Source organism: Carassius carassius, chromosome 16 (genome assembly GCF_963082965.1).
Source record: "Carassius carassius chromosome 16, fCarCar2.1, whole genome shotgun sequence".
NCBI lineage: Eukaryota > Metazoa > Chordata > Actinopteri > Cypriniformes > Cyprinidae > Carassius > Carassius carassius.
This window is the reverse complement of record NC_081770.1, coordinates 25,189,374-25,333,552: the sequence shown is the minus strand read 5'-3', so window position 1 is coordinate 25,333,552 and position 144,179 is coordinate 25,189,374. Positions and strand designations below refer to the sequence as shown.

At 36.5% G+C, this 144,179-nt stretch overlaps 1 protein-coding gene and 4 long non-coding RNA genes across 6 annotated transcripts; all 5 read left to right on the top strand.

Moving 5' to 3' along the window:
* Positions 1-16,628: 16,628 nt before the first annotated feature.
* Positions 16,629-17,791, top strand: LOC132159171 (uncharacterized). Its single transcript, XR_009437814.1, has 4 exons — positions 16,629-16,778; positions 17,042-17,170; positions 17,352-17,462; positions 17,632-17,791. It is a non-coding gene; the product is annotated as an uncharacterized LOC132159171 (long non-coding RNA).
* A 17,731-nt stretch (positions 17,792-35,522) lies between these two features.
* Positions 35,523-59,814, top strand: LOC132159269 (uncharacterized). Its single transcript, XM_059568802.1, has 3 exons — positions 35,523-35,991; positions 59,086-59,397; positions 59,543-59,814. Exons 1-3 carry the CDS (start codon positions 35,523-35,525, stop codon positions 59,782-59,784), a joined length of 1,023 nt encoding a protein of 340 aa, XP_059424785.1. The 3' UTR covers positions 59,785-59,814.
* Positions 59,815-74,200: 14,386 nt separating this feature from the next.
* LOC132159170 (uncharacterized) lies at positions 74,201-95,138 on the top strand. Its single transcript, XR_009437813.1, has 3 exons — positions 74,201-74,225; positions 75,326-75,413; positions 94,997-95,138. It is a non-coding gene; the product is annotated as an uncharacterized LOC132159170 (long non-coding RNA).
* A 382-nt stretch (positions 95,139-95,520) lies between these two features.
* Positions 95,521-130,650, top strand: LOC132159169 (uncharacterized). Of its 2 annotated transcripts, none has more exons than XR_009437812.1 (3): positions 95,521-95,638; positions 130,160-130,270; positions 130,440-130,650. It is a non-coding gene; the product is annotated as an uncharacterized LOC132159169 (long non-coding RNA). The 2 variants fall into 2 exon arrangements; XR_009437811.1 differs by lacking the exon at positions 95,521-95,638 and adding an exon at positions 129,875-129,978.
* A 2,563-nt stretch (positions 130,651-133,213) lies between these two features.
* LOC132159168 (uncharacterized) lies at positions 133,214-133,959 on the top strand. Its single transcript, XR_009437810.1, has 2 exons — positions 133,214-133,347; positions 133,844-133,959. It is a non-coding gene; the product is annotated as an uncharacterized LOC132159168 (long non-coding RNA).
* Positions 133,960-144,179: the final 10,220 nt, after the last annotated feature.

Here is a 144,179-nt window from a genome sequence, read left to right as displayed (position 1 = left end):
AACTACACCATCTGGCTCTCAAGAGTATTTGATCACAATATTGAGTATTTCTAACCAGCATGCACCTCGTGGTGATCATGTGATCATCTCAGATGAGTTTATTGACAGTGTCGTGATCTACTGGTTTAGCAACAGGAAATTAATGGAAATTATTTCTGTTTCTACAGATTCTACTTCGTTTCTGTGTCTGCACTGCTGATACAGAAAGGTCTGAATGATATTTAATATTCTTATAAAACAGTTACCGGATTGTAATATTTCTAGATTGTTTTATTCTGTTAATTCCCTTGAAAAGGTTTTAATACCATTTTAGTTTTTTTTAGCAAATTATGTCAAATATATTTTGAATTTTAAATTTAACTAAATAGTTTTTTTTGCCATGAATTACCAAATAATCTAGCATGGCATTAAAAAAAAATGTGTATAAATGTTATATTGTGTATTAACCGTTTGTGTGATTTCAGTGTCTCTGCAGGTCACAGGTGATCTTGGTGGCTCTGTTCTCCTGGCGTGTTCTTCTGCTGAACCTGATCAAGACACTGAAGTGCATTGGAGACAGAATGATGGCAAGATTGTGTATGATATAATTAAGGGTAAAGAATCAGTAGAGCAACAGGAGCCACGATACAAGAACAGAGTTGAATCTTTCCCTGAAGAGTATGTGAGAGGAAACTTCTCCATCAAGCTCAACAAACTTCAACTCATTGATGCAGGAAGATACACCTGTCTCATACCACACTCATCTGAACATAAGACTGTGGAGCTGATCATCAAAGGTGTGTAGTAATGGTTGATTGATATATTAATAAAAATTAAGTTTGCTAGTAATGTTCTGTTCAGTCTGAATGCTGCTGTATAAACATTACAGAAGGATCTGTTGTATTTGTCACATTGCAGCTATCTTTATTTCTTTCTTTCTTTTTTTGCAGAGTCAACAGCAGAAAATGAAACCAAATCGGCAGCAACAGACAATGTTACTAAATTACCTACTGAAGAACCCAAAACAGATGTGGTGACACCATCAACTTTGATCTGGGTTTCCCCAATAGTAGTTTTATTAGTAATGCTTATAGCCGGTTTTATCATTGGCTATAGAAAATATCAATCTGCCTTATTCTCTCCTGTCATGACTGAAGATAAAGAACCTCTTCAGAAATAAATGTGTAAATGTTTCAAAAGTAATTGTTACAGCTTTCATTGTTTCATTCTGGTGTCAGAGACACTGTTGTGTGCTTTTACATTCTTGCTGCACCGCATTGCTCTTATTGTAAAACCCAAAGTGATCTTAAAACAGGAATTTTGTTTAAAATTGTGACCCTGGAGCACAAAACCAGTCATAAGTAGCACGGGTATATTTGCAGCAGTAACCAACAACACATTGTATGGGTCAAAATTCTATATTTTTCTTTAATGCAAAAATCATTAGGATTTTAAGTAAAGATCATGTTCCATGAAGATACTTTGTAAATTTCCTACTATAATTATATTAAAACTTAATCTTTTATTAGTAATAAAAAATTTTTTTTTGCTCCCTCAGATTCCAGATTTTCAAATAGTTGTATCTCAGCCAAGTATTGTCATATCATAACAAATCTTACATCAATGCTTATTAAAAAGGTTTCAGATGAATCTCAGTTTTCAAAAAAAAAATTCCCTTATTACTGTTTTGTGGTCCAGGATCACAATTGAAGGATAAATTATTCTGTTTTTACCTGTTGTTTTAACTCTCTCTCTCTCTAGACTTGAGCTTAGTAAGAACTTGGGTTATTTTTTATGTGATTAATAATGTATGTCTTAATTTAGCTCTACATGTCTTGTTTTACATTGCCTTGTACCCACATGTGCAATGACAATAAAGTTATATATTATTAGGATTTTTTGCATATCTTTCTATCTTTCTCTTTTCTACCATGGCACACCATGACACCATTGACTCTTGTCAGCCTTGTTTGCCTGCTTAGGTATTATGTTGACATTCAAACTAACAAAGCTATTGACTAGTGCTTGTTTAGGTTTCATGTAAAAACAAAAATGTTACATTACAAAATCTAAAGCTTAATTTTCTATTAATTATACATTTGAGATTAAATCAAAGATATATATAATTTGGCACAACAAAGGCATACTCTCAATGTGATTTGTTTTATTTAGTTGGTCTTGAGAATAAACCACTGTGGTAGCCTACTGTTGCTGATATAACTTTAAAATGTAAAAAAAAATATATCTTGATTTTACACATCATAAAAAAAAATATGTTAACCAATCTTATTTTGAAATGACAGCAAATATAGTAACTGGTGAATTGAATCAGTGACTACATAAGTAAGAGAGCGAAGCTTCCTTTCAACCGCTGCACTGGAAAATATCTGTTCTGGATTCTGATCCTCAAGTGAAACGTTTCTCTGAATGACGTCTCATAGTTCTGTCAATGAGTGATACCACGAGTATATCGTCACTGTAAGAGCAGGGCAAGAATAAAGAGATTCCAGTCTCATCCAGAGAGAGAGAGGGAGAGAGATTTTTTAAATTATTTTTACAATCGATTTATTATAATATTTGTTTACATAACACTTTACACACACTTAAAAAAAATAATAAATAATTAAATCTCTTGCAAAGACAATTTCTTCATTTTCAAATGAAACAAGAGCATAATTACAACACCACTGAGTTTCAAAAGCTTTTATCGTACTCATCAATTTCTGAAAATTAAAATCAATAAAAATTCTTGATTTTACCATATTTTTAAAAACTAATACAACATCTTGTCCTGACTTCTCTTCTATCTTAATTCTCCTAGTGATATAGACAGCATATTTGTGACGATCGCGACCCAAGCAAAACACAGGAGAGGGAGAGATCCAATTGCAGGTATGATTTCAATGGTATAATCCAAAACGATGTCAAACAAGCCAGGGTCAAATCCAGAGAACAATCCAAAATAAAACAAATAGGGAAGGGAACAGGAAGACGAGGAATCTCGGAGGACGAGAAGACTGGGATAACGAAGGGTAAGGACTCCATACATACAACATGAAAAGACTGGTAAATATAGGGAGGCTAATGACAATTAAGTGAAGGCACCTGGTGCAATTAGCAGTAGTGTAATTACTGTGATGACAGGACAAGACTAGTGGAATACTAGTGCCTACGGTGAAGTGCCTAAGGGGAAGTGAGCCCACTAGTGGACACCCAGGGAAACAGAGACTAGACAGCGTGACAATATTTTGCTTGTCCCACAATAAAATTTGTGACTTGACATTTGAACTTTTGTTTTAAACTGTAAAAAAAAAAAACAAATATAGTCTTGTTTTGAAAAACTAGTATTAAAATAATCTAAAAAAAAAAAATCCTTAATAAATCAAAAAGAGGGATTAGTCGCTTACAATACATGAAACAATGAAAAATAGTCTCTCGTTCTGAACAAAAAGGACATTTGTACTGTATCTTACAGTGGGGTTTAAAATAGACACAAATGCATTTACAGCAATGGCTCAAAATCACCAAATTTATTTTTTTAATGGTGGTTTGTAAAGTGCTCGCCAAACAGGTTTAGTTTCAGAATTGATTCTTAATTTTTCTCTCCATATTGTATCTGTCTTAGTACTTAAATTTTGCTGATGAGTAACTTTTACAATGCATTTACACAATATTTTCCCTTCTACTGTACAAAAATCAATATAATCATTACTTCCAAAACTTAACAGGGGGCTAGTAAGACAACACTCATCTACAACAGGGAAAATTTCAAGATCAGGAAAAAGATCTTAACTATCAGGGCTTAAAGTCCCTGCACCAAACTCTTGTAAAAGTGTCTTCTCTTTATCAGTAAAAATCATAGTTAATTTTTCAATAATTTTTTTAACAACCATATTGATCGAACTCCTAATAGGATAGCAACTTTTTCAGCTCTCAGTAAATTATAACCTGATTCATTTATAATGTTTTTTAGCTTAAAAAGCTTTTTATTACATAATAAATCTGTTAAACCAGGAAAATCTTCTGCCCGAAGTATCAAACCTAGCTCCACATACAACTGGTTCTTCCAACAACCAATGAAGAAAATTTGCTGGTTCCATCCAACGATGTTTAAAGAAACCCCACACTTTGAATAGATTTTGATAAAAAGGAGGAATTCCATTAAAAGTAAATCTTTTATGATCCTTTAGAAACAATGTTAAATCCACTTCCATATTGACCACTCTTCTCAAGATACTTAAAGCCAATGGTCTCCGTACCAGTGAATAAGGTCCCATCATAAGTTTCTGTATATATTGGAGACGGTAAGTGGCTCTTCTGCAAGAGAGATTTACCAGACCTTGACCTCCTTCCTCTTTGGGCAAGAACAGAATGCTTTGAGGAGTCCAATGATACTTGTCCCAAAAAAAGTTCACCAGTTCTCTTTGAATATTAACACAAGCAAGTTTATGCCATAATGAAGATGCCACAAGATTATTAATTATAAGAATACGTCCTCTATAAGATAACTTAGGCAGCAAAAATTTCCACTTTTCCAATCAACCTTTTATTTTCTCTATTAAACCTTCCCATTTTTCTTAATAAAGTTTTCATTTCCTAGATAGACACCAAGGTATCTTTTCCAAATCAGTCCTCAAGGTAAAGCAGGAAGATCTCCACTCCAATTTCCCACTAGTATGAGAAGAAACAGTCGAGCTACAGAGAAGGACAGCAGCTTGTGAGTGTTTTGCCTAGTTTTCTCATCAGACTAGTGTGTGATCGTCATTGCTAGGAAAGTTTTTTGGTTTAAATTGTGTGTGTCTTACCCTGGTTAATACGTGCTGAAAGTGGCGCTTGGTTTTGCGTTTGCCTATCGCGGGACTGCCTGGTTTCGATCTGCTAAATAGTGAGGCGTGGCCAAAGCCAGTGAAAGTACTTAATTAGCTGTTTAGAAAGCACTTGTCAGAAGAAACAGTCGAGCTACAGAGAAGGACAGCAGCTTGTGAGTGTTTTCCATTCATTGCAAAGACACTTGAGCGAGCTGTGTTCAACCAGTTTTCTATATTCCTTGTACAGAACAACCTCCTGGACAGCAACCAATCTGGCTTCAAAAGTGGCCACTCAACTGAGACTGCTCTGCTCTCGGTTACTGAAGCCCTGCGACTAGCAAGAGCAGCTTCAAAATCCTCGGTACTCATCTTACTGGACCTTTCTGCTGCTTTTGACACTGTTAATCACCAGATTCTCCTGTCCACCCTCAGAAAGATGGGCATCTCTGGAACAGCACTCCTGTGGGTTAAGTCCTACCTCTCTGACAGATCCTTCAGTGTGTCTTGGAAGGGTGATGTTTCAAAGTCACACCACCTTGCTACTGGGGTTCCTCAAGGCTCAGTACTTGGACCACTTCTCTTCTCAATCTACATGACATCATTAGGATCTGTCATTCAGAAGCATGGCTTTTCTTATCACTGCTACGCTGATGACACCCAACTCTACCTCTCATTCCAACCAGATGACCCGACGGTAGCTGCTCGCATTTCAGCCTGTCTGAGTGACATCTCTAGCTGGATGAATGACCATCACCTTCAGCTTAACCTTACGAAGACAGAACTCCTGGTGATTCCAGCTAACCCATTGCTTCATCACAACTTCTCTATACAGCTGGGCTCATCAACCATTACTCCTTCGAGGACAGCTAGAAACCTAGGAGTTGTGATGGATCATCAGTTTAGCTTCACAGACCACATTGCTACAACTACCCGGTCCTGCAGCTTTGCCTTATACAACATTAGGAAGATTAGACCCTTCCTGTCAGAGCAAGCAACCCAACTTCTTGTCCAAGCTCTTGTTCTCTCCAGACTGGACTATTGTAATGCTCTCCTGGCGGGCCTTCCTGCATGTACTGTCAAGCCTCTGCAATTGATCCAGAATGCAGCAGCGAGGGTTGTCTTCAATCAGGTTACACTGGCTACCAGTAGCTGCTCGCATCAAATTCAAGGTACTGATGCTAGCCTACAAGACGACCACTGGCACGGCACCAACTTACCTAACCTCATTGGTTAAATCTTATGTGCCCTCCAGAAGTTTGCGCTCTGCAAGTGATCGACGCCTTGTGGTACCATCCCAAAGAAGTTCAAAATCACTCTCACAGACCTTTTCCTGGACTGTCCCCAGCTGGTGGAATGACCTCCCAATCTCAATTCGTACAGCTGAGTCTTTACTCATTTTCAAGAAACAGCTAAAGACTCATCTTTTTCGCCTGCACTTAACCAACTAACACTAGCACTTTTCCTTTTCTTGTCTTTAATTAAAAAAAAAAAAAAAAAAAAAAAAAAACAACCTACCTATGCGTTCTATACTAGACTAACTGAGACTTGTCATGGCACTTGTATACTGTTGTTGTTCTCTTGTTGACTTGACTGCTTCTATTGTTCTCATTTGTAAGTCGCTTTGGATAAAAGCGTCTGCTAAATGATTAAATGTAAATGTAAATGTAGTATAGCTTCACTTTTCCTCCAATTTACTTTGGCAGAGGAAACTAGTTTAAAATAATTCACAATTCTTTCTAGCTTAATAACATCTTCCTTCTCATTTACAAAAACAATAACATCATCAGCATATGCGGAGAGATGTAAAGAATTTTTACAATCAGGAAACATCAAAACTTTTAAATGAGCTCGTAACTTTTGAAGTAAGGGTTCGATTGCCAGGGAGTACAACATACCAGACACAGGACATCCCTGCCTGACCCCCCTTTCAACTTTAAAAGGAGCACACAAACCACCATTAATTGCAAGAACACTCTCAATGTTACAGTACACAGCCTTTATCATTGATATAAAAGTATGGTTAAACCCAAAAGCCTCTAAGTACTCCATAGAAACAAATGTTGATCAAGAGAAATCATTCCAGAGTTAATTCCCAGGAGTTTAGAAGCATGAAAAACATCTCTTATTAAAGCAATATTATCAAAAATAGACCTGTTGGGAATACAGTAAGTCTGATCACAGTGTATCAATTTGCTTAAAATTTTACTAAGTCTCATAGCTAAAGTTTTGGACAAAATGTTGTACTCTGAACATAATAGTGAAACAGGGCGCCAATTGCCGATACACTGAAGATCCCCTTTTTTTGGGTAACAGTGTAATGACTGCTCTTCTGCAGCTTAGAGGCAATAGTCCTCTTTTCAGACTGTCATTAAAAACTGTCAGCAGATCTTCTCCTATAATGGGCCATAGAGTATTATAGAACTCAACAGGCAGCCCATCAATTCCTGGAGATTTACCATTGTCCATGCTCATCATGGCAGTATAAAGCTCTTTCAGTGACAACGTCTGTTGTAGATCATTGTTGGACTCTTCATCCACCCTTGGCAGTACTTCAAGAAAATGATCAGCCTGTGCACCCCATTCCCTCAGTTCAGATTTATAAAGGTAATTTATGTGAGCATGTGGTTCTATATGATTTCTATCTAGCTTATAATTAGTGGTACAATTAAAATCTCCACCTATAAATAATATATCCTCTGGATTTAAATCTTTCAAGACAGCATCCACCTTATCAAAAAAAACAAAACTCTTTCGAACCCCTTTGTAGGAGCATATAAATTCAGAAGCTGTCACGGTTCAGGGTGTTTCATCGGCTTCCCTGTTGTCTGTGTCCTGTCATTTTCTGCAGCTCGTGACCTGGGCAATAAGCGCTGATACATCGGCACTGGTGTGTGCAGATCACGAGCTGATTGACCTCACCTGTCGCTTGTTCCCATTCTCCCATATATTCCCTGCTGTGTCTGTCCCTTGTTGTCAGTAGATTTCGTGTTGTCATTGTGATTGTGCTTGTGCTGTGTGTCCGTTTCCTTACCTTGTGGCTGCTGTGCACAGGTCGCATAGACGAAGTGTTCTTGCGGTTGGCCGTTTGCCCGAGATCCTCAGTCTCATTTCCACGTTCCGTTGGGCATTGCACCAGAGGTGGTCAACACAGCCAGTGTCCGCAGGTGTCTGTACGGACGGCTCTGGAGTTGTTTTTTACGTTGGATTATTTTTGGATTTTTTGGACTGAGACAGTGGCATTCCGTCATGCCGTGCCTCGTCTCAATCCACCTGCTCCTTACTCCGGTGAGCCCAACTCATGCCGTTTATTTTTATCATTATGTTCGCTGACTTTTTCGCTCCAGCCCTCTTGTTTCCCCATGGAGCGATCTAGAGTGGCATTCACCATCACGCTTTTAATCGGACGAGCGAGAGAATGGGGAACAGCCATGTGGGACAATGAACATAAGTGTTGCAGCTCGTTTAAGAAGTTTTCGGAGGAGCTCCGCAAGGTGTTCGATCGCTTCGCACTTGTGACGGAGGCAGCACGGGCGTTACCTTTGCTGCAACAGGGAGGTCAGTCTGTGTCGGACTACTCCATAGAGTTCCGCACTCTTGCCGCATAATGCGGATGGAATGCCAAAGCGCAGTGGGATCATTTTCACGGGCTGGCAGACTACATCAAGGACAAGATTTATTCTCTCAAACTGCCGCCCAGCCTCAATGGTTTAATTGACCTCGCCATACGCGTGGACAACCGGATTGCTCTCCAGTCCCGGCATCGGAGGGGTGTGGATCATTACAATTTAATTAAACTCTTCACCAGGTGTCAGCTTTGATCGATTCTGGAGCAGAGGGTGATTTTATGGACATTGAGCTGGCTGCCCAATTAGGTGTTCCATCAGTTCCACTGGCCGAGCCCATTTCAGCCAGGACTCTGTGCAGTACCCATCTCACCAGAATTACCCACTCCTCCAGGTTTATTACTCTCACCCTCTCGGGTAATCATTCTGGGGAGATTCGTTTTCTCCTCATTCATTCTCCCTCTGCTCCAATAGTGTTAGGACACACATGGTTAGTCAAACATAACCCGCACATTCACTGGACTCTTAATTCTGTTCTGGCATGGAGCTCCTTTTGTTTATCTCAATGTTTGGGTCCTGCGTTTTCCCCTGTTATGTCTTGTTCTGTGTTACAGCAGGAGCCGGTGAGCCTGGCGAATGTACCAGAGGCTTACCATGACTTGAGAGCGATTTTCAGTGAGTCCTGAGCTTCATCTCTTCCTCCGCACTGCCCATACGACTGTGCGATAGATCTGTTGCCTGGCACTTCTCCACTTAGGGGGTGCCTTTACTCTCTTTCCAGGCCTGAGAGGGAGGCCATAGAGAAGTACATCAATGATTCTCAGGCAGCTGGCATCATCCGGCCCTCTTCCTCTCCGGCTGGGGCGGGATTCCCTCTTCGTTGGGAAGAAGGATGGATCGCTCCATCCCTGTATAGATTATTGGGGTTTGAATGACATCAAGGTTAAGAATCGTTATCCTTTGCCATTGATGTCATCGGGGGCCGACCATCTTTACGAAGTTGGACTTTTGCAATGCTTATCACCTTGTTTGGATTAGGGAGGGGGATTAATGGAAGACCGCCTTTAACAACCCCACTGGGCACTTTGAGTATTTGGTCATGCCCTTTGGACTTTCTAACTCCCCGGCGGTCTTCCAGGCACTCGTCAATGACGTGCTTCGAGAAATGGTCGACCAGTTTGTATTTGTTTATCTCAATTTCTGGGGTTTACCAATTTTTACAGGCGGTTCATTTGGAATTTTAGCCAGGTCGCCTCCCCTCTGACGGATCTCACCTCCACTCAAAGACGTTTCTGTTGGTCGCCACAGGCTCAGGGTGAATTCTCTAATTTAAAGAATCGCTTTATTTCGGCTACCATTCTTGTTACTCCCGATCCATTTTGTCAGTTCGCTGGAGGTGGATGCATCAGAGGTGGGAGCAGGGGCAATTTTGTCTCAGAGGTCACCTTCGGATGACAGAGTACATCCATGTGCATTTTTTTCTCATCGTTTTACCCCCTCGGAACGGAATTACGACATCGGGAATATGGAGTTACTGGCTGTTAAGTTGGCACTGGAGGAGTGGTGTCACTGGTTAGAGGGCATGGAGGTCCCTTTTTTAGTTTGGACTGATCATTAGAACTTAGAATATATCCGCACCGCTTAACGACTGAATTCTCGACACTATTCTTCGGTCGGTTCAATTTTAACATCTCCCACCGTCCGGGGTCCAAGAATGGTAAGCCTGACGCACTTTCGCGGATCTTTGAGGCTGAACCAAGATCCATCCTTCCGGTGACCATTCTGCCCCCCAATCGGGTAGTAGCGATGGTCACCTGGGGGGTGGAGTCCAGAGTCCGCTCAGCTCTGGGCAACGTCACAGTTCCCCGCAGGTTGCCCTGAGAGCCTGTTATTCATGCCAGAATCGGTCTGAACTAATGTCCTACAGTGGGGTCACTCATACCTGTAGTTTAATCAAGCAGCGCTTCTGGTGGCCTTCCATGGCGCGGGACACTCGTCAGTTCGTGTAGGCAAGTCCTGTTTGTGCTGCGGGTAAGGGCTCCAATCGACCCCCAGCAGGGTTACTCCAACCGCTGTCTGTCCCTTCGAGACCCTGGTCACACAGGCCTACCTCCGTCTAGTGGCAACATGGCTGTCCTTACTAAGGTAAGCAGAGGACAAAATGCTATTGTCCTCTGCTGCCCTCCAGAGGCTGTGAAGGTAAAATATTTACTTATTATGGGATTAGAATCCCGCCAAATGTATTGCAATCATAGATGGAAAAATAAGCATAAATAAAATTATTTAAAAACTTGTGTAAAATAATAACGCACAAAACAGAAAAACAAATGCAATTTTTTTTAAAAATAACAAACAGCGCAGTCATGGATCGAAAAATAATAAGCGTAAATCAAACATGTAAACGCATTTAAAATTCTATTGCAGAAAACTGAAACATGAATTCAAAATTTTCCAAAGTACCGCGAGCAATCCAAATGCATTGGATCCGTGTGCTCTCTTATCGCTCGCGCGGTACTTTAATGTCATACAGTGATCATTCTGTGCAGCTGCTTCAAGTCGAACGCGCCTAATGCTGCTCCACGTGAAAGTACGCAGGTGATGGAGATTTACCGCTGATTACACAACCGGCTTGACTGACAAGATAAATGAAATATTGCGTGTGATTTATCATGCAGCCCAACTGCCTAAAATATAAAGTATTGGTAACTAAACCAAACTAACAAGACACGTGTTAACAGGCTAGATATCGGCCTACTTGGACTACATAACGCTTGCAGAAAATCATAATACACAAAGGGAATGTTTCTGTCACCCACTAACAAAATATTTATGGCTAATTACCTGAGATCGTCGGGATTTTCCTGCTGACGCATCCATCTTCACACACATGCCACAGCAGCCACGAGTCGCATTGGAGTGACGCCAATTCCCCCTTGAGCTGATTGGATAGGGAGTCAATCTAGAACTTGTGGGCCAATGGTGACGCTGAAGCCTGCCCTGATTTACATGAGACTCAAACTGCAACTTTTAGAAACGCAAGCGCAGAACGTGGAAACAAGAGCAGGAAAAGACCACAAGCACACACAAAAAAATAACATGAGCAGGAAACCTGATTTTGTTTGCGATTTGGAAAATTTTTAATTCATGTTTCAGTTTTCTGCAATCCATGACTGCGCTGTTATTTAAAAAAAAAATTGCATTTGTTTTTCGGTTTTGTGCGTTATTATTTTACACGTGTTTTTAAATATTTTATTTATGCTTATTATTTTTCGATCTGTGACTGCAATACATTAGGCGGGATTCTAATCCCATAATTTATTTTCTCGTTCCAATCAGTTAGATATCTAGTCACTTGGACACTGTACCTTAAGTACATACACAATGGTGAATATAATTCAGAAACGGTTGTATTGGGTTCAGTTAGTTCATTATGTGAAAGATTAGTTTATTTTAAAACCGTATCTCCCATCCACATAGCATTTTGTTCTGTCCCAATTACAATCTGCACAAGCAGTTTTCCCTCTGCTATAAAGAATGATGTTCCTGTGGTGGCCCAGATCTGAATTACAGACAAAAGCCACACATTGGCCACAATTGCCTCAGACAATTAATAATCCCACAAATGTATGTTTGACAGTTATATCTTAAGCTGATCTCTGTAGAAATATAAATAACTAAGAACATCTGTAAAATAAACACATTAAATATTTACATGGTTGTTATATGTTATGTTATAAAATGGTCTATAGAAATAATTAAAGGCGATCAAGAAAGAGTAGAGTAATCTGCTTTTTTTCAGGCATTTTTTTTTTTTTTCAATTTATTAAAATAATGAGATCATAACAATCATTTGTTGGTGCAATTTGTTTGACTTTATTAGGTAAGTGGGGCCAGGGGGTAATGGGGACTAGTTGCTAGTATTGATTATTGAGGCGGGTTAACCTAATATTTAATATGTTTAAAGATCAGGCGCGTGCACACATACATCAAAGGGGGCTTGAACACCTGCCCTTTTTCTTCTTCAAGAGAAAGTGCCCTTTTTTTCTTGGGGAGGCTTTTTTTATTTATTTATTTTTTATAAATGAATATATGTATATACGTCTGCATTTTTCTGCACACAGCTTTCTTTGTCAAACAAATAAAAAATCTAAATATCAGGTCGGGTTTATAAGTTCCAATGCCTTTCTCTGCAGCACAGCAGTGTAGTACACATTGATAGGCACATCACAGACAGACAGAGAGCCGCAGAAGTGAAGCCCTTCCTCTCTTTCCAGTTGTGTTTGTCTTGCTGTGGAAGTGAGTGCTGATGAACAAAAGACTAAGCTACCTGTGCCTCAAACTTACAGCTAATTATCCAAAAGGCAAATATAGTTCACTTGTCTTGCTAACATCCATGACTCTATGAGCTAAGTGCAGTTTGACGTTTTCTTTACAAATCTGTAGCGAATGCCACTAAACGAATGTGACAGTGCTGTAGCTCTATCTTATTAGTTAATGCCTAGTGAACAACAACACTTACCACATTTTTACCATAGTATCAGTTTTACTGTGTATTTGTAGGTAAAGCACAATAACCACAACACTTACCATGCTTTTACCACAGTAACAGTGTTTTTACTGCACACAATTTGTATGGCACAGTAACCATAACACTTACCTACTTTTACTATAATTACTGTGTTTACAGTAACACAAGACTTACCATGATTTTACCACAAAATCATAGTAGTTTTCATGTGATTTGTGGTCTTTGTAGTTAAAGCACAGTAACACATCACATGGTTTTAGTACAGTAACTAAAATTTATAATTTATAATAAAATTAATAATTTTAATTTTGTATTTGTAGTAAAATACAGTAAACACATCACTTATATAAAATGGTCTATATAAATGTGTGTGTATATATATATATACATATATATATATTTGACTAATTAACCAAGTTGGTCTTGGCTATTAGGTGTTACACAAAAGTGTGTACATGGTGGTCAGAGCAAACTTGACTTTGATGTGAGATACTTCATTATTTTAATCTGTTTTATTCACTGCAACAAACATGAAGATCCTTCAGCTTCAGCTCTGTGAGTTTATGATATGTGGATTTACATGTGCTTTGTCATGAATTGTTTTGTTTTATAGGTTCACAGTTTTAATGCTGCAGTTTGAATCATGTTTATGTTTTGTTTTGTTTTTAATAGATGTATTAATCTGTTGTCAGTGTGCAGTGTCAGATCTATTAACTGATCTGAGATCAAATGTGATCATAAACTGTGATCTTGATGAAAATCTGAAAACAGCAGATCCTCCAACGTTCATTCAATTCAAGTTTATTTGTATAGAACTTTTTTACGATACAAATCATTGCAAAGCAACTTTACAGAAGAAAAATAAGTTACAGAAAATTAAGTTTCTACAATATTTAGTAGTAGCTTATCAGCATATGACAGAAATTTTCATAGACATAGTCATAGTCAAGACATAGTCAACCAGACAATGAACACTATTGTCAGCAATTATTATATGATGCAATCACACTTGTAGCAATATTTGTTAGTTCTGTTTGTTGATTCAGGGTTAGCATCATCTGAAAAATTTAATGAAGTAAACAAAATGTTTAAAATGGTAAACAAAATGAAAAACAAACACTTGTGGTATAAAAATGTCCATGCAGCACGCACTCGTTTGTCCATTAGCAAAGAAAAAGTTGCTTTTTCAGTGTTCCAAAATCTCATTGAGCGAAGTACATGAAAGTCTTGGCTTTGACACCCCACAATATTTAACCAACATAATGCCGTAGTTACATATTCATGTATTTGTGATTTGTTGTTTTAATATTTGATCTGTTTGTCCTCTGGCATTGTCCCAGATCTGTGCGGCGGGCGAGGTGTTTGGTGGCGGCTCTGTGTGCCTTATTGTCGTGTCCTACCCCCCTTAATTTTCCTATTGTTCTGTCTATCTTTTGTTAATAAATTCCCTATTGTATGAGCTGTGTTGTCTATGTTCTCTCGTGTGTTATGGCTGTGGTCGTAACAGCCGTCAATGCATTATGTTGCAGTGACAGTGTCACAAACCATTGAAGTACAGGAAACAAGATGAATGTTTACAGGACTTTATTTAAGGAAACCAGAAGTCGGGCAAGTTTTAAACATAAGAAATAGTCAAGACCATATGTTCGGTGTCTGTGAGTGTGGGTTTATAAGCATCTCTTAATTGGGCAGAGGCAGGTGCAAGGAATCAATACTTGGGTGAGCTTGAACGGGAAGGTGGAGTTTTAGTGTCTGATGCAGGTGGGATGGCTGGATCTGTTACAGCGAGACTAGAAATAATTATTAAGTATTGCGTTGAGAACACTCTAAAACTCACAATCAGAGAGGACCCACACAGCAATGAGAGAGAGAGAGAGAGAGAGAGAGAGAGAGAGAGAGAGAGAGAGAGGGCCGAGCACCGGAAACCCCTCACGTTGGTTAATAAAATCCACCCTTTGGGGAACTCACCTTGATCCTCGTGTCATGTGCTTCTTCACCCTGTCACGCAAGTTACAGTTTTAATCTTTAGAAAAATATACAGTAATCAGTAAAGAATACAACATTTATAAAAAAATTGTAAACAACATAAAGAACAAACACTTAAGTTATAGAATCCAGAATATAGTCCAGGAAGCAACATACTGACAAACTTCCTTTTTCAGTGTTTTAAAACCTCATTCTGTAAAAGAATGCATATGACAAACATTGTGAAATTTGTCCGCTCTTGAGTTTGGTGGATTTTTGTTAAATCTGAGCCAAAATCATCACAATTAAAAGAACCAAAGACTTAACCTACTTCTGTGTGTACTGAATTTATTTAATACACAAGTTTCACAATTTGAGTTGACTTACTGAAATAAATGAACTTTTCCACGACATTATAATTTATTGAGATACACCAGTAATATTATATGGATAATAATACGGACACATTATAATCTCATTTTTACCACCCACCATGCTTTTAGCAAGACATTCAGCTGTCTGAAAATGTTAAATTTGAGTTCAGTAAACACCTTTTTCTGGCATGCATCTTATACAGTAGTGGCCATGAAAAAAAAGATGTTCAGCATAGGAAAACTGCTATTTCGCCTTTTATTCAAACGTATTGAAACTCTGTTGATGTACCTGTAAATTTTCAAACCATATCTATCAATGAACACATGCAGAAGACTTTTGGGCAGGGGTTTATTGTCTTTGCAATAATCAGCCTGTAGGTGGCGCTCTGATGTTGATGCACACACGACATTGGCATGTGTGCATGTAACGCAATCTTAGTATTGCTTTAATACAGTATTTATTGACCCCCAAATGTTATGTTGGAACACTAAAAGTGGTTGATAAATTCCAGGGAGGAAAAGAAGTCATGTCTATTCTCAAACACATACAACAAACACATAAAAAGGCTAAATTATTAATATTTTCTTTAATTAAAATACTGGTTCCAGACCAGAAGCAGACTTATAAACACATGGCTGAAGCGGACTGATCTGAAGTGAGGTGTGATAATAAACAGACCAGTCTCGAATCTGTCCCAGTGTCCCTCACTAGAGCGCGCTGCAGTTCCATTTCTCACCACAGATTTAACAGTAGGACAATAGTGGGGCGCTTCAGGATCATCATTTGTTGAAGCATTGTGTTCAATTTTAATGTATCCAGTCTACTTTACGACATAAAGTAATCTAGAATATCAAAAAAGTATTTATTCATATATGTATATTTGTTGCAGAATGCTGTTTGACCGAGTGATGTTGGTGATGGGCATTAAATGTTGAAAAAATAATGTGGTCAGAGTGAGTTTGTCTTTGACTTCCTCTGTTTGATGTTGAAGGTTTTTTTCTGTCTTTGCTTCAGAGCTGCAGTTATTCAATAACTGCGGTGTAGAAGGAAGATTTAATTCTGGAGTGTTTTAATGATGAGAACAACATGAAGATCATTCTTCTTCAGTTCTGTGAGTTCATTACAATATATTAATACATTTACATAATTTCAGAAACAGTCATAAATTGTTTCATGCTTCACAATTAATTGTTATATATATATATATATAATGTATGTATTTTTTTTTTTTTTTTTTAGATGTATTAATCTGTTGTCAGTGTGCAGTGTCAGATCTATTAACTGATCTGGGATCAAATGTGATCATAAACTGTGATCTTAATGAAACTGAGGTTTATTGGATTTTACTGAAAGCAGCAGATCCTCCAACAGTCATTCTACGAACATTCTCAACCTTTTCACCTTTTTACCCTAATAAATCATTCAGAAAGAAATATTCAGTGCAGTTTAAACATGGTCTGGTTATTAATAATGTGACTGCTGATGAATTAGGAGTTTATTACTGTATGAACACAGAAACACCTCCAAAACTCAGCAACAGCACCAGAATATACTTCACCGGTGAGTTCATTTGTTCATTAAATCAGCAATACATATTGATTATCACTATGTTTATTTGTTCATTATGTGATATTTACTACTTCAGATTATTAAACACCTTGGAAAATTAGAATAATCCTCTCAGTGGTTGCTCCACACAGAGATGTTATATATATATATATAATTAAATTTAATATATTAATATATATATATATATATATATATATATATATATATATATATATATATTAATATATTAATTTCATATCACACTTTCTTTACAGACTCAACTCAACTAACTGAGTGTCACAATCATACAGCGGTCGACTGCATTGATCAGAATCAAACACAATATCAGATTATCATAATCATATCTGCTCTGATGAATGGACTTCTGATCATTTTGCTGATCTGTGAGTTATTATTATTATTGTTCTGAAATTATCAAATGATATACGCATTAGTGTAAAAACATCAATATAATGCAGTTCTCTGTAGGAGAAGTTTTTAATTTGGCCTTTTGAGTGTGTCTTCATATATATACAATTTTAAAAAATAAGGTAACCATTATTAAATACATTTCTGTTTCAATAGTTTCTGCTGCTGGAAAAACAGCTTGGTTGGAAAAACACATTCATAATGATGATCTGCAGACAAAAGTTACATATCAGCTTCAAGATCCAAACCAATTGTAGGCACAATGAGGTAAATGTAAAGAAATATATTAATGTATTTATAGCTACATGTCATTACAGTAAGTTTTAATTATTGAGGATACAAACTATCCAAACAAAATATTGCAGCTTTATTGTCTGGATTAATTTAAATCAACTGAAGCTGAATGATAATATTGTTTTCATTGTTTCTCTTTCAGTTCATTAATGTGGAACATAATCTGCAAGCAAACAACAGCTGTGTGATTACATAACATGTTATTAAAGTGTTGTGTTTAAGTCAAGAACATATTTTTACATTTTATTTTTATGGTGTACATTATTGAGTATTTGGGATAATAATTATCACACTTCTTACTCCAGTAAGTCGATGGGCACATATTTTTTAAGTTATGGCTACAAAAATAATTGGTAAATTGTTGTGTTTGTAATAGAGATATAAATACAGTGACATGTTCATTTCTATTTATTCAATTTTGTTATATTGTTAGAATTTCTTTAGGTTGTGTCCTTGTATTTTCAACAGTGTGAAGAACAGAGTGAGGTCAGGTCCTCTCTTATGCTGCTGTTGCACTCATTAATAGTTGTTTTTGGGTAAATATATATCTGTTAGTTTTGTATTCAGCAAATATCTACACAGTGTAACTAGGCTACACAGTGTGGTTAAACTCAACTGAAGCTCTAACCAAAACCATAAATATGTTTGTTTGGTCAACGCCAAACAGGGTCTGTCACCTTTGTCTAGAGTCGAGGTTTAACTGAGGACCAGTGTCTAGCAGCTCTCACAGTTATCTAAACTCAAATAGTAAAAAGCAGCATTGCTGTATGTCTGCTTTATTTTCTGTAGCCTGCAGAAGACTATATCTACACATTTCATTCATGCATGTTTTATTTAGTTAATAAGCTTTTAAAGCTATTGTTAAATATTTACCTTCATTGGAAAGTTTTGTGGTGGAGGGTAGTGGAAAAAACAGTGACCCTGAGTGTCTCACACCGGAAGTAAGTTCAGGTTTATTTTAAAAAAATATACGATTTATTAATGACATCAGGTTTTCAAAATAAAAATGAAACACATTTAATAATATTGTTCATTTATATTTGAACTACAGTTCTCGTCTGACAAGAGCTGCTTCCACTGAGACGCTTCAACAAAACTATTTCAGCAAACCTAAAGATAAATAATAAGATACAGACTATGACTAATATATGATATAATCACAGTTAAAATAACATTTCTGCATGCTGCATTTTAAATAAATAAACAAAAATAACAGAAATAACTCCTCTGCAGGTCACTCATGATAGTTCAGAATTACTGTCTGTTTTAGTGCAATGATGTTAAAGCTTTGTGTTGTTAAAGTAAAGTAAAATGGAGTTATCTGTATGTTTTGATCTTGCAACGCTTTGTAAAACAGAAGTCAGATGAATCAATACTGAAGTATTTAAGCCACAACAACAACACCAGACTCACACAGCTTCAGTTCTGCTGAGTTTATTACATGATATCTAATATGATTTCATTTACTCTGTAGTTAAGGCACTTTTTGAAAACAGCATTATGAAATAATTTTAAGATTTGCTCTTCATTACTTTGTGTTTGATTTGTTATCTACTCATACAGTGAGGTTTATAGGTGATGTTAACAGGGATTATCAACTAAATTTAAATAGAAGTCATTTGTTTAGAGAGCACAACTAACTCACCCTCCTTCAATCACTGTCCCGACCTAAACCTACATCAAACTACTCCACTAGAGGATCTCTAGACCCACAACACCTCCTCACTGCTCACAGATCAGTCACCAAACTGAAGAGACATTTAAGACTATAAACACTTCACAAACACATTTAACACGTTTATAATATTTAACAGTTAAACTACTGAACACTGAAAATGAGTCTATTCATTCAATAAGATTATTGACTTCTATCATACTTTGTTAACATACAGTAGCCTATTGTGCATGTTTTCACACACACACACACACACACACACACACACACACACACACACACACACACACACACACACACACACACACACACACAGGAGGTCCAGTCGTGCTCCTTGAGAGTAAACATCCTCCAGAGTTCAGTTTCAACACATTTGCCTCAAAGTTTCTGAGTCAAGCCTAAAGCTTTGTGTTCACATCTGTCAGTCATATCAAAGATTAGAAAAATTAAAAAGTTCATGTAATAATGGTGATGTTTCATTACAAAAAATATATAAACAAATAGATGATGGTGTAGTAAAAAGTGTGTGGTGCGAGCAAACTTGACTTCCTCTGATATGGTTTTCTTTCTTCCTGCTTTGCTTCAGAGCTGAACTGATGTCATTTTAACTGCTGTGTGGATGAGAAAGTGTGTTTTATTCACAGCAACAACATGAAGATCATTCAGCTGCAGTTCTGTGAGTTTATTACATATTAATATATTGAGAGGATTTATAAACCTGGAACAATAATTGTCATGTTTCACTGCTATAATGTTTATTGCTGTAATGGTTCATCTTTATCTATAATGCTTATCTTTTTATTGTTTATTGTTTATCTTACAGATGTATTAATCTGTTGTCAGTGTGCAGTGTCAGATCTATTAACTGATCTGGGATCAAATGTGATCATAAACTGTGATCTTGATGAAACTGAGGTTTATTGGATTTTACTGAAAGCAGCAGATCCTCCAACAGTCATTCTACGATCAATGTCAGCTACAACATCACCATTTCACTTGAATAATAATTTCAGAAAGAAATATTCAGTGCAGTTTAAACATGGTCTGGTTATTAATAATGTGACTGCTGATGAATTAGGAGTTTATTACTGTATGAACACAGAAACACCTCCAAAACTCAGCAACAGCACCAGAATATACTTCACCGGTGAGTTCATTTACTCATTAATTATTGTGATTATATACTTTTCATTATTTGTTATTTATTATTTTTTATACACTTCGTCATAGTTCTCTCTCATTCCAGAGATGAATGTGCTTCAGTAAGAGACTGACAGTAACAGACTGAACTCTTTCTTTACAGAATCAGCTCAACTAACTGAGTGTCACAATCAAACAGTTTATGAGTTTATTAATCAGAATCAAACACAATATCAGATTATCATCATCATATCTGCTCTGATGAATGGACTTCTGCTCATTCTGTTGACTGGTGAGTAATTATTTTTATTGTTCTCAATAGTATCAAATTTAAAATAAAAAATAAAAATAAACATATTAATATTAATATTAATATTAATATAATGCTGTTCTCTTAAGGTGAAGCCTTTATTTGGTTGTTTATTCATTTAATTATTTATACATTTTGTCTCCATACTTTATACAGTTGAGGTCAAAAGTTTACATCCCCATTTCAGAATCTGCAAAATGTTAATTATTTTACCAAAATAAGGGGGATCATACAAAATGGATCTTATCATTTATTTTGTAGTGACCTGAATAAAATATTTCACATAAAAGATGTTTACATAGTCCACAAGAGAAAATAAAAGTTAAACAGTTTTTTATAAAAATGGCACCATTCAGAAGTTTACATACACTTGATTCTTAATACTGTGTTGTTGCCTGAGCCATGTTGTTTTTTTTTTTGATAATTGTTCATGAGTACCTGGTTTATCTTGAAATTTGAATTGAGATTTTCCAGCATTTTTGTGTATTTGAACCTTTTCGAACAATGACTGAATAATTTGAGATCAATGTTTTCACACTGAGGACAGCTGAGGGGCTCATGTCATTATTACAGAAGATTCAAACAGTCACTGATTCTCCAGAAGAAGAAAAAAAACATGCATTAAGAGCCAGGGGGTGAAAACTTTTAAACAGAATGGAGATGTGTACATTTCTCTTATTGTGCCTATATATATATATATATATATATATATATATATATATAGGGGGACACAAACTTTTGACCTAAACTATATGTTTTTTTACCATTGGAGGCAAAAATGATGTATGATACCTGTTAGTAAATTTCTAATCTAAGTTCTCTGTTACTTTCTTAGTTTCTGCTGCTGGAAAAACAGAACGGATGGAAAAACACATTCATAATGATGATCTGCAAACAAAAGTTATATATCAACCATAAGAACCAAACAAACTGTACCAATTGTAATGTAAAGTCAGTTTCTATATGGGCACATTTTAAGGTCTTTAAGGCTAAATTATTTTTGTTTAATTATGTTTTTTTGGTAAATGGTCCTTACATTATTAAACCTCACTTAATCTTGCCGTGTTGATGTGTATTTCTTGATTTGTTTCAGTCAGAATTTGTCCTGGCATGTGTTTCTGTTATAATGTTATAATGACTCTTTCATGTTCAATGGGTTGGATTTCTGTAAAAACCTGCTACAGTAGATTGTGATTTAGTAGAAGGAAAATTATGAGACATGAAATAAAAAAATAAAATAAAATAAAATAAAAAAAGAGTAAGATTTCATGTGATATGCCAAAAACTTTTTAAAAATATTTTCTTTCAGTAATCAGAGATAAAAAATTACACATTCATGACTATTTATTTATCTATTTAATTTTGCATACTGTTACATTTAACCAATGCTGTGTACTTGTATCTTTTAACAGAACAGCATTTAAGTAAATATATATGAACAGAGTTTAAGTTAATATATATGAACAGCGTTTAACTAAATATATATATGAACAGTTTAAGTAAATATATATGAACAGAGTTTAAGTAAATATATATGAACAGAGTTTAAGTTAATGTATATAAACAGAGTTTAAGTTAATATATATGAACAGCGTTTAACTAAATATATATGAACAGAGTTGAAGTTAATATATATATATATACAGTTTAAGTAAATATATATGAAAAGAGTTTAAGTTAATGTATATAAACACGGTTTAAGTTAATATATATGAACAGAGTTAAAGTTAATATATATGAACAGTTTAAGTAAATATATATGAACGGCGTTTAAGTTCATATATATGAACAGAGTTTAAGTTAATATATATGAACAGAGTTTAAGTAAATATATATGAACAGAGTTTAAGTTAATATATATGAACAGAGTTTAATATATGAACAGAGTTTAAGTTAATATAGATGAACAGAGTTTAAGTAAATATAGATGAACAGAGTTTAAGTTAATATATATGAACAAAGTTTAAGTTAATATACATGAACAATTTAAGTATATATATATATATATATATATATGAACAGAGTTTAAGTTAATATATATGAACAGTTTAAGTAAATATATATGAACAGAGTTTAAGTTAATATATATGAACAGAGTTTAAGTTAATATATATGAACAGAGTTTAAGTAAATATATATGAACAGAGTTTAAGTAAATATATATGAACAGAGTTTAAGTTAATATATATGAACAGAGTTTAAGTAAATATATATGAACAGAGTTTAAGTAACTTTATATGAACAGAGTTTAAGTTAATATATATGAACAGAGTTTAAGTTAATATATATGAACAGAGTTTAAGTTAATATATATGAACAGAGTTTAAGTTAATATATATGAACAGAGTTTAAGTTAATATATATGAACAGTTTAAGTTAATATATATGAACAGAGTTTAAGTAAATATAATTGAACAGAGTTTAAGTTAATATATATGAACAGAGTTTAAGTTAATATATATGAACAGAGTTTAAGTTAATATATATGAACAGAGTTTAAGTAAATATATATGAACAGAGTTTAAGTAAATTTATATGAACAGAGTTTAAGTTAATATATATGAACAGCGTTTAAGTTAATATATATGAACAGCGTTTAAGTTAATATATATGAACAGAATTTAAGTAAATATATATGAACAGAGTTTAAGTAAATATATATGAACAGAGTTTAAGTAGGTCACATCCTCAACCCCGGTGAAGAAAACCCTTAATGAACACATGAATGAAGCCTGATGCTGGTGTGGCAAACACAAAGTTTTTTTTTGTTTATTTGGGACTTGTATTTTGTCCCTGAATTTCAGGATATTCTTATATAACAATAAATATTTGTTATATAGTTTTTGTATTTAGCAGAAATCTACACAGTGTAACTACACAGACTGTGGTTTAACTGAAGCTCAAGCCAAAACCATAAATGTGTTCCACTGGTTGGTCACTTGGGCATTTAACAGCCAATGATAAACAGTTTCTGTCACCTTTGTCTAGACTGGAGGTTTAACCTTGAACAGAGTGAAGTGTTTCTCCACTACCTTTATGTATCTCAGTTCTCACAGTTGTCTGAAACTCAAATAGAAACAGCAGTTTGTCTGTTTTGTCTACTGTATATTTACACATTTAGTGTTTCACTAAATGTAAAGCCCATTCACACAAGTTTGTAATGCTTTGAATGTCCAACAATTAATAAACTGCAGCTGTCAAAACTGTTGTTAAATATTCACACCTGATCTGTGTATGAAGTGTTTATCAGTATGGCTTGACTTTTCTGAACTTGTTCTTGGTGAGTGGAGAAAGAAAACAATGACACCGTCTGTGGCTCACGGTTCTAGTTAATTTAAATATGTATTCATGTAATCTTTATTTCAAAGGACAAATGAAATGACATTAATAACATTGTGAAAGGATGTTTAGGTCTCAAACAGCTTCTCTCTAACTGAACAACGTGCAACCTGTCATCATGAGTACATGTGAGATGATTTGTAACTTATTTCTGAACTAAATATGAACATAAATGACCTGCAGAGGGCAGCAGAGGATTTAGTTTCAGCTGTTCCTTTATTTGAAATTTCAATAATATTAACATACAGTACAGGGCAATTATAGTTTATTAATTTCAATCTCTTATCATTTCCTTTTTAGTTTGCTAAAACAGTTTTGTTGAAGCACTTTCTTGACAGATCGTGTGAATCTTCTCTCTTCTACAGTCAAACTGATGAAGAAGATTCAGAGAAGTCACAGAATCATAATGATTTCTGAGAAAAGATTCTGATATGAATAATGAATTAAAATTAATTCCCAATCCCAACAAAATTCCCTCTTTGGTTCAGTGCTCGCTGTAAGATGTCTACAAGATCTCTCTCTCTCTCTCTCTCACACACACACACACACACACACACACACACACACACACACACACACACACACACACTCAGCTTCATTTGTTAAGAAAGATCACTGTTCAATCACGGTCACTCCCTAAACCTACAACAGAGAACAATTTTTTTTTACATTTAAGCCTATAAACACTTTATCATGACATTTAACACTTAAATTAAACCACTGAACAATGAAGACAAATGTAACAGATCCTGTCATATTTACTCAGAAATATTCTTGGCTTCTGTCATACTTCATGTAAACACAGTGCTGTGCTTGTTAGTGCATGTCTCACAAACTAAGAAACACATTCTCACTTTACAGCATTTTTCAAGTGTTAGTCTTATCATCAGCTGAACATGAGGAGAAAGCAGATCTTCAGTGACGTCCTCAGTTTGACTTGCAAAGAAACTGAAAGAGAGAAACAAAAGGGTCAAACATAAAACCTGATCATGAATTTGCTATTCAAATTTCATTAATCTTTGTTCATAGGGATATAGATTTGATTTTGTGTTTCCTTTTACTTTGTTGAAATCAGACTGAACTCTTTAGCACACTTGTCTATTTAGTTTCATTATTACATTATTACAAAGAGCCCCGGAGACCGACTCAAATCAAAAAAGCCTAGTGTACATCAACATAATTAATATGAATGATGTGTTACAAGAAATTAATATATCAGATTTGATAAATGCTGTGCAGTTTCAATATTAAGAAGCATAAAATGATATACCAATAAATCACACAGATGCATCATGGTACTATCATGAACAAGTGTCAAAGACAGTCATGGAAGAGAAGAAATTGTTGAATAAATAAATTATTTTGGTTTTCTTTCAATAACATTACTGTTGAAGCACTGATTTCACATGGACTATTTTAATGATATCCGTACTATCTCTCTACTCATTCTGATGACAGACAGAAAAATAATAAACAAAAATTTCACCATGTTTTAGGAATAAAATTTAGTTTAAAACCAGGCAAATGAGATATGAACAAACGCCTTCTTTAAAAACCTCATGAAACCAAATATTAACCATACACATTTATTATGACTTCCACTACTGAGAAATGTGAAAAGTGAGGCATGTAAGTCATGATATATATTTACATATTAATAACATCAGTCCACCATGCTCATAGAGTTTGTTTTTAAAATAAAATTCTGTTTATACAAAACACATCACACTTCCTGCACATTTCACTTTGAAACTTCCGTGATCCGTGAAAAAAAGACCTGATAGAATTTGTGTTCTCTCATTTGCATTCAGCCTGGGTTGTTTTGAGCCAAATCTGCTTTATTTAAACTAGTAGGATCTGTGTGTAAAGTTGCTGTAGTTCCAGTGAACAGAAACTATAACCAGAAACATCTTCAGGAACCTGCTGAACAGCCAATTCCTGAACTCCTGGTGTATCATACAACAGCTAAGGACATGAAAGAAAAGGTGTGGAAATACAAAAGTGAACAAAATAGAAGAAGAATTTGCTGTAGTTTGTTATTCACCAGAAGTTGAACATGTCATTTATTGTCTACAATGACTTCCGTTAGAAACCTTAAAAATTTCGAAAAAGGTGACATTTAACAATACTTTCAAATGTGTTCAATTTATATTAATGAAATCTGGGCACCATGATCATTAGGTATTTTTATGATATTTTCAGTTTTCAAGTCACACTGAAACTGCTGTGATCCATACAAAAACACCTCGCATAGTTTTGTGCTCGTATTGGCATTTGGTCTGGTTTATTTTGGTCCTCACCTGCTTAAACTAGCTAAACTTTAAACTAGCCTTAACAAACAAACTTCTGGACATTGTTAATACATGAAAATCGAGCATCGCGTTAGTTCAGTCAGGCCACGTTAGTCACGCTTGCATCAGCTGACAGTCAGTTGTTCCTGACGTGTACCAATCCAGTCTTGACACCTATCACCTGCGGTCTATTTAAATTCCCATTATTCAGTGTCTCTTCCATCGCATTGCTGCTTGCAATTAACTCCCTCCTCCAACCCCAGCTCCACCAACCGAACCTGTGATCCGATCTAACTTGTTCTTTCTTTACAGTGTCTTCATTGGAAGCAGTCTCTATGACATTTTGTTTACAACTCATGTAATTGTGAATTGTAATTATATATGCTTATAATGGTTCTGTTCTGTACCCCAGGGGGGTTTGTCTTGCTGCTCTCCCCGCGGCGTGTGGATTGTTGCCCAGAACATTACCATACCACCAACACTAACTGTATGCAATTATAATTGTCATAAATATACTTGATGGAAGTGGTCCTGATTGAACATGGATTATATCACACGGGGCTGTTGAATGACTGAATGACTGGCTGACGAATGTTCTAAGGAGGGCAATTATTTCCAGGGAAACTCACCACGAACTTACAGACTTAAACAGCAAAAGAACTAAAATACACAACAACACTGGCCAAGCAAATAAATATCGTAAACGACAGGATAAATTAAATAGGACAAATTATTTTCATGTTTTTGCCACAAAATAACCTTTTATTGTATATGGAGTGCACATACTCTTTCTCCTACACTCTCTCCCTTACAAACACACACACACACACACACACAACAACCATGATGTCAGTTCGGATCTGGTGATTTTATTAGTAAAATAGTTCAGCAACTACAGACTATTTTAGCAAGAACATTACTGCTTGATCTGATTTATTAAATCCTGGTAACACAACAGTCAAATAAATGTTTGTGTTTGTTTTTGCCATGTTAATCTTAGTCTTCGGTTTAATTATTTATCCAGCAAATACCGGGCATGCATTTAGTATTGAATGTAATAGAGCAGGGCTGGGCCGCTTTGGTCCTGCAGAGTTCAGCTCCAACCCTGCTCAAACACACCTGCCTGGAGCTTTCTACTGATCTTGAAGATCCTGAAGACCTTGATGAGCTGGTTTAGGTGTGTTTGATTAGGTTTGGAGCTGAATTCTTCAGGACAACGAAGCTGCCCAGCCCTGTATTATATCACTGTTCTACTGTGCTTTATATTATATAGAAACAATGCAATATAATATGTGTATTTAATGCTCTGTCTGGTTGTTTAATTCATAGTTGTGTCTTATCTAGTTTCCAAAGGCGTCACATGATGTCATTGTATGATGTTTTACAGTCACTAAGGCGAGGTGTTACTATGGCGACACTCAGCATCAGGATGATGGAGATATAAACACTGTCAGAAGTCAAAAGAGTCCAAACACACTTCTCTACCAAACTCTGCTGCTTGGATACAGCTGAGGCCCACAAGAGCCGCTAAAAGTCTTATTACAAAGACCCCTATGCAGTGACTGACCCAGACTGAATAAAGCCTTCTGTCAAAATCCTAGGGGGGGGGGGGGGGGGGGGTCTAAACATGAAATATCTCAAATAAATAAATTGTTATTCATATATTGCACGTATATCCACACATTTCACTTTGAGACTGCTGTGATCTGCAAACAACAGCAAGAAATTTAGAGTTGAAAGATTTACGAAGCCAAACCTTGTTCTTGTTTTAAGCTGATGTGTGTTAAGTTCATCATCAGTATCATGTGTTTCCAATCATGCTTCTTATTTGTGCAGCTGCCAAATTGAAGCTTCCGCTAAAAACTACACTAAAAAGTCTCTCACAAGACTATTTGAGCACAACAAAGTCATTTTCTAACCAGCATACACATTGTGGTGATCATGTGATCATCTCAAACGAGCCGATTGATTGTGTGATGATCTGACTGAGCTACAAGAAAATAAAAAAGTGATTTGTTCTGTTTCTAGATTCTGCTTCATCTGTGTGTCTGCAGTGCTGATAAACAAAGGTGAGCATCTGAATAACACATTTAATATCCATGTAAAACATTCACTGGATTGTAATATTTCTACATTGCTTTGTTCTGTTTATACCACTGAAAAGGATTTTAAACAAGTTAAAACCTGATTAGTTTTAAAATGTTTAGAAGAAAATGCTAAAGTATGATTTTATTTTTCGATTTTTTGTTTTGCCAAGAAAATAGCCAAGAAATCTGGAATGACATTAAAACAAACAAACAAACATGCTACATATATGAATGAACTCTCTGTTGCAGGAAAGTTCAGCTGCTTCATACCGCTGCAAGGCTCCAGACTAACGTTCGACGACACCAGCACAAGTACCATTATGTTCTACAGAAGGTGGCACCAGCACCTGACTGTAAAGCACTCACCCTAATCACACATGTACATCTCAGAGACATCTATTTAATGTCCGCATTTACATATGCAAGATTTATTTTTAAGAGTGCTTGCTAATGAGAAACCCTATTTAGCTGTCTAACCAAGTCACAAAAGGTTAATTTTTATCTTCCCCTCGTCTGACTCTTGGATGCTCCACGGGAAGGAAATTGAAGTATCACTGATTAAGTCTTGCTTACTAATGGAGGGAAGCTCCGTCTTTTTCAGCGAGTGACATAAACCCAGCAGAAATCAGAAGATTGTGGTTAAGCATATTGTAAGGAGGGAAGATGTTAGCCCACACTTGCAATCTCCAGTGAGGATTTGTTCCTTTTCTGGAAAGATTCCCAGACCCAGTAACGAAGCTGATTATGACACTTGGTGCTCACACATTAAACTGTTTTTAAATGATTCCAGTATGTCCCATCTTTAGATCTCAAGAAGAATTCTTGAATGTCTACTTTCACCTGCAGCCGATGTGGTCAAATGGCTAGGGCCTGGATCACCCCCCACAGCTTACCTGCAGCTCTTGGACTCAGCCTTTGGTACTGTTGAGGATGGGGAAGAACTTTTTGCCCAGTTTATGAACACGCTTCAAGGTCTGGGTGAGAAACCCTCCAGTGATCTTCATCGATCTTCATCACGCTGTGAGAAGTGGTGGGGCTGCACCTGCCGAGGTAGATAAACACCTACTCAAACAGTTCTGTAGGGGATGCTGGGACTTGAGCAGAAGAAAAGCAACCCGCCTTTATTTGCTGACCTCTTGCTGTTACTAAGAACAGAAGAAAACGGACAGACAAAACCCAACGGCACCACCAGGCAACGTGGCCAGCTTGAAAGTGCGTGGGCCTGTACAGAGTCAAAAGAGAGGTCAGAGGTCAGTCCCAGTGTTATTGAGGATCTTGGGAGGCAAGTAGCCAGTTTACAAAGCCAATTAACCTATTTTATGGCACAGAAAAAGACAAAGGGGGCTGATAACAGGGGAGCAGCAGGGAAAAATCCAGGTAAAGTACAAAAACTAGCTAGTGCTAACACAGACATTTTAAAACAGACCAAGAAAAAGCAGTCTAACAGGCCCAGGCCTTGGTACTGCTTTAACTGTGGGGAGGATAGGCACATTGCCCCAGTTTGCACAGACAGGGCAAACCATGCTTTAGTAGCTGAAAAGAGAAAACAGTTAGAGGAGAAGCAGCACATGTGGGAAACACAAAACAGTCTCAACTTAACTTTAAACGACTAGCAGATCCTGTTGTGGGACAAACAGGGGCTGAAGAGAGTCAACAACGTCCCTCTGACGTAAACAGCAAAGGCAAGGCTGAAGTATGTGCTAGTATAAAACATTCAAGTAAGAACCGTCTTTGTAAACTTTCTAAGGTTTGGCTGGCACCAAGAGTACAGCTTAAGTCAACATAAAAGGTGAAGAAGTCAACTGCTTACTTGATATGGGTTCCCAAGTAAAAACAGTTCTCTGGTCATTTTATGAACAGCACTTTTCAGAGCAGGAGATTAAGCCACTACATGATCTCTTGGAGGTTGAAGGAGTAAATGGTCAGTGACAGAAAAGTTCAGTGATTATCTCTACGGCAACCACTTCACTGTTGTTACTGATAGCAATCCGCTGACATATATACTGATGTACATATAAACTCAGCAAACCTTGACGCGACAAGCTATAGGTGGCAGGCACCACTGTCCATGTAAAAGAGGAAAAACCGCACTCTCAAGATATCCTTTCATAAATGTATTCGTACCATACACACAGATGCGTTTCAGCCTAAGCCATCATCAGTGTGTTCAGTGAAGCACAAAACAGGATAATTTAAAACAAAGACATCACAGGTGAACCCCATTCCTCAAATCATCAGCACCAACAGGTGCATCAAGTTACAAACATTATGGAAGCACACAAGAAATTACACAATAAGATCATAGATCATGCTCACATGTGACCCTTATGGACAATTATCAAAAAAGGATTGATTGCAACCCAAATGGTTTCACAAAAAACAATTTAAAGTTAATTCTTCATTTAAACCATTGGGGTATACTGTTTGAAGTGTGTAAATCCAAGAAGCCTCTCGTTGAAAATGTTTGACTAACTCAATGGCTAGAAATTTCAAAGTACAAATATCATGCCCAAATTCATTAAAATGTCTGGCCACGGATGACTTAAAGGGTTAGTTCATCGAAAAATTAAAATTATGTCCTTAATAACTCACCCTCATGTCATTCCAAACCCGTTAGACCTCCGTTTATCTTCGGAACACAGTTTAAGATATTTTAGATTTAGTCCGAGAGCTCTCAGTCCCTCCATTGAAACTGTGTGCAAGGTATACTGTCCAGAGGTGGGTAGAGTACCCACAAACTGTACTCAAGTAAAAGTAAAAGTACTTCTAGAAATATTTACTCAAGTTAAAGTAAAAGTACTAGTCTGAATAGTTACTTGAGTAAGAGTAAAAAAGTATCGGATAAAAAATCTACTCAAGTAGTTAGTTACTAGTTACATTGGGTCATATATACTGAGCCTATTTTTATTTAGCTATATAGATAAAATGTATGTAATGTATGTGTTTGTGTATAAATGTATATATATCATCAGCCTTTACTCCAATTTATGTAATTTATTATAAAACCCTGTCTGTTTACTTAAGTAACAGATATAGGTGTCATGCCATAACATATTTTTAATATGACTGACTTTATATTAAATGTGAATTTAACATTGAAAGTTAATGTGATATAAATTTTGCTACTAATCTTTCATTGTTCAGAAAGAGAGCAAATAACATTTACATTATCAAAGATCATTTTCACTGACAGTCTAGATTTCAAACACTCTCAGAAACTCCCATTAAAATCACTGAAACTGTTAACACTGTGAAATCAATATCTAAATTATAGATCCGTACACTTCTGCACTTCGCCAGAGAATTCGCCAGAAAGAGGTCTCCAGTCAGTGAGCGAGTGAAGGAAGCACCGGGATTTCAGCGATGACTCATCTGAACACCTCTGATTGGCCATTGCATTCAAAAGCTCAACATAATAGCGTGTGATTGGTTATAATGAGCAGTGTCTCTATTTCTGGCTCAGCGCCACCCAGTGATCTCAGATCTGAATTTAGCAGCTGATGATAAGACTCGCTGAACGTTCTCACGCCGGTGTGATTGTATTGAAATAAAATCTTAATCGGCTATTTTTTGTCTTTTGGAAGCTGCATTCAACTTGACTCCCCTCTGTTATAAGCCACACTCGTAATGTCACAGTGGTATCGTGTACTGTAATCGAATGTAGCCCAAGTTATTACCTGTAGAACAGTAGACAGCACACGCAGTGCTCATCTAATAAAGATCTTGATCGCTAGCAAATAATAGCCTTTGCAGATTTGCTTTCAATTCAGTGCAGTTCCATAGCCCCGTTTTCAATGCTGCTGATGTTAAACGTTACAACTCTGAGTGAACCGCTTCAGACGCTCAGCGCGTGCGGCAGCGAACTGAACGAATCATTCAAACTGATTCATGAACCAATTCACTCGTTTGCCAACTGGTTTGATCAAGCCTTTGAACAGAATTGACTCAAAAGAATGAATAATTTCGCGAATGGGCATCGCTCATTGCCCAGAGAAAAGTAGACGGCGCATTTGGAATAAACTGAAGCATTTATAACATTTATTGCATTAAGATAAAGTAACGAGAGGAGCGTCGCCCAAAGTAACGAAGTAAAAGTACAGATTTTTTCCCAAAACAATTACTCAAGTAAGAGTAAAAGTACCCATCTTTAAATATACTCCAAAAAGTATTAGTTACCCCTAAAAATTACTCAAGTAAATGTAACGAAGTAAATGTAACTCGTTACTACCCACTTCTGATACTGTCCATGCCCAGAAAGGTAATAAAAACATCTTCAAACTAGTCCATGTGACATCAGAGGGTCAGTTAGAATTTTTTGAAGCATCGAAAATACATTTTGGTACAAAAATAGCAAAAACTACGACTTTATTCAGCATTGTCTTCTCTTCCATGTCTGTTGTGAGCGAGTTAAAAACACAACAGTTCAATGATATCTTCTTGAAATAGTTCACCAAATCGAACTGAATCGTTTGAAATGGTTCTCGTCTCCAATAAGCATTAATCCACAAATGACTTAAGCTGTTAACTTTTTTAATGTGGCTGACACTCCCTCTGAGTTCAAACAAACCAATATCCCGGAGTAATTCATTTACTCAAACAGTTCACCGACTGAACTGCTGTGAAGAGAGAACTGAAGATGAACACCGAGCCGAGCTTATTGGAGACGCGAACCGTTTCTAACAATTCAGTTCGATTTGGTGAACTGGTTCAAGAAGATCCGGTTACATCGAGTGATTCATTCGCGAACCAGATATCATTGAACTGTTGTGTTTTGAACTCGCTCACAACAGACATGGAAGAGAAGACAATGCTGAATAAAGTCGTAGTTTTTGCTATTTTTGGACCAGAATGTATTTGCTTTAAAAAATTCTAACTGACCCTCTGATGACACATGGACTACTTTGAAGATGTTTTTATTACCTTTCTGGACATGGACAGTATACCGTACACACAGCTTCAATGGAGGGACTGAGAGCTCTCGGACTAAATCTAAAATATCTTAAACTGTGTTCCAAAGATGAATGGAGGTCTTACTGGTTTGGAACGACATGAGGGTGAGTTATTAATGACATAATTTTCATTTTTCAATGAACTAACCCTTTAATATCATGATTGCGTATGTTACCTTTGTGTTCGTGTAATCTTATTCTTAATTCTCTTTTAGTTTTACCAACATAACAAAGCCCACATGGGCATTTGAGTTAGTACACAACAAAGGACAAATGGCAAGTAATTCTCCCTCTCACAGAGAATAACTTGCCAGTCCATGGATGTGAAAAAGAATTACCCACAATCATCGCATTACAATTCACACAACTCCTATAAGGGAAATTGCCTGGATCAAAATTTGTGAGCCAATTGGTAGGCGGAGTGTAAGAATCAGCTCTAACCAATAAATCCCTCAAATTATGCGACCTCTTATAAGCAAAAATCAAAGGGTTTTGAAATGACTGGCCAATCAGTGTGTCACTAGATAAAACATGTAAATGTTTATTCACTTTTTATTTAATCTTACCCGAAGGGTGAGAGAATGTCATAGATAAAACAACTCGATTGTCCGAAGTGGCTGTTTTTTTCTTAAAAAGTGATTCTCGTTCAATGCCATGTACCCTATCCAAACTTGAGTCAAGTTTTATATGGTCGTAACCTTTAGAAAGGAAACGGTCATATACTATTCTGACCTGGTTATCAAATTCTTCATTGGTACTACAAGTCCTCCTTATACTCAAAAACTGACTATACGGGAGGGTTTTTTTCATATATGGAGGATGGTAACTTTTAGAATGTAAAAAGTATTCTTATCTGTGGCTTTACGAAATACTGTTGTCTTTAGAGTCTGTCAAGTAGATCTAAAAACCTTAACATCAAGAAAAGATAGAAGGCATATTATATTCTAAGGAAAATCGTATAGAATCAAGTCTGAAATTAAAAAAATCATGAAATTGATTAAGTTCTTCAACTGTTCCCCTAATAATGAAAAACACATCATCAATGTAACGAAACCAACATTTCAAACAGTGATGGAAAATTTTATTTGGGGAATAAACAAAATCTTCTTCAAATTTACCCATGAACAAGTTTGCATAATTAGGGGCAAATGGAGATCCCATCACTGTACCCTTCACCTGATGATAAAAATTATTTTCAAATTTGAAATAATTCATAGTCAGCACTGTATATACCAAATCCCACAAAAATTTGTTGGAGGCTTATCAACATCTCTAGATTTTAGATAATGTTTAATATTCCTTTATTATAATTAATATACAGGCTAGTTACATCCATAGTACATTACAAATCATCATCTGATATATGCACATTGTACAGTTTACTCAGAAGATGAGTAGTGTCCCTTAAATATGAGGGTAATGTCCAGACAATAGGCTTGATGTACCAGTCTACATACTGAGAAATAGGTTCAGTTAGAGATTGGCAACCGGACACGATGGGACGGCCCGGAATAATTCCTTTAGATTTCTTATGGATTTTCGGCAAGGTGTAAAATACGGGTCGTACTGGGTGAGTTTGGGCACTGTCCATGTTCTCATTCAAACTTCTCTATTATCCAGGAAAGCAAAATGGCGATGCAGATGGACTGTCCCCCAGGCCTCATTTTAAATCTCAAAAAGAGAGACAGCACATAAGACAGTTTACTCAGGGTCCCCTCTCTGATCCAGAAAATATAGATGAAGTAGATCAAGCTGTTGTGCAAGCAATCTGTGAGAGACATCTCATTTATAGAGTCAGGTCTGATGGCCAAAATTTTACATATGTGCTGCTTTATTTGAAACCCTCGCCATCTCTATTACTGCTGTGCCTGACAGTTATGGGAAAGAAGATCACCTTGGTGGGTTGCCAGTTATTCCCCACTAAACTGAGACAGATCTTGTAAGTAAACAAAGAGCTGATCAAAGTATAATGCATGTCATTTCCCAGGTCAAGCAGGAAGATAAACCACCCCCAACTATGAGACATGAACTCACTGAGCTTCCACTGTTGTTGAGGGAGTTAAATCGCCATGAACTCGTTAATAACATCTTGAGACGCCAAGTGGGATCTCAGACCTTTTATCAGCTTGTGCTACCAGCTGAACTTCGTGACAAAGTTTTGACCAGCCTACACAATCATATGGGCCATATGGGGGTTGACCGTACACTGGATCTTGTAAGGACCAGATTATTTTGGCCAAAAATGGCTTTGGATGTTGAGAGAAAAGTCAAACCATGTGGCAGGTGCATACGAAGGAAGGCGCTGCCTGAGAGAGCTGCACCTTTGGTAGACATTAACACCACCAAACCCCTTGAGCTCCTCTGTATGGACTTCCTCTCTCTTGAACCTGACAAAAGTGGGACCAAAGACATACTTGTGATTACAGATCACTTTACAAAGTTTGCAGTTGCCATGCCAACACCTAACCAAAAGGCGCACACAGTGGCAAAGTGTCTGTGGGAGAACTTTATGGTGCACTATGGAACCCCAGAAAAGTTACACAGTGATGAGGGACCTGATTTCGAGTCCTACACGATAAAAGAAAAACCCCATACCACCCTAGGGGCAACCACCAGGAATGAGGTGACAGGATTCACATCATATGAACTGATGTTCAGACGTCAGCCTCGTCTGCCAGTTGATTTGGCGTTTGGATTGCCAGTGCAAGGGGGTCAGCATACATCACATGCAGAGTATGTGCAAAACCTTGAATCATGACATGAAGACAGCTAAAGATAGCAATTGAAAATGCTGCAAAGATAGCATGCAACAACAAAATGAGATATGACAGGCGTGTGACTGCTTCGGACTTGGAAGTTGGAGACCGTATATTGGTCAGAAATGTTTGTATTCGAGGAAAACATAAGATTTCAGAAAAGTGGGAGTCAATTGTCCATGTGGTGGTGAGGAGACCAGGTCCTCTGTCCATCTACACAGTCAAACCTGAAAGGATGGTCCTTTAAGAAGACTGCATAGGGATTACTACTTCCATGTGGTTACTTGCCTACAGAGGTCAACAAGGTGCCTGATAAGACAGCCCATAAGACGCAGACCAGCAACCCGTGCAAAGCATATTGTGGATGAAAATCATTGGCACCAGCACTCAAGCATAGGAGGCAGCGTTATTCACTTGGTAAGACGAAAAATGACATGGAGTGAATTAAACCAGTTCTGTAATCATTATTGCTTATACTGACTATATTGTGTAATAATATAGAGTGTAAAAGGGAGCTGTGCCTGAATTCACTGTTTGTCACAGAGCTAAAGGCAGTGAATTCTACCAAAATGGTTAGTTGTTCTTCTGGCGCTAGGCCTCTGACTTTGCTAGCATTCATGTTAACCATAGACAGTAAAAGAAATGGACACAGCGACCCCATTGAAACTCAATTGAGACAAGTGAAGCCCATTTTTGGCGATTTTTAGCACTTCCGTTTCTGACGCGCAGACTCAAACTAAGCTTGATGACGTCACCAACTTGTCTGACAGATGTATATCTTCTAGTAGCTGTGCGTGCAAACTGGCATCGTTAATCTTGCAGAGACGGCGAGCTTGAGCGGGGAGTTCTTTGGCGTGAGTGAGCAGGATTAAGTATTCTGACTAATTATTTTGTATAGTATTTTAAAATGTAACGCCAGTACGCCGTATTAAGTTAATTGCCTGCGAGCTTCTCCTCCTGTCTGTACGGTAATGCGACAGAGAATCGAGTGGTTATGACGCAATCGTTAGCCTATTTTTACAAAAACTGTTTCTACGGGGCCATAATTTAACATAGAAGGCAATAAAGCCCTTTATACATTGTCGTGTATCTTTAGAAATAAATAACAGACAAATGGAGTCTTTAAACGCCTCAGATCTAAAGTTATTCGCTGTCAAAGTGACGCCAAAATGAATGGGAGGTCAATGGGATGCTAACGCAAGTGAAGTTCTGCTACAAGATGGCAGCACTTCAACTTCCGGTCGGCTTCCTTCCCGCCTGATGTTAACAGGCCAGGCTTATGATGCCCATCTGTATTTAACTTAGTCTGCTGTGTTTACTATGAGTTCGCTAGCATATGTTAATTTGATATGTTAATTTATGTTAATTGGCGTTAATTGAGCCTTCTGTGTTCATATGTTAATAGGGTAATTAGCAAAAATTAGGCTAGCAGAATACTGGTTAACACCTGTGAAACCAAAAGATTATTTTGTTGTGGGTTATAAAAAGAAATGTTATCTTTCCATACTGTTGCCAAACTGGATAGTTTGTTAAATAATGATGTTAAAATTATTGTATTTAATTGTATAAATAAGCACACTAAGACCTTAATAACTCTAATTTAAAGTGATACAAGTTGATCAAAGTTTACATGCAATTCATGCAGTTTTATTCTTCAAACTGTTAATGTTACTAAGGTTTCATAAAACTTGAATTAGAAATGTGTGTGTGTGTTTTTTTAACGAATGATGCAATTTTTGAAAATTGTGAAAACTGAAATCAAGTCAACAAAGGCAAGTGGAACCAAGGATGAACTGAGCTCAAAGAAAATGAAAAAAGGGATTTGTTTACATGCAGACTTTATTTTAGTTTGTTATTTTTCATAAATGTGTTGTTATATGTATGTACCAGCCCTGTGTATTTAATACAGGTTATGCAAACTGTCATTTTGGTGTGGAATTAATTTTATTGGCATTCAATTCTCAGGCTCTCAACAATTTAGAGTTTTCTGATTCTGGTCCAAATTCGTATTAATGATAACCTCTAACACTACGTTAGACTACTAAACCTATGTACATTATTACTACTATGCCATAACAAGGGTTACAAGTACGTCTCTAAAGGGGCTTTCACACTTGCAGTTTAGTGCGGAACGGGGCATGGTTCGCATGAAAAATCGGTAATGTGAACACTGTCATTGGATCCAAGAGTTCGGTTGCTCCCGAACTGTGGCATGGTTTGCGTGAATGTGCAAGCAACACGGACTCAGGGGCGCACTTGTTCAGGAAGTAAAGTATCCTGCGCATGCGTAACACTGTCGATATCATTTTTTCCTCAACACACGAGAACCATGAGTGGCAGGGGAACGTTGTGGGACACTGAAGAGCACCATGCAATGAACATAAACGCAGTTGTCATTCACTATGCTGTGCATAATAGCACCCAAATAACAAAAAAAAATTACAACTATGCTCAGTCGCATTGTGTTCTCCATGCGTTTTCCGTGTGCGTTTGCGATGACATAAGGTGACTGCAAATGTACCTGGGTTCGATACAACTATTAAGTGTGAAAGCAGACCAACGCTGCGGGCGGCGCCAGGAACAATCGCACTTGGGCTCGGACCCCAGCATAGCCCAGTGTAAAAAACCCATAAGATGTTTCCTGTCGGATGTCAAATAGACATTTATTAGAATCCATGTAAAACTGCTTCTGAGACTTTTATCAGAGTACACAGCAGCTTATTCCCAGATCTTTAGCAGACGTCTTACAGATGTAATAAATATATTACATCTGCTAAAATGTACTTTTATTATGTCATTCATAATGTCTAAATATAATTTAATGAATACAAAAACATATATATTAAGGAGTTGAAATGGCCTATAAGTACTTCTCTACAGCCATCTACTAGTGGTAATTTAATATATTTTTTATTCTTAAATAATTGTTTGCTTTCCTACATTATGAAACGTGTACATGGGGGAAACCTATGAAGGATGAATAAATATCGTCACATTAAAAACAACTTTCACATTTGGTAATACTTTACTACTATAGGCTACTATTTACTAATACTATACTACCAGATTTGAAGTGCTAGAAAAAGTTGTGCGAAGCATTTAAAAACAATCGAAAACATTAGGCCGTTTCTGCCACAAGTTTTTTTCCTGGTTCCTTGTACATCGGTCATGATGAGAACACAAGGCTGTTCATTCCATTTTTGGAACTGAGAAACAATCCATAGCCGCGTTTCCACCGCTGGAACTTAACCCAGGAACTAAAACTTTGGGCTGGTACTCTGTGTGTTTCCAACAGAGGAACTAGGATCTATGGTAAATAAAGTTCTGGGTTAAAAAATGCCCCTCTAAAAGTCCCTGCTGGCGAGGTGGTACTTTTTAAAAGTTCCGGAACTTTTGGGGGCGGGACTTGGGCGCTAAACATGCTGATTGGTTGAGTTCACGCAGCATTGTGATTTCAACCACCATTTATTCTGATAATTTCAAAATATTCCTGTTACTGTGTCATGAAATGTAATTTTCAAAGTATTTCAGGTGTAAATGTAGTTATTTAAAACTCAAATCTGTGGTTTATTTATAAAGACAGTGCCTATTTAAAAACGTGTGTCGCCGATTTCAGAGACAGTCAGCTCCACGTGATCAGCAGGAGCAGCCTCACCTCGGCTAATTCTTCTGACATTTGCTGCTGGCTCTAATATCTCTTTAGTGGTTAAACATAAAATATAATTCATTTTGGGTAAATCTAAGTAATCCTTGGTCTGAATTCAATTTATCTGTATATTAAAATTAAAATAAAAGGAGGCAATTGTTATATATTTATTATTATTATTATTCCTTTGACTTTATGTGCATAGTGATGACGTCACAGGACGCATCTAAGCCCAGTACGAAAATGTTTGTGAAAATTGTGGGTTTGCTTGATTTTGTGATAAATTCAGTGATCACAAAATCTGATTAACTGATTGATTGCGGAATCTACAACAGAAAAGACCAACAAATCCATGGAACAAAGTGATTGTGACATACACCCAAGTAGCTATGGTGACCCATACTCAGAATTTGTGCTCTGCATTTAACCCATCCAAAGTGCACAGACACAGCAGTGAACACACACACACACACACACCATGAACACCCGCAGCAGTGGGCATCATTTATGATGTGGCGCCCGGGGAGCAGTTGGGGATTCAGTGCCTTGCTCAAGGGCACCTCAGTCGTGGTATTGCCAGCCCGAGACTCGAACCCACAATCTTAGGGCCAGATGAATGCTAACCTCATACGTCATCCACTCAGAACTGCTTCCATTTACAACTGTGACCGCAATCTAGATTCAAGTGATCATTAAGTTTTGAATATGGATATTTTTCTTAGAAAAATGCAATAACTAACCCTTTTTTTTATTTATTTTATTTTTTCTCATTGTTCACACCTTTAAAAAATCAGATTCCTAGTGTGTTTGTGCTCACCTGGTGAATAAAACTAATTCTGATTCTGATTCTAAAGTTTTTTTTTTTTTTTTTTAAATGATTGTATCAGTATTCAATATTTCATGTTTTAAATAACAAAATATTATTAATGCATTTGTAACTGCAGGTTAAATGCATTCATGTTGCTCTGAGCTGAATTAAATAGTATGTAAATAGGCCTATATCTAAATGCCTCTTCAGATTCAGCTACTGTGTTTCCTCTGCATTACACAGATGATTTTTGTTGATATTGATATAATTTATATTTTTGCTAACAGCCCAAATGTCTTATTATTATAACTGACTGATTGAATGTAAGAAATTGACTCAAAAGATGAAGCACAATGTAAGAAATAAAGGGCTTTATGAAGGTAAAAATGTCCATAAAATGAAAAAAAACAAAAGAAAATCAATTTAAACTTATTCAAACAGATTACTTTCTATCACTGCTGTGACCTGAGCAGTACACAGATTATGAAGGATATCACAAACAAGTTTTACATAAACGCACACCAGGACATAGAGATGCATTTTAGAGGGTTTATTCTCCAAATAACTAATTTCATGTTGCAGAAAAAAAAAATGTGTTTAGATTTTTTTATGGACTCTTCTTCTTGTTCCAAGCTACATTCCTGTTTACTGAATTTTTCCTCTTACAAAAGCCACAAAGCCTTCCAAGAAGATAGTAAAGGCTCATGTCATGCTTGAGCTTTAGTTAGGCTGAAACTTGAAAGTTAAGTTGCACGACATAAATGTAATGTTTAGGTATTATAATTTGTATTACTATTATTTTCATTTATTCCTAGTTATTCTTAATTTTATGATGTATTGTTAATCTTGTCTTAAAGTAATGTGAAATTGATGTTTGTATTTTTTATATATTTCTTTATTTATTATTATTTGATATATTTGTTTTTGCATTTTCAATGTAATTCGGCAATTAAATGCATTAAATGGTTTTAGTTTTAACAGTAATTGATGGATTCCATTTCAGCAGTAAAAATATTTATTTTTCTAAAAAGAAAACAAATAAGTTGTTTATTTTAAGAAACCTATCTTATTTTCTCTTGTATATGTAGTATTGCTCTTTAATAAAGAAAAATGACTTCATATTCGATTACTCGATTAATTGATGGAATAATCGGTAGAATACTTGATTACTAAAATAATCGATGGCTGCAGCCCTAATTAAAACTAAAAGAATATGCTTCATTTGCAGGCCAGTCTATTGCTTGCACATATGGAAGCATTTTGGGAATAAAGTGTCCAGTGATTTGTTGCTCTATCAAGTTTGCTGGGGAAAGGAGGAAGCAACCTTGTTTCAGATTTAAGCTTGGAGATGTTTGTCTGAAATGTGAAAGGATGGCCAGAAGAAACAGTAGAGCCAGGAGAGTAGAGCCACTTTCCACAGACGTATACACAGATGTAGAAGATGGGATGGAGGGAGCTGATATTTGGCTGTGATTTATTGTCCGAGATGAAATTATTTAGATGAAAAAGAGCAAGAATGAGGGATGAAACCATTTTCTACATTTTCTACCATTTTCTACTACAGTCTCTAACCCTAGATGGAAAACAAGAGGGCAAAAGAAGAAAATGTAGAAAGACACTGGGGTCAAGACTGAAGTTAATTCAGACAGGGCCAACATGAAAACCATGGACAAAACCATGTTGGGCCCATGTCTCAAGTCCATATCGTGTCCAAATTGGCCCCATCAAGAAATGATTGCTGGGATGAAGAGGAGTATGATTCTCCATTGAACACTTTTCCAGAAAGATGCAATGTATATAAAAGAATTGAAGAAAAACAGCCCAAGTTTTGGGTGAAGTTGTTATTAAAAGTTCTCCAGAGACATAACGCATTTTATGTTACAATCTGGTAATTACAGTAACTCATATGTGACATGATCACACTGTAAAATATTCAGTTCCACATGCATAAAACACTAGAATATTTTTATAGGCCAGACTAACAGAAACTGAAAAACTTGTAAATGTTTGACATAATCATTATATCGGCATTTGAAAAGGATGGAGAATTAGCACCTCTGAGTAACCCTACTTTTTATTTTTAAAAGTTTAAAAAGTTACAATAACAAATAACCTGGATAATGTCATAAGGTGCAAATCGTGTACTTTATGCACTATTCTGTGATGTTTTGTAGTAGAAATAATACGAGTAGTGCGTTCACTGAAAATTCCAAAAAGAAAAAGTGCACTTTATACACCCAGATGATAAACTTAAATAACCAAAAGCAAAAATTAAGTGTGGACTGTTGGACACTTGATACACTCAACTTTTACAGCTTTAATTATGCAGCGAAGGGGGCGGAGCTATCAGAATCCAATTATGAATGACAAAATAACCTTATAAAATTAATAAACTACATGGTTGAGTACATAGTGCATAAATATTGTGTAAGTGCTTATACTGTGTCATTTAGAACACAGTTATAATCTTATTTATTAATTTTTTTTTAATTAGATTGTGATGACGTTTCCACAGTTTTTAACACTGTAACAACATCTTTTCTTGTTTTTCTTCTTTTTTTTCTTTCTTTAAATAGTTAACACTTAAAGTGGCTGTGACATAGCTATGGTGACCCATACTCAGAATTCGTGCTCTGCATCCAAAGTGCACACACAGCAATGAACATACACACACGGCAGTGGGCAGCCATTGGGTGCCCGGCCAGCAGTTGGGGATTCAGTGCCTTGCTCAAGGGCACCTCAGTCGTGGTATTGCCGGCCCGAGACTCAAACCCACAACCTCAGGGTTAGGAGTCAAACTCTCTAACCACTAGGCAACGACTTCCCTGACAAGAAAGCCAAGTAAATGCTAACCTCATACATTAACCACCCAGAACTGCTTCCATTTACAACTGTGAGTTCAAGCTAGATTCAAGTGATTATTAAGTTTTGAATATAGATATTTTTCTTACAAAAACGCATCGAGTCGCTACAGTAGGTATTCACCCCGCCGGAGTCATGTAACAACATCTTTTCTTGTTTTTCTTCTTTTTTTCTTTCTTTAAATAGTTAACACTTCAGCCAGGTTGTTTCTAACAAGGCGCTCTAAAAGATTTTTTTTTTCTTTATTTCGTTAGTAAACACAAGTTGCTGTCTTTTAATGTAGTTCTATCATCTGCCAGCAGGGGTTCAGAGGAACCTTAACCAAAAAACATCTAGCAGGTACAGAGCTTGAGGAAGTGACGTACATTTGACATCATCATTCTCCTGATCGCTGTAATACATTTTTCGATATTTTTAATTGTTTTGGGAAGTCGTCGAAATGCTATCGTGAGCAAAATAATAATAATAATAACAATTATAATAGCATGTACATAGTAATAAATCAATAATTCATGCAAAATGAAAGCTCAACAGAACCGTGCTGTTTATCCATCGATGACAACTTCCGCTGGATTGAAACCCGGAAAAGGAGACAAAAGCCTACTTTCGGTTGCGTACAATAAATGTTATTGATTAACCATGATCATCAGGTATGTTTATGACTTTTAACGACATTCTGCTTACTCCAAACACGTCATACTCCCACATATTTGAATCTACCGCGATCCGTGTAAAAAAGAGTTTATGTGCTCGTATTTGCGTCTGGCCTTGTTTCTTTCATGTTTTTCCCCAGTAAATGATTTATTGAAACTAAAATTAATAAACAAAGCCTTTGGATGTCACTAATAGGCCTATATTACAAAACATTTAATTAGCTAACTATTTGCACGTCGATCTGTGGGAAAATTGCTAATTGTTATTATTATTATAATTTAGTTATTAGCAGTTAGCATTTGCATTTTGTATTAGTGTATTTTGTGTCCCAGTGTATGTTTGTTTGATAGTAATTAAATCTTCCAGTGTGTTCAAATTTCTCTAGGTTTTACCAGTAGGATAAGATGGGTAATTATCACTGATTTATAATAGATATATATATAGAGAGAGAGATCAGTGGTTCAGATCCCTGCTTAAGAACATTTACTACTAAATTATATGTTTAGGGATGAGTTTAACAGGTGCATAAGGATGATTCAAGATCTAATATGTTGTTAAGTGAAATATTTGCTAATTTGCTTGAAGCTTATTGACAAATTATTTGAACAATGACTATGAAAAATCCCAGTTAATACACTAATTATAGGAAATATACACTGCCTGAAAAATTGGTCGCCATATTTGGATTTTGAATAAGTTAATACTGAAGAGTATGGGATTAAATAATTATTGCAGTGATTAATATGTTTCTGGCATCGTATACTTTTTATAATACGTTTTTAACCAGGCCTTTAAAGTTATTCATTTAAAAGTTTCATTACACAGTATGGTGATTAAGTAATCAAATTAAAGGGGTCATATGATACAGTTTTTCATTTCTCTTCGGAGTGTTACAAGCTCTAGGTGCATGAAGAAGATCTGTAAAGTTGCAAAGACTAAAGTCTCAAACCTAAAGAGATATTATTTATCAAAGTCAACAGTCAACCACACCCTCCTAAAAAGGCTCATTCAAACACGCCCCCACGTCTACGTCACTATGTAGGAAGATTTGCATAATGCCACCTAAATGTTCATGCAAAGAACTTTTTTTTTAACTGTTCGCTTTTTTTCTTGTGAAAGAGAAGCTACTTAGTTTGGCCTTCCAGAAGAGGACACAACTAGAAATCAGTGGTTAAAGGGATAGTTCACCCAAAAATGAAAATGATGTCATCATTTACTCACCCTTGTGTCTTTCCAAACCTATATGAGTTGCTTTCTTATGTTTCTTAAAAATATCTTCTCTTATGTACAACATAAGAAAGAAACTCATACAGGTTTGGAACTTCATGAGGGTGAGTAAAAGTTCAACTCAAATATTCAGATATGTGCAGTGTATTTTACAGAGGACTGTTTCCTGTGAGAGAAGCCTACAATGTGTTTCTATAAAGTTGGGTAGTTCCAACTGTGCAAGTATAGTCTGCCGCTTCTGACTCACAGTCTGTAAGTTTTGATATGTAAGAGATTTGTCAAAGATGATTCAAACGTGAGTTTTGAGCAGTGTAGAGTAGTGTTTGTTGTTTCTCCAATCACAAATGTAGACATGGTTTAAGTTTAAACTGCTCAATGTTCGATTTGTAAAAAGAGAGTATAAGTCATTATAATCAGTAATTATGTCCGCACTGGATGCTACAAATGCCTCGTTTATAATGGGTTTTATAGTTTTTGTCTGGGAGCACTGGTGTTCTTACCGCTTGACCAAATACACAAAATAATGTTATTTTTAACAACGCCATACTTGCTTATTAATAACGCACCAAATGTGGTTGTAAAATTACTCACGGAAGATCATTTAAAGCCAATATTTTATTATTGTGTTATTTTTTCCCCGCTTTTTTTAATTTTGGGGTGAACGATCTCTTTAATAAATTTTTATTCATATGGATTTTTTATGTAAATATGAATATTTTAATTAAATGATACTCTAAATAATAACTAAAACTGCCTGTTATGTGGCAGTAAATGTCTTCAAGAAATAGTTAATTCAAAAATGGAAATTATGTTATTAATTGACTGTTTGCAGGGAGCTTGATTGACAGTAGGGATATGCCGGTATCAAATTTTTATGTTGCAATTAATTGCTAATGCTTTTATACACAGTATACGCTATTATCACGTTATTGAAATTTAGTTGCAAAAAAGTCATAATACAGTATAACAGGTTTAATGATTTTTTTCTTATAACAAAAATAACTGAACATTTAAATACAATACTGAAATACACCAAATGTAAACAAATTTAAAGTAAAAAAAAAAAAACGGATTTAAGTCCCAAAAAATTTTTAAAGACCCATTGGTATCACTTTTATTTAGAGGTCGACCGATAGTGGATTTTGCCGATACTGATAGCTAGGTTAGACCACACTGGCCGATACCGATTAATCAACTGATAGTTTTTAAAATGAATACTGAACAAAAATAAAAATAGTGCTTTATTTACAAAAAACAGTACTGAACCATACTAGTAGTAGTAAGTAGTAATATTAATAAAAGTAATAATAATAGTAATAGTAAATGTTGAAATAACCACACTTTAATAGGGCCCTATGAAATCATCCAAATTCCGTTATTTCCATTTTAATTTTTCTGGATTCTGTTTTTTTTTTTCTTTTAAATTTTTCTCCAATCCCTTTTAATAGTGAAATTAAAGTTTATTAATCAAAAAGCAAGTCTATTTAAATAAAATCATGAAACTTAAATAAATTTTACAGCCAAAAAATACATGTTTAGGTCCCTATGAAATGTATTCTTTTCTCTCATCATATTTTTGATTGTTACCAAATTCTGTGTTTTAGCATGTGTAATTATTTGAACGCATAAAACATTTTTTTTTCTTAGAGAAGCCTTATTATTTTTTCCCCCTCCAAAATTCTGTGTATTTACATTTTTATTGTTATCAAATCAAGGCATGAAACATTAATTTCATTTGTTTTTTAATTACTGAAAATTATTTATTATTTATTTTTTTTACTGAAATATTATTTTTTGGCAAACAAATGGGATTTACTATTCAAATTAAAACCAGGAAGAAATGTTGTGTGATTATTCCTTAAAGAATAATGTGTGTTTAATTTTACAGGGTGTCCGCAGGGTTGTAAAAGGTAGTAAATGAAATTAGCCAAAATTAAGGGCATTAAAAAGTATTAAAAAGTAATAAACGTCATCTGACGAGGTATTAAATTTCCAACCCTAATTTTTTTTTAGATACATTTTAAATTTGTGTTAAGTGCAGACCTTTCTTCTAAAATTTGTGTGGATTTATTTATATGTTGAGCAAAGGAGCTGATCGATATCATGTGAGGCGTTCGTTCGCGCGTGTGCGTGCTGAAACAAACTGTGTAATAGCAAAGTCCTTTTAGGCAAGTCGTGCCACTCGGCCGCCATCTTGGCAATGCCTCCGTGCAGCTATTTCAGACTAACAAGACCAGGCTCCTATCTAAATGAATGGGCAGAGAGTCAGAACTGCACTTTCACTGGTCACCGGGACATAAAAACTGCATGTATAGAAACAGCAGTAAAATATGATAAAAATCGCTGTTTTTGTTTGATGAAAAGTTTGATGACTTTGATCCAAAATAAGGTTTAAAATGCCCTTTTTCCCACAGGTTATACTTTTACTACGCATGCGCAAGAGTTCCTCAACTGAGCGCATACTTCCGTGGAACCAGACAATAGGCTTAAATGTTTCCCGGCTTGACTGTTAAAAGCAGATGATTGGCTTTCCAGCGGGAGGGGCGGGACATGTGCACACAACCGCCATCTTTGCCGTTACGGGTTTTCCTTATATACGTAGTTGTATTGAGGATTGAGGAAGTGGCATTAGAGCCCTGCACGGGCCTCAAATCTAGGCCCGAGCCCGGCCCTGGCCCGAGACGCTCAGGCCCTAGCCCGACCAGTTCATCAGAATTATCAGCCCGATTCCGACACGAGCCCGTGTTTTTATTTATTTATTTATTTATTTATTTATTTTATTACACAGCAGAAGCCTGCCCTATTTGCAACAATTAAAAAAGGGGTCAGTTTTGTGTTATGTTTCTTTTCATTTCTATATCAAGTTAATTTAGAAAAATGTTTGGAGCATTTTTTTTTAAATGACGATTAACGTTAATCAGCCGAGCCGACAGTGAGTAGCCTAAAACATATTTAATCAATTAAGCCTCTCAAATTAACGCTAATACTTTACTTGGCTACAATAAAATCCATAGATCTAAAACACTTCAAGCATATCACACAGACAGTTAGTTTAATATATGTTTATTTATTAAACCACAGTGAGTAAAATAAAAAAAAAATGTAAATACTGAGGCAGGCTCGCAACAGCGCTTGCAAAAACGAAATGAGAAATAGCCACAATCTAAACAAATTAAATTAATTAAAAACAAACTTGCAGGTTATTTTACCTCAAAAATGCACCACAGAACATGTCCATTCTTTTTTCCATTAGTTTCCAACAGTTAAACGAAAATAAAGTCCAGTCAAATGAAAAGTTAGAACAGTCTCTTACTGAGCATCGTGGAGAAAAAGAATTGCATCCAGAGTGGAAGGTTTTAACCCACTCCTCTCTTCTATCACTCTTCCCGCTGCGCTGAAGACACGTTCGCTGCTGCTGCTGGCGGGACACTAAACACAGAGCGAGCCAGTCTTGACAGTTGCGGTAGCAGGGTCTCGTGCTGTTTCCACCATAGCAGCACATAATCATAATCACTTAATCACGTGACAGACACATACGCTAAAACCAATGCAGTCCGAGGCAGAAAGAGAATTGATTAGTTCATCTCATGAGTCTTTCGGGTCGTGTCGTTCCTTAATCACGTGACAGCCCCATACACTATTTCTGTAGAGAAATTACCGTATGGACGGGAGGAGAAAGCTCGTAGACAATCTTTTACTGTCTATGAGGCTATCGGGGGGACGTGGAGGCATGAAGTCAAGGGAGATAATTAATCAGAATACTTAACAAAATTTGCTCCGGTTCACGCTCGCCTTCTCTGCAAGATTCGGTGGGTGATTCAGATTTCTCTAGGCACAGCGATTAGAAGACTTACAGGTTGCTCACGTGACATCTACGTCATCAAGCTCTGTTTGAGTGTGCGCAGTACGCTCGACCCCCATGAAGTGCGTGCTTCTAATTAGGGGTGTGCACGGATAGTCGAACATTCGAATATTCGTTCTGCTCTAATTATTCGATAAATAAAAATGATATTCGAATTTTGCAAAAAAAAAAAACAAGTTCACAATAAAACCTAATTTGAGTCACTTTCTGTGATTCTCCACGGCATATTTGAAGATGTATGCAAGCAAAAAATAATTAATGAATGAATAAGGGGCCGTTCACATATTCTCCTTCTCCAAAGCGCTCGGGCAGAAGCGCTCCTGAGGCGTCTGCCATTGCTAAGCAACAGTGACGGGCTCTCTCCATGATGACGTGGAAATTTCAGCAAAGGATAAATGGATTTGCAGCACAAAAAAATCGCTTGCAGTAGCTCTGCTACTAAATTTATGATCAGCTGTTCCTTCATCTTGGCTGAGCTTTCAACGTTGTTACGGGAAAGAATGAAGCTGAATGTTTAGTTCTTGTCACATGACCTGCGGTGCGCTTGCGGCATTCTGAAAAGTTGAGATGTTTTTAACTCAATGCTTTGCGAACGTGCCTGGAAAAACGCGCGACCGCGTCGCTTCCATTATGAGCACGCATACCTCCCGCCTACATTGGAAATAACGAACTTGAACGCACAACAGACTAAGAACTACGGTCTTCTACAGTACTTCAAATATGCCGTGGAGAATCACAGAAAGTGGCTGAATTCAAGAACATTGTTGAGGCATCTCTCAAGCAACGAATAAACACTGCTAACTTGGAGAATGCAGTGAAACTCCTCTTCTCACGTCTGCCCTAGACCCTCGGCACAAACATCTCAGGTTTTCTCGATGAAAACATGAGAGAAGTAAGAAAAAAAAAAACTTTTTTGAACATTATCAGATAATTTCCCTTGATGTGAGTGGTGCGGATGCAGCCGCCATCATCAACGATAAAGCGGATGCAATGCCCACTCGTCGGAGAAGGCTGAGCCAGTTCTTACGCGATGATTACAGAGAGTCCAGCCGAGATGAGTGGGAACAGTTCTTGCTGGAGGCATGTATTCCACCAGATGAGGATCCCATTCAGTGGTGAAACGAAAACACGAAGCGCTTCACAAAACATATTCGTTTAGCACACCGTTATTTGTGTGTCCCGGCAACGTCTGTGCCGTCAGAGCGCGTTTTCTCCGCAGCCGGCATTATTGTTCACAGACTAAGAAGCCGACTTTCCCCTGATCATGTTTAAATGCCCGTATTTCTTAACAAGAACATGTAAAACAATTGAAAAAAAAAAGCAAAAAAGATTTGCTGACAGTTTAAAAGTTTCAAAGTTAAGTGTAGGCTACGTTCTACAATAGCCTAATCGCTGCAGGCTGCTTTACGTTTTTTCTTTGTTCACTTTTTTTCCTCTTTTTATTTTGCTTTTAATCTGTACTTTTGTTTGTTTGCACGCATTGTTAAACGTTTTCAGCTTCAAAACACGATGTGTAATGTTCAAGCTTATTGTGTAAGCTTGTTCAAAATGACGGAAACAATAAATGTTGCTGAAAAATAACGTCTGTCTCATTAAATGTAATTTAAATAAACGAATATTCGAATATTCGTTTTTTGTGAGCTCAAATATTCGAATGTGATATTTGCGAAAAACGCCCATTCCTACTTCTAATTGACTTCATTTTTCTCCATTGAATCCAATGGGGTCGCTGTGTCCATTTCTCTTACTGTCTATGGCTGACACAGGTGAACTACTACTAGCAGAGCAGAACCTATAGAATATTGCCCATGCGCGACTGAACGAATCATCCCCCGAGACGACTCGTTCTTCCCGAGTCACATTAAAGATTTGATCAAAATGAACGAATCGTTCAAGAACGACACATCACTACTGGGTAACCGGCTGGCTTGCTGCCAAACATGTACGCAAGCTCGCTTCCATTCAGTAACTAGAAAGAAAAGTTTGTTGAGACAAACTTTAAGTTGGTTTGAGAAAGCCTGACCAGAAAGTTTGAAGAAGTTTAAAGAAGTTAGAAGTTTATAGTTTAAAGTTAGATTGATAGATTAGTTGAAAGAAAGAAAGATATATTAGTTAGAAAGAATGACAGATAGATTAGTTAGAAAGAATGATATAGATTAGTTCAAAATAAAGAATGGTAGATAGATTAGTTTGACAAAAAGAATGCATGCGACTAACATGTTTCTAGCATGATTAACATGTCGCTAGCATGTCTCTAGCATGATTAGCATGTTGCTATCATGTTTCTAGCATGATTAGCATTCGACTAGCATGATTAGCATGTTGCTATCATGTTTCTAGCATGATTAGCATTCGACTAGCATGATTAGCATGTTGCTAGAATGTTTATAGCATGATTAGCATGCAACTATCATGTTGCTAGTATGATTTTAGCATGATTAGCATGTTGCTATCATGTTTCTAGCATGATTAGCATTCGACTAGCATGATTAGCATGTTGCTAGAATGTTTATGGCATGATTAGCATGCGACTAGCACTTTGCTAGCATGATTTTAGCATGATTAGCATGTTGTTAGCATGTTTCTTGCATGATTAGCATGTTGCTAGCATGTCGTTAGCATGTCTCTAGAATGATTAGCATGTTGCTAGCATGTTTCTAGAATGATTAGCATGCGACTAGCATGTTGCTAGCATGATTTTAACATGATTAGCATGTTGTTAACATGTTTCTAACATGACTAGCATGCAACTAGCATGTTTCTAGCATGATTAGCATGTTGCTAGCATGTTTCTAGCATGATTAGAATGTTTGTTAGCATGTCGTTACCATGTATCTAACATGATTAGCATGTTGCTAGCATTTTTTTAGCATGACTAGCATGCGACTAGCGTGTTGCTAGCATGATTAGCATGTTGTTGTCATGTTTCTAGCATGACTAGCATGCGACTAGCATGTTGCTAGCATGATTTTAGCATGATTAGCATGTTGCTAGCATGTTTTTAGCATGTGACTAACATGTTGCTAACATGATTTTAGCATGATTAGAATGATGCTAGCATGTTTCTAGCATGATTAGCATGCGACTAACATGTTGCTAGCATGTTTCTAGCTTGATTAGCATGCGACTAAAATGTTGTTAGAATGATTTTAGCATGATTAGCATGTTGCTAGCATGTTTCTAGCATGACTAGCATGTTGTTACCATGTTTCTAGCATGATTAGCATGCGACTAGCATTTGTTGCTAGCATGTTTCTAGCATGATTAGCATGCGACTAGCATGTTGCTAGCATGATTTTAGCATGATTAGCATGTTGTTAACATGTTTCTAACATGACTAGCATGCAACTAGCATGTTTCTAGCATGATTAGCATGTTGCTAGCATGTTGCTAGCATGATTAGAATGTTTGCTAGCATGTCGCTAACATGTATCTAACATGATTAGCATGTTGCTAGCATGTTGCTAGCATGATTTTAGCATGACTAGAATGCGACTAGCGTGTTGCTAGCATGATTAGCATGCTGTTGTCATGTTTCTACCATGACTAGCATGCGACTAGCATGTTGCTAGCATGTTTTTAGCATGTGACTAACATGTTGCTAGCATGATTTTAGCATGATTAGAATGATGCTAGCATGTTTCTAGCATGATTAGCATGCGACTAACATGTTTTTAGCATGATTAGCATGTTACTAGCATGTCGCTAGCATGTTTTCTAACATGTTTAACATGTTGCTAGCATGTTGTTAACATGTTTCTAACATGATTAGCATGCGACTAGCATGTTGATAGCATGTTGCTAGCATGATTAGCATGCGACAAACATGTTGCTAGCATGAATTTACCATGATTAGCATGTTGCTAGCATGTTTATTGTATGATTAGCATGCAACTAGCATGTTGCTAGCATGAATAGCATATTGTTATCATGTCGTTAGCATGTTTCTAGCATGATTAGCATATTGCTAGCATGTCGCTAGCATGTTTCTAGCATGATTAGCATGTTACTAGCATGACTAGCATGCGACTAGCATGTTGCTAGCATGTTTCTAGCATGATTTTAGCATGATTAGCATGTTGTTAGCATGTTTTTAACATGATTAGTATGCAACTAGCATGTTGCTAGCATGTTTTTACCATGATTAGCATGTTGTTAGCATTTTTCTAGCATGATTAGCATATTGCTAGCATGTTTCTAGCATGATTATCATATTGCTAGCTTTGTCGCTAACATGTTGATAGCATGACTAGCATGCGACTAGAATGATTTTAGCATGATTAGCATGTTGTTAGCATGTTTCTAACATGATTAGAATGCGACTAGAATGTTGTTAACATGATTTTACCATGATTAGCATGTTGCTAGCATGTTTCTAGCATGATTAGCATATTGCTAGCATGGCGCTAGCCTGTTTCTAGCATGATTAGCATGCGACTAGCATGTTGCTAGCATGTTTCTAGCATGACTAGCATGCGACTAGCATGTTGCTAGCATGATTTTACCATGATTAGCATGTTGCTAACATGTTGCTAGCATGATTTTAACATGATTAGCATGGTGATAGCATGTTGTTAGCATGACTAGCATGCTGCTAGCATGATTTTAGCATGATTAGCATGTTGTTAGCATGTTTATAACATGATTAGCATGCGACTAGCATGTTGCTAGCATGATTTTACCATGATTACCATGTTGCTAGCATGTTTCTAGCATGATTAGCATATTGCTAGCATGTCGCTAGCATGTTTCTAGCATGATTAGCATGCGACTAGCATGTTGTTAGCATGACTAGCATGCGACTAGCATGTTGCTAGCATGATTTTAGCATGATTAGCATGTTGCTAGCATATTTCTAGCATGATTAGCATGTTGATAGCATGTTTCTAGCATTACTAGCATGCGACTAGCATGTTTCTAGCATGATTAGCATGTTGCTAGCATGTTTCTAGCATGACTAGCATGCGACTAGCATGTTGCTAGCATGATTTTAGCATGATTAGCATATTATTAGGATAGATAGATAGATAGATAGATAGATAGATAGATAGATAGATAGATAGATAGATAGATAGATAGATAGATAGATGAGTTTGAATGAGTTTAAATTGATTAACATCAAAGTTTGATTGAGTCTAATGGGATTTGGAGCTTGGGTCATCTGAACATCCTGTCAATGAAAGTCTATGGGCATAATTTTTAAGAAAACCGTAACTCAAACCAGTCTGAAAAGATATAGCACACCGAGTCAGAACAGTATGAAGGTCTGACCCGAGTTTGGAGTATGTAGCTTGAACGGTCTAGGAGGAGTTAGTGTCCAAAGATTTTGCGGCCAGAAAAATAATAAGAAGAAGAAGAAGAAGTTTAAATAGGATTTCAGTAAGTTGGCTTTCTCAAGCCAACTTAATTAAAACATGGGGAAATGCAAGTTTTCAGATCAATTTTCACAAAAGATCGCAAATTTTCGTTATTGGGACAAAATTTCCACATAATCTGGGTTTATCAGTGTCCCGTCACGTCATCGCAATGAACATTTGTCAAAGAAAGGCCTTGCATTCTCATCAGGACCGATTTACAAGAGCTACATTGGATAAACCGAAAGCGGAACGAATCCGAGCTACTAGTTCGGGCTGCGCAGACCGTTTATCTGCTCGAGCCAGAGCCGCGCGCTGATCTCGGTCACGCAACACTGTTATTACACAGCGCTGACAGATACAGTGAAGAAAGCAGTTCACTTACCGTATTTTCCGGACTATAAGTCACACTTTTTTCATAGTTTGGCTGGTCCTGCGACCTATAGTCAGGTGCGACTTATTTATCAAAATTAATTTGACATGAACCAAGAGAAATGAACTGAAACAAGAGAAAACATTACTGTCTACAGCCGCGAGAGGGCGCTCTATGCTGCTCAGTGCTCCTGTAGTCTACATGTACACTGAAAACATAGAGTGCCCTCTCACGGCTGTAGATGGTAATGTTTTCTCTTGGTTCTAAATAAATGCGACTTATAGTCCAGTGCTACTTATATGTTTTTTTCCTCATCATGACGTATTTTTGGACTGATGCGACTTATAATCCGAAAAATACAGTATATATAATAAGCAAACGCTTATTTAAAAATAAAAATAAAAGATATTAAATGACCACTAGTCGATGGCTGCAGAGAAGTACTTATAAGTCATTTCCACTCACTAATATAGCCCATATATTTTTGTGTTCATTAAATAATATTTAGACATTATGAATGACAGTAATAAAAGTACATTTTATCAGATGTAATATATTTATTACCTCTGTAAGACGTCTGCTAAAGATCTGGGAATCATCTGCTGTGTACTCTGATAAACGAATTTTCACGAATTTGTGATCATTTTATTATTTACCGTTGATTTTCGTTAATAGTAGCTATAATATTGGAAAATTGATTTAATTAAATGGAGGTTGGAGTAGACTAACTCACCGGTTAAATATGCAGATTCAGAATCAGGATTAATATCTCCAGTCTAGGCCACAAGCAGGCAGGGCATGGGGTCCAGCTCCACCTCTCAAATTGACTAAATATCTAGGTCAGTTCTTAAACATTTCACAGAATACCCCCTCAGAAAATATTAGGCTTTCCAAGTACCACCATTGTGACTAACATTGACATGGCTTGTGATGGGCATAGTGTTATAAACTTACTGTAATGCTTAATCTGGAGGTTTAGCATGGCTCTGTTAAAGCTAAACATAAATTATAGGGATTTTGTTTAAATTATTTTATTGTATGTTTAATCGGATCCTGAGTTCCACCAATAGTGAGCCACAGCTGGAGAACCTATGATCTAACTTTGACAATCTAACTCCTGACATATCTATCACTGACAAATGTAGCCCAACACTTGGTTCATGTTTCACTTTAGGTTAATAATGCTATAATTATAGGCTAAGGTTGTCTAATAAAGCAATAAGCCCTGCAAAGCCGTGTTTTCTGCGAAGCTTTGCCCAAAACTATGGACCAAGGCCCATTGTGACATCTTGATTAATCCCTCTGCTTTACTTAAATGTATCAGCTTAATTTATTTTATTAACACCTGTGCTTACTTCACGGCCACCTCTTTTTTAGATTGCTCACACATCGGACTTACTGACTAATGACCTATGAAGAAGATGTCTACTTCCTCTTTTGTCTTTAAAAACATGCAGGATTCATATTTAAATCATCTTTTGCAACTTAATAGTTACAGATACTAGTACATATCGCAATTTGATTTAAGTTTAATGACCTACTTTTGATTTATTATTCAAAATTTGACAAATTCGGTGACATTCTCCGTTAAACTGTGAATTCTGTTTTTATGAATGGATTCCGCGATTCCGTTTGCATTTTCTGCATTGTGTAAAACATAGGGCCCTATAATTATACCAGCACAATGTATAATCTCACAATTTAACTGCTTCTATTCTTGAACACTTAAAGATTATCTATACAAAATAAAAGAGCAGCACTGAATCTAGGAGAACTCACGGGTATCACACACACTCCGGATGCCTCGTGTTCAACTCGAGCAGCGGTCTAAAACAGTTTATTTATTCACCAAACGGACACAGGTTTACTTAAAGAATGAACAATGAGGCAAGGCATAGATAAGTTTGAAGTTACTGTTAAAAAACGGAGCAAACAGAAAGAGCGGTCTATATTATAGCTCTATAAATGAAGCATACAGACATTATTAGAGCCACAGAAAGAAACATTTCGATAAAAATGCTCAACATACATTTCATTATGTACATTAACAACGATTCGGGCGAATTTAATGTAATTTAAGGGGAAACTATTTGATTGGCGATAGGGCTGTCACTTTTGTGAAAAAATCGTTTTCGATTTTTAATACATAAGTGTTAGTTGAATCGATTGTAAAATCGATTTTCCATGTCTAAAAAAAAAAAGACGTTTCCTTTTTCAACGTCAAATAACGGATGAACGTAAAGAGAGCGCTGGAAATGCACAAGTCAGCAATATTTCTTATTTACTGGCAAGAAGTGCAGAATAACAAACAGCAACAGGAGTGCAACATTCTCTAAAAAATATATATGCAGAGGGGATGGCTGCCATAACAAAAGAAAAACATCACTGCAGGCTTCAACCCGGCTGCATTTATGATTTAGGCAATTCAAAAATCTCCAAGATTATTTTAAATAATGGTTCAATCCATTTCAAACAACTTTTCAAAAAATGAAACTTTAAATGGACTTGAAAACAGGCCATGTTTGTTATTTTTATTGAATGTAACCGACACTTAGGCTAGGCGGCACTAGGCAGGCATAATGAAATGTGCAAAGTTACAAATTTATTGGACAGGAAAACAAGTCGATCAACATTTCCGGGGTCCAGAGCATTTTCATTTTCGGGGTTTATTCACTATATGTCCAGCTGTTGAGAAGACGCGCTCCAACCGCACTGATGTCCCAGGGACACTCAGGTACAGCTGCGCAAGGTGGGGGTATTACTGCCAATTTTCCACCACAAAAGCCAGTCGCTGTCAGCTTGCAATGGTCCTTTTCATAACTCAGAATCTCCTGTAACTAGATGCGCGAATAAGGGGGGGAATTCGTGTCTACCGCGCCGCGAGACCCCCAGACGCGCGTAAACGCGTCTTTACATTGACTTAACATTGAAATCCTTCGCGCCAGACGCTCTATTCGCGTTCGGTGTGAACGCAGCATAAGAGGTCACTTTCGACGTCACTGGGTCTTATAGGCGCGTAAAATTGCTGGTATTTTCTGTTTAGCTTTCGCAGGGCATACTGCACTTTCGGATTTCTTTATTTTCTTTTTCTGCTTGTTTGTGAGTTTTGTTACATGTATATTTTTATTGTTTAATTATTTTTAAATTAATAGTGTACATATTTGGTTAAAATCGATTCCCTATTTTCATTTTCGAAACTTTTTTTGGTTGGTCCGATCGATTGTGCAATCGATTTTCGAACTAAAAGTGACAGCCCTAATTGGCGATCTGTGGCAAAGCAGGATTTTCTGCCAGCTGCATTTAAATCCTGGTCTGAAGTTTCTCCTCTGTTCAGCGTGCAGTGTCACCTGTCTAAACAAACAGCACATGCTGTCAGTGATTTCCATCATTAGAGGCCGCTGTTGCACTGTATAATGAAAGCAGACCCCTCTCAGCCTCTCCAGCAACAGACGCAACCCGGAAAACTAACGGCATGGATTTTTGCAGACAACCGTTTGTTCCTGCAATCAATTATCGGTGCCGATTAATCTGCAAAAACCGATACATCGGTCGACCTCTAGACTCTCATTAGTTAACCTTAGTGAATGCATTAACATTCACAATGAGCATTAGCTTAATTTGCTTCAAAAATTATTCTTTGTTAAAAAAAAATAGTCTTAGTAACTCTTAGTTCATGTTAGCTAATTAACCATTATGGGTTGAGGTGTATTGTCAGATTATCCCATTATGCTTTTAGTTAAACTGAAGCTATCTCTTAGAACTACACCATCTGGCTCTCACAAGAGTATTTGATCACAATATTGAGTTTTTCTAACCAGCATGTACCTCGTGGTGATCATGTGATAATCTCAGATGAGCTTATTGACAGTGTGGTGATCTACTGGTTTAGCAACAGGAAATCAATGGAAATAATTTCTGTTTCTACAGATTCTACTTCATCTGTGTGTCTGCACTGCTGATACACAAAGGTGAGCGTCTGAATGACATATTTTATATTCTTGTACAACATTTACTGGATTGTAATATTTCTAGATTGTTTTATTCTGTTAATTCCCTTGAAAAGTTTTTTTTTTTTAAAGTTAATACCTGTTTTAGTTTTTTTTTTTTTTTTTTGCAAATTATGTAAAATATATTTTGAATTTTAAATTTAACTTAAGTATGTTTTTTTGCCATGAATTACCAAATAATCTAGCATGGCATTAAAACAAACAAATACATGTGTATAAATGTTATATTGTGTATTAACCGTTTGTGTGATTTCAGTGTCTCTGCAGGTCACAGGTGATCTTGGTGGCTCTGTTCTCCTGGCGTGTTCTTCTGCTGAACCTGATCAAGACACTGAAGTGCATTGGAGACAGAATGGTAACAAGAATGTGTTTGATATAATCAAGGGTACAGAATCAGTAGAGCAACAGGATCCACGATACAAGAACAGAGTTGAATCTTTCCCTGAAGAGTATGTGAGAGGAAACTTCTCCATCAAGCTCAACAAACTTCAAGTCATTGATGCAGGAAGATACACCTGTTTCATCTCACACTCATCTGAACATAAGACTGTGGAGCTGATCATCAAAGGTGTGTAGTAATGGTTGATTGATATATTAATAAAAATTAAGTTTGCTAGTAATGTTCTGTTCAGTCTGAATGCTGCTGTATAAACATTACAGAAGGATCTGTTGCATTTGTCACATTGCAGCTATCTTTCTTTCTTTCTTTGCAGAGTCAACAGCAGAAAATGGAACCAAATCGGCAGCAACAGACAATGTTACTAAATTACCTACTGAAGAACCCAAAACAGATGTGGTGACACCATTGACTTTGATCTGGGTTTCCATCATAGTAGTTTTATTAGTAATGCTTATAGCCGGTTGTATAGCCATTATCATTGGCTATAGGAAAAAAATTCAATCTGCCTTATTCTCTCCTGTCATGACTGAAGATAAAGAACCTCGGCAGATATAAATGTGTAAATGTTTCAAAAGTAATTGTTACAGCTTTCATTGTTTCATTCTGGTGTCAGAGACACTGTTGTGTGCTCTTATATTCTTGCTGCACCGCATTGCTCTTATTGTAAAACCCAAAGTGATCTTAAAACAGGAATTTTAAATTAAAATTGTGACCCTGGAGCACAAAACCAGTCATAAGTAGCACGGGTATATTTGCAGCAGTAACTAACAATACATTGTACGGGTCAAAATAATAGATTTTTCTTTTATACAAAAAATCATTAGGATTTTAAGTAAAGATCATGTTCCATGAAGATACTTTGTAAATTCCCTACTATAATTATATTAAAACTTCATTCATTGCTAACTTCATTTGGACAACTTTAAAGGCAGTTTTCTCAGTATTTAGATTTTTTTTTTTTGCACCCTCAGATTTTCAAATAGTTGTATCTCAGCCAAATATTGTCATATCATATCAAATCATGCATCAATGCTTATTAAAAAGCTTTCAGATGAATCTCAATTTTCAAAAATTTGTACCCTTATGACTGTTTTTTTTGTGTTCAAGGATCACAATTGAAGGATAAATTATTCTGTTAATGTGTTAGTGCCTTGACTGTTCTGTTTTGTTCCAGAAGTTTTCTTTTCTTTGTTGTGTTTGCAAATAATGTATTTTGTATTGTTTATGTATTTATATTTAATTAATAATCTGATTAATTAAATCCTGATTCACACTGTTAGCTAAAAATGACGCATGGTACTCAGGTGTTCCACTATATATAGTTCTACAGTTTTATTGTGTCGTACAAATTGTATTTCCATGTTGTTTCATTGTAGGACTTCAGCTTAGCATGAACTGGGGTCATTTTTTATGTGATTAATAAAAAGTGTATGTCCTAATTTAGCTCTGCATGTGTTATTTAAAAATGTTTATGTTTAGGATGCTCTTTCAAATTTTGGGTATAATGAAGTTGGTTCAATGCTCGGAAGAAGTTTTTATTTTCCATTAACCTGTATCAATTCTTTTTAATTTAACACTCTCTCTCTCTCTCTCTCTCTCTCTCTCTCTCTCTCACTCACACACTTCCGGTGCGAGCATGAGCGTGTAGAGGTGGAGTGTTGTGCTGTGAGTGAAACTTTTTTTTTCCTTTTCTTTCCCCCTCTCTCTACTTTATCTATCCCCGACTGCATGTTTATAGTTGGTTCTTTGAGCTTTTCTCGGGCCGCGTGCTAATTGCTCTTTTGAGGAAGCATGTCGGCCCCACGCATGCAGGCGTTGAGCTCACTAGGCCGGTGACACACTGGCTGCGTGGCGTCTCTGCTGCGTGCCAGAAGCGTGGCGGATGCTTCGCGTTTTCTGTCTTTACACACCAGAAGCGTCTGTAGGTGACATAGAGGGAGACCGCCGACAGACCAGGCTCTTGTTCTTCATGACAACAATATCAACTTTTTTTACACACCTACGCCTACTGATAAAGGACACCGTCAACAGTATTGACGGGAAAATAGACAGGTGCAATATTTAAAAATCGATAATTATGTATTTATTTTTAAAATTACATTTATATCTGAATTTGTCAACCTACAGACTTTCAAATATCAAAATGTCATGAATTAATATGTATTTGTGTACAAAATGACATGTAAACATATTTTCCTATTATATTTTGCCTGGAAACGCTTCCAATACGCGCGCGTGTCGCGGTAAAAAATAGGCGTCGGTTCTATTTCTAGCATGCACGCGTTTTCCGCGCGTCTCTCCAACCTGTTAACATGGGAGCCGAATTAAAAACGGACATGCCACGCGGCTGAGATGCTTGCGCCACGCATCCAGTGTGCGGCGACACGCTGTAAAGGTGGCACGCTGTCCGCGGTGAGCGTGGAAGATTGTTGTTTGTCAATTGGAGAGGGTAGTTGGGCACGAGAGTGCTTTCCGCCTCGAGAATTTACAGTGCTATGGTAGTTTTTCTTGATAGTATAGATAAGGCTAATGAAATAGTTGAGCACGGAATAATTATCAGTGGTGAACTTGTCCCTGTTATGCCCCTTTCTCTAACGGCTAAGCGAGTTACATTGTCAAATGTCCCACCATTTGTGAGCGATGATATTTTAACCCAAGTTTTATCTGGGTATGGTAATTTAGTTTCCCCGATCAAAAAGATCCCAATCAGCAGTGTGTCTCCTCGATTGAAACATATTGTTTCTTTTAGGCGTTTTGTGTACATGGTCATTAAGGATGACGCTGATTTGGATATGTCACTCAATTTTCGGATCGACGATTTTGATTGTTGTTTTTGTCACCACTGCAAAGATTAAATTTTTTTCTTGCAACAGTTTTGGCCATTTAATTCACAACTGTCCAGATAAATTTTCAGCAAATGAAAGGAATGTAATTGAGAATTCTGATAGTGGTGATGCGCTGGTGACGGCTACAGGTCTATCCAGCGAGATTGCGACTGGATCGTTCTCGTCACAACCGCCTTCAGTTTCGGATCACACTGAAACGCTTTCGGATGCGGGTGTGAAGGATCTAGCATGTGTAGCACAATGCTCTACAGTCTGTAGTGATGAGCAAAATGATAGAGCTTCAGGAAATTATTCAGCTGCATTGCAAGAAATGTCTGAGGAGAGTAGATGTTTAAGAACGGAAGAAGAGAAATCTATTTTTAAAATACCCCAAAAAAGGAAGAAAAGTGACAAAGTACTTGATGCTAAAATAAGCAAAAAAAGTGAAATGTCTAGAGATGAAGAGCAGGATACTGAGATTGATGGTGAGTCTTCTGACTCTAGTGTGTCTCTCTCTCAATGACTACGTTTACATGCAGTTAAAATTCGGGTTATGGTCGGGTTAAGGTCACTATTCGGGTTTCTGAAACATTCGGGATAACCCGTTTACATGCGTGAGCAGAGACGTACGGACAACAAGACGCAATATGCGTCATTTCCAATTCTTCTTCCTGTATCCAAAGACAACAACAACAAGAGCAGCAGCAGGCGGATAATGAATAGTTTGGGGCAGATAGCGATAGTCTTTGTTTGCGCTTTGGCGCTGGTACTGATCCACCAGCAGCACTTGACACTACTGTGCCTCTATACTGCACACAGGGTTTTTTCATGCGCCGTCTCTACTCAAAAGACCAAGATTCCTTGCGAATAGAACATGCGCAGAACACACATTTTGATGGGGATATGCCGAAACGCGTTTACAAGACCAAATATTAGAAAAGGGGTACCCCAGGTATAATATCCCAGTTTTTATGAGCATATCCGGGTTTTTGCCAGTGTTTACATGGCCGTGCGCGACCAGGTTATTGCTAATATCCCGGTTTTGAACGGGTTATTGGCTGCATGTAAACGCAGTCAATGCGAGTTTGATGGACGGAGTTATGAGCTTGATGACATAAAGTTATTTCTCAGGTCGACTAAAAAAAAAGGGGGTGTGCAAGTGCAGGAAAATTTTCCTGATCTAAAATAGTTTGTTGAAAAAGCGAAGGGCTTAATGGCAGAGGGTTCTTTCACGAACAAGGAAGTCTACCGATTAAAGAAAATCGTGATAAATCTTAACAATGCCCTGAATTTTTTCTTTGCTTTTTGGTTTGTTTTTATTTCTTTCTCATTAGTCTTGAGTGAAGTGCATTTAGCCACTTTGAATGTCAATGGTGCTAGAGATTCGAGAAAAAGAACAACAAAATATGAAGTAATCAAACGTAATCAATATTGATGTTGCTTTTTTACAAGAAACCCACAGTGATGTGAAAAATGCTGTTGACTGGTTAAGAGAGTTTGATGGCACTGCAGTGCTAAGCCATAATACTTCTGTCAGTGGGGGAGTGGCCATTTTATTTGCAAATAAATTTAGTCCTGTTTCTTACATAGTTGATGAAATGTTAAAGGTAGGCTCTTGAAAGTTCGAGCAGTTTATGAAAATTATTTGCTTGTCTTTATTTGTGTATGTTCCAGCTGTACCAGTTGAAAGATTGTTTTTTTTTAGACACATTGTTCTCGACTTTGCAAAATTGTTGCACTGAAGATTTTTAATTTCTAGGTGGAGATTTTAATTGTACTGAGCTCAATTTAGATAGGAATCACATTGAGCCTCATTTATCTTCTTGTAACAGTCTTATTCATATTATTAAAAAATATGATTTGTGTGATATCTGGAGATCTTTGAATGGCAGTGAAAGGCAGTACACTTGGGTTCACACACGTGATAATGTTATTTCTTTGGCCAGACTGGATAGATTTTATAGCTTTAATTTTCATCTTAACATTTTTAGTAGGTGTTACATTACACCAGTAAATTTTTCGGATCACAGTATGGTGCAATGTAAGTTTATTCTAAGCTCAATTAAACCCAAAAGTGCAAATTGGCATTTTAACACTAAGCTACTAAATGATAATTTTTTTTTTAAGGAATCATTTCAAGTCTTTTTGGGAAGTCTATAAAACAATGAAGTCTTCTTTTCATTCATTACAACAATGGTGGGATTTTGGTAAGATCCAGATAAAGCAGTTTACACAACAGTACACTCACAATGTCACTAAGGAGTTGGCTCGGTCATTAGAACTTTTGGAAAGAGAAATACTTGAATCTCAGAACTTAGCTCACTCTACTGGTGAAGTTCGACACATGGAAGATTGCTCTAAGAAGAAAGCACAGTTAGCAGATCTACTAGGGTATAAAACGCAGGGGGCTCTGGTCCATTCACGCTTTCAAAGCATTGACCAGATGGATGCACCATCCAAATACTTTTTCAGCTTGGAAAAAAAGAATGGGCAGAGGCGTTTTATTTATGCACTGCGTTCTGAAAATGGCTATTTGTTATCTGACCCTGCTGATATTTGGAGGAGAGCAGTTCTTTTCTATCAAAATCTGTACAGAAGCGAGCTTGATTCAGGGTGCTGTGTGGAAAGTGTCACGGTTCATGAATGCACCATCTCCTGCTGTATTCATGTTACTTCATGTTGATTGTTTGGGAAGTCGTGGCCTAATGGTTAGAGAGTCGGACTCCCAATCGAAAGGTTGTGAGTTCGAGTCCCGGGCTGGCAGGAATTGTGGGTGGGGGGAGTGCATGTACAGTTCTCTCTCCACCTTCAATACCACGACTTAGGTGCCCTTGAGCAAGGCATCGAACCCCCAACTGCTCCCCGGGTGCCGCAGCATAAATGGCTGCCCACTGCTCCGGGTATGTGCTCACAGTGTGTGTGTGTGTGTGTGTGTGTGTTCACTGCTCTGTGTGTGTGCATTTCGGATGGGTTAAATGCAGAGCACAAATTCTGAGTATGGGTCACCATACTTGGCTGAATGTCACTTCACTCACTCACTCACTTGTTTCATGTGTTTCATGTTGGCAGGTGCAGCTCATTCCACTCACCCAACAGTTCCAGCTACTACGAGCTCCCACTGCGCCACCCACACCGCCTGTTCTACCAGTACCATCGGAGACCCCCTCCCAGCCGGAACCACGTCTCCCGATTCCGGAGACGTATTCGGGTGAGCCCAACTTCTGTAGAGCATTTTTAACCCGCTGTGACATGCACTTTTCCCTACAGCCCAGAACCTTCGCCAATGAAAGGGCCAAAGTGGCCTTTGTGCTAACTCTGCTTTCTGGGAGGGCAGCATTATGGGGGACAGCGGTGTGGGAGAACCAGGATCCATGCTGCGCCTCGTTTCAGGCACTCTCCGCCAAGATGAGACGGGTCTTCGATCGGGCTGTCGCCGGGAGGGAGGCGGCCAGGAGGCTGGCGGAGTTACGTCAGCATGAAAGATCCATCTCGGACTATTCCATCGAGTTCCGAACCCTGGCGGTGGAGTGTCATTGGAACGAGGAGGCGCAGTGGGACATGTTCCTGCATGTGCTGGCTGACCGCGTCCAGAAGGAGATCTATGCCCTGGATCTCCCCACGTCTCTCAATGAACTGATTGAACTGGCTTTGTGGGTCGACGCACCCACAACGGGTCAGCGGCGGGGACGCGGCCAGCCCCTCCTACGATCATGAGCCCATGCAGGTAGGACGAGCTCGGCTTTCCCGGGAGGAGAATGAGAGGCGGAGGTCCCTTGGCCTGTGCCTCTACTGCGGGGGAGCCGGACATCAAGCCTACACCTGTCCGGTAAAAGGCCAAGCCCGGTAGTACATATGGGGCTACTGTCGGGTGGGATCTCCGCCGAGAAGACCTCATCATCATCATCATCATCATCTACGCTCCTTCCGGTAAGGCTGAGATGGTCAGCACAGACCCACCACTGTCAAGCACTACTGGACTCAGAGGCAGTAGGTAATTTCATGGACAGCACACTGGCACACAAACTCCACATCCCCCTCAGACCCCTTCCGCACCACATCACGGTTCACGCCCTCAATGGACAGAAACTCCCAGCTATTTCGCACATCACTGAAGACATCACCCTCATCACATCAGGCAATCACTCTGAAACTATTTCCTTCCACATACTTGACTCTCCTCTGGCACCCATAGTCCTCGGTCACCCTTGGCTCCTCCTCCATAACCCCAAAATAGACTGGTCCTCCAATTCCATTCTTTCCTGGTGTAAAAAGTGTCATGAGTCTTGTTTAGTGTCTGCCTGTCCGTCTGTGTCTATGTCTGTGTTACAGGAGGAGGTGGTGGATTTGTCTAACGTGCCCGCAGAGTACCTCCATCTGAAGGAAGTGTTCAGTAAGTCTCGTGCTGCTTCTCTTCCTCCTTATCGTCCCTACGACTGTGCCATAGATTTATTGTCAGGTAAGTCTCCACCTAAAAGCAAATTATATTCACTTTCTGTTCCGGAAAGGGAGGTTATGGAGAAATATATTTCTGATTCTCTAGCTTCGAAGTTCATCCGCCCTTCCTCTTCTCCTGCGGGGGTGGGGTTCTTTTTTGTGGGAAAGAAGGACGGATCACTGCGACCTTGTATTGATTACCGGGGACTGAACAACATCACGGTAAAGAATACTTATCCTTTGCCGTTGATGTCTTCGGCCTTCGAGAGGTTGCAGGGAGCGTCAATTTTCACAAAACTGGTCTCACGCAATGCTTATCATTTGGTGCGTATCAGGGAGGGGGATGAATGGAAGACCGCCTTTAATACCCCCAGAGGGCACTTTGAATATTTGGTCATGCCCTTCGGGCTTTCCAACTCCCCAGCGGTCTTCCAGTCACTCGTCAACGACGTGCTGCGAGATATGATTGATCATTTCATATATGTCTACCTGGACGACATATTGATTTTTTCTTCTTCTGTCCAGGAACATGTGCAGCACGTCCGACGAGTGCTTCAGAGGTTGCCAGAGAATGGGCTTTTTGTCAAGGCGGAAAAATGCGAGTTTCATGCACAGTCAATTCCATTTCTGGGGTATATCATGTCGACTGAGGGAATACGCATGGATCCCGAGAAAGTTAAGGCTGTAGTAGATTGGCCAAGTCCAGATTCCCGTAAGGCCCTACAGAGGTTTCTGAGGTTCACCAACTTCTACCGGCATTTTCTTCGCAACTTCAGCCAACTAGCCGCACCTCTGACCGCCTTGACCTCCGCCAAGACTGCGTTCAGGTGGTCAGACACAGCTGAGGCTGTGTTTGCCAAACTGAAGAGCTGCTTCGTTTCAGCCACTATATTGATCACCCCTGACCCAACACGTCAGTTTGTGGTTGAGGTCGATGGGTCGGAGGTGGGGGTAGGAGCGGTGTTATCGCAACGTTCTCCCTTAGACGACAAGGTCCACCCTTGCGCATATTTTTCATATCGTTTATCTCCTGCCGAACGAAATTAAGATATTGGTAACCGAGAATTGTTGGCAGTTAAGATGGCATTGGAGAAATGGCGACACTGGTTAGAAGGATCGGGGGTTCCTTTTATTGTATGGACAGACCACAAGAATCTAGAATACATTAGCACTGCCAAAAGGTTGAACTCCAGGCAGGCTCGGTGGGCACCGCCCTGGTTCCAAAAATATTAAACCCGATTCTTTGTCAAGTATTTTTGACCATTCCGAATCCCCGTCCACTCCCAAGTGTATTTTTCCTGAGACATTAGTGGTCTCCACACTCACATGGGAGATCGAATCGAAGGTCAGAATGGCCTTAGAAGGGGTAACGCCTCCGCCCGGGTGCCCATCGAATCGCTTATTTTTGCCGGAGGGATTAAGGTCCAACGTTATCCAGTGGGGACGTTGCTCTAATGTAGCTTGCCATCCAGGGGTTAACCGCACTAGATTTTTAGTCAAGCAACAATTCTGGTGGCCACTTATGGCTCGCGACATTCACAGTTTTGTTTTGGCTTGCTCGGTTTGTGCCACTGTTAAGACTTCCAATCAGGCCCCTGATGGGTTACTTCAACCGCTGCTGGTCCCACATCCCTGGTCCCACATCGCTCTAGATTTTATTACCACCCTCCCAGGGCAACACGGTAGTTTTAACCGTGGTGGACCAGTTCTCGAAGGCGGCCCACTTTATTCTCTTGCCCAAATTACCCTCAGCCAAGGAGACAGCGTTGACCGTCGTAGATCACGTATTTCGTTTTCATGGCCTCCCGATAGACGTGGTTTCCGACAGGGGACCCCAATTTGTGTCCAAATTTTGGCGAGAATTCTGTAGATTGCTGGGAGCGAAGTCTGTCCTCAGGGTTTCATCCCCAGAGCAATGGTCAAACCGAAAGAGCCAACCAAGATTTGGAAAGGGTGTTGCGATGTTTGGTCTCCAAGAATCCTTCCTCCTGGAGCCAACAATTGTCTATGGTGGAGTACGCCCACAATACCTTACCAGTATCAGCTACGGGCCTATCTCCTTTTGAGTGCAGTGTAGGTTACCAGTCACCTATTTTTCCCAGTCTGGAATCCGAAGTCGCGGTCCCCTCCGTTCACGCCTTCGTCCAGAGGTGTCACCACACTTGGACTAGAGCCCGCAAGACTCTACTCCAAGTGGGGGCGCGCACAAAGGCCAAAGCCGATCTCCACCGGTCTAGGCCTTCCGTATACGTCGTGGGCCAAAAGTGTGGCTTTCTACTAAGAATATTCCTCTCCGCTCCGTATCTAATAAGTTGGCTCCCAAATTTATTGGCCCGTTTACTGTCCCCAAGATCATTAGCCCGGTGGCAGTCCGCCTTAAACTCCCTCCTGCGTACAGGAGAATTCATCCGCCTTTCATGTGTCTAAAATAAAGCCCGTATTTCATTCTCCCATTAATCTGCCTAACCTGGTCCCCCCCGCCGCGACTCATAGATGGGGAGACCACCTATTCGGTTAATCGCATTCTGGACTCTAGACGGAGGGGACGCGGATTTCAGTACTTGGTGGACTGGAAGGGTTATTGTCCGGAGGAGAGAATTTGGGTACCTGCTAGGGACATCCTGGATCACTCCCCTATCGATTATTACAATCGGCAGGTAAGAGATTCTGGGGACGCCAGGAGGCGTCCCTAGGAGGAGGGGTACTGTCACGGTTCATGAATGCACCGTCTCCTGCTGTATTCATGTTATGTCATGTTGATTGTTTCATGTGGGGCAGGTGCAGCTCATTCCAACAGTCTACTTAATGCCCTGTCTTTCGTCTCTTGTTTGTCAGATCGTTGTTTGAGGTCCTCCGTGTTGATGTCTGTTCAGTCTCTCGTGTTCCTGCCCTTGCTTTGTCTCCTGTTCGGCCGTCTCTGGATTGTATCTTTAACTCACGGATTATCTTCACCTCTCACGGATCTACCACCACCATCATCTCTACCAGCGCACTCAAACCACCTACTCACCAGTCTGTGCTGCCATCGAGGTCCCTGCGTCACTCTCCAACCTTCATCCATCATACCTCTCTTTAATAAACTCTGTTTACTTGCATTTGCCTCCTGTCCCCCATACAAGTCATTACAGAAAGTGTCTTCTTTGAAAGCTTACCTAAACTCTCTGAGGAGGCTAATGTGGAGCTTTCAGGAGTGTTGACACTGGGAGAACTTTTTAAGGCCCTTCAAAGCATGGAGTCTGTGAGGGCTCCAGAAGTGGATGGCCTCCCAGTTGACTTTTATAAGGCTTTTTGGTTGGAACTGGGAGAGGATCTGCTTGAGGTACTCAGTGCCAGCTTGTTAGAGGGTAGGTTGCCGCTGAGTTGCAGGAGGGCAGTTGTCACCCTTATTCCAAAAAAAGGAGACCTTACTGACATTAAGAACTGGTGCCCTGTCTCGCTTCTTTGCAGTGACTACAAACTGCTTTCCAAGGTTTTGGCTAATAGATTGGCTGGAGTGTTGGATCAGGTCATCCAGCCAGACCAAACGTATTGTATCCCTGGTAGATCTATTTTTGTTAATGTTTCGTTAATCCGAGATATTTGACATGTTTCTAAATTGTTAAATCTAGATTGTGGCTTTTTATCTCTGGATCAGGAGAAGGCTTTCGATCGAGTTGAGCATTCTTATTTGTGGAACACTTTAGCTGCTTTTGGTTTCTGTAAAAAAGTCATAAATATGATCAAAGTACTCTATTGTGATGTTGAGAGTGCACTGAAAATAAATGGTGGCTTATGTGCTCCTTTTCGGGTTCTTAGGGGTGTCAGACAAGGTTATTCCTTGTCTGGAATGTTGTACTCTTTGGCTATTGAGCCACTTCTCCAACAGATAAGAATACATTTAAGTGGTTTGTGTCTACCAAATTGTAATAATAATATTCATTTGTCAGCTTAAGCTGATGATGTTGTGGTGTTGATTTGTGAGCAAAGTGATGTACATTTTTTACTTAACTTAATCAAAGATTTTAGAAAATTGTCTTGTGCTAAGGTCAACTGGCAAAAAAGTAATGCTTTATTGTTTGGTCAGTGGTCTAATGGGATACCTTGTCTGCCTGATGGGTTGTGTTGGGGCAGGGGAGGCTTAAAATATTTAGGAATTTATTTGGGAGATGATAGTTTTTTACAGAAAAATTGGGAGGGGGTATTGGAAAAAGTAAAAGGGCGCTTGAATAAATGGAAATGGTTACTTCCAAATATGTCCTACAGAGGGTGGGCTCTTATTGTCAACAATCTAGTTGCTTCCTCACTTTGGCATAGATTGGCCTGTGTAGACCCTTCTTCAAAGTCTTTATATGAAGTTCAAGCCGCTCTTGTGAATTTTTATTGGGATAAACTACATTGGGTTCCGCAGAGTATTTTATACCTTCCCAAAGAAGAAGGTGGACAAGGGTTAATTCATTTACAAAGTAGAGTTGCTGCTTTTCGTTTACAATTTTTAAAAAGATTTTTGGATGGTTCAACAAACTGTAGCTGGCGCTCTGCTAGCTGCACAATTCTGCGCACTGTTGGAGGTTTTGGACTGGATAAATCACTCTTTTTAATGGATCCTACAAAGTTGGATTTATCGGAACTGCCTATTTTTTATCCAGAATCTCTTCAAAGTGTGATGTTTTTTTCGGGTCCGTCAGACTGAGAATTTTTTCTCTCTTCACTGGTTATTACTGGAGACTTTGATTCTGGGGGCCGTTTGGACATTACTGCTCGTTTTAACCTACAAGGGTCCTCTCTTCGGGAATCCAGGATTTTCACTTTGGGACACTTACTGACTATAACTGGGCCTCACTTTGAGCAGGTGGAGGCAACTTCCAAGCGGTTGGGTATTAGTTCTATCCGCTTGCTCGCACAGTTTTTAACAAAGTTAAGACTCTGTTTTACAGTCGAGAAAGACCATATGTTGAAGGATTTTTTTGCAGGGGTTAGTGTTCCTGATACTGAGGATCCTTTTCCTTGTTTATTCGTGCAACCCATTCTTGATGAGAATATGGGCCTTAATTTTCTGTTAAAATCATATGAAACTTTGGTTTTAGATTTCTTATGTGGAGGTAAAAAACTGTATAGGGCTTATGTTTTGGTATTTAACAAGAAGTCTTTGGTCAGTAGAATTGATACACCATGGCATTCTGTTTTCAGTTTGGAAAATGATGTAAAACCCAAATGGAGATCTTTGTATAAGCCACCATTGTCAAAGAGGGTAGGTGATATACAATGGAGGGTTTTGCATGGTGCCATTGCTGTTAATTCTTTTATCTCAGTGATGAACCCAGAAGTTGATCCTGGATGCCCTTTTTGTCTCCAAAGAAAGACTATCTTTCATGCACTGTTTTAGATTACAGCCTTTATTTGTGAAGCTAAAAGAATTGTTTGGTAGGTTTAATGAATATTTTTCAATTGAGACTTTTATTTTGGGTTTTAAATATTTTCAGAAAAAAAACGGTTTGTTTGTCAATTGTTGAATTTCATTTTAGGACAAGCAAAGCTGGCTGTGTATATTAGCCGGAAAAATAAGATTCAGCAAAGGGCTAGTAATGATGTTTATGTGTGTTATCTGACTTTGGTCAAATCAAGGGTATTGATTGACTTTAATTTTTATAGAGCCATGGAAGATCTTTCAACGTTTGAACAAATTTGGTCTAGTCATGGTGCTTTGTGCACATTATCCGAAAATGAGTTGGTATTTTTCTTATAATCCCATAGTGTTCTCTTTTCTTTAATGTGCTTGCTGTATGTTTTGTTTTAAGTCATTTGTGCAGTGTGTTTTGAGTATTTGTAAATAAAGCTTTTTTCAAAATCAAATCAAAAATCTCTCTCTCTCTCTCTCTCTCTCTCTCTCTCTCTCTTCTCTCTCTCTCTCTCTCTCTCTCTCTCTCTCTCTCTCTCTCTCTCTCTCTCTCCTTCCATAGCACCACTGACTCTTGTTTGGCTGCTTTGTATTATGTTGACATTCAAACTAACAAAGCTATGTACTAGTGCTTGTTTAGGTTTCATCTAAAAACAAGAAACATTACATTACAAAATCTGAAGCTTAATTTTCAGTTAATTATACAGTTGAGATTAAATCAAAGATATATATCATTTGGCACAACAAATATACTGTAAATGTGATTTGTTTTGTTTAGTTTGTCTATATATAGACTTTAAGAACCTCTGGAAAACAATGTGGTAGAATCTTGTTCCTGATATCACTTTAAAACGTAAAAATATAAATCTCGATTTTATACATAATTAAAAAAAAATTGTTAACCAATCTTATTTTGTTGAAATGGCAACAAAGATAGTAAAATGAAAATGGCAGCAAATATAGTAACTGGTGAATTGAATCAGTAACTTACATAAGTGCGAGAGTGAAGCTTCCTTTCATCCGCTGCACTGGAAAAACTCTGTTCTGGATTCTGATCCTCAAGTGAAATGTTTCTCTGAATGACGTCTCATAGTTCTGCTGTCAGTGAGTCTCTGAAATGATAGCATGAGTTTATCGTCACTGTAAGAGCAGAGCAAGAATGCAGAGATTCCAGTCCCATCCAGAGAGGGGGGGGGGGGAGAGAGAGAGAAAGAGGAGGGAGAGAGAGAGAGAGAGATACAAGTTAGTTAAAACTACAGGGAAATACATTCTGCCTTTTCCATGGATTTGCCATTCTAATGTTATTAACATCACCAACAGATGCAGCTGATAGCACAGAATTACAAGACTCTCTTCTCAAAATAATAAATAGTTTTAAAAAACAAATCTACCATAAAAAAATTACCAGTATTGTGTTTTTTTTTTCAGAAAGATCTGCTTCATAGTTCTTCTCTATCTATTTTTATCCTCACAGACAAATAAATACTAGATATATTCTCTGACAGTCTGATGAGTGTAAAGACCTTTACCTTTAAGGATTTTAAGGACTTCAGTTCACAAAAAAACAGATGAGAAGACCACAGTATCAATGTTCTTTCATAATAATTCAAACATCTTGAAGTGCTTTATCAATAATTGAACACTGTTAACTGAAATTAATCAAACAGTGAAGATGTAATAAGGTATCATTGAAACTGTTCAAAAGCTGTTTATTCTGAATGTTCTCCCATTCCTGCTGTCATTCTGTCTTTAATAATCTAAACTGTCATGTCGTGACTTCAGTTTGTCACTGTGAGAGAATGACATGAATGCAGATCTTCCTCTTACACCCACATGTGTGACGTTCAGAGAACCTGAAAGAGAATTTAAAACAAACAGTTTGAAGAAAAAAAATATATATATATTTTCATAGTTTGCGAGATTGATTGATCGCTTGCTGGTGTTTGTTATACAGCATGTGGTGTGTTTATTTTAATTAAATTAAACATTTTTGGTTGTTTTAACACCTATTCTTTGTTACTGTTGTAATGCTAATATTCATCTTTAGTTTTGTTACTTTCAATTCCATTCGATTTTGTCGTATCTGAGCAAAATAGTTTTAAGGCCTGTTCTGCTTAGTCTGGTTCTTACAGGTAGATGAAATCCAATTGCTGATGTTTTCCATGTGTTAGTACAAATCACATTCAAGTGATTGGCCCAGAAAATATAAAACACAATATAAAAATGTATTATATTATTCTTGTTGTTATTATTGTTATTAACAACTATTATTATTTTTACACCATGTCACCTTCCATACAGGACCCAAACCAATGTATCATGTTCTTTAAATTGTCCTCTGCTGCCCTCCAGAGGCTGTGAAGGTAAAAGGTCTCTTATATCCTCATTGCAAAATAGGTTGGATGTCACACACACACCATACCTTAAGTACACAATAGTGAAACTATTACAGTTATAATGGGTTCCGTTAGTTCATTACGTGAAAGATCAATTAATTTCAAACCAGTAACCTGTCCACGTAGTATTTTTTTCTGTCACATTTGCAGTCTGCATAAACAGTATTTCCAAGAATGATGTAGTGGCCTAGATCTGCGTTACAGACAAAAGCCATCCCATAAAGTTATGTTTGACAGCTGATAATCAAGTTGATCTCTGTAGGATAGGTCTCGAACATTGGTAAAATGTTATTGGTTATATGTTATAAAATGGTCTATAGAAATACAATTGATCAAAGATTAAAGTTGATTAAAAAAGAATAGACAGCTGCTTTTCTTCATATTAATCAGTCTTTTTTTTTGTTGTTTTTTTTTTTGTTTTGTTTTTTTTAAATAATGCAATTTGTTTGCGTTTATTAGGTGAGTGTGGCCAGGGGGTAATGGGGACTAGTTGCTAGTATTGATTATTGAGGCAGGTTTACCTAATATATGATCGAATATGTGACCCTGGACCACAAAACCAGTCATAAGGGTCAATTATTTTGACTGGTCTTGTCCTCCAGGGTCACATATTATATTGAAACACACACACACACACACACTGGTATCCCTATCATTGTGGGGACATTCCATAGGCGTAATGCTTTTACTTTACTGTTCCCTTTACCCATATCCCTAAGCATAAAACTCACACAAAACTTTATGCTATTTTAGATTTTCATAAAACTTAATCCCTAACTTACACGCTGTTTTCCTCATGGGGACATAAAAATGTCCCCACAAGGCTGAAATTGACTGGTATTACTAAAAATGTGGGGACATTTGGACCCCGTCACATAGGGAATACCAGGTACACACATACACACATAATAAACATGTTCAACTTGTTAAATAAAGTGATGATGGAGGTGCTTTAGGACTACAGTTGGTGTTGGGCATCAGGTGTTGAAAACAGTTTGTAAAGTGTGGTCAGCAAACTTGACTTCCTCTGACTGATGTGGCAGAAGTTTTTTCTGTTTTTTCTTCAGAGTTGCAGCAGACTTCAGCTTCAGTGTTGTGTGGAGGAAACTACATTTATTCACAGCAACAACATGAAGATCATTCAGCTTCAGCTCTGTGAGTTTATTACGTTATGTTTATATTTACACATTTACACATACTTTGTAAACTTACAAAAATAAGAACTGTTATGATTCAAAGTGGTTGTAAAAGAGTAATAATTTTATATATTTTTTAATCTTATAGATGTATTAATCTGTTGTCAGTGTGCAGTGTCAGATCTATTAACTGATCTGGGATCAAATGTGATCATAAACTGTGATCTTAATGAAACTGAGGTTTATTGGATTTTACTGAAAACAGCAGATCCTCCAACAGTCATTCTACGAACAACATCAGCTACAACATCACCTTTTTACTTCAATAAAACATTCATAAAGAAATATACAGTGCAGTTTAAACATGGTCTGGTTATTAATAATGTGACTGCTGATGAATTAGGAGTTTATTACTGTATGAACACAGAAACACCTCCAAAACTCAGCAACAGCACCAGAATATACTTCACCGGTGAGTTCATTTACTGATTCAGTGATCAAGACATATTAAGGATAACCACTTAAATTTTTCATCTTAATTTTTTTATACTTATGAATAACATAATCCATATATTATCTTCAATATACTATCTGTATTGTCAGTTTAACAAAATCACAGCCATTATACCAATAGTAATGTTACTTTCACAGACTGTGAATGATTTCTTTACAGACTCAACTCAACTAACTGAGTGTCACAATCAGACAGGGGTTACAAATACTGATCAAACACAATGGCTGATTATAAGCATCATATCTGCTCTGATAAACGGACTTCTGCTCATTCTGCTGATCGGTGAGTTAATTTCTGTCATCTGTAAAAAATATTGATATAATGTTGTGCAAAAAGTTTTTAATTTTAACTATTTCACTGCTATTTTTCCATTAATGGGACTTATATATCACTGAATCTGACTAAATCACTGTTCATTTTTAGGAGTAGTAAAAGTTTTTGTTGTTGGAAAAAGAAGGTCTACAGAACAAGGTCTGAAGAAGCAGGTGCAAGTCATAGAACAGCATCAGGACCCAAACCAATTACAGGTAAATTATGTGAAATCACAATCATAACTTTTGCATTTATAAACTCTATTTCTGGAAGTGAGGATTCTTGCTGACCTATTGTTACAACTATAGATATAAATAAATTTTGCTACAGGGACCACTAACTTCTGAAATGCTAAATGTGTTCCTTCATTGCTCTTTCAGTATGCTGAGGTGGATTTTTCCAAGATGCGTAGAAATATTCGATCGAGCCAAATCAACAGCACATATGCTGCTCTAAACCTGCCGAAATCATAAAGACGTGCATGACTGCTCTTATGATACTTTCTTGATGTTCATGTAAAGGTCTAACCACAGACTGTAAGATAAAATTAACCTCCAAGATAACAGTCAACCTAACAGTCTTACATCAGTCTGTAAAAATATTTTTTTTAAACATAGTGTAAAAAAATTGTTTTGTTGTTTTTTTTGAAAAAAATGTGCCTTTTATAATATTACTGCTTCATTTTGCTTTCTAAAGATCAAAATCAATTAATGTATTGAAAGTATGGTTTTATGTTTTTTTAGGTTTAAATAGTACGTCTAAAATCATTCTAATAATGTGCAGGAAAACAAACAGCTTCTTGATAGAAAATAAATATCCAATTTTTAATTGTTTTTATTAAAAATATTCGTATATCTTCACAGTTTAAATGTTGTATAAATGTCAGAATGTTAAGCTATAAATAAAAATATAAAGCTGTCTTTATATTATAGGGAATCATCATATTTGGGAGTCTGTGCATGGCATCAAACATAACCCTGTGTCAGATTAAATATGTGTCCCTAGGACTACAAAACCAGTCATAAGTGGCACGGGTAGATTTATAGCCAACAATACTGTACATTGTATGGGTCAAAATTAACAATTTTTCTTTTATGCCAAAAATCATTAGGATATTAAGTAAAGATCATGTTCCGTTAAGATATTTTGTGAATTTTATACTGTAAATATATCAAACTTATTTTTTATTAGTATTATGCATTGCTAAGAACTTCATTTGGGCAACTTTAAAGTCGATTTTCACAATATAAATTTTTTTTGCACCCTCAGGTTCCAGATTGTCCTGTCATAACAAAACATACATCAATGGAAATCCTATATAATTCTCAGTTTCAAAAATTTGAACTTAATGACTGGTTTTGTGCTCCAGGGTCACATATGTGTGTTTAAGAGTGTTTTAGTTTACTAGTTGGTCTACTGTAATTTTTCAGTTGGAAGACCTTTGTTTTACAATAACTGTATCTTTAGAAAAACTGGTTGAAACTTCTGTTAGTAATCATACTTTGGTCTGTATCCTATAGGATCTTAAATAGAGAAGGTACACATTATTTATCATTTTTGTGGAGCCTGTTTGGTTGAGTTTTTACATGCTTTTTGACCTACAAGAATTAGAAATATCTGGAAAATGGCCTAATATTTATTTTATTGTTTTTATTTTATTTTTTAATAAAGAGATCTGCTTATATTGCTAAGATGCTTTATTTATACCTGTATGAGTTAATCTGTATAAAAAAAAAATTAAGTCATCTTTGCTTAATTAAAGGTTTTGTGGATAAATTACTTAATTTATTAGTAATTTGTTTTATTCATGCCTTTGTAAATATTTTCTGGATGGAAAACATTGTTTTATTATTAAACAAAATAAATAAGACTCCTTTTGATGCCTTTAATTCTTTGGTCTATATTCAATTTACAATTAGATTTACTATAGATTTTAATATAAACATTTCATATAAATATACAATGTAAACAGAATTTTATTTAAATAAAAACAAAAGTAGTAAATGCAATTTTAGCATCATATTAAATAAAGTCACAATCTGTATTAATATGTTTATGACTTTTATGGATTTAGTATGAAACGCTGACTGTTCATACACATCCTTGTCAGATACAGTGGTAAATAAATAACAAATTAATAATAAACCTAATAAAAGTCTTATGAGGTTGTATGGCCTATTTTGTGTGTGCATAGGCCCTTTATGATAAACACTGCATACAAAAATTACACGCTACACAGTGTGGTTAAACTAAACTGAAATGCTAAACCAAAACCATAAATATGTTCCCCTTATTTGGTCAGTTGACAGCCAATGACAAACAGGGTCTGTCAACTTTGTCTAGAGGTTTAACCTTAGACTCGGAGCAGTTTTTTTCTGATATCTTTATGCGTTTATGTATCTCAGTTCTCACAGTTGTCTAAACCTCAAGTGGAAACCGAGCAGCGTTGCAGCTTGCTGGCTGTTTGTGTACTAGGTCTACATATTTAATGTCAAATCATTTGATATTGTTAAGTGCTATTACACATTCACTCTTCATACTGTTTTATTGCTTTGAAAAGATGCCAAATGTCAAAGCCGATTAACATAGATTTATAGTGTCTTTTTTAGAGACTAAAAAAGTAAAAATAAAAAATAATAAAGATAATAATAAAGCTTTTTCATAGTGAAACTGTAAGTGGTGAAGATCTAGGGCTCATGGGGAAAAGCAAAAAGAAAAAAGTGAAAAAGAACATAAAATTAAGTATTATACTTATTGCAGTTTGAAATAGGATTTGGTGGAATATAATGATTTTAAATAATATAGAAAATGTGTTCCATATAGTTTGGCTATTGTTGTTTATAAAAGTCAAGTTTCACACATTGATGCATTAGATGGAAGTGTTTCTATGATTCATATGCATTGCATTTCCATAGAACATCATGGTACATGTTTAGAAAATCATACAAAATGCAGACATACAGAACTTGTGGTTATGATCTGGGCGGCCCCTGCTTCCCCCCCATCATACAAGCAGCAGCCTGCTTCCAGTTTCACAAGGGCCCATGAGCTACACCTCCACAGTACTGTTTAAACTATTAGGTCCCCCTACAAGACCAAGGTGTGAAACCAGGCAGCCACGTGTAACCTCATGTAGAGATGTACCATGTTTATAGAAAATCTCAGTAACGTCACACTGACACACTGAAGTCTTTTAAATACTCAGCTCCTGTGGATTTCTCTCTTGAGTTTGGAGTGTCTCCTAACTCCAGTGCCATAAAAGTAAGTGACTCAATACTGACGGTCAAGTGAAGATTTATCACTCGCCGAGTCTGTGCCCAGTTGATCCTGGGATTGCGGACAGATTTCATAAATTTCCTTTTCACTTCTTTTGAGGGTCTCTTTGTATTCTATGCTTCTTCAAAAACTGTTGCCATCAGTCCAAATTATTAAAATCAGGATAGTTTCAATAACAAAACCAGAAGACTTTCAGGATAATACACATCCACAAATCTTTACTTTAAAGTAATACAGCAGAGGAACTGCAAACGCTTTCTCTCAACTAATTTGTATGTGTGTTAGGAGGTGGAGGCCCTGGCTTTGCTCTTATTGAGATGTTATGTAGACCGGACACAAAGCTTCAGGACCTCAGACCAGCTCTTTGACTGTTATGGAGGCCGGCAGAAGGGGAATGCCATCTCTAAGCAGAGGATGGTCCACTGGATTGTGGATAGGGTTGGGTATCGTTTTTTTTTTTTTTTTGATACTGGTGCCATTTCGATACTTTTAAGTCAAGTCACCTTTATTTATATAGCGCTTTAAACAAAAAAGATTACGTCAAAGCAACTGAACAACATTAATTAGGAAAACAGTGTGTTAATAATGAAAAATGACAATTAAAGGCAGTTCATCATTGGTGAACGGTGCCGATGCCTAAAAAAAAAGCAGGAAAAAACTATGGATAACATTAAAGAACATTAAAAATATTAAAAATAAATCCATAGGTTTCACATGCTCCTTGGATGCTCTTGTGGCAGGATGGGCTACTTCCCCTTGCCCTACTTCCGGTGCGGGTGCGGATACATTGGCGTAGAGTGCAACGCATTCCCAGAGGCACAATTAAATGGGTTGCTGCAACCTGTTCAGCCCAATTTGAGGGCAGAACTGTGTTGTTGGAGCCCCCTGACTCGGGCCTTCCCACTGGGCTCTTGGCCTCACCAGCCTTGGTACAGGTCGATCGAGGTACCGTATGTGTGCCCATGGTAAACATAGGCACAGCTGATGTGGTGCTCCACCCTACCACCGTGGTGGGAAGTTTGACAGAAGTCTATCTAGTTAGCCTGCCATGAGGGGTTGTTGAAGTTAAGGCAACAGTGGCCACAGTACAATCCCATAGTGCAGGGGGGAGTCTTCTTTGCTTAAACAAATTGAGTCTCTTGATTTATTTGTTCTGTCTGTCTGTCAGGTTAGGGTTTTCTTACGGAAGTATCAAGCAGTGTTTTCGTGTCATGAGGGAGATCTAGGTTGTACTCGTTTAATTTCCCATGATATACCGGTGCTGGATGATGTCCCTGTGCGGCAGCGATATAGGCGTATTCCCACTTCTGAATATGAGGTAGTAAAAACCCATATTAACCAATTAGTGGAGGCTGACATAATCCGTGAGAGCAGTAGCCCGTATGCATCGCCCATTGTTTTGGTTAAGAAGAAGGACAGTAGTCTGCCTATGTGCGTAGACTATCGTCATCTGAATGCCAAAACTAGGAAGGATGCCTTTCCCCTTCCCCAAATTGAGGAATCATTAGATTCGTTGTCTGGGGCACGTTGGATTTATCCAGTGGGTACCTGCAGGTCCTGCTTGATAGACCAAAGACTGCATTCTGTACACCCTTCGGCCTATTTGAATTCAATTGTATGCCGTTCCTCCTCTGTAATGTTCCAAGCACGTTCCAGAGGCTGATGGAGTGTTTATTCGGTGACCAGCAGTGTCAGTCATTGCTGTTATATCTCGACGACATTGTTGTGTTTTCCGCTTCGGTAGCCCAGCATTTAGAGAGGTTGGAATTGGTCTTGAGCCATTTGGAGAGGGAAGGGCTCAAGGTAAAATTGCAGAAATGTGCCTTTTTCAAATGGGAGGTAATATACTTGGGGCATGTCATATCGACACAGTGGCGACAGATCCGGGCAAAATTGAGGCCATGGCACCGTGGCGTTGTCTAACAGCGCTGGGCTGCTAAGCTGGCTGCCTTTGATTTTATGGTGAGGTATAGGCCTGGGAGGAGTAATGGCAATGCGGATGCTCTGTCCCGACAGAGCCCCATCCATCTGGATGATATTACTGGTTTGGCCGTAGGTATCTTGGTGCCTGAGTTACTACAGCAAACTGTAAGGGCACGTGGTGTTGTGCAGGCCATGACTGTCACGATCGGTGTTATAGAAAACAAAGCGAGGGAACCAATTGCAGATAAGTCATTTATTTGAGGGGTAATCCAAAGGGGTAAACAGTCCAGGCAGGGTCAGAATATAACCAGAATATCCAATCATAACATAAACAAGACACGAAAACAAGGTAAGGTAAGGCAAGGCAAGGCAAGAAGCGACGGACGTGAATAACTATAAACATTAAACAAGGACTCCGTAACACAGACTCAGACAGAACGGGTATAAATACACAGAAGGATAATGAGGGAACAGGAGACAGGTGGGGAACAATCAATTACTAAACAGGAGGAAGGTGACCAAATAGAGATGAGTGTTTTACCTAGTTACTCTGCCTCTGACTTGTGCGCTATGCAGGAGGGTGATTCTATCACTGGTCGGTGTTGCAGTTTTGAGGAAGAGGTAAGTACCCAATGCCCAAAGAGCGGCGCCAGCTGGCTAAGCCAGTTCTTACTCTGCTGCAACAGAAGGACCGATTGGTAGAGAAGGAGGGAGTTCTGTATCGGCAAATTTTCCGTCTTGATGGGGGAGAAGATTGTTATCAGTTAGTATTGCCAGATTTACTGAATCAGGAAGTTTTAGAGCAACTGCATCAACAACATGGTCATCAGGGAGTCGAACGTACTAGTGAGTTCATTAGATATCGGTGTTATTGGCCAAGTATGTTCACCGACATTACTCGTTGGTGTAGGGAGTGCGAATGTTGCCAGCTTGCTAAAGTAAGTCAACCAGTGGCATGGGGCTACATGGGCCATTTGTTGGCCTCTAGACCTAATGAGGTCCTTGTCATTGATTTTTATGGTGTTCTAACCTTCTCAGTCGGGGCACAAAAATATTTTGGTTATGACCGATGTATTCAGCAAGTTCTCCATTGCGATACCTACCCGCGACCAGCGAGCCGAGACAGTGGCTCAGGTCCTGGTTGAGGAGTGGTTTTTCAAGTTCGGGGTCCCCGGCCCTATCCATTCGGACCAAGGTCACAATTTTGTGTCTGCTCTAATTCGGCAGCTCTGTGAGCTTTACCAAATTCCATACTACACCTTACCATCGGCTGGAAACGGCCAGTGCGAGCGATTCAATCGCACCTTATATACCTTGTTGCGAACCCTGCCGGGCCCTAGGAAGAGGGATTGGGCCTTGTGTTTATCACAAGTACTTTTTTGTTATAACACCACCCCTCACCAGGGGATGGGAGAATCTCCGCACTTTGGTCAAGAGCCTAGGCTACCGGTAAACTTTCTGCTTGGTAATGTGTCAGAGCCAATGGCAGATAGTGTTCAGAGTTGGGTTGTAGAACATTGAAGGCGGTTACAGGTTGCCTTTGAGAGGGCAAGGGAGCGCTTAAATGCAGCTGCGGATCGTCGGAAAGAATGACATGATTTACATGTTCGTGACTTACCTTTGTCAGAAGGTCTGTTTGTTTATTTACAAGATCATTCGTTTAGGGGGCGTCATAAGATTAAAGACTTGTGGAGCCCGGTGTTGTTCCAAGTGATTTGTCCTCCCCCGGCGGGAGGTGTGGTGTACACTATTGCACCTGTGCAGGATCTGAGCAAAGTCCGATGTGTCCACCGCTCAGTGTTGAAGGCTTGTGGCCAGAAAAAGGTCCTGCCAAATGGTCTGCCTAGTGTTGGGGTAGAAGATCAGGAAGAACCCCAGGTAGATGAGAGAGATGATGTGGACTTGTTTGTGCTGGTGCCGGAGACCCCTTACGTTGCTCGAGCGACCGGTCATCCAGGATGAGCCAATTCTGGTATGAACGGTTTGCCATCAGATCACCCCTTTGTAGGTACAGTTGGAGGAGAGTTAGGTGAACAGGGCAGGGGACCGGTGGTGATGGAACCCACAGTGTCTTCTACCTCCCAGGGTGATTGAGTAGTCGCCCCTCAGCGTACAGGCCGAATTGGAGCTGGTCGGCATGGGAACTTGCACCATCTTCCCTGGACAGTAGGAGAGTTGGGGAAAAGGATTACCATTGGCTCTGAGGTAACCACTGCTGGTATGTAAGTCTTGTTTAGGCCTTGGTCATGAGGGTGTTGGTGTCTCAGTATTGGGTCCATCGTCGGGGCACTGATGCAAAAGGGAAGGGAAGAATGTGGCAGGGTGGGCTACTTCCCCTTCCTAATTTCATGTTTCAATGGACTATTTGCTCTCTCCGCTGGTGAGTTTATCTGGGATATCTGGCCACATGTGTTGCGAGAATTTGAGATATTAATCCCTGTGCAAAATTCTATCATGAGTATACTTCATCGAGCCGGAAGTCAGGAGAGAATGAATGCCAATGTAACATTTTCTGTTTGTTTTTAGGCGCGTGATAAAGGCATTGGCGGCATTCTGATCAACTGCGATGCTCTGTGCCTTCTCAAAGTTGCTGTTCTGTTTCCATTGGGTTATTCCATATTTAGCACGGTACTGATATGCTTCCAATGAGCTTCATGTTTTTAATGGTGAATTTTTTGTGCTTCCCAAGCTCTGTGTGAAAGTGTGTCTTACTGATATGTTTTGTTTCTTTTTTTGTTTGTTTCTTTTTTTGTTTATTTCTTTAATTGGTTTCAAATAGTTTGGTATTTCTGACTTTGTATTTTTGTCTCAATTCGTTATTGTGATTTGATTATATTGACTTCATTTAACCATTATTATGGTTGAACTATACTATACTGCTATACTGCCCCTGTAGGTAAGCTCCCGTTCCCTTGCCAGTAATAATTGAACTTCTTAAATGAGATGAGTGTGGCTGTCTGGCTGTCTGTCTCTTTTTTTTAACTGTCAATAAAATATTTTTGTATGATTATGCTTGTCCCTGACTCAACTGGTGAATATAACCTGTGTGTGCCTTTAGAGGGCGCTTTAAACACCTCGGGTGAAATTTCCAATGTGGCATAGTTGGAGTGTAATTAATGCTCCGCCTCACCCTATAGTTCCTGCTCTGCCACACTTTCATTTCCCAAGCTTCTTTTACTCTAAGGCTAATAAATGTATTTCATGATTACCACACATAATGTTTCTACTGTATCTCTGTCAATCACTCTGATATTTAGTAAAAATTTTGTGCTGTCTGTCACTGTCTTTAATCAGTTCTGTGAGTAAGTGTATGGTCATTCTTCATAAAGTAACAACAATGTCCTTTGTAAAGTACAGTACTGTGTAAAAGTCTTAGGCACATTAGTATTTTCACCCCAAAAAATGTCACAGTCTTCTGTCTTTCTGTCACTGTCTTCTGTGAGTGTTTGGTGCCATGTGCTCTCTCCTGTCCTTTTCTCACCCCGCCCACCTTGTCACCTCATTACTGTTTAGTGGCTCCACCTGTGTTTCTCCCTTGCTCCCGTACTCATTACCTTCACTCCGCACACCTGTCTCTCAATCACACACAGCTGTTGCTCATTGTCATGGACTACATAATCTCTTCTCACACACCACTCTGTCTGGCTGTATTTAATGTTACTTGTGATTTGTAAGTGTTCCTGGTTCTCGTGTTTTTGCATCTTGGCTTATCTCCATCATTTGTTTCTGTTTTGTTTTTGCCGTGTTGGCCTTTTTGTTCTATAAAAGTTAATCTTCCCTGCATTTGGACCCAGACCCTGTTCTTTCTTTGCCTGCCCATGACAGAATACAGCCAGCCAACATGGGTCCAGCAGGGAGGTTTCTCGATGTCCACCATGTAGATCGGTCTATCGAGGATTATGCCAGGGACTTCGTGGGGGCAGCTCAGTTGTCGGTTGTTGCTACGGAGAGGACCTGCCTTATGGTGTGCTTCTGGGGAGGCCTAGCCGAGCCCTTCAGGTCCCTTATGGCGTCCGCTCACAGTTCCTGAGGCGGCGGCGGAATCCACTCACAGTTCCCCCGAGGCGGCGGCATCCGCTCTCGGTGCCCCTGGGGCGAACCTTTTATACCTCGTTCTCCAGGCACTCTTCCACTACACTGTGACAAAAGGGTTTTAAGCAAGTTTTTTATATCTTTTGCTGTAGTATGTCAGCAGGAAAGATCAGTTTACATTTCCAAAAATTTATTTTGCCATTAATTTTAATAATAATCTAGTAAGATTTTTCAATGCACATGCAGTCTGACAATAGCCAGTGCTCCACATGGAGATCTGATTTTGGCACCGGGTTTCGGTACCCAACCCTAATTGTGGATGCCATAACCATAGCTTATCAGGCACAGGGTATGCCCTGCCCATTCAGGTTTGAGCTCACTCAACTAGAAGTGTTGCATCCTCCTGTGCGCTGGCTAGTGGTGCCTTGCTGACAGATATTTGTAGATCTGTGGGCTGGGTGACCCCTAACGCGTTCGCTAGGTTCTGTAGCCTTCGTGTAGAGCCAGTATCCTCCTGTGTTCTCACCTATAATGGGTAGTGGCACCGAGAGGCCACAGTTAGTGCCGGCTTGCTAAAACTGCTCCAGAATGTCCGTACTGTAGATACTGTTGAGATTCTCAATCCCCCTAGGCAGCTGGATGCGTTGGAATGTCCGGTGCCAGGCCTTCATGATGAATCCATGAGAACCATGAAAGGCTGGGTTCCATATTGAGACCTACTCAAGTAGAAGTGATCAAGCAGTACTCATAAGTGTATAGTCCACGGTATAGCCCTTGTTACCCTGTCAGACTTCTGCCTTCTCAAGAGGGTTTTAATCACCTCAAATTTCTCCATATACACCTAAACGGATGCTATATGTGTATTTCCTTCCGAAAACTCCTTTGGGAAGCTTGGGGCTTCCGCTGTGTCCCTGTTCCAAGTGGAATGGGTACGTTTTCCAAGTGTTATCCAATCTCACCCAATGAGGTAGTGCTTTGACAGTGGTGAGTGGAACTACTTGTTACGAGCCCCAGCCTACACCTAATAGGGGCACAGGCGGCTCGCACAGGGCACTGGAAGGGGCAGCACCCATGGTGCTTTCGTAGGGATCCCAATTAGTCGGTCAATGATGTGTTGTCGAGAGAGAAATGGTAATGGTATGGTAACCCTCGTTCCCTGAAGAAGGGAATGGAGACACCACGTCCCGTCACCATGGTTGCTGTACCACCACTGAGCCACCGGTCACCGGCTTGGCTCCTTAGCAAAAATCTGGAATGCATTGAACCTGCTGCATTATTATATTCACGCTGTGATCAGCGGCAGCTGGTTGCAATAATTGCATGCCAATTTGCATTGGCTCGTTTAGTTTACAATCGAAGTAGATTGGTCTATCAAAGCGATATCCCAATTAGTCAGTCACTGACGCGTCGATCCATTCCCTCCTTCAGGGTTACTATACGTAACCGAAATGTTTTCCTTTGCTAAAGTAATGAACCCTATTAACAAACTTGCGAGACTAGCATGTCTCAGAGGCACGTGCACTGCGCATTTGTGCTGCGGAAGTGAGAGAAAAGGGTTTATAACGGTTGAAATATGGATATTTTTCTTACTAAAACACATGCATTTACTACAGAAGACCTTTATTCCTATTTGCTAAAGTAAGGAAACTTAGCTTTTTTTGCTCCTTTAAACAAACGTTGGTTTTCACAAGATTTCATGCATGATGCTCCCAGAACTGCTTCTGTATACAACTGTTGGTGCAAGCTACATTAAAGCGATTATTATGTTTTAAAAATGTATATTTTTCTTACAAAAACGCATTAAGCCACTACAGGAGGCCTTTGTTCAACCACTGGAGCCATGTGAGACACTTTTATGTATGGGCACTTTTTATTTCACTTCTTTTGGACTGAAGCAGTGCAACACCCACTGACTGGAATGGCAGCGCTTGAAAGATCAAAGACTGCAACAGGATTAATCTGAAAGAAGAAAGTCATATAAATCTAGGATGCCTCGGGGGTGAGTAAACCAGAGCCTAATTTTCATTTTTGCGTGAACTCACTAATTAAAGCTTTCTCAGGATGAACAACTTCACCTTCAGGAGAAGAGCATGAAGTTAATATAATGGCATGTGACACCAGGTTAAAACTTTCTGATGTAAACACGTGTATAAAGCTAATAAAATATTGCAACACTGAATAATACAATATATGGAGGTATTATATTTACAGTATGCTCCAGATGATGCTCTTTGTTTCTGTAAATACTGTAGACACACATTTAATACAAGAGCATCTAACAATTGTTTTGTAACTGTCAAAGTAGCTTTATGTTTATCTAGGGCAGGGGGCGGCAGTTTGGTGTGTGGGAAGGTATTGGCACGAGAGAGAGAGAGAGCATGCAGAACCAGCAGCAGCAGCAAAAAAAAAAAAAAGAGCTGTAGTATCTTTATGAATTTAATAAAAAAGAAAAAGTCACATCCATATGTATTCTATGGAAGTCCTTGTACCTGTGGACTTTTTGTGGTAAGTAACCATCAAAGTTTCACAGACTGTTTTATTAAATTAGTCAATAAAAATACTGTTAATAAACAGTGCAATATTCAACAGAACGGCTCAGACAAACAAATGACAGGACCTGAGCAGGGTCACACTGAAAATCTGCTATTTGCAATATCATTTATTAAAGAAAATAAAACACTTTTAGGATTTTTACAAAATGTACTAAATTATCATATATGTAAAAGTTAATATACAAACAAATATATTATTTTTTTTCTTTTGTTTTTACACTGTTAAAGCAATCTTGTTTGAAACTTATTAATATAAAAATGCCAACATATTTAGTAAAAGGTAAAGTAAAATACCATGTCTATAGTTCATTGGTTCCCAATCATGTTCCTAAAGGCCTCTCACATCTGCTACCATAGTGGCATTTTTGGGCAAATTCATTCAATCTCACAATGCACAGAAATAATGAGTATACAACCGATCCAGCAGCTAGAGAATTCATCCATTTTTCAAACCACTGGTCCATTCTTGGTACTGTATAATATTACACATTTAGTTTAAATGATTCATAGTTTAATGGATGTTTATACATACCAGTTTCCATGACTGAGTTCTCTCACTCATTTTTATTTACAGTACTCCTTCAAGTACACCATTAGTGGAATAATGTAGGGAATAGTGAATGAGGGTATAGGGTGTGATTTCGAACACAACATTGGAGTATGAGCTGCAGAACTGAATAAGTTGTTTAAGACATGCAAAATGCACTGTTGGAAGCACAGATGAGATACTGCAGTGTTGTTCTCTGCTGCCCTCGAGAGGCTGTGAATTGTAGTATTTCCACCCAAGTCACCCAGATCCGACCACAGACTTGATGTGGGAAATTATTTTCTTACTGTATTTGCTTCAGAGCTGCAGTGACTTCATCTTAACTATTGAAAATATTGAATTCTGAAGTATTTTATTCACAACAGCATGAATGTAATTCAGCTTCAGCTCTGTGAGTTTATACGTGTTACAAATGTATTTACATGCACTTGTTCATAAATTGTTTTATGTTAAAGTTTCAAAGTGTTTAATCAGGTAGGCTAATCCATTTTTTATTGTTTATTTATTTTATTTTTTTTACAGATGTATTAATCTGTTGTCAGTGTGCAGTGTCAGATCTATTAACTGATCGGGGATCAAATGTGATCATAAACTGTGATCTTGATGAAACTGAGGTTTATTGGATTTTAACTAAAACAGCAGATCCTCCAACAGTCGTTCTACGATCAATGTCAGCTACAACATCACCATTTCACGTGAATAATAATTTCAGAAAGAAATATTCAGTGCAGTTTAAACATGGTCTGGTTATTAATAATGTGACTGCAGATGAATTAGGAGTTTATTACTGTATGAACACAGAAAAACCTCCAAAACTCAGCAACAGCACCAGAATATACTTCAACGGTGAGTTCATTTATTCTGACTATTTGAATTTGCTATAGACTACTTTTATTTTTTTTAGAAAATAAAGACATAATTTGTCTCACCATGGATTGCTGCACTCTACAGATATTGCAGTCATTGTGCTATAATGGAGTAGTTTTATATTAATTGTGAACTCTTTCTTTACAGAATCAGCTCAACTAACTGAGTGTCACAATCAGACAGTGCTGGATTTTATTGATCAGAATCAAACACAATGTCAGATTATTATCATCATATCTGCTCTGATGAATGGACTTCTGCTCATTCTGCTAATCAGTGAGTTATTATTCTTTAAGAAAATGTAATTTAAATAATTGAAAAGCATCAGTGCTCTTCCTGATAGACAGGTGACATTGTAGTTGTGTATTTTCGTTAATTTAGTATTTCGCCTTTTAGTTGGCATCTCTGCAATTTGGGAATTGATCATGTAATATTTAATAACTGTTGCATTCTTTGTCTCATTATAGTTTGTGCCATTGGAAAAACACTTGTATAATGCTGATGTTCAGTGGACACGAGTTGTATATAAATTCCAAGACTTAAACTGATTAACATCAAAATAAGGTACATTTATGTGAAATCCTCAGAAACCAGGCATTCTGCGAATATAATGCTCTTAAATATCATATGGTTTATTGTGTGCTTAATGTACCTTATGTCAAGAATAAACTACCTTACATTGTAGCATGTATTATAAACTGGGGCTTTTTGTCATTCTTTACAGTACTGTATGCATTGTTGTTATTGTTGTTGTTTTAGACTTATTTAGAAAGTGGATTTGTGTATAGACCAGGAAAAAGATACAGTTTATGACTGTGTTATCAGACACATATTAAATGTCCATTATCACATTTATTGGTAAATAGTCATCCAGTTATTAATCTGGTGTGAAAACCTGCTTCATTTAAAATATACTTGTATCTAGCAATAAATGTACTCTCTGTCTTAAATCTGTTGTTCTATGGTGAATGTTCATTATACATTATTATTATTAATGTCTATTATTATTACTAAATAATTATTATTTCACAATCTATTTTATATACATGTTTTTAGTTATATATCAATGTCTGCTGTGGTTTAAGCACTTCACGGGATAATGCTCCTTGTTTGTATATCTAGATCCATACATTCAATATCAGACCATTCAACAAATATGCTGTAAAAAACTTTTATTTTATTTATATTGCTGTGAATTTTGGTTTATATTGCTGTGAATGTCCAATAACTTCAACTGTCAAATTCACATGCATCTAGGATCATTTGTATAGGTTTTGACTGAAGACATTTTAACTAGAAGATATGCTTCTAGTGCTTAAAATCCCTTATAGTAACATAAAAAATGCTTTCAATGCTTATGACAGTTCTTTGTCAGATTCTTTTGAAATGCATTATAATTAAACTAATAAAAAAGAAAAGAAAGAAGTCTAAGGTGGTTCTTTGGAAGTGAGTGACAGCAGCCAGGTCATGTAACAAACACAGCACAATGATGTGGTTAAACTGAAGTGATCAAGACACTAAATATGTTCCATTGGCCTTGGCACAGCCGATGACAAAAAGGGTCACTCACTCAGAGTGGAGGTTTCACCTTAAACTGAGTACAGTGTTGTTCCAATACCTTTATACATTTATGTATCTCATTTCTCACAGTTGACTAAACCTCAAAAAGAAACAGTGCAGCCTGAAAAAAGAAGTTTGTTTGTCTACTTTTTTGGTACTTCTCAGAAATATACCTAAAATGGATTTTAAGTATACATGAATCATACTTAGAAAAAGCCTAAATATACTGTATTTGAACCATGCTTGTGCTCCGGGATCCATGTTTTCAGTGTTACACATCTTGTACAAAATTTCCAAAACTCTAGCGAAGAAGAAAGTGAAACAACAGATGATTCCACACCACGAACATCATCAGACATAAACAGCATCAAAACTGTGTAAAGTTGTGGAATGAAACGTCGACCCATGAAGAGGGGATTTGATCGACTACCATCTACATTTTGACTATCATTCTGAATTAAATTCATAGTTGTTGTTGTTTTTTCAGTTTTTTGTTCAAAATGTTGTTTATTTTTATTATTATTATTATTATTATTATTATTTAAGAAACTTACCCACATTCAAGTGTTTACTAAAAAAAATTTTATGAAGCTAGAATAAAATGTGTTTGTTTACAAGCAGATACCCTGTTCTTTATTTGGATGTTTTTTGGGATGCTCAGATATTCATACAACAAAATATGAAGAGTTCCGAAGCAAAAGCCTCTTAAGTGCCATCTGAAATTTTCATCTAAAATTAAGATTTTTATCAGGTTTCTATATTTATGTTCAGTTATTTCGCTTAAAATAGCCTGGAAAAGGACCTGCACATTGCCATTGCCAAGTCCGACAGCTTGCAGGAAGGACAGACTGTGGAAAAGTGGCAGAAGGTTGATTTTTCCGATGAATCATCTATTGAACTGCATCCCAATCTTCACAAATACTGCAGAAGACCTATTGGAACCCGCCTTGACCCAAGATTCACACAGAAAACAGTCAAGTTCGGTGGAAGAAAAATCATGGGTTGGGGTTACATTCAGTATGGGGGCGTGCAAGAGATCTGCAGAGAGGATGGAAACATTTTCTATTTTCTGTTGTGATATAAACTCGCTGTTCTGCCTCATGTAATTGATACTACACTAGATGTAGAACCAGAAAGATCCCCATTGATTTAACTCAGAAATTAGTTTCAAGAAATGCAGAATCCTTCAGGTATAATCATGTTTATCTGAACAAATCCACACAGTCTGGAACAACATCAACAATAGCTGTAAATGAGTGCCTTTTTTAGTAAAATTAGTGAATCTGTGATTTACATAAGTGGAAAAACTTCTACTAGTTACAGTGGCCTGTTGACAGCTTGTCTGATCCTCTGACACTGAATCATAATTTGAGCAAACGTGTTTCCTGAATCTTAAACCATTCTCAAGATAAACAACCTCACCCTTCCAGAGAAGAATATTAAATACAGTTCCAAACCTAGGTTTGAGAAGAGCCTAATCATTCAGTCCTTTCAATCATCATTACAAGCCTAAATAAGCAGTCATTGCACTGTCCCCGGCATCCCTCCACCTCCCCATCTCCTCCTCTATTTCTGTTATTCTCCCTCTATGTAGTACAGCATGGAGGGTAAAACTCGGAGCTCAAGCTGAGCCTTGGGTTCAAGCCTCTATTGAGAACAGCTAGCCAACTTTGTTTCCCATTAGCCATCAGGACTGGGTGGGAGGTGAACTTGTTAAGTTAATATAATGACATGTGACACCAGGTTAAAACATGAGCTGGACTTGTGTCATGCTCTGGAGAATAAGGAATGCTGTGAGCGTATATAACAAACAAAATACAGCTACACACAACAATACAATATACAGTTACATGCTGTATTTACAGTATGCGCATAAAATGATAATGTATAGGCTATCCATAAATATTTGGGGCGCTCTGAACTGCTGAAAGGTTTGCAACCATAAAATGACAAAAAAAAAAAAATTATATATATATATATAATATATATATTATTATATAGACAGAACAGACATCTGATGAAAAAAATGGCTGCTCTCATTTTAATAATGAAGTGGAAGTAAAGATTTGATCCACAGCTTCTGTGGATCACGTTTAAAATCAAACACGCAGTATTTCTTCTACATACACCAGCTATAATTAAGTGAACTCTTGTCTACGTCACATCTCCTCGCAGAGGCCACAACAGTCATTCTCTAAAATAGCAAAGAGCTTCTTTAAACAGCTTACGCCAAAATACCCTGATCCTAAATTTAGCAAGGAGAAAAAAAAATTTGCAAGAAAATAATTTTTTCTTTGCAACACTGAAGAGAAATGAAACAGTACAACAGCAAGAAACATGAATATATATATATATATATATATATATATATATATACAGGTCCTTCTCAAAAAATTTGCATATTGTGATAAAGTTCATTATTTTCCATAATGTAATGATAAAAATTTAACTTTCATATATTTTAGATTAATTGCACACCAACTGAAATATTTCAGGTCTTTTATTGTTTTAATACTGATGATTTTGGCATACAGCTCATGAAAACCCAAAATTCCTATCTCAAAAAATTTGCATATCATGAAAAGGTTCTCTAAACGAGCTGTTAACCTAATCATCTGAATCAACTAATTAACTCTAAACACCTGCAAAAGATTCCTGAGGCTTTTAAAAACTCCCAGCCTGGTTCATTACTCAAAACCGCAATCATGGGTAAGACTGCTGTCCAGAAGGCCATCATTGACACCCTCAAGCGAGAGGGTAAGACACAGAAAGAAATTTCTGAACGAACAGGCTGTTCCCAGAGTGCTGTATCAAGGCACCTCAGTGGGAAATCTGTGGGAAGGAAAAAGTGTGGCAAAAAACGCTGAACTACGAGAAGAGGTGACCGGACCCTGAGGAAGATTGTGGAGAAGGACCGATTCCAGACCTTGGGGGACCTGCGGAAGCAGTGGACTGAGTCTGGAGTAGAAACATCCAGAGCCACCGTGCACAGGCGTGTGCAGGAAATGGGCTACAGGTGCCGCATTCCCCAGGTCAAGCCACTTTTGAACCAGAAACAGAGGCAGAAGCGCCTGAACTGGGCTACAGAGAAGCAGCACTGGACTTTTGGACACATTTTGCATGTCATTCGGAAATCAAGGTGCCAGAGTCTGGAGGAAGACTGGAGAGAAGGAAATGCCAAAATACCTGAAGTCCAGTGTCAAGTACCCAGGAGATTTTGGAGCACTTCATGCTTCCATCTGCTGAAAAGCTTTATGGAGATGAAGATTTCGTTTTTCAGCACGACCTGGCACCTGCTCACAGTGCCAAAACCACTGGTAAATGGTTTCCTGACCATGGTATTACTGTGCTCAATTGGCCTGCCAACTCTCCTGACCTGAACCCCATAGAGAATCTGTGGGATATTGTGAAGAGAAAGTTGAGGGACGCAAGACCCAACACTCTGGATGAGCTTAAGGCCGCTATCGAAGCATCCTGGGCCTCCATAACACCTCAGTAGTGCCACAGGCTGATTGCCTCCATGCCACGCCGCATTGAAGCAGTCATTTCTGCAAAATGATTCCCGACCAAGTATTAAGTGCATAACTGAACATAATTATTTGAAGGTTGACTTTTTTTGTATTAAAAACACTTTTCTTTTATTGGTCGGATGAAATATGCTAATTTTTGGAGACAGGCATTTTGGATTTTCATGAGCTGTATGCCAAAATCATCAGTATTAAAACAATAAAAGACCTGAAATATTTCAGTTGGTGTGCAATGAATCTAAAATATATGAAAGTTTAATTTTTATCATTACATTATGGAAAATAATGAACTTTATCACAATATGCTAATTTTTTGAGAAGGACCTGTATTAATACATTTACATGCATTTCAGAAACAGTCATAAATTGTTTCATGCTTCACAGTTAATTGTATATATATATATATATATATATATATATATATATATATATATATATATATATATATATATATATATATATATATATATATATTAGTTTTTTTATATATAGATGTATTAATCTGTTGTCAGTATGCAGTGTCAGAGCTATTAACTGATCTGGGATCAAATGTGATCATAAACTGTGATCTTGATGAAACTGAGGTTTATTGGATTTTACTGAAAGCAGCAGATCCTCCAACAGTCATTCTACGATCATTCTCATCCTTTTCACCTTTTTACCCTAATAAATCATTCAGAAAGAAATATTCAGTGCAGTTTAAACATGGTCTGGTTATTAATAATGTGACTGCTGATGAATTAGGAGTTTATTACTGTATGAACACAGAAACACCTCCAAAACTCAGCAACAGCACCAGAATATACTTCAACGGTGAGTTCATTTACTCATTAAATACTCAATACATATTGATTATTTGTTCATTATGTGTTATTTACTACTTCAGACTATTAAACACCTAGGATGATAATCGTGATTTGAATTACAATTATCCTCTCAACACAGAGATGTTATATATATATATATATATATATATATATATATTAATTTCATATCACACTTTCTTTACAGACTCAACTCAACTAACTCACAATCATAAAGCGGTCGACTGCATTGATCAGAATCAAACACAATATCAGATTATCATAATCATATCTGCTCTGATGAATGGACTTCTGATCATTTTGCTGATCTGTGAGTTATTTTTCTTATTGTTCTGAAATTATCAAATGATATACGCATTAGTGTAAAAACATCAATATAATGCAGTTCTCTGTAGGTGAAGTTTTTAATGTGGCCTTTTGAGTGTGTCTTCATATATATATATATATATCATTTAAAAAAATAAGGTAACTATTATTAAATACATTTCTGTTTCAATAGTTTCTGTTGCTGGAAAAACAGCTGATCTGCAGACACAAGTTACATATCGGCTTCGAGATCCAAACCAATTGTAGGCACAATGAGATAAATGTGAAGAAATATCTTTATTTATGTATTTATAGCAAAATGTCATTACAGTAAGTTTTAATTATTGAGGATACAAACTATCCAAACAAAATATTGCAGCTTTATTGTCTGGATTAATTTAAATCAACTGAAGCTGAATGTTAATATTGTTTTCATTGTTTCTCTTTCAGTTCATTAATGTGGAACATAATCTGCAAGCAAACAACAGCTGTGTGATTACATAATATGTTATTAAAGTGTTGTGTTTAAGTCCAGAACATATTTTTACATTTTATTTTTATGGTGTACATTATTGAGTATTTGGGATAATAATTATCACAATTATTACTCCAGTAAAGTAGATGGGCACATATTTTTAAGTTATGGCTACAAAAATAATTGGTAAATTGTTGTTGTTTATAACAGAGATATAAATACAGTGACAGGTTCATGGCTATTTATTCATTTTTGTTATATTACTGTTGTAATTTCTTTAGGTTGTGTCCTTGTATTTTCAACAGTGTGAAGAACAGAGTGAGGTCAGGTCCTCTCTTATGCTGCTGTTGCACTCATTAATAGTTGTTTTTGGGTAAATATATATTTGTTAGTTTTGTATTCAGCAAATATCTACACAGTCTAACTAGGCTGCACAGTGTGGTTAAACTCAACTGAAGCTATAAACAAAACCATAAATATGTTTGTTTGTTTGTTCAACGATATACAGGGTCTGTCACCTTTGTCTAGAGTCGAGGTTTAACTGAGGACCAGTGTCTAGCAGCTCTCACAGTTATCTGAAACTCAAATAGATGAAGCAGCATTGCTGTATTTCTGCTTTATTTTGTGTAGCCTGCAGTAGACTATATCTACACATTTCATTCATGCATGTTTTATTTAGTTAATAAGCTTTTAAAGCTATATTGTTAAATATTTACCTTCATTGGAAAGTTTTGTGGTGGAGGGTAGTGGAAAAAACAGTGACCCTGAGTGTCTCACACTGGAAGTAAGTTCAGGTTTATTTTAAAAAAAAAAATACGATTTATTAATGACATCTGGTTTTCAAAGTAAAAATGAAACACATTTAATAATATTGTTAATTTATATTTGAACTACAGTTCTCGTCTGACAAGAGCTGCTTCCACTGAGACGCTTCAACAAAACTATTTCAGCAAACCCAAAGAGAAATAATAAGAGACAGACTATGACTAATATATGATATAATCACAGTTAAAATAACATTTCTGCATGCTGCATTTAAAATAAATAAATAAGAATAACAGAAATAACTCCTCTGCAGGTCGCTCATGATAGTTCAGAATTACTGTCTGTTTTAGTGCAATGATGTTAAAGCTTTGTGTTGTTAAAGTAAAGTAAAATGGAGTTATCTGTATGTTTTGATCTTGCAACGCTTTGTAAAACAGAAATCAGATGAATCAATACTGAAGTATTTAAGCCACAACAGCAACACCAGACTCACACAGCTTCAGTTCTGCTGAGTTTATTACATGATATCTAATATGATTTCATTTACTCTGTAGTTAAGGCACTTTTTAAAAACAGCATTATGAAATAATTTTAAGATTTGCTCTTCATTACTTTGTGTTTGATTTGTTATATACTTATATAATCATACAGTGAGGTTTATAGGCGATGTTAACAGGGATTATCAACTATAATTAAATAGAAGTCATTTGTTTAGAGAGCACAACTAACTCACCCTCCTTTAATCACTGTCCCGACCTAAACCTACATCAAACTACTCCACTAGAGGATCTCTAGACCCACAACACCTCCTCACTGATCACAGATCAGTCACCAAACTGAAGAAACATTTAAGACTATAAACACTTCACAAACACATTTAACACATTTAAACCATTTCACATTTAACAGTTATATTACTGAACACTCAAAATGAGTCTATTTATTTAATAAGATATTGATTTCTGTCATACTTTGTTAATATACAGTAGCCTATTGTGCATGTTTTCACACACACACACACACACACACACACACACACACACACACACACACACAGGAGGGGTGTCCAGTCGTGCTTCAACATATTTGCCTCAAAGTTTCTGAGTCAAGCCTAAAGCTTTGTGTTCACATCTGTCAGTCATATCAAAGATTAGAAAAATTGAAAAGTTCATGTAATAATGGTGATGTTTCATTACAAAAAAATAAATATATGATGGTGTAGTAAAAAGTGTGTGGTGCGAGCAAACTTGACTTCCTCTGATATGGTTTTCTTTCTTCCTGCTTTGCTTCAGAGCTGAACTAATGTCATTTTAACTGCTGTGTGGATGAGAAAGTGTGTTTTATTCACAGCAACAACATGAAGATCATTCAGCTTCAGTTCTGTGAGTTTATTACATATTAATATATTGAGATGATTTATAAACCTGGAACAATAATTGTCATGTTTCACTGCTATAATGTTTATTGCTGTAATGGTTCATCTATATCTATAATGCTTATCTTTTTATTGTTTATTTTTTTTATTTATAGATGTATTAATCTGTTGTCAGTGTGCAGTGTCAGATCTATTAACTGATCTGGGATCAAATGTGATCATAAACTGTGATCTTGATGAAACTGAGGTTTATTGGATTTTACTGAAAGCAGCCGATCCTCCAACAGTCATTCTACGAACAACATCAGCTACAACATCACCTTTTTACTTGAATAATAACTTCAGAAAGAAATATTCAGTGCAGTTTAAACATGGTCTGGTTATTAATAATGTGACTGCTGATGAATTAGGAGTTTATTACTGTATGAACACAGAAACACCTCCAAAACTCAGCAACAGCACCAGAATATACTTCAACGGTGAGTTCATTTACTCTTCAGCGCTTAAGACATTGATGATCAATGTTTATTTACCTTTTTATTGTTTGTTATTCAATCATTCAATTTTTTTAACACTTTTATCATAAATATCTTTCTTTGTGGTTGTTCCAGACAGAGAGGATTAGGTCTGTGTTGTAGATATTAAACTGCAGTCACTGTCCTCCAGTAAAGACTAACAGATTTTACTGTAACTCTGGATATTTTCTTTACAGAATCAGCTCAACTGAGTCACAATCAGACACGAGTGGAGTTCACTGATCAGAATCAAACACAGTGGCAGATGATTATTATTATCATATCTGCTCTGATGATCGGGCTTCTGATCATTGTGGTGATCGGTGATTTAATTTTCTTATTGCTCTCAATAATATTATATAATTTTAATACATAATAGTGTAATAACTATCATAATGCTGTTCTTCATAGGTGATTTTTTTATTACTTGGTATATTTTTACCATTTAGGAAAAAATAATATACTGTAACCGTTAGTAAATATTAAATCTGGATTCTCTGTTTCATTCATAGTTTTTGCTGCTGGAAAAACAGAACAGTTGGAAAAACATATTCATAATGATCTGCAAACACGAGTTATATATCAACCTCAAGAACCAAACCAATTTCTTCAATTGTAAAGTAAGTGAATGATTATCTATATTTATTTATTGCTAAATGTCATTACTGTAAGTTTGAATTATTATTGAATTTAATGTTATCACAACAAAATAAAGTAGCTTTTAGTTTAGATTTATTTAACTCACCTGCAGCTGGATGCTAATATTGTTTCCTTCTCACTCTTTCAGTTCACTGAGGTGGAAAATATTCAGCAAGTAAACAGCACCTTTGTGACTCTATAACATGTGCTTATCATGTGCTATATTCTTTTACAGAGTAATAATATGAGTATTTGGGACACTTGTTACTTCTTACTCCAGTGAAGTCTGTAAAAAAACCTCCCACAATCCTTTGCATGATTGCACAGTATCTGGAGCCTAGTTTTGTTCTTGCCTTGGCTGGCGATGCTGATTGGTTTCTGGTTTCTGTTTGAAATGTTTTCCCTGTTTTATGATTGCTCGCTGTCTGTCTGTGTAAATAAAGCTGCAAATGGATCTTCGCTCGAATATTTCTGAGTTTGCATCATGCAGACATAAAATTTTACAAAACTCTGCATGGTGTAACTACAGACGACACAGTGCGGTTAAACTCAACTGAAGTGCTTCACCAAAACCAAACATTTGTTCCATTGGTTGGTCATCTGACAGCCAGTCACTTCACATTTGTCTAGAGCGAGGTTAAACCTTGAACCGTCTGCCAGTACCTTTATGTATGTATGTATGTATGTATGTATGTATATAAAAAATGGCAAATTAAAAATATTTAATTTATTATTATTATTATTAAAATTGACAATAAGCACATATCCAGCATGTGACGTTTTCATGACGATCCCAAACCAAAATGTCTCTGTAAGAGGCTGTAAAGGTTAAAGGTCTATCTGTAATCTATAACAATAATTAATATTCCCTAAACACTGGGAAAATGTAATGTGTTATATGAGAAAGAAATAACTGAATCATTAACATCTATAGGTTAGTCAAGTATCATCTCTCATCTATGAACACAACACTTGCTTCAGACATTAACTGCTTCCATCATCACTCTTCAGTTTGATTCAGTTTTATGGTGCAGACCGATTGGTTCAAACTCAGTCTGATATAGTCATGATTATTCACATTGCACAACTGATTGGTTTCTTTTCACATCAGCAGCCAATGAGGTTGCTGCTCAACATTCAAATTCTTGGCTAGTGCTTGCTGTAGCAGTTGTGTCACCCTCCACCTCCCCAGCTCCACCTGTATAGATCTGCAGTGGGATAATAATGTATGCTATGGGAGTTATTCATATATGTTATATTTGCAGCAGCAGTATTTCTTACATGCTCACAGCATCATGTTGTGATGTATTGACAATGGCTAGTCTCTGTACTTGCTCTGCCACAGCTGCAGTGTAGCAGAACTATTCACCAGACACATTAACATTGTCACGTACATTATCATAGTTAACTCTCTGAGATTATGTGAAGGATTTATGTGATTCAAACTGGTAACTCCCATTTTTTTCTGTCCAAAGAGTCAGTCCATTTAGTGTCTTTAGTTCAGCAGTCCTGAATGTCTTTGCTCCATGGAAGAAACCTGGCCCAGGATTCGAACCAGGGACTGTCTATCAGAGCTACCCACTCATGCACCATAACACTCCTAATCTCAGTCATAAACTGATAGCCATAAACCAAAGAAAAAAAAAGATAATGTTTGATGATTTTTTCTGAACTTTGCAGAAATGACAGTCTCTCTACACTCTAAAATGACATATATTTGTTTATACTTTAATATTTTGGATTAAAAGACTTGATTCTCAATTATCCCCAGTACATTTGTTAAAACATATTTTTCACAAGAAATTAGGACTCCTTTCCTGTTCAGTATTTAAATGCAGGGTCACAAGCCTGATGTGGGTCACATGATCACAGGACTGATCTGAGCCACACACTTCTCAACAATCAGTCCTCAAGCTTTCTGCCAGCTGTGCTTTCATTGCTACACAAGACCCAGCTTTTAGTCATCAATGCCAGCCTGAGGCTACATCAGGACAAGATCATAGCAAGGTGTTTTATAATGATTCATTATTTACATGTGTACCAGTGTGAACAAGAGCTGCAGTTCACTTAACAGCCAGCGGTCTCACTAAAGGCTTTCTGAATTCTCCATGTTCAAATAGACCAAATTGATGGATTAAAGTAATTTTCAAAAAGGGTGGGGGATAAAATGGGAATGAGTTGCTAGTTTTGGTCGTTAAGTTTAACAAATTAAAATTGACTGATTAACCAAGTTGGTGTTGGCCATTAGGTGTCGAAGAAAAGTCTGTACATCGTGGTCAGAGCAAACCTGAGTTTGATGTGGGATACGTTTTTTTTTATTTTACTTTTCTTCTTGTCTTTGCTTTAGAGCTGCATCATACTTCATTTTCAGAGTTGTGTGGAGGAACAAAAGGATTGATTATTTTTATCTGTTTTATTCACTGCAACAAACATGAAGATCCTTCAGCTTCAGCTCTGTGAGTTTATGATATGTGGATTTACTTGTGCTTTATCATGAATTGTTATGTTTTATAGGTTCACAGTTTTAAAGCAGGTAGGCTTAATCATGATGTTTATGTTGTTGTTGTTTTTTATATAGATGTATTAATCTGTTGTCAGTATGCAACAGTCATTCTACGATCAACCACAACACCAACATCACCTTATTACTTGAATAAAACATTCAGAAAGAAATATTCAGTGCAGTTTAAACATGGTCTGGTTATTAATAATGTGACTGCTGATGAATTAGGAGTTTATTACTGTATGAACACAGAAACACCTCCAAAACTCAGCAACAGCACCAGAATATACTTCACCGGTGAGTTCCTTTACTCATTAACTATTATGATTATTTACTTTTCATTATTTGTTATTTATTATTTTTTATACAGATCGTCATAGTTCTCTCTCGTTCCAGAGATGAATGTGCTTCAGTTAAAGACTGACAGTAACAGACTGAACTCTTTCTTTACAGAATCAGCTCAACTAACTGAGTGTCACAATCAGACAGTTTATGAGTTTATTAATCAGAATCAAACACAATATCAGATTATCATCATCATATCTGCTCTGATGAACGGACTTCTGCTCATTCTGCTGATCGGTGAGTTATTATTCTTATTGTTCTAAATAGTATCAAATTTAAATAAAAAATTAAAATAGAAATTAAAATATTATAATGTTGTTCTCTTTAGGTGAAGCTTTTATTTGGTTGTTTATTTATTTAATTATTTATTAATTTTGTGTCCATATTTATACAGTTGAGGTTAAAAGTTGACATCCCCCTTTCAGAATCTGCAAAATGTTAATTATTTTACCAAAATAAAAGGGATCATAAAAGATGGATCTTATCATTTGTTTTGTATTGACCTGATTAAAATATTTCACATAAAAGATGTTTACATATAGTCCACAAGAGAAAATAAGAGTTAAATTGTTTTTTTATATATATAAAATGGACACCGTTCTGAAGTTTATATACGCTTGATTCTTAATACTGTGTTGTTACCTGAGACGTTTTTTTATTTGTATTTTGTTGATAATTATTCATGAGTCCATTGTTTATCTCGAAACTGTTAAACTGCGTGCTTTTCTTCAGAAAAATATTTCAGATATCACAATTTATTAGATTTTCCAGCATTTTTGTGTATTTGAACCCTTTCCAACAATGACTGAATAATCTGAGATCAATCTTTTCACACTGAGGCGGCTGAGGGACTCATATTTAATTATTACAGAAGGTACATTTCTCTTATTGTGCCTATATATATATATATATATATATATATATATATATATATATATATATATATATATATATATAAATAAATAAATAAAGGGTGATGCAAATTTTTGACCTTGACTATATATTGTTTTTACCATTGGAGGCAAAAAATTATGTATGATACCTGTTAGTAAATTTCTGATCTAAGTTCTCTGTTTCTTTCTTAGTTTCTGCTGCTGGAAAAACAGAAAGGTTGGAAAAATAAATTCATAATGATGATCTGCAAACAAAAGTTATATTTCAATCATGAGAACCAAACCAACTGAACCAATTGTAATGTAAAGTCAATTTCTATATGGGCACATTTTAAAGTCTTGGCTAAATTATTTTTGTTTATTTTCTATTTTATTTTTTTCTTAGTAAATGGTCCTTACATTACTAAACCTCAGTTAATCTTGCCGTGGTGATGTGAATTCCTTGATTTGTTTCAGTCAGAATTTGTCCTGGCATGAGTTTCTGTTATAATGTTATTTACTTGTTCATGTTCTATGGGTGAGATTTCTGTAAAAACCTGCTAGACTGTGATTTAGTAGAAGGAAAATTATGAGACATGAAATAAAAAAATAAAAATAAAAAAAGAGTAAGATTTCATGTGAAATGCCAAGAAAATATTTATTTCAGTGATCAGAGATAAAAATTTACACATTCATGACTATTTATTTATGTATTTTATTTTGCATAATGTTACATTTAACTGATGCTGTGTAATTTATGTACAGAATTTAAGTTTATATATGAACAGAGTTTAAGTTAATATATATGAACAGAGTTTAAGTAAATATATATGAACAGAGTTTAAGTTAATATATATGAACAGAGTTTAAGTAAATATATATGAACAGAGTTTAAGTTAATATATATGAACAGAGTTTAAGTAAATATATATGAACAGAGTTTAAGTGAATATATATTAACAGAGTTTAAGTTAATATATCAGAACAGAGTTTAAGTAAATATATATGAACAGAGTTTAAGTAAATATATATGAACAGAGTTTAAGTTAATATATATGAACACAGTTTAAGTAAATATATATGAACAGAGTTTAAGTTAATATATATGAACAGAGTTTAAGTAAATATATATGATCAGAGTTTAAGTTAATATATATGAACAGAGTTTAAGTAAATATATATGAACAGTGTTTAAGTTAATATATATGAACAGTTTAAGTTAATATATATGAACAGAGTTTAAGTAAATATATATGAACAGAGTTTAAGTTAATATATATGAACAGAGTTTAAGTAAATATATATGAACAGAATTTAAGTTAATATATATTAACAGAGTTTAAGTTAATATATCTGAACAGAGTTTAAGTAAATATATATGAACAGAGTTTAAGTAAATATATATGAACAGAGTTTAAGTTAATATATATGAACAGAGTTTAAGTAAATATATATGAACAGAGTTTAAGTTAATATATATGAACAGAGTTTAAGTAAATATATATGAACAGAGTTTAAGTAAATATATATGAACAGAGTTTAAGTTAATATATATTAACAGAGTTTAAGTTAATATATCTGAACAGAGTTTAAGTAAATATATATGAACAGAGTTTAAGTAAATATATATGAACAGAGTTTAAGTTAATATATATGAACAGAGTTTAAGTAAATATATATGAACAGAGTTTAAGTTAATATATATGAACAGAGTTTAAGTAAATATATATGAACAGAGTTTAAGTAAATATATATGAACAGAGTTTAAGTAAATATATATGAACAGAGTTTAAGTAAATATATATGAACAGAGTTTAAGTTAATATATACAGTACAGACCAAAAGATTGGAAACATTACTATTTTTAATGTTTTTGAAAGAAGTTGCTTCTGCTCATCAAGCCTGCATTTATTTGATTAAAAATACAGGAAAAAATGTAATATTGTGATATATTATTACAATTTAAAATAACTGTTTTTAAATTTATTATACTTTAAATTATCATTTATTTCTGTGATGCAAAGCTGAATTTTTAGGATCATTATCACATGATCCTTTAGAAATCATTCTAATATGATGATTCATTATCAAAGTTGGAAACAGTTCTGCTGCTTAATATTTTTTCAAAACGTGATACTTTTTTAGGATACTTTGATGAATAAAAAGTAAAAAAAAAAAAAAAAAAGTGCAGTGTTTTTCCACTACCTTTATTTATCTCAGTTCTCAGAGTTAGAAACTCAAATAGAAACAGCAGTTTGTCTGTTTTGTCTACTGTATATCTACACATTTAGTGTTTCACTAAATGTAAAGCCCATTTCACACAAGTGTGTAATGCTTTGAATGTCCAACAATTAATAAACTGCAGCTGTCAAAGTTGTTATTAAATATTCACACCTGATCTCTGTACGTAGTGTTTATCAGTCTGTGACTTTTCTGAACTTGTTCTTGGTGAGTGAAGAAAGAAAACAGTGACACCGTGTGGCTCACGGTTCTAGTTTATTTAAAAACACGATTTATTTATGTAATCTGTATTTCAAAGGACAAATGAAATGACATTATTAACATTGAAAGGATGTTTACTCTAGGTCTCAAACAGCTTCTCTCTAACTGAACAACGTGCAACCTGTCATCATGAGTACATGTGAGATGATTTGTAACTTATTTCTGAACTAAATATGAACATAAATGACCTGCAGAGGGCAGCAGAGGATTTAGTTTCGGCTGTTCCTTTATTTGAAAATTAAAAACATTAACACACAGTATAGGGCAATTATAGTTTATTAATTTTAATTATTAAATAATTAATTTCTCATCATTTCCTTTTTATTTTGCTAAAACAGTTTTATTGAAGCCTCTCTTGACAGACCGTGTGAATCTTCTCTCTTCTACAGTCAAACTGATGAAGATGATTCAGAGAAGTCACAGAATCATCATGATTTCTGAGAAATGGTTCAGATATGAATAATGAATTAGAAAATGTATTTGATTCCCAATCCCCAAAAAATGTCCTCTTTGGTTCAGTGTTCAGTCAGCTGCCTACAAGATCTCTCTCTCTCTCTCTCTCTCTCTCTCTCTCTCTCTCTCTCTCTCTCTCTCTCTCTCTCTCTCTCTCTCTCTCTCTCACACACACACACAGCTTCATTTGTTAAGAAAGTACAAGCCAACACACCCTCGTTCAATCAATGTCACTCCCTAAACCTACAACAGAGAACAAACACCAAACTCAAGAGACATTTAAGCCTATAAACACTTTATCATCACATTTAACACTTCAGTTAAACCAATGAACAATGAAGACAAATGTAACAGATCCTGTCATATTTACTCAGAAATATTCTTGGCTTCTGTCATACTTCATGTAAACACAGTGCTGTGCTTGTTAGTGCATGTCTCACAAACTAAGAAACACATTCTCACTTTACAGCATTTTTCAAGTGTTAGTCTTATCATCAGCTGAACATGAGGAGAAAGCAGATCTTCAGTGACGTCCTCAGTTTGACTTGCAAAGAAACTGAAAGAAAGAAACAAAAGGGTCAAACATACAACCTGATCATGAATTTGCTATTCAAATTTCATTCAAATTTGTTTATAGGTTTCTTTTAAGTTTCTTTTTAGTTTGTTCTTTGTATTACATTATTACAAAGACCGACTCAAAACAAAAAAGCCTAGTGTACATCAAAATATTTAATAGTAATGATGTGTTACAATAAATTAATAAATCAGATTTGATAAATGCTGTGCAGTTTTAATATTAACAAGCATAAAATAATATACCAATAAATCACACACAGGCATCATGGTACTATCATGAACAAGTGTCAAAGACTGTCACGGTAGAGAAGAAATTGTTGAATAAATTAATTATTTTGGTTTTCTTTGCGCACAAAATGTATTCTCATGGCTTCATAACATTACTGTTGAAGCACTGATGTCACATGGACTGTTTTAATGATGTTCTTTCTTACTATCTTTCTGGGCCTTGAACACGTAAGTTGCATTGCTGTCTATTCAGGGTTAGAAAGCTCTCGGATTTCAGCAAAAATATCTGAATTTGTGTTCAGAAGATGAAGGAAGGTCTTATGGGTTTGGAACATCATGAGGGTGAGTAATAAGAAGAGAACTATCTGGGGAGAACTATCTCTTTTAGTTAAGTTATGGATTACTTTAATAAACATATATTTTTTGGGTTAATATAATTTGCATGTGGCCTTCATTTTACGATTTTGGATATAAGTTGTTTAACTCCACAAATCAGAAAATACTGGTGATGACAGACAGAAAAATAATAATAAACAAAAATTTCACCATGTTTTAGGAATAACATTTAGTTTAAAACCAGGCAAATGGGATATGAACAAACCCCTTCTTTAAATACCTCATGAAACCAAATATTAACTGTACACATTTATTATGACTATACTACTGAGAAATGTGAAAAGTGAGGCATGTAAGTCATGATATACATTTACATATTTATAACATCAGGCCACCATGCTCATAGAGTTTGTTTTTAAAATAAAATTCTGTTTATACAAAACACATCACACTTCCTGCACATTTCACTTTGAAACTTCCGTGATCCGTGAAAAAAAGACCTGATAGAATTTGTGTTCTCTCATTTGCATTCAGCCTGAGTTGTTTTGAGCCAAATCTGCTTTATTTAAACTTGTAGGATCTGTGTGTAAAGTTGCTGTAGTTCCTGTGAACAGAAACTATAACCAGAAACATCTTCAGGAACCTGCTGAACAGCCAATTCCTGAACTCCTGGTGTATCATACAACAGTTGAGGACATGAAAGAAAAGGTGTGGAAATACAATTGTGAACAAAATAGAAGAAGAAGAATTTGCTGTAGTCTCTTATCTTCCAGAAATGTATTACATGTCATTTATCGTCTATAATGACTTCCGTTAGAAACCTGGAAATGTGAAAAAGGAGACATCTAACAATACTTTCAAATGTGTTCAATTCATATTAATGACATCAGGGCACCATGATCATTAGGTATTTTTATAATATTTTCAGTTTACACAAAACATGTCATACTTCCCACACAAGTCACAATGAAACTGCTATGATCCGTACAAAAACACCTCACATAGTTTTGTGCTCGTGTTTGCATTTGGTCTGGTTTTATTTTGGTCCTCATCTTTAAAAACATGAAATTATTTTCATGTTTTTGCCACAAAATTACATTTTATTGTGTATGGAGTGCACACACTCTTTCTCCCATGCTCTCTCCCTTACAAACACACACACACACACACACACACACACAACAAACGTGTTGTCAGTGCAGATCTTGTGATTTTATTAAGTTAAGAAACTACAGACTATTTTAGCAAGAACATTACTGCTTGATCTGATTAATTAAATCCTGGTAACACAACAGTCAAATAAATGTTTGTGTGTGTGTTTTTTGTCTTCTTGTCTATTAGTCTTCAGTTCAGTTATGTACCAACAAATACTTATGCATTCAGTATTGACTGTAATAGAGCAGGGCTGGGCCGCTTTGGTCCTGGGGGGCCACTGTTCTGCAGAGTTCAGCTCCAACCCTGCTCAAACACACCTGCCTGTAGCTTTCTACTGATCTTGAAGATCCTGAAGACCTTGATGAGCTGATTCAGGTGTGTTTGATTAGGTTTGGGGACACAGCCCTCCAGGACTGAAGCTGCCCAGCCCTGTATTATATCACAGTTCTATTGTGTTCTATATTATATAGAAACAATGCAATGTAATATGTGTATTTAATGCTCTGTCTGGTTGTTTAATTCATAGTTGTGTTTCCAAAGGCGTCACATAATGTCACAAATAAATTGTTATTAATATATTGTACGTATATAAACACAGTGTAATCCACACATTTCATAAATGTTTTTCCTGGTTCCTTGCACATCAGTCATGATGAGAACACAAGACTGTTCATTCCATTTTTGGAAATGAGAAACGGTCGTTAGCCGCATTTCCACCGCTGGAACTTTACCCAGGAGCTGGTACTCGGTGCGTTTCCACCGCAGGAACCAGGATCTATGGTAAATAAAGTTATGGGTAAAAAAATGCCCCTCAGAAAGTCCCTGCTTGTGAGGTGGTACTTTTTCAAAGGTCAGGAACTTTTGGGGGCTGGACTTTGGCACTAAACATCCTGATTGGTTGAGTTCACGCAGCATTGTGATTTCAACCACCATTTATTTGGATCATTTTCAAAATATTACTGTTATTGTGTCATGAAATGTAATTCTAAAAGTATTTCAGGCGAGAATGTAGTTGTTTAAAACTCAAATCTGTGGTTTATTTATAAAGACAGCGCCTATTTAAAAATGTGTTTTGCCGATTTCGGATACGATCAGCTCCACGCGATCAGCAGGAGCTCAGTGCTCATGTATCCGCCTAGAGAAGTCTCAATTTGGCTAGTCCTTCTGATATGTGCTGCTGGCTCTGATGTCTCTTTAGTGGTTAAAGATAAAATACAATTCGTTTTGGGTAAATCTAACAGGTAATCGTTGGTCTGTATTAATTTTATATATATTAATATGAAAATCAACACTACTAGCAAAGGGCATCTCAGGAACCGCACTTCAGTGGTTTCAAGTCTTATCTATCAGATACGTCCTTCAAAGTATCTTGGAGAGGTGAAGTGTCCAAGTCACAACATCTAACTACTGGGGTGCCTCAGGGCTCAGTTCTTGGACCACTTCTCTTCTCTGTCTACATGGCATCATTAGGTTCTGTCATTCAGAAATATGGCTTTTCATACCACTGCTATGCTGATGACACTCAACTCTACCTCTCATTCCATCCTGATGATCCGACGGTAGCTATTCGCATCTCAGCTTGTCTAACAGACATTTCTTGCTGGATGAAGGACCATCACCTTCAACTCAACCTTGCCAAGACAGAACTGCTTGTGGTTACAGCAAACCCATCGTTTCATCACAATTTCACCATCAAGTTAGGCACATCAACCATAACTCCTTCAAAAACAGCTAGAAGCCTTGGCGTTATGATTGATGATCAGCTGACTTTCTCAGACCACATTGCTAAAACTGTCCGGTCCTGCAGATTTGCTTTATTCAACATCAAGAAGATCAAGTCCTTTCTTTCGAAACATGCTGCACAACTCCTTGTTCAAGCTCTTGTTCTGTCCAGGCTGGACTATTGCAATGCTCTCTTGGCAGGTCTTCCAGCCAATTATATCAAACCTTTACAATTAATCCAGAACGAGGCAGCAAGATTAATTTTTAATGAGCCAAAAAGAATACGTCACACCTGTTTATCAATTTGCACTGGCTTCCAATAGCTGCTCGCATAAAATTCAAGGCATTGATGTTTGCCTACAAAACCACCACTGGCTCTGCATCCATTTACCTAAATTTATTACTTCAGACTTATGTGCCCTCTAGAAGCTTTCGTTCTGCAAGTGAACGTCGGTAGGATTCTGCCATTCCAAAGAAGCACAAAGTCACTTTTACAGACTTTTAAATTAAATGTTCCCTCCTGGTGGAATGACCTCCCCAACTCAATCCGAGCAGCTGAGTCCTTAGCCATTTTCAGAATCGGCTTAAAACCCATCTCTTCCATCTTTATTTGACCCTCTAACTTTAGCACTCACTATTCTAAAAAACAAAACAAAAAAAAAACTACCTTTCTATTCTTTTTGTATTCTATTTTCTTTTCATTTACTATATAATTATAAAGAAGACCTCTAACACTAGCTTGCTCTATTCTTTTTTCTATTCTATCATTTTTTAGTTTTTTTATTATATTATTTAAAAGCCCATGCTACGTGTACTGTGTTAACCTAACTGAGACTTGTTATAGAGACTTGTTATATATCAAGTACGCTGCTGTTAAAAGCGTACAGACCTACGTCACCAGAATATTTGCTAATCTTCACTGTACTTTAGACCGTGGTGGAAATGGAGAAAGCAAAGGGTCTGGGGGGAAAAATTCCTGGTACAATTGTTCTGGATAATTTCGGTGAAAATGAACGCGGCATTCCTATGACTGAATGCACATGCGATGATGTCACGGTACACATCTAAGCCCATTAAGAAAATTTTAGTGAAAATTGCAAGTTTGCGATAAATTCAGCGATGACAAAATCCTGCAAGGACTGATTAGCTGATTGATTGCAGAACCAACAACAGAAGAGGGCAACAAATCCATGGAATAAAGTGACTGTAACATAGCTATGGTGACCCATACTCAGAATTCGTGCTCTGCATTTAACCCATCCAAAGTGCACACACACAGCAATGAACATACACACACAGCAGTGGGCAGCCATTGGGTGCCCGGCGAGCAGTTGGGGATTCAGTGCCTTGCTCAAGGGCACCTCAGTCGTGGTATCGCCGGCCCGAGACTCAAACCCACAACCTCAGGGTTAGGAGTCAACCTCTCTAACTACTAGTTCGGGCTGCGCAGACCGTTTATCTGCTCGAGCCGGAGCCGCGCGCTGATCTCGATCACGCAACACTGTAATACACAGCACTGAGAGATACAGTGAAGAAAGCAGTTCACTTATATATAATAAGCAAACTCTTATTTAAAAATAAAAGATATTAAATGACCACTAGTAGATGGCTGCAGAGAAGTACTTATAGGTCATTTCCACTCACTAATATAGCCCATATATTTTTGTATTCATTAAATAATATTTAGACATTATGAATGACAGTAATAAAAGTACACTTTATCAGATGTAATATATTTATTACCTCTGTAAGACGTCTGCTAAAGATCTGGGAATCATCTGCTGTGTACTCTGATAAACGAATTTTCACGAATTTGTGATCATTTTATTATTTAGCCTACTGTTGATTTTCGTTAATAGTAGCTATAATATTGGAAAATTGATTTAATTAAATGGAGGTTGGAGTAGACTAACTTACCTGTTAAATATGCAGATTCATGGTTAATATCTCCAGTCTAGGCCACAAGCAGGCAGGGCATGGGGTCCTGCTCCACCTCTCAAATTGACTAAATATCTAGGTCAGTGGTTCTTAAACTTTTCACAGAATACCCCCTCAGAAAATATTAGGCTTTCCAAGTACCACCATTGTGACTAACATTGAGATGGCTTGTGATGGGCATAGTGTTATAGACTTACTATAATGCTTAATCTGGAGGTTTAGCATGGCTCTGATAAAGCATACGTTATAGGGATTTTTTAATTATTTTATTGTTTAATCGTATCCTGAGTACCACCAATAGTGAGCCACAGCTGGAGAACCTATGATCTAACTTTGACAAAACAGTCCTGACATATCTATCACTGACAAATGTAGCCCAACACTTGGCTCATGTTTGAATTTAGGTTAATAATGCTATAATTATAGGCTAAGGTTGTCTAATAAAGCAATAAGCCCTGCAAAGCCGTGTGTTCTGCGAAGCTTTGTCCAAAACTATGGACCAAGGCCCATTGTGACATCTTGATTAATCCCTCTGCTTTACTTAAATGTATCAGCTTAATTAATTTTAATAACACCTGTGCGTACTTCACGGCCACCTCTTTTTTAGATTGCTCACACATCGGACTTACTGACTAATGACCTATGAAGAAGATGTCTACTTCCTCTTTTGTCTTTAAAAACATGCAGGATTCATATTTAAATCATCTTTCGCTGCTTAATAGTTACAGATACTAGTACATATCGCAATTTGATTTAAGTTTAATGACCTACTTTTTATTTATTATTCAAAATTTGACAAATTCTGTGACATTCTGCGTTAAACTGTGAATTCTGTTTTTATGAATGGATTCCGCGATTCCATCTGCATTTTCTGCATTGTGTAAAACATAGGGCCCTACAATTATACCAGCACAATGTATACTCTCAAACTTTAAAGGCTTCTATTTTTGAACACTTAAAGATTATCTATTCAAAATAAAAGAGCAGCGCTGAATCTAGGAGAACTCACGGGTATCACACACACTCCGGATGCCTCGTGTTCAACTCGAGCAGCGGTCTAAAACAGTTTATTTATTCACCAAACGGACACAAGTTTACTTAAAGAATGAACAATGAGGCAAGGCATAGATAAGTTTGAAGTTACTGTTAAAAAAATAGAGCAAACAGAAAGAGCGGTCTATATTATAGCTCTATAAATGAAGCATACACACTTTATTAGAGCCACAGAAAGAAACGTTTCGATAAAAATGCTCAGTATACATTTCATTATGTACATTAACAACGATTTGGGCGAATATAATGTCAATTAAGGGGAAACTATTTGATTGGCGATCTGTGGCAAAGCAGGATTTTCTGCCAGCTGCATTTAAATCCTGGTCTGAAGTTTCTCCTCTGTTCAGCACATGCTGTCAGTGATTTCCATCATTAGAGGCCGCTGTTGCACTGTATAATCAAAGGAGACCCCTGTCAGCCGCTCCAGCAACAGACGCAACCCGGAAAATCGGTCGACCTCTAGACTCTCATTAGTTAACCTTAGTGAATGCATTAACATTCACAATGAGCATTAGCTTAATTTGCTTCAAAAGTTATTCTTTGTTAAAAAAATAGTTCATGTTCACTCTTACATAACAGCTAATTAACTGTTATGGGTTAAGGTGTATCGTCAGATTATACCATCATGCTTTTAGTTTGTGCAGCTGGTAAACTGAAGCTATCTCTTAAAACTACACCATCTCTACACCAAAATTGTGACCCTGGAGCACAAAACCAGTCATAAGTAGCACGGGTATATTTGCAGCAGTAACCAACAATACTTTGTATATCAAAATTCTATATTTTTCTTTTATACAAAAATCATTAGGATTTTAAGTAAAGATCATGTTCCATGAAGATACTTTGTAAATTTCCTGCTATAATTATATTAAAACTTATTCTTTTATTAGTAATAAAAAACATTTTTTTTGCTCCCTCAGATTCCAGATTTTCAAATAGTTGTATCTCAGCCAAGTATTGTCATATCATAACAAATCATACATCAATGCTTATTAAAAAGGTTTCAGGTGAATCTCAGTTTTCAAAAAAAAAATGTTCCCTTATTACTGTTTTGTGGTCCAGGATCACAATTGAAGGATAAATTATTCTGTTAATGTGTAAGTGCCTTAACAGTTCTGTTCTGTTCCAGAAGTTTTCTTTTCTTTGTTGTGTTTGCATATATTAAATGTATTTTGTATTGTTTATGTATCTATATTTAATTAATAATCTGATTCACTGATTCATGCTGTTTCCTAAAAATGAAGCATGGTACTCGAGTGTTCCACTTTATAGTTCTACAGGCTTATTGTATTGTACAAATAGTTTGTACATGTTGTTTTAACTCTCTCTCTCTCTCTCTAGACTTGAGCTTAGTAAAAACTTGGGTCATTTTTAATGTGATTAATAAACTGTATGTCTTAATTTAGCTCTACATGTCTTGTTTTTCATTGCCTTGTACCCACATGTGCAATGACAATAAAGTTATATATTACATATATATTAGGATTTTTTGCATATCTTTCTATCTTTCTCCTTTCTTCCATGGCACACCATTGACTCTTGTCAGCCTTGTTTGGCTGCTTTGTATTATGTTGACATTCAAACTAACAAAGCTATTGACTAGTGCTTGTTTAGGTTTCATGTAAAAACAAAAATGTTACATTACAAAATCTAAAGCTTAATTTTCTATTAATTATACCTTTGAGATTAAATCAAAGATATATATAATTTGGCACAACAAAGGCATACTGTCAATGTGATTTGTTTTGTTTAGTTGGTCTTGAGAATAGACTTTAAGAACCTCTGGAAAACACTGTGGTAACCTACTGTTGCTGACATCACTTTAAAATGTAAAAAAAACTATATCTTGATTTTACACATCATAAAAAAATTATGTTAACCAATCTTATTTTGTTGAAATGGCAACAAAGATAGTAAAATGAAAAAAATGACAGCAAATATAGTAACTGGTGAATTGAATCAGTAACTACATAAGTACGAAAGCAAAGCTTCCTTTCAACCGCTGCACTGGAAAATATCTGTTCTGGATTCTGATCCGCAAGTGAAACGTTTCTCTGAATGACGTCTCATAGTTCTGTCAATGAGTGATACCACGAGTATATCGTCACTGTAAGAGCAGGGCAAGAATAACGAGATTCCAGTCCCATCCAGAGAGAGAGAGAGGGAGAGAGATTTTTTTAATTATTTTTACAATCGATTTATTATAATATTTGTTTACATAACACTTTACACACACTTAAAAAATTAATAAAAAATTACATTAAATATCTTGCAAAGACAATTTCTTCATTTTCAACTGAAACCAGAGCATAATTACAACACCACTGAGTTTCAAAAGCTTTTATCGTACTCATCAATTTCTGAAAATTAAAATCAATAAAAATTCTTGATTTTACCATATTTTTAAAAACTAATACAACATCTTGTCCTGACTTCTCTTCTATCTTATTTCTCCTAGTGATATAAACAGCATATTTTGCTTGTCCCACAATAAAATTTGTGACTTGACATTTGAACTTGTTTTGAACTGTTAAAAAAAAAATCCAAATATAGTCTTGTTTTGAAAAACTAGTACATGAAAAAATGAAAAATAGTCTCTCGTTCTGAACAAAAAGGACATTTGTACTGTAGCTTACAGTGGGGTTTAAAATAGACACAAATGCATTTACAGCAATGGCTCAAAATCACCAAAAAAAAATTTTTAATGGTGGTTTGTGAAGTGCTCGCCAAACAGGTTTAGTTTCAGAATTGATTCTTAATTTTTCTCTCCATATTGTATCTGTTTTAGTACACTGTAAAAAATATCTACCTGGTTCTACTTAAAATCATAAGTTAAGCAGCTGCCTCAAAATTTCAATTAAAAACAAAATGGATTAATGAATTGTTTTAACTCATTATTTTGAGTCTTGTTAAGCTGTGAATTGCCTTCTGTGAGTCAACATGACTATACAATTATTGTTGTTTCAACTTAGCTATGCAAGTTCAAAATAAAGTGAACTCAGTAAAGAACATTCTGTTAACTTATCCCCATTAGTGGGTTCAACTTAGTAATTTCAATTAAGTAATGTCTTTGAATTAGGGTATCGAGTTAAGATGATCTAAAGGAATGTCTTGTTTTAACTTAATTATAAAAACAGACAAATTTGAGTACAAAACTTTTTTTTTATTATTAAAACCAATGTTAACCCAATACAAGCAATACATAAACACTTCAATCATCTCAAACTTGCAATCAATACTTTTTTGGTACCAAACTTGGTACCAGTTGGGTGCAGGTCACATAATGAGGCTAAGATAAAAAGAAGGATTGTGCACAATCATGGGGTTGACTGCTGATCTGGCAGTTGTCCAGAAGACAATCATTGACACCCTTCACAAGGAGGGTAAGCCCCAAACATTCATTGCCAAAGAAACTTGTTCACGCCAAGCCGACTCATCTTGTCTGATGGAAAAATGAGGCACCCAGCACAGCAAAAACGCCAGTGTACATTGAACTCAATTTTAGTCAAATTTAACACTCTTGAAATGTATATATGACTCCCTCCGTTTTAGAGTTAAAATACCACTGTCAAAAGTGTGAAATATGTACATTACTTACAGAGTACATTAAAACACTGAAAGAGTTTATTTGTAAATCCATCATGGTGTTAAAATGTACTAAGAATGTGTCAAAATGTGTTCAGGTGTTCAATGTTCAAGTAAAAACAAACAAAAAAAACCATACATACATACATATATATAAAATAATCCACAAATCAATGCGTTTACAATTATAAAATTACAATTACAGTGTTTTCAATACATTTAAACATATTCTTAAATTTTTTTAACATATAGTCAAAGCAAATCAGTATAAAAGCAAGTCAAAGCAAATCAGTGCAAATTCTTATTTTGTCAATATGTATTTTGAATTTTATTAGGTTTATAGTGCTTACATTTAGCTGCTTAAACCACAGCATGCTTAAACCACAAATCTCCTGATAACTAGCTGCATTGACCCTGCCCTTGATAAAACACAGTGGACCAACACCAGCAGCTGACATGGCACCCCAGACCATCACTGACTATGGGTACTTGACACTGGTGCGCGCACACGAGCAAATGTCCCGGATGTGACTATTAACACTCAACAGTGTTGTTCGTCTCGAGGCGCGCACATGCGCAAAGAGCTGTCTTCCACTCAATTTAAAATGGCAAGTTCATTCAAGCACCTGGAATTTGTGATTCATTGAAGTAACTTATGAACCTAAATTGGAAGATTGAAATCTCAAACAATTGAGTTGAAATTTCAAAACACATTTTTTTATGTCTGATTTAATGACATATATAAGTTATCATAACTTTTTGATCAGATCATTTTTTACAGTGTACTTAAATTTTGCTGATGAGTAACTTTTACAATGCATTTATACAATATTTTCCCTTCTACTGTACAAAAATCAATATAATCATTACTTCCAAAACTTAACAGGGGGCTAGTAAGACAACACTCATCTACAACAGGGAAAATTTCAAGATCAGGAAAAAGATCTTAACTATCAGGACTTAAAGCCCCTGCACCAAACTCTTGTAAAAGTGTCTTCTCTTTATCAGTAAAAATCATAGTTAATTTTTCAATAATTTTTTTAACAGCCGTATTGATCGAACTCCTAATAGGATAGCAACTTTTTCAGCTCTCAGTAAATTATAACCTGATTCATTTATAATGTTTTTTAGCTTAAAAAGCTTTTTATTACATAATAAATCCGTTAAACCAGGAAAATCTTCTGCCCGAAGTATCAAACCTAGCTCCAAATACAACTGGTTCTTCCAACAACCAATGAAGAGAATTTGCTGGTTCCATCCAACGATGTTTAAAGAAACCCCACACTTTCAGTAGATTTTGATAAAAAGGAGGAATTCCATTAAAAGTAAATATTTTATGATCCTTTAGAAACAATGTTAAATCCACTTCCATATTGACCACTCTTCTCAAGATACTTAAAGCCAATGGTCTCCGTACCAGTGAATAAGGTCCCATCATAAGTTTCTGTATATATTGGAGACGGTAAGTGGCTCTTCTGCTAGAGAGATTTACCAGACCTTGACCTCCTTCCTCTTTGGGCAAGAACAGAATGCTTTGAGGAGTCCAATGATACTTGTCCCAAAAAAAGTTCACCAGTTCTCTTTGAATATTAACAAGGAGTCCATTTGGAGGGTCGACACAAGCAAGTTTATGCCATAATGAAGATGCCACAAGATTATTAATTATAAGAATACGTCCTCTATAAGATATCTTAGGCAGCAACCATTTCCACTTTTCCAATCAACCTTTTATTTTCTCTATTAAACCTTCCCAATTTTTCTTAATAAAGTTTTCATCTCCTAGATAGACACCAAGGTATCTTTTCCAAATCAGTCCTCCAGGTAAAGCAGGAAGATCTCCACTCCAATTTCCCACTAGTATAGCTTCACTTTTCCTCCAATTTACTTTGGCAGAGGAAAGTAGTTTAAAATCATTCACAATTCTTTCTAGCTTAATAACATCTTCCTTCTCATTTACCAAAACAATAACATCATCAGCATATGCGGAAAGATGTAAAGAATTTTTACAATCAGGAAACATCAAAACTTTTAAATGAGCTCGTAACTTTTGAAGCAAGGGTTCGATTGCCAGGGAGTACAACATACCAGACATAGGACATCCCTGCCTGACCCCCTTTCAACTTTAAAAGGAGCACACAAACCACCATTAATTTCAAGAACACTCTCAATGTTACAGTACACAGCTTTTATCATTGATATAAAAGTATGGTTAAACCCAAAAGCCTCTAAAGTACTCCATAGAAACAAATGTTCAACTCTGTCGAATGCTTTCTCTTGATCAAGAGAAATCATTCCAGAGTTAATTCCCAGGAGTTTAGAAGCATGAAAAACATCTCTTATTAAAGCAATATTATCAATTTTTTTTACTCTGAACATAATAGTGAAACAGGGCGCCAATTGCCGGTACACTTAAGATCCCCTTTTTTTGAGCAGTTTAATGACAGCTTAGAGGCAGCTTAGAGGCAATAGTCCTGTCAGGACTATTAGATAGTCAGACTGTCATTAAAAACTGTAAGCAGATCTTCTCCTATAATGGGCCATAGAGTATTATAGAACTCAACAGGCAGCCCATCAATTCCTGGAGATTTACCATTGTCCATGCTCATCATGGCAGTATAAAGCTCTTTCAGTGACAACGTCTGTTGTAGATCATTGTTGGACTCTTCATCCACCCTTGGCAGTACTTCAAGAAAATGATTAGCCTGTGCACCCCATTTCCTCAGTTCAGATTTATAAAGGTCATTTATGTGAGCATGTGGTTCTATATGATTTCTATCTAGCTTATAATTAGCGGTACAATTAAAATCTCCACCTATAAATAATATATCCTCTGGATTTAAATCTTTCAAGACAGCATCCACCTTATCAAAAAAACAAAACTCTTTCGAACCCCTTTGTAGGAGCATATAAATTCAGAAGCTGTCATGGTTCAGGGTGTTTCATCGGCTTCCCTGTTGTCTGTGTCCTGTCATTTTCTGCAGCTCGTGAACTGGGCAATAAGCGCTGATACATCGGCACTGGTGTGTGCAGATCACGAGCTGATTGACCTCACCTGTCGCTTGTTCCCATTCTCCCATATATTTCCCTGCTGTGTCTGTCCCTTGTTGTCAGTAGATTTCGTGTTGTCATTGTGATTGTGCTTGTGCTGTGTGTCCGTTTCCTTACCTTGTGGCTGCTGTGCACAGGGCGCATAGACGAGGAGTTCTTGCGGTTGGCCGTTTGCCCGAGATCCTCAATCTCATTTCCACGTTCCATTGGGCATTGCACCAAAGGATATTTGGACAGAGACAGTGGCATTCCGTCATGCCGAGCCTCGTCTCAATCCACCTGCTCCTTACTCCGGTGAGCCTAACTCATGCCGTTTATTTTTATCATTATGTTCGCTGACTTTTTCACTCCAGCCCTCTTGTTTCCCCATGGAGGCGATCTAGAATGGCATTCACCATCACGCTTTTAATCGGACGAGTGAGAGAATGGGGAACAGCCATGTGGGACAATGAACATAAGTGTTGCAGCTCATTTAAGAAGTTTTCGGAGGAGCTCCGCAAGGTGTTCGATCGCTCCGCACTTGGGAAGGAGGGGGCGTGGGTGTTAACTTTGCTGCAACAGGGAGGTCAGTCTGTGTCGTGTAATACGCCGTGTTATTCGTTTTCTCCCTCTGCTCCATTAGGACACACATGGTTAGTCAAACATAACCCGCACATTCACTGGACTCTTAATTCTGTTCTGGCATGGAGCTCCTTTTGTTTATCTCAATGTTTGGCTCCTGCATTTTCCCCTGTTATGTCTTGTTCTGTGTTACAGGAGGAGCCAGTGAGCCTGGCGAATGTACTGGAGGCTTACCATGACTTGAGAGCGGTTTTCAGTGAGTCCCGAGCTTCATCTCTTCCTCCGCACTGCCCGTACGACTGTGCGATAGATCTGTTGCCTGGCACTTCTCCACTTAGGGGGCGCCTTTACTCTCTTTCCGGGCCTGAGAGGGAGGCCATGGAGAAGTACATCAATGATTCTCAGGCAGCTGACATCATCCGGCCCTCTTCCTCTCCTGCTGGGGTGGGATTCTTCTTCGTTTTGAAGGATGGATCATTCCATCCCTGTATAGATTATTGGGGTTTGAATGACATCACGGATAAGAATCGTTATCCTTTGCCGTTGATGTCATCGGCCTTCGAGCTCTTGCAGGGGCCGACCATCTTTACGAAGTTGGACTTTCGCAATGCTTATCACCTAGTTCGGATTAGGGAGGGGGATTAATGGAAGACCGCCTTTAACACCCCCACTGGGCACTTTGAGTATTTGGTCATACCCTTTGGACTTTCTAAATGGAATCACAACAAAATACACAATACAACATAAGACACAAAAAAGGAAATCAGGACAATGCTTTTGCATAGAATCTACTATGATCTAGGTAGGCTACTGAATAGGGTGTAGATACAATCGTAAAAGTTCCTTTTTTAATAATTTCTTAAAGATGGATACAGAATTTAGCACCTTAAGCTTGTCATCTAACTCATTCCAAATCTTTGGACCTCTACTTGTAATGCTCAAACTTGCACTTTTAAGTCTTCTATTTTTACCAGTGATCAGGTTTTTATTCCTAGTAGCATGAGCGTGAAGCGGACTACTAATTGGAATGAGCTGAGATAGCCTGCTATTTGTCATATTAACCACTTGGTGCATAATGCACGCATTGTGGTATATATTCAACTCAGTAAGCCGGAGTAGACCATAACAGTGAAAGAACGGTCTTGTGGGAGTATTGTACTTAGACCACGACATGGCTCGTATTATCTTCTTTTGTAGACTTATTAATTTATTTAAGTGACTCGGGTAAGTATTACACCAAATTACATTACAATAACTAATGTGAGGTTCAAACGGAGTTTTGTACAGGGTGAGAAGAGCAGGTAATGTAAGATAGTGACGTATTCTAAAAAATAGACCAACATATTTTGAGAGCTTCTGCATCAAGTGATCAATGTGGCATTTAAAATTTAGACATTTATCAATGTAAACCCCCAAAAACTTTGTGGAGGTAACTGGTAGTATCTCCTCATCATTTACTTTGAGGCAAAGGTGTTTTGTGGCTGATGCCCTTATGTTTGATTGGAACACTATAAAATTTGTTTTTTTAATATTAAGAGATAATTTGTTGCACTTGAACCAGACAGCAATTTTTTGTAGTTCTTCACTTAAAAGAATTTGTAAGTCACCTGAATTTTTATGTGACAAGAACAAATTGGTGTCGTCTGCAAACATCACCTTTTGAAATACTTGAGAGGAATTCACAAAGTCATTTATATATATGTTGAATAGTAATGGACCTAATATTGAGCCTTGGGGAACCCCATATTTGATTTCTTTATTTTGAGATATATGGTTATTAATCATCACATATTGTTTACGACCATATAGGTAACTTTTAAACCAGTCAAGTGCTACTCCTCTAATGCCATAGTGATGTAATTTCTCTAAGAGTATATTAAAATCAATAGTGTCAAATGCTTTGGATAGGTCAAGGAAAACACCAACTCCACAATCACCCTGATCTAAAGAATCATTGATTTTTTCGATGAGGTCTAAAACAGCCATAAAGGTAGAGTTCTCTTTCCTGAAACCATACTGTGATGTCACTAAAATATTAAGCTTATCCAAATAATGACTTAACCTACTGTGTACCACTCTCTTTAATACCTTAGACAGAGATGGTAAAATAGAAATGCAGTGTGTAAGTGGTTGTGCTATTATATCTGCAACAGCTATCATAATTTTACTACATATTCCATCAACCCCTCCTGTACGAGAGCTCTTTAAATTTGTAATAATTTTATGAATTTCAGTTTTATCAGTAGGTTTCATAAAAAAAGATTGTTTATAATTTCCATTGAGATAGTGTCTAAAAGAAGATCCGTTGGGAGGTCAAATTTTTTCTTCACCCAAGGAGACAAAGTAATCATTAAAACTATCAGCTAATGAAAGTGAATTGTCATTTGAGCATTCGGGTAGCACAGCTGACTTCTGGCCCCTGTTTAGAACTTTATTCAACACAGCCCAGGTCCTTTTGGAGTCACCCTGGGCTGCATTTATATGTTCGGTATAGTAAATTTGTTTACTCTTCCTCATAATATGAGTGAGTTTATTTCTAAACTTAGAATATTTACTTTTATTTTCATCATTGGGATTTTTCCTGTAAACCTTATAAAGTTTATTTTTACGTTTGATAGAATTGAGGATCCCTTTAGTGAACCAAGGGTGATGATCATAATTTCTGCATATGACAGTCTTCACTGGAATGGTATTATGAATTGACTCACGTTAATTCATGAATTAGACTGTCATAGGCAGTGTCTGGGTCATGGGTTTCATACACACTAGTCCAAACCTTGCTCTCCAAATTTTCACGGAGCTGTTGTAACGTTCTATCATTCAGGACATTGATCTTTATCTTACAACGTTTAGGTGGAGGTTTGGATGCCAGGTTTAAAGATAGCACAATTGGGTAGTGATCAGATATATCAGTCACAACCACACCTGACTCCAACCTTAGGTTTTGTAAGTTTGTGATAATATTATCAATAATAGACTTGGATGAGTGAGTTACTCTAGTATATCTATTAATAGTCGGTATAAAGGAGGAGGAGTAAAGAGTGTTCATGAAATCATTTTTAATAGAACCATCCCTAGAGATGTCAATATTAAAATCCCCGAGGATTATACAGTTTCGATTTTTCCTGTTGATATCAAAAAGAGTTTCCTCAAATTTACTAGTAAAAGTAATAGGATTCAGATCAGGGGGGCGATACACTATGCCAACGATAAGATTACTAGTTGCATTGATACTTATATCCACAAATAATGAGTCTATTTGTTCATCATCCAAGGCCAAATTGTCACAGACATTGGCCTGGAATCTTGAGTTAACATAAAGACACACACCTCCACCCATTCTACCTAATCTGTTCTTATAGTAAAGTTTGTAGCCCTTAAGGTTTAGAGAATCACAGTATGACCTATCATTTAACCAGGTTTCACTACAAGCAATTACATCAAAGCTACAACCTGATACAGATAGCATTGACACTAGTTGATCGTAGTGTTTGGTTAGGCTTCTGATATTAATATGGACCACCGAAAAGTTATTATTCATACTTAAGTGTTTAAGATTTTCTAGGTCATACTGCTTGCAAGTGGTATATGCACCAATGTCACTGCAGAGCCGAACCTCCCCATCTAGATCATCCGAATCATCCAACCCCATCAAAAAGCAGTAGACCTAATCCTACATCCAGCATCCATGATAAGGCATATACACATAAAGCATTCATTCCTAAATACAACAAATAATAATAAAAAAAAAAAATACAAGTACACTTGTCTAGGTGTGCTCTCTCTTGCATCTTACTCCATTTACACCCACACCCATACCCACCCTCACTTCCACACCCACTTCCAACCACAAGTTGATTTATGAATAGCACAAACTGACACATTTGTACCATTGGATGGTGATCTCAACACCCACATTTATAAGTATAATTAATTAATCAATCAAAGTATGCATAAGTAATTTTTGCTCAAATGAGAAGCCAGAAATAAAGACAAATAGAAAATAAAAAGTAAAATAAAAAGTAAAAGGTATGCCTTATTGACAGTTCTAAAGCCATTTAACACAAGGACTAAGCCTTTTCAAATAACCACACAGGTCACCAGCCAGCCAGTTTAAGGCAATGTCTTAATGTATTGCATTGCTTCTGGAACCGAAGAAAAGTACATCCTACCTCCCTCCTTGAGCTTGATAAAAAGTCTGGCAGGGAATAGAAGCGTTGGTCTAAGTCCGCGTTTATAGAGCTCCGACATCACCTCTCTATATTCCTTCCGTTGCGCCACAATTTCAGGTGGATAATCCTCGTAGACTGAGATGAGATGGGATTGGAACTTCAACTGACCTCTTTTGGCCCGAGCTTCACGAATAATTTTCTCCTTTACAAGGTACTTGTGAAGCCTAATGATGACCGCCCGCGGTCTCTGACCTGGTTGTGGTTTGGCAGATGGTGTTCGATGAGCCCACTCGCACTCAGGCGGGGAGTCCAGAATGTGGCCAAACACCTCGGTTAGCATTTTGGAGTAAAACACTATCGGCTGTTGCTGTGTTTCGATGGATTCAGGTAGGCCAACCACCCTGATATGATGTCGACGATACCGGGATTCCAAGTCACTTACTTTCGCAAGTAGCTTAGTGTTACTGTCCTTTAATTTAACACAGTTTGCTTCCAGTGTTGCCAAGCGTGAATCTTGTTGAGTTGCATTTTCCTCAAGTTCGCCGATCGTCACCGAATGCGCTGCAACAGTTTCATGAATTCGATCCAGTTTATGTTCAAGTTTTGCAAGCGTTTCTTTAAAATCCAAGGTTAGTACTTCTCGTTTTTTTTCGAGAAGTTTAGCGATGGACGCCAAAGTCAGATCCCCGCCGTCTTCAACATGTGCTAGATCTAGGGATTCTGATTTGTTTTTGGAAGGTTTAGGCATGTTTAAGCGTTTGGTATAATGATCTGGTAATTTAGATCGTAGGTAATAATTATTCAGATCAAGTTATGTTCTTAGAAAAGGCTTAATTGCATAATTGTCGGTGGTATTGTCGGTGGTATTGAGACACCTATATCGTGCACCTACACGTCAGCCATTTTGTATACTACCCTTTACATGAAACTCAAACTGCAACTTTTAGAAACGCAAGCGCAGAACTTGGAAACAAGAGCAAAGGGGAAAAGACCACAAGCACACACAAAAAAATAACGTGAGCAGGAAACCTGATTTTGTTTGGGATTTTTTTTTTGCGAAAATTTTGAATTCATGTTTTAGTTACGTTATTATTTTACACGTGTTTTTAAATATTTTATTTATGCTTATTATTTTTCGATCTGTGACTGCAATACATTAATTTATTTAATGTAATTTCTTAGATTAACATAACATAATTTATTTCCTCGTTCCAATCAGTTAGATATCTAGTCACTTGGGCACTGTACCTTAAGTACATACACAATGGTGAATCTAATTCAGAAACGGTTGTATTGGGTTCAGTTAGTTCATTATGTGAAAGATTAGTTTATTTTAAAACAGTATCTCCCATCCACCTAGCATTTTGTTCTGTCCCAATTACAGTCTGCACAAGCAGTTTTCCCTCTGCTATAAAGAATGATGTTCCTGTGGTGGCCCAGATCTGAATTATAGACAAAAGCCACACATTGGCCACAATTGCCTCAGACAATTAATAATCCCAGAAATGTATGTTTGACAGTTGTAGACAGTTGTTGACTCTGTAGAAATATAGGTCTTAAAGAACACCTGTAAAATAAACACATTAGATATTTACTTGGGTGTTATATGTTATAAAATGGTCTATGGAAATAGTTAAAGGCGATCAAGAAAGAGTAGAGTAATCTGCTTTTTTTCAGGCATGTTTTTTTTTTTTTCAATTTATTAAAATAATGAGATCATAACAATCATTTGTTGGTGCAATTTGTTTGACTTTATTGGGTGAGTGGGGCCAGGGGGTAATGGGGACTAGTTGCTAGTATTGATTATTGAGGCGGGTTAACCTAATATTTAATATGTTTAAAGATCAGGCGCGTGCACACATACATCAAAGGGGGCTTGAACACCTGCCCTTTTTTTTCTCAAGAGAAAGTGCCCTTTTTTCTTGGAAAGGCTTTTTTTATTTATTCTTTTTTTATAAATGAATATATGTATATACGTCTGCATTTTTCTTTTTGCGCACAGCTTTCTTTGTCAAACAAATAAAAAATCTAAATATCAGGTCGGGTTTATAAGTTCCAATGCCTTTCTCTGCAGCACAGCAGTGTAGTACACATTGATAGGCACATCACAGACAGACAGAGAGCCGCAGAAGTGAAGCCCTTCCTCTCTTTCCAGTTGTGTTTGTCTTGCTGTGGAAGTGAGTGCTGATGAACAAAAGACTAAGCTACCTGTGCCTCAAACTTACAGCTAATTATCCAAAAGGCAAATATAGTTCATTTGTCTTGCTAACATCCATGACTCTATGAGCTAAGTGCAGTTTGACGTTTTCTTTACAAATCTGTAGCGAATGCCACTAAACGAATGTGACAGTGCTGTAGCTCTATCTTATTAGTTAATGCCTAGTGAACAACAACACTTACCACATTTTTACCATAGTATCAGTTTTACTGTGTATTTGTAGGTAAAGCACAATAACCACAACACTTACCATGCTTTTACCACAGTAACAGTGTTTTTACTGCACACAATTTGTATGGCACAGTAACCATAACACTTACCTACTTTTACTATAATTACTGTGTTTATTGTGTACTCTTTGTAGTTAAAGCACAGTAACACAAGACTTACCATGATTTTACCACAAAATCATAGTAGTTTTCATGTGATTTGTGGTCTTTGTAGTTAAAGCACAGTAACACATCACATGGTTTTAGTACAGTAACATAATTTTAATGTTGTATGTGTAGTAAAATACAGTAAGCACATCACTTATATAAAATGGTCTATATAAATTTATATATATAGCCTATATATATATATATATATATATTTGACTAATTAACCAAGTTGGTCTTGGCTATTAGGTGTAGAAGAAAAGTGTGTACAACATGGTCAGAGCAAACTTGACTTTGATGTGAGATACTTCATTATTTTTATCTGTTTTATTTATTCACTGCAACAAACATGAAGATCCTTCAGCTTCAGCTTTGTGAGTTTATGATATGTGGATTTACTTGTGCTTTGTCATGAATTGTTTTGTTTTATAGGTTCACAGTGTTTTAATGCCGGTAGTTTGAATCACGTTTATGTTTTGTTTTGTTTTTAATAGATGTATTAATCTGTTGTCAGTGTGCAGTGTCAGATCTATTAACTAATAAAATCCACCCTTTGGGGAACTCACCTTGATCCTCGTGTCATGTGCTTCTTCACCCTGTCACGAAAGTTACAGTTTTAATCTTTATAAAAATATACAGTAATCAGTAAAGAATACAACATTTATTAAAAAATTGTAAACAACATAAAGAACAAACACTTAAGTTATAGAATCCAGAATATAGTCCAGGACGCAACATACTGACAAACTAAGTTCCTTTTTCAGTGTTTTAAAACCTCATTCTGTAAAAGAATGCATATGACAAAACATTGTGAAATTTGTCCGCTCTTGAGATTGGTGGATTTTTGTTAAATCTGAGCCAAAATCATCACAATTAAAAGAACCAAAGACTTAAACTACTTCTGTGTGCATTGCATTATACACAAGTTTCACAATTTGAGTTGAATTACTGAAATAAATGAACTTTTCCACGACATTATAATTTATTGAGATACACCTGTAATATTATATGGATAATAATATGGACACATTATAAATCTCATTTTTACCACCCACCATGCTTTTAGCAAAACATTCAGCTGTCTGAAAATGTTAAATTTGAGTTCAGTAAACACCTTTTTCTGGCATGCATCTTATACAGTAGTGGCCAAAAAAAAGATGTTCAGCATAGGAAAACTGCTATTTCGCCTTTCATTCAAACGTATTGAAACTCTGTTGATGTACCTGTAAATTTTCAAACCATATCTATCAATGAACACATGCAGAAGACTTTTGGGCAGGGGTTTATTGTCTTTGCAATAATCAGCCTGTAGGTGGCGATCTGATGTTGATGCACACACGACATTGGCATGTGTGCATGTAACGCAATCTTAGTATTGCTTTAATACAGTATTTATTGCCCCCCACATGTTATGTTGGAACACTAAAAGTTGTTGATAAATTCCAGGGAGGAAAAGAAGTCATATCTATTCTCAAACACATACAACAAACACATAAAAAGGCTAAATTATTTATATTTTCTTTAATTACAATACTCCATATTGGAAGAACAGACATGCAAAGTAGTTCCAGACCAGAAGCAGACTTACACATAAACACATGGCTGAAGCGGACTGATCTGAAGTGAGGTGTGATAACAAAGCAGGACAGACTCGAATCTGTCCCAGTGGATCTGTTAGAGTGCGCTGCAGTTCCGTTTCCCACCACAGATTTAACAGCAGGACAATTGGGGGCGCTGTAGAGCAGGAGAGGACTCAGACACTGTCTGAACCACTTCAGGATCATCATTTGTTGAAGCATTTTGTTCAATTTTAATGTATCCTGTCTACTTTACGACATAAAGTAATCTAGAATATCAAAAAAGTATTTATTCATATATGTATATTTGTTGCAGAATGCTGTTTGACCGAGTGATGTTGGTGATGGGCATTAAATGTTGAAAAAAATAATGTGGTCAGAGTGAGTTTGTCTTTGACTTCCTCTGTTTGATGTTGAAGTTTTTTTTTTCTTCTTCTTCTTCTTCTTCTGTCTTTGCTTCAGAGCTGCAGTAATTCAATAACTGTGGTGTAGAAGGAAGATTTCATCCTGTTTTAATGATGAGAACAACATGAAGATCATTCTGCTTCAGTTCTGTGAGTTCATTACAATATATTAATAAATTTACATGCATTTCAGAAACAGTCATAAATTGTTTCATGCTTCACAATTAATTGTTATATATATATATATATATATATAGAGAGAGAGAGAGAGAGAATGTATAATTATTTTTTTTTTTTAGATCTATTAATCTGTTGTCAGTGTGCAGTGTCAGATCTATTAACTGATCCGGGATCAAATGTGATCATAAACTATGATCTTGATGAAACTGAGGTTTATTGGATTTTACTGAAAACAGCAGATCCTCCAACAGTCATTCTACGATCATTCTCATCCTTTTCACCTTTTTACCCTAATAAATCATTCAGAAAGAAATATTCAGTAAAGTTTAAACATGGTCTGGTTATTAATAATGTGACTGCTGATGAATTAGGAGTTTATTACTGTATGAACACAGAAACACCTCCAAAACTCAGCAACAGCACCAGAATATACTTCAACGGTGAGTTCATTTACTCATGAAATACTCAATACATATTGATTATTTGTTCAATATGTGATATTTACTACTTCAGATTATTAAACACCTAGGAAAATTAGAATAGTCCTCTCAGTGGTTGCTCCACACAGAAATGTTTTGTTTATATATATATATATATATATATATATATATATATATATTATTTTCATATCACATTTTCTTTACAGAATCAGCTCAACTAACTCACAATCATACAGCGGTCGACTGCACTGACCAGAATCAAATATCAGTATCAGATTATCATAATCATATCTGCTCTGATGAATGGACTTCTGATCATTTTGCTGATCTGTGAGTTATTTTTCTTATTGTTCTGAAATTATCAAATGATATACGCATTAGTGTAAAAACATCAATATAATGCAGTTCTCTGTAGGTGAAGTTTTTAATGTGGCCTTTTGAGTGTGTCTTCATATATATACAATTTAAAAAAATAAGATAACCATTATCTAATACATTTCTGTTTCAATAGTTTCTGCTGCTGGAAAAACAGCTTGGTTGGAAAAACACATTCATAATGATGATCTGCAGACAAAAGTTACATATCAGCTTCAAGATCCAAACCAATTGTAGGCACAATGAGGTAAATGTAAAGAAATATATTAATGTATTTATAGCTAAATGTCATTACTGTAAGTTTTAACTATTGAGGATACAAACTATCCAAACAAAATATTGTAGCTTTATTGTCTGGATTAATTTAAATCAACTGAAGCTGAATGATAATATTGTTTTCATTGTTTCTCTTTCAGTTCATTAATGTGGAACATAATCTGCAAGCAAACAACAGCTGTGTGACTACATAACATGTTATTAAAGTGTTGTGTTTAAGTCAAGAACATATTTTTACATTTTATTTTTATGGTGTACATTATTGAGTATTTGGGATAATAATTATCACAATTATTACTCCAGTAAAGTCGATGGGCACATATTTTTAAGTTATGGCTACAAAAATAATTGGTAAATTGTTGTGTTTGTAATAGAGATATAAATACAGTGACACGTTCATGGCTATTTATTCATTTTTGTTATATTGTTAAAATTTCTTTAGGTTGTGTCCTTGTATTTTCAACAGTGTGAAGAACAGAGTGAGGTCAGGTCCTCTCTTATGCTGCTGTTGCACTCATTAATAGTTGTTTTTGGGTAAATATATATTTGTTAGTTTTGTATTCAGCAAATTTCTACACAGTGTAACTAGGCTGCACAGTGTGGTTAAACTCAACTGAAGCTATAAACAAAACCATAAATATGTTTGTTTGTTTGTTCAACGATATACAGGGTCTGTCACCTTTGTCTAGAGTCGAGGTTTAACTGAGGACCAGTGTCTAGCAGCTCTCACAGTTATCTAAACTCAAATAGTAAAAAGCAGCATTGCTGTATGTCTGCTTTATTTTCTGTAGCCTGCAGTAGACTATATCTAAACATTTAATCTGTGCATGTTTTATATAGTTAATAATCTTTTAAAGCTATATTGTTAAATATTTACCTTCACTGGAAAGTTTTGTGGTGGAGGGTAGTGGAAAAAACAGTGACCCTGAGTGTCTCACACTGGAAGTAAGCTCAGGTTTATTTAAAAAAAAAAATACGATTTATTAATGACATCTGGTTTTCAAAGTAAAAATGAAACACATTTAATATTATTGTTAATTTATATTTGAACTACAGTTCTCATCTGACAAGAGCTGCTTCCACTGAGACGCTTCAACAAAAGTATTTCAGCAAACCCAAAGAGAAATAATAAGAGACAGACTATGACTAATATATGATATAATCACAGTTAAAATAACATTTCTGCATGCTGCATTTAAAATAAATAAATAAAAATAACAGAAATAACTCCTCTGCAGGTCGCTCATGATAGTTCAGAATTACTGTTTGTTTTAGTGCAATGATGTTAAAGCTTTGTGTTGTTAAAGTAAAGTAAAATTGAGTTATCTGTATGTTTTGATCTTGCAAGGCTTTGTAAAACAGAAATCAGATGAATCAATACTGAAGTATTTAAGCCACAACAGCAACACCAGACTCACACAGCTTCAGTTCTGCTGAGTTTATTACATGATATCTAATATGATTTCATTTACTCTGTAGTTAAGGCACTTTTTTAAAACAGCATTATGAAATAATTTTAAGATTTGCTCTTCATTACTTTGTGTTTGATTTGTTATCTACTCATACAGTGAGGTTTATAGGTGATGTTAACTATATAGGGATTATCAACTATAATTAAATAGAAATCATTTGTTTAGAGAGCACAACTAACTCACCCTCCTTTAATCACTGTCCCGACCTAAACCTACATCAAACTACTCCACTAGAGGATCTCTAGACCCACAACACCTCCTCACTGCTCACAGATCAGACACCAAACTAAAGAGACATTTAAGACTATAAACACTTCATCAACACATTTAACACGTTTATAACATTTAACAGTTAAACTACTGAACACTGAAAATGAGTCTATTCATTCAAAATGATTATTTACTTCTATCATACTATACAGTAGCCTATTGTGCATGTTTTCACACACACACACACACACACACACACAGGAGGGGTGTCCAGTCGTACTCCTTGAGGGTCAACATCCTCCAGAGTTCAGTTTCAACACAAAGTTTCTGAGTCAAGCCTAAAGCTTTGTGTTCACATCTGTCAGTCATATCAAAGATTAGAGTAAATTAAAAAGTTCATATAATAATGGTGATGTTTCATTACAAAAAAATAAATATATGATGGTGTAGTAAAAAGTGTGTGGTGCGAGCAAACTTGACTTCCTCTGATATGGTTTTCTTTCTTCCTGCTTTGCTTCAGAGCTGAACTGATGTCATTTTAACTGCTGTGTGGATGAGAAAGTGTGTTTTATTCACAGCAACAACATGAAGATCATTCAGTTTCAGTTCTGTGAGTTTATTACATATTAATATATTGAGATGATTTATAAACCTGGAACAATAATTGTCATGTTTCACTGCTATAATGTTTATTGCTGTAATGGTTCATCTTTATCTATAATGCTTATCTTTTTATTGTTTATTGTTTATCTTACAGATGTATTAATCTGTTGTCAGTGTGCAGTGTCAGATCTATTAACTGATCTGGGATCAAATGTGATCATAAACTGTGATCTTGATGAAACTGAGGTTTATTGGATTTTACTGAAAGCAGCAGATCCTCCAACAGTCATTCTACAGTCTTTCTCAACACCAACACCACCTTTTTACCCTAATAAATCATTCAGAAAGAAATATTCAGTGCAGTTTAAACATGGTCTGGTTATTAATAATGTGACTGCTGATGAATTAGGAGTTTATTACTGTATGAACACAGAAACACCTCCAAAACTCAGCAACAGCACCAGAATATACTTCAACGGTGAGTTCATTTACTCATTAATTATTGTGATTATATACTTTTCATTATTTGTTATTTATTATTTTTTATACACATCGTCATAGTTCTCTCTCGTTCCAGAGATGAATGTGCTTCAGTAAAAGACTGACAGTAACAGACTGAACTCTTTCTTTACAGAATCAGCTCAACTAACTGAGTGTCACAATCAGACAGTTTATGAGTTTATTAATCAGAATCAAACACAATATCAGATTATCATCATCATATCTGCTCTGATGAACGGACTTCTGCTCATTCTGCTGATAGGTGAGTTATTATTCTTATTGTTCTCAATAGTATCAAATTTAAAATAAAAAATAAAAATAAACATATTAATATTAATATAATGCTGTTCTCTTAAGGTGAAGCCTTTATTTGGTTGTTTATTCATTTAATTATTTATACATTTTGTCCACAAGAGAAAAAGTTAAACAGTTTTTTATAAAAATGGCACCATTCAGAAGTTTACATACGCTTGAATCTTAATACTGTGTTGTTGCCTGAGCCTTTTTTTTTATTTTCCAGCATTTTTGTGTATTTGAACCGTTTCGAACAATGACTGAATAATTTGAGATCAATGTTTTCACACTGAGGACAGCTGAAGGACTCGTATGTAATTATTACAGAAGGTTCAAACAGTCACTGATTCTCCAGAAGAAAAAAAAACATGCATTAAGAGCCTTTAAACTTTTCAACCGAATTATGTATGATACCTGTTAGTAAATAGTAAATTTCTAATCTAAGTTCTCTGTTTCTTTCTTAGTTTCTGCTGCTGGAAAAACAGAACAGTTGGAAAAACACATTCATAATGATGATCTGCAAACAAAAGTTATATATCGACCATAAGAACCAAACAAACTGTACCAATTGTAATGTAAAGTCAGTTTCTATATGGGCATATTTTAAGGTCTTTAAGGCTAAATTATTTTTGTTTGATTATGTTTTTTTGGTAAATGGTCCTTACATTATTAAACCTCAGTTAATCTTGCCGTGTTGATGTGTATTTCTTGATTTGTTTCAGTCAGAATTTGTCCTGGCATGTGTTTCTGTTATAATGTTATTGACTCTTTCATGTTCTATGGGTTGGATTTCTGTAAAAAACCTGCTAGATTGTGATTTAGTAGAAGGAAAATTATGAGACATGAAATAAAAAAAATAAAATAAAATAAAATAAAAAAGAGTAAGATTTCATGTGATATGCCAAAAACCTTTTAGAAATATTTTCTTTCAGTATTCAGAGATAAAAATTACACATTCATGACTATTTATTTATTTATTTAATTTTGCATACTGTTACATTTAACCGATGCTCTGTACTTGTATCTTTTGACAGAACAGCATTTTTTAAGTAAATATATATGAACAGAGTTTAAGTTAATATATATGAACAGCGTTTAACTAAATATATTTGAATATGAACAGAGTTGAAGTTAATATATATTTGAACAGTTTAAGTAAATATATATGAACAGTTTAAGTAAATATATATGAACAGAGTTTAAGTTAATGTATATAAACAGAGTTTAAGTTAATATATATGAACAACGTTTAACTAAATATATATGAACAGAGTTGAAGTTAATATATATGAACAGTTTAAGTAAATATATATGAAAAGAGTTTAAGTTAATGTATATAAACAGAGTTTAAGTTAATATATATGAACAGAGTTGAAGTTAATATATATGAACAGTTTAAGTAAATATATATGAACGGCGTTTAAGTTCATATATATGAACAGAGTTTAAGTTAATATATATGAACAGAGTTTAAGTAAATATATATGAACAGAGTTTAAGTTAATATATATGAACAGAGTTTAATATATGAACAGAGTTTAAGTTAATATAGATGAACAGAGTTTAAGTAAATATATATGAACAAAGTTTAAGTTAATATATATGAACAAAGTTTAAGTTAATATATATGAACAATTTAAGTATATATATATGAACAGAGTTTAAGTTAATATATATGAACAGTTTAAGTAAATATATATGAACAGAGTTTAAGTAAATATATATGAACAGCGTTTAAGTTAATATATATGAACAGAGTTTAAGTTAATATAGATGAACAGAGTTTAAGTAAATATATATGAACAGAGTTTAAGTTAATATATATGAACGGAGTTTAATATATGAACAGAGTTTAAGTTAATATAGATGAACAGAGTTTAAGTAAATATAGATGAACAAAGTTTAAGTTAATGTATATGAACAATTTAAGTATATATATATATATATATATATATATATATATATGAACAGAGTTTAAGTTAATATATATGAACAGTTTAAGTAAATATATATGAACAGAGTTTAAGTAAATATATATGAATGGCGTTTAAGTTCATATATATGAACAGAGTTTAAGTTAATATATATGAACAGAGTTTAAGTAAATATATATGAACAGAGTTTAAGTTAATATATATGAACAGAGTTTAAGTTAATATATATGAACAGAGTTTAAGTTAATATAGATGAACAGAGTTTAAGTAAATATAGATGAACAGAGTTTAAGTTAATATATATGAACAAAGTTTAAGTTAATATATATGAACAATTTAAGTATATATATATATATATATATATATATATATATATATGAACAGAGTTTAAGTTAATATATATGAACAGTTTAAGTAAATATATATGAACAGAATTTAAGTAAATATATATGAACAGCGTTTAAGTTAATATATATGAACAGAGTTTAAGTTAATATATATGAACAGAGTTTAAGTAAATATATATGAACAGAGTTTAAGTTAATATATATGAACAGAGTTTAATATATGAACAGAGTTTAAGTTAATATAGATGAACAGAGTTTAAGTAAATATAGATGAACAGAGCTTAAGTTAATATATATGAACAGAGTTTAAGTAAATATATATGAACAGCGTTTAAGTTAATATATATGAACAGAGTTTAAGTTAATATATATGAACAGAGTTTAAGTAAATATATATGAACAGAGTTTAAGTAAATATATATGAACAGAGTTTAAGTAAATATATATGAACAGAGTTTAAGTAAATTTATATGAACAGAGTTTAAGTTAATATATATGAACAGCGTTTAAGTTAATATATATGAACAGAGTTTAAGTAGGTCACATCCTCAACCCGGGTGAAGAAACCCTTAATGAAAACATGAATGAAGCCTGATGCTGTAGTGGCAAACACAAAGTTTTTTTTGTTTATTTGGGACTTGTATTTTGTCCCTGAATTTCAGGATATTCTTATATATCAATAAATATTTGTTATATAGTTTTTGTATTTAGCAGAAATCTACACAGTGTAACTACACAGACTGTGGTTTAACTGAAGCTCAAGCCAAAACCATAAATGTGTTCCACTGGTTGGTCACTTGGGCATTTAACAGCCAATGATAAACAGTTTCTGTCACCTTTGTCTAGACTGGAGGTTTAACCTTGAACAGAGTGAAGTGTTTCTCCACTACCTTTATGTATCTCAGTTCTCACAGTTGTCTGAAACTCAAATAGAAACAGCAGTTTGTCTGTTTTGTCTACTGTATATCTACACATTTAGTGTTTCACTAAATGTAAAGCTAATGTAAAGTTTGTAATGCTTTGAATGTCCAACAATTATTAAACTGCAGCTGTCAAAACTGTTGTTAAATATTCACACCTGATTTGTGTATGAAGCGTTTATCAGTCTGGCTTGACTTTTCTGAACTTGTTCTTGGTGAGTGGACAAAGAAAACAGTGACACCGTCTGTGGCTCATGGTTCTAGTTTATTTAAAAATGTATTCATGTAATCTTTATTTCAAAGGACAAATGAAATGACATTAATAACATTGTGAAAGGATGTTTAGGTCTCAAACAGCTTCTCTCTAACTGAACAACGTGCAACCTGTCATCATGAGTACATGTGAGATGATTTGTAACTTATTTCTGAACTAAATATGAACATAAATGACCTGCAGAGGGCAGCAGAGGATTTAGTTTCAGCTGTTCCTTTATTTGAAATTTCAATAATATTAACATACAGTACAGGGCAATTATAGTTTATTAATTTCAATCTCTTATCATTTACTTTTTAGTTTGCTAAAACAGTTTTGTTGAAGCACTTTCTTGACAGATCGTGTGAATCTTCTCTCTTCTACAGTCAAACTGATGAAGAAGATTCAGAGAAGTCACAGAATCATAATGATTTCTGAGAAAAGATTCTGATATGAATAATGAATTAAAATTAATTCCCAATCCCAACAAAATTTCCTCTTTGGTTCAGTGTTCGCTGTAAGATGTCTACAAGATCTCTCCCTCTCTCTCACACACACACACACACACACACACACACACACACACACACACACAGCTTCATTTGTTAAGAAAGAAAAAGTCAACCCACCTTCGTTCAATCACTGTCACACCCTAAACCTACAACAGAGAACAATTTTTTTTTACATTTAAGCCTATAAACACTTTATCATGACATTTAACACTTAAATTAAACCACTGAACAATGAAGACAAATGTAACAGATCCTGTCATATTTACTCAGAAATATTCTTGGCTTCTGTCATACTTCATGTAAACACAGTGCTGTGCTTGTTAGTGCATGTCTCACAAACTAAGAAACACATTCTCACTTTACAGCATTTTTCAAGTGTTAGTCTTATCATCAGCTGAACATGAGGAGAAAGCAGATCTTCAGTGACGTCCTCAGTTTGACTTGCAAAGAAACTGAAAGAGAGAAACAAAGGGGTCAAACATAAAACCTGATCATGAATTTGCTATTCAAATTTCATTCATCTTTGTTCATGGGGATATAGATTTGATTTTGTGTTTCCTTTTACTTTGTTGAAATCAGACTGAACTCTTTAGCACACTTGTCTATTTAGTTTCATTATTACATTATTACAAAGAGCCCCGGAGACCGACTCAAATCAAAAGAGCCTAGTGTACATCAACATAATTAATATGAATGATGTGTTACAAGAAATTAATAAATCAGATTTGATAAATGCTGTGCAGTTTTAATATTAACAAGCATAAAATGATATACCAATAAATCACACAGATGCATCATGGTACTATCATGAACAAGTGTCAAAGACAGTCATGGAAGAGAAGAAATTGTTGAATAAATAAATTATTTCGGTTTTCTTTCAATAACATTACTGTTGAAGCACTGATTTCACATGGACTATTTTAATGATATCTGTACTATCTCTCTACTGATTCTGATGACAGACAGAAAAATAATAAACAAAAATTTCACCATGTTTTAGGAATAAAATTTAGTTTAAAACCAGGCAAATGAGATATGAACAAACGCCTTCTTTAAAAACCTCATGAAACCAAATATTAACCGTACACATTTATTATGACTTCCACTACTGAGAAATGTGAAAAGTGAGGCATGTAAATCATGATATATATTTACATATTAATAACATCAGGCCACCATGCTCATAGAGTTTGTTTTTAAAATAAAATTATGTTTATACAAAACACATCACACTTCCTGCACATTTCACTTTGAAACTTCCGTGATCCGTGAAAAAAGACCTGATAGAATTTGTGTTCTCTCATTTGCATTCAGCCTGGGTTGTTTTGAGCCAAATCTGCTTTATTTAAACTAGTAGGATCTGTGGGTAAAGTTGCTGTAGTTCCAGTGAACAGAAACTATCTACAGGAACCTGCTGAACAGCCAATTCCTGAACTCCTGGTGTATCATACAACAGCTAAGGACATGAAAGAAAAGGTGTGGAAATGCAAAAGTGAACAAAATAGAAGAAGAATTTGCTATAGTTTGTTATTCACCAGTAGTTGAACATGTCATTTATTGTCTATAATGACTTCCGTTAGAAACCTGGAAATGTGAAAAAGGAGACATCTAACAATACTTTCAAATGTGTTCAATTTATATTAATGAAATCTGGGCACCATGATCATTAGGTATTTTTATGATATTTTCAGTTTACACAAAACATGTCATACTTCCCACATAAGTCACACTGAAACTGCTATGATCCGTACAAAAACACCTCACATAGTTTTGTGCTCGTATTTGCATTTGGTCTGCTTTATTTTGGTCCTCACCTGCTTATAGCTAAACTTTAAACTAGCCTTAACAAACAAACTTCTGGACATTGTTAATACATGAAAATCGAGCATCGCGTTAGTTCAGTCAGGCCACGTTAGTCACGCTTGCATCAGCTGACAGTCAGTTGTTCCTGACGTGTACCAATCCAGTCTTGACACCTATCACCTGCGTTCTATTTAAATTCCCATTATTCAGTGTCTCTTCCATCGCATTGCTGCTTGCAATTAACTCCCTCCTCCAACCCCAACTCCACCAACTGAACCTGTGATCCGATCTAACTTGTTCTTTCTTTACAGTGTCTTCATTGGAAGCAGTCTCTATGACATTTTGTTTACAACTCATGTAATTGTGAATTGTAATTATATATGCTTATAATGGTTCTGTTCTGTACCCCAGGGGGGTTTGTCTTGCTGCTCTCCCCGCGGCGTGTGGATTGTTGCCCAGAACATTACCATACCACCAACACTAACTGTATGCAATTATAATTGTCATAAATATACTTGATGGAAGTGGTCCTGATTGAACATGGATTATATCACACGGGGCTGTTGAATGACTGAATGACTGGCTGACGAATGTTCTAAGGAGGGCAATTATTTCCAGGGAAACTCACCACGAACTTACAGACTTAAACAGCAAAAGAACTAAAATACACAACAACACTGGCCAAGCAAATAAATATCGTAAACGACAGGATAAATTAAATAGGATAAATTATTTTCATGTTTTTGCCACAAAATAACCTTTTATTGTATATGGAGTGCACATACTCTTTCTCCTACACTCTCTCCCTTACAAACACACACACACACACACACACACACACACACACACACACACAACAACAACCATGATGTCAGTGCGGATCTGGTGATTTTATTAGTAAAATAGTTCAGCAACTACAGACTATTTTAGCAAGAACATTACTGCTTGATCTGATTTATTAAATCCTGGTAACACAACAGTCAAATAAATGTTTGTGTTTGTTTTTGCCATGTTAATCTTAGTCTTCGGTTTAATTATTTATCCAGCAAATACCGGGCATGCATTTAGTATTGACTATAATACAGCAGGGCTGGGCCGCTTTGGTCCTGCAGAGTTCAGCTCCAACCCTGCTCAAACACACCTGCCTGGAGCTTTCTACTGATCTTAAAGATCCTGAAGACCTTGATGAGCTGATTCAGGTGTGTTTGATTAGGTTTGGAGCTGAATTCTTCAGGACACCGAAGCTGCCCAGCCCTGTATTATATCACTGTTCTACTGTGCTTTATATTATATAGAAACAATGCAATATAATATGTGTATTTAATGCTCTGTCTGGTTGTTTAATTCATAGTTGTGTCTTATCTAGTTTCCAAAGGCGTCACATGATGTCATTGTATGATGTTTTACAGTCTTGGATACAGCTGAGGCCCACAAGAGCCGCTAAAAGTCTTATTACAAATACCTCTATGCAGTGACTGACCCAGACTGAATAAAGCCTTCTGTCAAAATCCTAGGGGGGGGGGGGTCTAAACATGAAATATCTCAAATAAATAAATTGTTATTCATATATTGCACGTATATCCACACATTTCACTTTGAGACTGCTGTGATCTGCAAACAACAGCAAGAAATTTAGAGTTGAAAGATTTACGAAGCCAAACCTTGTTCTTGTTTTAAGCTGATGTGTGTTAAGTTCATCATCAGTATCATGTGTTTCCAATCATGCTTCTTATTTGTGCAGCTGCCAAATTGAAGCTTCCGCTAAAAACTACACTAAAAAGTCTCTCACAAGACTATTTGAGCACAACAAAGTCATTTTCTAACCAGCATGCACCTCGTGGTGATCATGTGATCATCTCAAACGAGCCGATTGATTGTGTGATGATCTGACTGAGCTACAAGAAAATAAAAGAAAGTGATTTGTTCTGTTTCTAGATTCTGCTTCATCTGTGTGTCTGCAGTGCTGATAAACAAAGGTGAGCATCTGAATAACACATTTAATATCCATGTAAAACATTCACTGGATTGTAATATTTCTACATTGCTTTGTTCTGTTTATACCACTGAAAAGGATTTTAAACAAGTTAAAACCTGATTAGTTTTAAAATGTTTAGAAGAAAATGCTAAAGTATGATTTTATTTTTTGATTTTTTGTTTTGCCAAGAAAATAGCCAAGGAATCTGGAATGACATTAAAACAAACAAACAAACATGCTACATATATGAATGAACTCTCTGCTGCAGGAAAGTTCAGCTGCTTCATACCGCTGCAAGGCTCCAGACTAACGTTCGACGACACCAGCACAAGTACCATTATGTTCTACAGAAGGTGGCACCAGCACCTGACTGTAAAGCACTCACCCTAATCACACATGTACATCTCAGAGACATCTATTTAATGTCCGCATTTACATATGCAAGATTTATTTTTAAGAGTGCTTGCTCATGAGAAACCCTATTTAGCTGTCTAACCAAGTCACAAAAGGTTAATTTTTATTTTCCCCTCGTCTGACTCTTGGATGCTCCACGGGAAGGAAATTGAAGTATCACTGATTAAGTCTTGCTTACTAATGGAGGGAAGCTCCGTCTTTTTCAGCGAGTGACATAAACCCAGCAGAAATCAGAAGATTGTGGTTAAGCATATTGTAAGGAGGAAAGATGTTAGCCCACACTTGCAATCTCCAGTGAGGATTTGTTCCTTTTCTGGAAAGATTCCCAGACCCAGTAACGAAGCTGATTATGACACTTGGTGCTCACACATTAAACTGTTTTTAAATGATTCCAGTATGTCCCATCTTTAGATCTCAAGAAGAATTCTTGAATGTCTACTTTCACCTGCAGCCGATGTGGTCAAATGGCTAGGGCCTGGATCACCCCCCACAGCTTACCTGCAGCTCTTGGACTCAGCCTTTGGTACTGTTGAGAATGGGGAAGAACCTTTTGCCCAGTTTATGAACACGCTTCAAGGTCTGGGTGAGAAACCCTCCAGTGATCTTCATCGATCTTCATCTTCATCACGCTGTGAGAAGTGGTGGGGCTGCACCTGCCGAGGTAGATAAACACCTACTCAAACAGTTCTGTAGGGGATGCTGGGACTTGAGCAGAAGAAAAGCAACCCGCCTTTATTTGCTGACCTCTTGCTGTTACTAAGAACAGAAGAAAACGGACAGACAAAACACAACGGCACCACCAGGCAACGTGGCCAGCTTGAAAGTGCGTGGGCCTGTACAGAGTCAAAAGAGAGGTCAGAGGTCAGTCCCAGTGTTATTGAGGATCTTGGGAGGCAAGTAGCCAGTTTACAAAGCCAATTAACCTATTTTATGGCACAGAAAAAGACAAAGGGGGCTGATAACAGGGGAGCAGCAGGGCAAAGTCCAGGTAAAGTACAAAAACTAGCTAGTGCTAACACAGACATGCTAAAACAGACCAAGAAAAAGCAGTCTAACAGGCCCAGGCCTTGGTACTGCTTTAACTGTGGGGAGGATAGGCACATTGCCCCAGTTTGCACAGACAGGGCAAACCATGCTTTAGTAGCTGAAAAGAGAAAACAGTTAGAGGAGAAGCAGCACATGTGGGAAACACAAAACAGTCTCAACTTAACTTTAAACGACTAGCAGATCCTGTTGTGGGACAAACAGGGGCTGAAGAGAGTCAACAACGTCCCTCTGACGTAAACAGCAAAGGCAAGGCTGAAGTATGTGCTAGTATAAAACATTCAAGTAAGAACCGTCTTTGTAAACTTTCTAAGGTTTGGCTGGCACCAAGAGTACAGCTTAAGTCAACATAAAAGGTGAAGAAGTCAACTGCTTACTTGATATGGGTTCCCAAGTAAAAACAGTTCTCTGGTCATTTTATGAACAGCACTTTTCAGAGCAGGAGATTAAGCCACTACATGATCTCTTGGAGGTTGAAGGAGTAAATGGTCAGTGACAGAAAAGTTCAGTGATTATCTCTACGGCAACCACTTCACTGTTGTTACTGATAGCAATCCGCTGACATATATACTGATGTACATATAAACTCAGCAAACCTTGACGCGACAAGCTATAGGTGGCAGGCACCACTGTCCATGTAAAAGAGGAAAAACCGCACTCTCAAGATATCCTTTCATAAATGTATTCGTACCATACACACAGATGCGTTTCAGCCTAAGCCATCATCAGTGTGTTCAGTGAAGCACAAAACAGGATAATTTAAAACAAAGACATCACAGGTGAACCCCATTCCTCAAATCATCAGCACCAACAGGTGCATCAAGTTACAAACATTATGGAAGCACACAAGAAATTACACAATAAGATCATAGATCATGCTCACATGTGACCCTTATGGACAATTATCAAAAAAGGATTGATTGCAACCCAAATGGTTTCACAAAAAACAATTTAAAGTTAATTCTTCATTTAAACCATTGGGGTATACTGTTTGAAGTGTGTAAATCCAAGAAGCCTCTCGTTGAAAATGTTTGACTAACTCAATGGCTAGAAATTTCAAAGTACAAATATCATGCCCCAATTCATTAAAATGTCTGGCCACGGATGACTTAAAGGGTTAGTTCATCGAAAAATTAAAATTATGTCCTTAATAACTCACCCTCATGTCGTTCCAAACCCGTTAGACCTCCGTTTATCTTCGGAACACAGTTTAAGATATTTTAGATTTAGTCCGAGAGCTCTCAGTCCCTCCATTGAAACTGTGTGCAAGGTATACTGTCCAGAGGTGGGTAGAGTACCCACAAACTGTACTCAAGTAAAAGTAAAAGTACTTCTAGAAATATTTACTCAAGTTAAAGTAAAAGTACTAGTCTGAATAGTTACTTGAGTAAGAGTAAAAAAGTATCGGATAAAAAATCTACTCAAGTAGTTAGTTACTAGTTACATTGGGTCATATATACTGAGCCTATTTTTATTTAGCTATATAGATAAAATGTATGTAATGTATGTGTTTGTGTATAAATGTATATATATCATCAGCCTTTACTCCAATTTATGTAATTTATTATAAAACCCTGTCTGTTTACTTAAGTAACAGA

Coding starts and splice junctions, on each gene's coding strand:
- LOC132159269 (XM_059568802.1), top strand. CDS start 35,523: ATGGCTTTGGATGTTGAGAGAAAAGTCAAACCATGTGGCAGGTGCATA. Junction 35,992..59,085: donor TGGATTGCCAGTGCAAGGGG/GTCAGCATACAT, acceptor GTGTGATTTCAG/TGTCTCTGCAGGTCACAGGT. Junction 59,398..59,542: donor TGTGGAGCTGATCATCAAAG/GTGTGTAGTAAT, acceptor CTTTCTTTGCAG/AGTCAACAGCAGAAAATGGA.